The 144,179-nt window shown below is 33.9% G+C and overlaps 3 protein-coding genes and 1 long non-coding RNA gene across 7 annotated transcripts; 1 reads left to right on the forward strand and 3 right to left on the reverse strand.

Moving 5' to 3' along the window:
* Positions 1-2,062: 2,062 nt before the first annotated feature.
* Elp2 (elongator complex protein 2) lies at positions 2,063-5,633 on the reverse strand. Its single transcript, XM_014356225.2, has 3 exons — positions 4,757-5,633; positions 3,752-4,366; positions 2,063-3,645 (listed from the first exon to the last, which is right to left on the reverse strand). Exons 1-3 carry the CDS (start codon positions 5,365-5,367, stop codon positions 2,484-2,486), a joined length of 2,388 nt encoding a protein of 795 aa, XP_014211711.2. The 5' UTR covers positions 5,368-5,633; the 3' UTR covers positions 2,063-2,483.
* A 2,317-nt stretch (positions 5,634-7,950) lies between these two features.
* On the reverse strand, positions 7,951-15,299 carry LOC149374786 (uncharacterized). 4 transcript variants are annotated; one of them, XR_016292944.1, is made up of 10 exons: positions 15,244-15,290; positions 14,736-14,967; positions 14,088-14,125; positions 13,723-13,943; positions 13,601-13,652; positions 12,071-12,157; positions 11,921-11,998; positions 10,054-10,651; positions 9,011-9,784; positions 7,951-8,921 (listed from the first exon to the last, which is right to left on the reverse strand). It is a non-coding gene; the product is annotated as an uncharacterized LOC149374786 (long non-coding RNA). The 4 variants fall into 4 exon arrangements; XR_016292945.1 differs by lacking the exon at positions 11,921-11,998 and having other exon boundaries at positions 12,062-12,157; XR_016292947.1 differs by lacking the exons at positions 11,921-11,998; positions 12,071-12,157 and having other exon boundaries at positions 14,736-14,813; positions 15,244-15,299.
* A 7,035-nt stretch (positions 15,300-22,334) lies between these two features.
* Positions 22,335-87,916, forward strand: l(2)09851 (WD repeat-containing protein 1 l(2)09851). Its single transcript, XM_089590950.1, has 3 exons — positions 22,335-23,129; positions 79,245-79,652; positions 87,366-87,916. Exons 1-3 carry the CDS (start codon positions 22,576-22,578, stop codon positions 87,853-87,855), a joined length of 1,452 nt encoding a protein of 483 aa, XP_089447076.1. The 5' UTR covers positions 22,335-22,575; the 3' UTR covers positions 87,856-87,916.
* Positions 52,455-53,267, reverse strand: LOC149374787 (uncharacterized). The gene has a single exon (XM_089591594.1). It carries the CDS (start codon positions 53,265-53,267, stop codon positions 52,455-52,457), a length of 813 nt encoding a protein of 270 aa, XP_089447720.1.
* Positions 87,917-144,179: the final 56,263 nt, after the last annotated feature.

Genomic DNA, 144,179 nt, shown 5'->3' on the forward strand with positions numbered 1-144,179 from the left:
ATAAGAAAAGCACCAGGAGAAGATAAGCTAGAAAACGAAGTATGGAAGTACATGCCTAGTAAAGTAAACGCAGCCCTTTGGGAACTGTTTAAGAAAGTATGGGAAGTAAGAGAATTGCCAGAGCAATGGAAACGAGGAGTGATATGCCTGATTCACAAAAAAGGTGATAAAGATAAGTTAGAAAATTATAGAGGAGTTACATTAACGTGCACAGCATACAAAATTTATGCAAGTTTGTTGAATGAGATGTTGAAGAAGGAAATTGAAGGTAAATTAGCAGAAAGTCAGTTTGGATTTAGAGAAAAGAAAGGAGTAATAGAAGCGATATACACACTGAAACACATTGTGGATGAATAATAAGGCAAAGCAAGAGGAAAAATATTTACCTGTTTTATAGACTTAAAGGAAGCATTTGATAGAATGAATAGACAGGTTTTAAAAGAAAGATTAATGGAGATGAAGATGAACGAAAAGTTAAGAAATAGGATTGTGGATATCTATGAAGAAACTATGAATGTTTTTCAAGTGTGGGAGGATGCAGAGTTGGTAATAGAAAAATATGGAGTGTGTCTTACGCGGATGATATAGTATTAATAGCAGATAGAGAAGAAGAATTAAAAGAGATGCTAAAAAGATTTAAGAGGTACACCTGTAAAAAGAAAATGATTTTAAGTGAGAAAAAAACAAAAATTTTAGTATTTGAAAAAAGAAAGGGAAAAAATAGAAGATGGAAGTGGGGAAGTGAGGAATTAGAAGTAGTAGATGAAATGATGTATTTAGGATATATACTACAGAAAAATGGGAGGAATGATAGACGTATAGAAGAAAGGACGAGGAAAGCAGTGATCGCCATAAAAAATGCATGGAGCGTAGGTGAAAAAATATTTAATAATAGCTACAATAGAAGAAGAAAATTATTTACAGCACTAGTGGAAAGTATAGCGTTGTTTGGTGCGGAAGTATGGGATTGGGAAAAAGAAAGGCTGGAAACTGTACAAAGAAGATATACGAAATGGATATTAGGACTAGATAGCAATACGCCAAATCATATAGTGGAGGAGGAGTGTAGATTAAAAAAGATGAGTACAAAGGCACTTAGGAGAGCGTTAAATTTTGAAGAGAAAATTAAGGATTCAGACATAAAATTAGTTAAGGAATGTATAAGAGAAAAAGGTAAGGACAAAGAAAGATGGAAAATAGGAAAAGAATGAAAAAAAGAGTGGAAATACTACGTGAAAAAAATATAAAAGAAACAAGATTTATGAAAAGGGTGGAATTGAAAGAAGAAGTCAAAGAAAAAATATTAAAGAACAAGGAATCAAAAGAAAAAGAGAAGAGAACGGAAAAGATAGAGAATTCTCGGTACAACAAGGTATATAAAGATATAAGAACAGAGGGAGAACCAGGATATTTGAAAAAGGATATGCCATTAAAGGATAGGAAACTAGTAGCAAGATTTAGATGCGGAAATGAATGTAGGGATAGAGAGTATTGGAAAGGAGAGGAGGATAAGAAGTGCAGAATATGCAAAGAAGAAGAAGAAGATTATAGACACATTTAAAAGAATTGTAGAAGTACGAGAAATGAGGAAGAAATAGAGAAAATACTAAGCCATGATGAAAAAGAGATAGAGTCACTAAGACGTGTTATCCGAAAAAGAAAGGAAGCAGAAAATAAATAAAAGACAAGAAGAATGAAGAAAGATTATAGATAAAGAGAAATGGATGAATTTCAGGACATGGAAGAGAAGAAAAAGAGAGTGCAGCGAAGAAGAATGAAAGAAATTAATAGGACAATTTAAAAAAAGGAGATTAATATTTAAATTTTTGAATTTTTGTTTTTTGAATTTTTGAAAGGTTATAAATTGATCTTGTGTGTTGTCATAAATGATTATATAATATAAGGGTAAAGTAGAATTCAAAGTACGTGCAAACAGAAATGAAGATAATATAAAAATTATTAATTTATTATATAAAAAGAATGTTAAATGTGTAACGGAACCCCTCCAAACCCGAAAGGGGCGGAGTATGAAATGAATAAATAAAATAAATAATATTATAACGCGAGCGCCAATCACCGCTCAACCAAGGGCGCTTACTGGACTTTTTATTTATTGAAAATTAATATAATAACGCAAGCGCTAATTCTCACAAAACGGAAGGCACTTATTGCAAGTGTGTGAGAGAGATAGAGAACACTAAGTAGTACAAACACTAGAGTGTTAACGGTGTCTTCTCACTCTCTCGAAGCTCACTAGGGAACACTGATGTACTTGAATAGTTTTTAAAAAATCGAATGAATATGGTGACACTTTTTGCATAAATTCAGTCGTGTATTTACTATACAAGTTGTTAAAAGATCAGTAGAAAAAAGAATTTTTGATTTTAAAAAATCAGTGTACTTAATATAAGTTGCCTGATGAATCATGAAAGATTTTAATTTGTGGAAAATAACGGAGTAACATCGCCAGTTGTTTTCAAGTATCATATTAATACAACGTCATGCAGTTTTACAACACCATCCATGCCACAGCTTGCTAATTGCAAAACATGCTCGTTTCGAAAATTTGGACGAAAACATAATCTTTTTACTGCTGCATGATGAGCTTGTGATGTATTCAAAAAATACAGTTGTACCCACTCATAACAATTGGATTTACCAACTTGTTCAATTTTTCTAATGTCTATACAACCATGCTCAAATCCTATGGCTAACACATAGAGAAATTTATTTGATATTTTAGAAGGTGCAAAAGCAAGAGCTGTAACAGATGACCCATTTGAACAAAAGTCAGTAACAAGCAAGGGTTTCTTATTGTTGGCAATGTTTTTACTCCAGATTCCAACTTTACCATCTCTAGAGCCGGTTGCAAAATATTTGGAGTCATTAGTCCACGAGCAGCTCCAAATAATACGCAAATGAAAACTTTCTTTTTGTAAACTAGACATTAACAATTCATATTTGTGATTTTGGTAAGTGTACAAAGCCCAACACCTGTCTCTTGATACAGAAAGAAAATATTGATCATCTGGAGAGAAAGCCATTTGTGTTACAGTTAGTTGATGAAATAGTAATTTATCTGATTGGCACCATAGCTTTGTATCCCACAATATTATTGCGGCATGTTTGAATGATGTAGATTTTGATGATGTGGCAAGTAATGTACCATCATGCCTTGCTGCCATTGAAAATATTTCATATCCATGTCCGTACAGCTTCTGAAATTCTGGCCATAGTGTCTTGCGTATCAATTCTTCTTCTAATAGAGGTTCTTCATACTTGAAATCACTAGAATTACTTGATGTATCGGTACTATTGTGCAAATTAACTTCATATCCGGCTTTATTGGTTAAACCAAGATCTGGAAGATATGCTGCTTCGATGTTCCCCTTAAATTCAACATCACTTACTTCGTCCATTAAACTTAGTAAATAATTTTTAAATATCAATGGTGCAGTAAAAATGCGAACAACTTTTTCTTCAGCACCAGAAGCAAATATATGCGGCTTAAGAATTGCTAGACAAGAAATGTCATGGCCATGTATTTGTGGTCTACTGATTTGACACCAGGATTCCTCTTGATTGCTAATTGGCCATGGAACATGAATTCTAGTTGTCTGATCTTTACTGGCCGTGATTAAGAATCTAAATAAGCATCAATCATATCATGAAAATTCAAATAAGCATGCTTTTACAGTTTCAGCAATTACAAATGTAATTTCATAAAGAAACAAATTTTTCATCTTCTTACCTCCCTTTTGAATCCCAGCAAAGATCTACCACACTGTTGTAATGTCCATTAGGTATCAGTCTCGGTTTCCAGTTTTGAAAATTTTCTTGATATTCCCACATGTGAAACGATCCAGAATAATTATATGCTAATATGTTTTTGCCGTTGGGACCAAATTTACAGCCATAAAAGCCAAGAGAATTACCCCCAACTTCGCCAACTCTTACTATTTCAGACCAAACACCAGTATTATTACTTATTTTCCAAACAATAGCAGTTTTATCCAAAGAACAGGAAAGTAACTCTAAGGGCTGAGAATATTTCCCATTTCTTTTAACCATAGGATGCCAGTGTACTTCGTAAACCCAAGAATCATGGCCAAATAAGATACTTTCAAGAACAATTTCATATTCTTTATTTTGCATCAAAAAGTATAGTTTCTTTGGCTTCAGTTTTTTGCCCTTGTTAGTTTCAGTACTGTTTGTAACTTGAGAAATTTTCCAGAGTCTTACTGTACTATCTTTAGAACTGGTGGCTGCAAATAAACTTTCATCATCATTCAAAACAATGTCAATACATGTTACCCAATCTTCATGGCCAACTAAAGTCTGCACTTTGATAAAACTCATATCATTGCTGAAATGATAAAAAAATTGCTAATTTTGTTGTATGTAGAAGAATAAAAATGAAACATCCTCCTACTCTCTAATTAGAAATTTTTTAATTAACTAGATGATTTCATTCAAAAATTAGAACCCTTCTCAATTTGGAGAATTTATATAAAATGTAAGACCGTGTGTACACACCAAATCGCGTACAAGAAATTATAATTTTACTCATCTTATTTCACTATATTATGGATGTAATGAAGAATTATTTTGTTGGTACATTCGGTTGCATATTTTTTATTTTCAAGTACAAACTGAACCATTCTTTGATTTGTCTTTCTCATTTGCTGTTATGTTCAAATTTTGGTAGGCGACTCTGGGTGTACACAGGGACTCAAAAATTAATGAAGTTTCTTACTTTTGATTTACATCTTCATGAATAAATGATGCCAAGTATAAATCAACAGTTGAGTCGTCTAGTGCAATAAACAAAATTACATTTGTTGAATTATTAAGTTTTGGTGGCAGAATTACTAATCGCGCCTCTGTGGGCAATTTCTTGGAAAAATTTATAGCTTGGACTAATTCTACTTTAAGACAATTGAATCGAACCCATATCTTCAACTTTCCATCAATGGAGCAGGTACATGCTAATAAATCAGAAGATTTGGCAGAGATGTAGGCAGCATCACATATACTGACAGGACCATCCACTAAGAGGGTTTCCTTGGCTTCAAAGTTGCCACATGTTAAATTACTTGCTGTCCAGATAATAGCTGTACCATCACAGGAGCCAGTTATAAGTTCTGTTTCTATTATTGGAAAAGTTATCGATTTGATCCAACGCACAACGTTAACTCGGTCAGTATGAACATGGAGAGTTGATAATATTGAACCAAACAACTTGTCATGAGGATCGCATATAGCAACTGCATAATTAGCAGCATAGCATACTAAGTTGTTTTGTCCCCAATCCACTGCATGTGGTAATCGATTACATGCGCAACTAATATACCTTGTTTTCACCATTTTGCCAATTAATTTTTTTTTTTACATGAAACTTGATACTATCGGCATGTCAGGACATAAGGAGTCGATTTCAGCCAGAGATATTATTTTTCTTAAGATGATGGCCACCTCAGCTGTCCGCCAGGTTCCGCGAGTTCTCAATCTTGATGTCTCTTTTTAGTTAGGCCGCAGTCACATGCAGAGATGAGTAGAGAGATTGCTAACATGCTAACGCCAATGCTACGGTCAGCGTTGGGGCCGTTGGGTTAGGCGGATTCAATATCGGAACTTTTTCCCTACATCGTATATAAAGCTACGCGATCTAGGGAGAATGTTCCGTCGAGTAGACAGCACAGCAGTAAAGGGGCATTGCCAGAGACACGCGAAAATTAAAAATTGTAATATTAATAACTCAAGTGCCTATAACCTGATGACTCGGGGCGCTAACTGGCTACACTATTATATGATAAAATATTAATTATTAACACAAGCGCCTGTCACCCAATGACCCGGGGTGCTTACTGGCCTTTCTCTTAAATAATAATATATTAATTAACAGCACAAGCACCTATCACCTGGTGACCGTTGTGCTATTAATTAATAATATATATCGTTTAATAAAGCGACCAGTAAGCGCCCCGGGTCATTGGGTGATATGTGCTTGTGTTAATAATTAATATTTTATTATTCAAAAGAGTGGACAGTAAGCACCCCAGGTCATTGATTGAGAGGCGCTTGTGTTATTAAAAATTATTTATCTAACAGAGTAGCAAGTGAGCGCCCCAGGTCATTGGGTGATAGGCGATTGTGTTATTAAAGATTATTTATTTAACAGAGTGGCCAGTTAGCGGCCCGGGTTATTGGATGATAGGCGATTGTGTTATTTTAATAATTATTTATTTAAAAAAGTGGCCAGCAAGCGCCCCGGGTCATTGGGTGATAGGCGCTTGTGTTATTAAAAATTATTTACTTAACAGAGTGGCCAGTTAGCGCCCCGGGTCATTGGGTGATAGGCACTTGTGTTATTAATATTACAATTTTGAATTTCCGCGTATGTCTTTGGCAATGCCGCTTTACTGCTGTGCTGTCTGCTCAACGGAATATTCTCCCTAGATCGTATAGCTATATATACGATCTAGGGAAAAAGTTCCGATATTTATGGAATACTTTCGGGAGAGGGATCAGTGTCGGGTGAAAAATACACACTCGCTTAAACTTGTTCACTAATTATTAAAAGAAATAAGACAATAAATAAATTACAAAATACTTGATTGATAAAGAAAACTCAAATTATAAGAGAACGTCTTTTCCCGCGTGTACTTTTTTATAGAGCACTGTGCGCGCGGCTTCGAGCAGCTGGAAGGCTGGACGCTGAATTAATGAAGGAGACGGCGGGCTAGCTTCCGTCGCCTCAGCTCTAGTTGTCCGCAGGTGATATGCGAGCGAGAGAGACAGCAGCTAAACCCCGTTGATCAGGCGCGGCTCTGCTTGCTGTCTGCTGGCTTGCGCGGGTGACAAGGAGCTTGACTCGGCTAGTCAAACTCTTGTCTCTGCTCCAGCTTCTGCTTGCGTGCTTGGCGCGAAGATTGCATGTGCGCCTGGTTGTGGCGCTACATATTGAATCCGCCTAACCCGACACCTCCTGGAAGCCAGCCCGCAAATGATCGATTTGAGCAATAAAAAAAATACTAGGCGACGTGTTTTTATCTGCACATTTAGTTTAAGCAAATAGTTGGAACTGCACATGCCTCAATTTTGCATAAAAAATTAAAAACTATTTGCGATTTGACGGCCGCAGTTGGATAGCCATATCTCGTCAACAAGGGCACATTTGCAACTGCACACTGTCTTAATAAACTGCACATTGTCCAAACTTAATTGCACAATCAAAATTTTGATCTGCACTGTCTTAATTAATTGAAAATCAATTAATATGAATAATCCATATTGTAGCTACGAGTTTCCATGCACTGCGCATGTCCAGCTGTTGACGTTGGCCACCGCGTGTGACGACCACCAGAGGGCGCTTAGCTTTGGTGGCAAAGTTTAAAAAAAATTTAAATACAGGACATTCACATACTTTTACCTTTTACTCTCTGCTTTCGTTAAAATATCAGTTATGAACATGTAAAAAAAAAAAAAAAAAAAAAAAAAACAGGATTGATTTGGACAGCTCAAATAGAGATAAAAATGTTCGAGCAGATTATTAAGAGCTCTTAAGGAATTTTATCAGGTTGGTCCGTTGGTGGTATGTACAACCAAGGTCAGGACAGTCAGGACACTCAGGACTTTTACCATCAGGTGGTCAGGACAAATACCATTTACGTCTTACCGTGGCTATCCTGTAAAATTCTGTGATGGAAATCTTGCTAAACCATTTCCACTCAAGTCACAAAAATGAGTTTGAAGTAAAAATTTAACGTGTGATATGCACTATAAAAATAGTGATACTAAATGTATTATAAGTACGGTTACATTAAAATATATGTAGGTTTACAAGTAAGGTTTGCTTTAAATAAAAAATTAATATTCAGAGCTACTCCAATTTATCTTTTTTTTATGTTTTTTTATTTTATTTCAATTTTTCATTTACAAAGAGACTGCACTTATTATCATGATAGAGGGAGTAGTATTATAAATCTACAGTAGATTACTACATTTGAAAACCTTAAACAATAACATTTATTTGAGTAGAAATTTTCGAGGACATTCTGGATTACTTGTTTGCTTCGTACAAAAATTCAAAGTCAAAATTGTATTCACTAACTATATTAATACTTATAGTGACCGAAGAAAGAAAATTATCTTAATAACCAAGATAATTTATAGGTGCATCTGTAAAAACTTTGTTTCTTTCGCCTTTGATGGAATTACAAATAATTTGCATAAATTACACCTTATAATACTTCTTTAGTACAGACTGAACGAGAATTTATTTACCATTACTTGACGATTGCTGACTTATTTAAGTTTACTTTTCTCTGAACATAAGTGCTAAAAAAATTACAATGTTTATATTTTGAAAAAATACACGTAGTGTTTTATTACACAATAAACTGGTTAATAATTTAGTCAGATAACAAGAGTCTAAATTATGTTTTTAAAAAATTTATAGTAGAATAAAATTTAGACATGTGCAATGTTATTGATTTTAAAAATCTGTTGGAGTTGACTGATTAAACAGTCTGCCTGTTCTGGAAACTGGAATCGAGACCTTGACAGATCCTTTATCAGCTTCTCTAGCAGTTTAGCCACAGCTATTCCTATGTGCACGCCCCAGCTCTCGGCACTGACCACCCATCCGCACAAAATCTCAACAATCGGCGCTTCGTGCTGCTAATTATATTCGGTCTTTGAATTAGCTTTATTACACGTCGAAATCGATAGGTTGGCACTGCTGCTGTCACTGCTGCTGCAAGGTAGCGTAACTCCTACCAATGTGCCACCCACCAGCGTCTTTTGTTGAATTCGTAAAGATTTTGGCACAAAGCGTGCCCAGAGAATTATTGGCATCCGATCAAAACTATGCCGATCTAAAGCATCCAAGACTGTTAATACTCTCGTCTTTGTCATACCTGGAATGTGATCGATTGAATGAACCAAAAATAAAATCGAATTGTACGAATCTTTAAACGAATAGAATAATTCTCATCAAAAAGCTTACCAGCACTACTCTGCTGCCACTAATTGCAAGATCACCTACTTTGAGCAGCCTATTAACACAATCGAATATTTTCTTGAGCTATCTTGAGTAAGTGCTTTGTCGCATCAGCTGCACCTGCTGATGGGATTGGCAGCGCTGCAGGTGAGCATGGCAAATGGTCCAGTGGCGAATTGTTCAGCACCGAAATTGATTTACCTAAAAATCTATAATTCATTGACTCGAGTTACCTGAATGATAGCCGAGAGTCCATGGAGCATGTTCTTATGATGCGGACAGTTTAGGTAATAGTTAAACAAAGAATTCAGCTAATGGCAGCAGAACTTATAGGATCCTGTCGTCAGACGGAGTCGAGCGCATCTTATCCAACAGATCGAGGATCTACTAAGCAGAGTGGCTCTTGCCTGTGTAGCAGGCCTTCTTCAAACATATATTTGTGTAACTGAGTACAGCAGTGTCACTGTTTGAAGGCAAGCTTATGCTCCTCGCTCATGGCTGGTGCGTGATCGCACAGATTGTTTGAAACCAAATTCGCATTGGCAGTGACGGACTGGACGTTCAGGATACCATTTGCGGTGATAACTTGTACGCCGGGTGTTGCAGTGCCGTTCATTGTTAGCGAGCTGTTGCCACCGCCACTACTCGAGAATATTTTGTAAGGTTCATTAGTTGTGGCACCGTTTCCACTACTACTGCTGCTAATGCCACTGGTGTTTAAACAGTCGTGAAGCTTTGACAGTTGATTCTTTAGAAACTCTGTCAACGTTCCCGTCCATTCTGTAAAAGATAAAATAAGATGGTTATTGATGAATTTACTCTTGAAATCATATTAATCTCGAGGAGCAATTTTTAAGACTGGAAAAAAAAATACTGAGGAAAGTTGGGCACCTACATTTAACGAATAAGTACAATTCGAGAAAAATTCGCCAGTACATCTTTGCATTAATTATAGCAAAAAGCCTTAATTTTACACAGATATAGATATGTGTAGAATTGAAATAACTTCTTTTTAATTTTAGAATATTCAATGGATTAATTAACTTTACCTGTCGTTAGATTTGGTAATTGCCTCTTTTAATTTTAGCTTCTGAAATTGCAACTCTATCAAGAGAACTGAGCTTCATGAACCAGGCAGTTCTCAACATGGGCACATGATATTCGTACAGCATAGAAAATATTTCCTCTTCCTTATTGTAGTTGGGAGCTTTTTTAACCAAAGATAATAATGGCTTGCAGCCTAATAGATCCTTGAACCAGGCCTCAATACCATTTTTAGTTTTAGCAATCACAGGCCAGAAATTATCCGTGAGAATGATCTGCTGTCTCTTCCTACCCGAGTCAGGCACAGTAGCAAGCTTGCTAGTATGTTATGAAAATAAGCTCCCGCCTGAGCTGCAGTGACACTGCAATTTCCAGCAGTGCCGTGCTCATCCAACAGTTATACGGAAGTGATGAAGCCACGTTTGACGTTATTTGGTATCAGTTCATCCTCTTTTTGCTTTGGTTCTAGAGGATAGACGTCTGTTGATCCTAGTCTTTTGAGGGGCCTCTTTTCGTCGAATATTCCCATCATGTTATGGTTTCAAATGTCTACACACCATTACACTGAATCAATGGGCTAAAGATTACTGTGGAACATCAAATCTGAAAAAGAAAAAAATTTTTTTTAGAAATAATACTTGTAATCGTCAATTTTTTCTATGAAATTTTTTTACTTCATTTGTATTTTGGAAATATATTTAAATTTTATACAATAAATAGTATTTATTTGCTAAAATAAAGAAAATAATTTTTTTTAATTTGTACTAATTTTTTTTTATTTTACAACAAAAACCAAAAACACGTTTAAACTTGTTCTAGCTTGCTTTAGCAGAACTTCCTACTTACAGTTGTATCTTTACTGCAGACAACTATGAAGTAATGCGTCAAAATTAAAATTGCCTTTAAATTTGCATGAGTGAGTGGCTAATAATTTAGAAAATAGTACGTGTAAAAAAAAAGTGATTGGCTTTTTGAACATTCATTAAAAATGCCTGGACCAAAGCCTACTGTGCCACCAGATGAAATCAAAGATATAATCCTTAATTATGATATTTTGAATGACCAGTGTAAATTAAAAAGTAGAAGTGATAAGGTGTGGGTTGATATAAGTGACAATTTATCCAAACAAATCAGCACCATCAATTTATATTTAATGGTTAATCGTGATAGGCATGGCATTCGTACTTTTTACTTAGAGAACAAGAATCTTACATCAGAATTTTTATTGAACAACGCTGGAAAAAACGAAAAAACATGTGAGAAAACTATACAATTGAAAAGGTGAGTTTGTCAGATGGCGAGTGTGATGATAATGATGATGATGATGATGATGATGATGATGATGATTACACTGACATGAAAATTCGATGGGACTTGATTGGCAAAGAAAAGAAAATTCAATTTCCAGTAAAATTTACTCCAACTGAGTGGGATTTCATTAAACCGTCACAAAAAATTTATGCAAACAAGAGGGTCGTTGAAGTTTTGAAACCAGGTTGGACAGATGCCATCGGTAAGGCTGCATATGAGAGCCAAAAGTTGCCCTGTTGTTTTAATTTCAAAAGACAAAGAGTTGGAGGCAACACATGTTTCATTTTTGTCTAAGGATTTTGTAATGAGTGTAACAATTATTTAGTAGCTAGATGCTTTTTGAAACCTGCAGATGGTGAAGAAGTAGAGTTCGAAGTAATAACAAACAACTCAAAAGAAATAAGGCACCATAATAAAAGGCGCTTGGCAGGACCAGAAAGACAAAGAGTAAAGAATGAATCCAGAACAACGGCACCCAGACAATTGAGATTAAATGAAGCAGATAAACAAATGGATTACAATGATTGCGAATCTCCCTTCGTTTACAAACTAGAAACCTACCGTAAAGCTGGCCAAGAAGCGAAGTACGAAAGCCTTGGACTTGTGCGTGGAGAGGATTTATTCAAATCTATGGATAGGCTTAAAATACAAGATCCAACTATGAGTGCATATATCAGAAATATTGGGTATAATAAGGCTTACATCACCTACTGGTCCAAGGAACAGATAGAAATTTATAATGATGTCTTGATGCTGTTCGATAACCCCCTTTCCTTGGATGCAACTGGTTCCGTAGCCCTTAAAATCAATTTTCCAAGTGAAAAAAGTGGTCACATTTTCTTGAGTGTGCTTTGTACTCATATTGATCAAACAATTGTCCCTGTAACACAAGTACTTTCAGAAACAAATACCAGCAACTTTCTTTGCTATTGGCTAAGAGACTGGCAGGCGTCTGGAGCCAAATTACCTAGAGAGGTGGTTACAGACATGGGAAAAGCTTTACAACATGGCATTTGTATGGCGTTTAATTCCATAACATTTAACATGTACAATGAGTATTGTTTTTTGATTCTAACTGGGAACACATACTTACAACTACATACTCAGCTAAGAACTGACATAGCTCATTTAGTTCATGCGGTTGTAAAATGGCCATGCTTAGCAAACCACACATCATCTAAAGTAAAAGAAATTTATAAAAGATGTGTTGGGCTTTTGTCGACAGTGGACAACTTGCAAAACTTTGCCTTGTTTTTAAAAAACATATTTATCTTATGCTACAGAAAGCATTATGACGATGAGTGTGAAAATGCATTTAAATTTATTAAAGAAAGACTCCATACGTTTAAATTTGATGACGCTGTAAATCGTGATACTACAAAAAATTCCGAAAATAATTTTAAAGATGACATTGAATATGACCAAGGTAGTTCCAAAACCAAAAAAGCAAAAAGTATTATTGAAGAGTTTATAGACAACATTAAACGTAGAGTTAAATCTCTAGATCTCAATCATAGCTTGGATTTCCTGGATCAAGACAATATTTGTTTTTTACCTGATTTTGGTAATAACCTGGTCATTTTATGCAAAGAGTTTCCTTGCTGGACCAATGTGATGAACAAGTACTTTGAAAATCCTAGAATCGTTGCCACGTCCGCAAGGTCAGAAACATATTTCCATCATTTCAAAAATTATGTACTCAAGAACAAAATGCCAGATAGACTGGATGTGCTAATGAAAAAACATTGCCAAGAAATAAACAAAGAGTTGAAAATTATTCGATCTCAAATAATCAATCATACGTCATCCAATACAATTCAGTTTAAAAAAAAAGAAGTTAAACCAGTAGACACTGAACATTTGTATGCTACTGAACAATGGAGAAACAAAAATCAATTTATACATAGTGGTGACTCTGTATTAAATGATAGTAGCGAGCAAATTTTTATCGACAGTGGTGATACTAGTATCACTGAGTTCAATAAAAACGTACTTTTGTCATCATCGATTACTGAGTGCAATTACGTGGAATCAAAAACATTGAAAAACTTTGAACTATCAAAGCATGATATGATTGAGATTGCAGAGGTTCTAGATGTACAAGATGATGATTCGATAATAATCCCAACAGAGAAAGTAACAAATAAAACAAAGAAGCAAAAAGAGAGTCCTATACATTCAAAACTGGAGATCAAGTCGTCAGATTTGAAAGTTCAACAAAATAATAAAAGAGGCACGTACCTCACTGCAGAGCCGCAACTTTCTTTGTTTTTGCAGCAGCCGAAGAATTTTACTACAAAAATTAAGGCGGTCATAAAAAATGGACAAAAATGTAATGCTCGAAAAGTTCATAGTATTCCTACCAGATTTTCAAACACCTGTCCATTTGATTCTCTCACAGAAGTTTTCAGCAATGGAATTTGTATCAGCAACACTTTCAGACGTTTTATAGAAAAACAACAAAATAAGGCTAAAATTCTTGCTAATTTATGTTATCCAACGACACTGATGAGGTATGCTATTAATGGCCCAAACATCGAGCTTTACACGTGCCGAGCTTACTTGTTGGCATCTCTATTTGAACCTGTAAACAACGAAATTGACAGTAAGTGCAATATAAATAAGATGATTGAAGGCTTAATGAGTGGAAGTGAAAGTTTTTCAGAAATTATTCGATGCCGAAATTGTGGAAACCAGAATGTAGTGAATAAATTAATTGTACCCTTACCCTACGGTGAAATCGCTTGGCTCGACAATTACAGCAGTCTAGAAAAAGAATTGACAGAATATTTCACAGAAAGCACAAAACAATGTATTAATTGCAAACAAGAAAGTATTACACTAAAATTTGAAATAGGGTCTTACTTGATTATTGATACACAAGACATGTATAGAAAATCTCTCTATGCTCAAGAAAAATACGGTATTGATACTTCATACATGACTACAAATTTAAATATTTTACCAGTACAACTACGTATTAAAAACAAGATATTTGTGTTAGTAGGAGTGATTAGCTACATAGAAAATTATGAACACTATGTAGCATTTTGCAGATCAATACATGGTTCATGGCAAGAGAGAAATGATCTATGTAAACAAAGAAAAAAAGTGGTTAGTGAAAGTGTTAAAATACACTCACTTGTGTATGTTGAATGTGATCAAGAGTAAAAAAATTTTCGAAAAGTATTACTTTGTAAATATACATGCATACCTAAGTATTGATCTCAATTTTATCTATTAGTGTGTAACATAAGTAATTGTTTCATGTCCCTATTTCAAATTGTATGGATGCCTCTTATGGTGCGTATGCCAACAATGTTATTTAAATTTAATCTCGAACAAAGCTAATGATGTATAATACCATAAGACTTACCCAATAATTTCAGTTATGACTTATCAGTCAGGGTTATGATGACCAGAAAACATCATTTGCTCTTCATTATCCGTTAAGCTCCTCAGCAAAAAACCAGTGTAAAAATTATATTTAACATTCAAGTGTAGAAAATTTAAGGTACACTTAAGAATTGTGTGTATTCCGTTTGGTTTGGGGGTCCGCTGAGGAGTTGGGGTGAGGAGGTCGAGGGCCCACCCCATACTTGTGCTTTCTGAAATTATAAAGTGCAAAGTGCAAACGATTGAAACGATCAAAATCTATTTAAAGCGAGTTTGAAGCCACTGTTTTGAAATTATTTTGAAATTATAAATATAGATGCGGCATTCAATGGGAAAGGAGCAAAATGACATGCTCTCTCCTCTTTCTCTGCTATAACGAGGGTTCAGTGTGAGAGGAATCCAGTGTATGAATATAATTCTCATGTTTACATGCATTTGTAGCTTAAATATTTAATATTAACTGCGAGTTAGTCTGTTTGTATATTTACGATTTAAACAAAGGTCTGCAAAATTGACTGCTGGGCGTCTACTGCAGATTACTTGTAAACCATAGACATAAAAAACATAGACTACTCATTCTTATGTCCGGCGCTGAAGACAGTGTCTATTCGGACTTCGGACACGTTCCGTGTACATTCCGTGAAATAGTTCGTGTTCGTGAAGCACAAGTCGAAAGAGACACAATATCGAACGTGGGTATCTATCTTTCTCGTACATTACCAAAGGTGGTCCCCATGTAGATACCCACGTTCGATATTGTGTCTCCTTCTACTTATGCTTCAGCGCCGTACATAAGAACGAGCAGTCTTTATTTCTTATATATCTATGTTCTTCACAAAGTTGAATTGTTTGTATGAGTCTGTAAATGAAAAATTGAAATAAAATAAAAAAACATAAAAAAAAGATAAATTGGAGTAGCTCTGAATATTAATTTTTTATTTAAAGCAAACCTTACTTGTAAACCTACATATATTTTAATGTAACCGTACTTATAATACATTTAGTATCACTATTTTTATAGTGCATATCACACGTTAAATTTTTACTTCAAACTCATTTTTGTGACTTGAGTGGAAATGGTTTAGCAAGATTTCCATCACAGAATTTTACAGGATAGCCACGGTAAGACGTAAATGGTATTTGTCCTGACCACCTGATGGTAAAAGTCCTGAGTGTCCTGACTGTCCTGACCTTGGTTGTACATACCACCAACGGACCAACCTGATAAAATTCCTTAAGAGCTCTTAATAATCTGCTCGAACATTTTTATCTCTATTTGAGCTGTCCAAATCAATCCTGTTTTTTTTTTTTTTTTTTTTTTTTTTACATGTTCATAACTGATATTTTAACGAAAGCAGAGAGTAAAAGGTAAAAGTATGTGAATGTCCTGTATTTAAATTTTTTTTAAACTTTGCCACCAAAGCTAAGCGCCCTCTGGTGGTCGTCACACGCGGTGGCCAACGTCAACAGCTGGACATGCGCAGTGCATGGAAACTCGTAGCTACAATATGGATTATTCATATTAATTGATTTTCAATTAATTAAGACAGTGCAGATCAAAATTTTGATTGTGCAATTAAGTTTGGACAATGTGCAGTTTATTAAGACAGTGTGCAGTTGCAAATGTGCCCTTGTTGACGAGATATGGCTATCCAACTGCGGCCGTCAAATCGCAAATAGTTTTTAATTTTTTATGCAAAATTGAGGCATGTGCAGTTCCAACTATTTGCTTAAACTAAATGTGCAGATAAAAACACGTCGCCTAGTATTTTTTTTATTGCTCAAATCGATCATTTGCGGGCTGGCTTCCAGGAGGTTAACCCCGACGCTGGCTACCGTAGCTACCAGGCTACGGCGTGAGACAACTTTTTTCCACTGATCGGGGCGACCCGCCGCGGCCAGCCATCGAACCAAGGCGCACATTTTTCGACAGTGCGAGACTCGCATGATTGAGTCGCATGGGGTCGTCCACAAAAGACCGTCCGGTCGTTTTGGCTAAAAATGGCCCCCCCCTTCCCTCTGTCCGGTTGTGTCCGGTTTTGTTCACCCCCCCCCCCTAGTCTTGGACGTCTAAAACCACCTTTAAAATTAAGAAAAAAAATTGTTTTAAAGTAAAAATTAAAAATAAATAAATACGCAAGCAAACAGCGAGTGGTATCTAACGTTTAGAATGACATGACTAAAGCTTGTAGCACACAGACATATGTTTCTATTGGATTTCAAAATTTTATAAAGTCAAAACTAAATGTATTTAAAAAAAATTATACACTTAAATAAATTAATAATTATAATCTGAAGTTGTGATGCGTTGTAAAAAGAATCGGAGATAATACGTGATAAAAATGTTCGAACTAAACACGATAAAATGTTAGAATAAAGAGGGTCATTCTTCTTCCCAAGGGCTTTGTAGCCAATTGGGCATATTTAACATGTAGAGATAATGTGAATATTTAGGTAATACCGCATAAGTAGAGTGCAGAGATTTTGACTCTATAACAATCAGTAGGTAAAATATACCTGAAAATATTTGATTGCTATATTGGTTCTGGACGTCCGGATTGATAAGACCCCCCTCCCCTTTGTCCGGTTGTGTCCGGTTTTGACAAACTCCCCTCCTCGTCCACGACCGGACGGTCCTTCGTGGACGACCCCTATCGAACAGCGTCAGAGATGAGTAGAGGAGTGGATTTGTGTGGAAATGAGCATGTAGGCGCACGTTTTTGAGACACGTAGAAGGGGTATACCGAATGTGTGCCTACGAGGAGAGGAGTGGATTCGCGTGGAAATGAGCATGTAGGCGCACATTTTGGAGATCCGTGGAAGGGGTGTATACTGAATATGTGCGCCTACGAGGATGGGAGGAGTCGAAATGACTATATAGCTATATAGCTGAGCGCACAGCCAACGCAAGCGACGACACGAGTCTTTCTCTCTATACTTATATACTATAACCAAAAATACTTATAAGTATATGCTATTTAATTGACTCTTGTTTCAATGCTATCTATATCTATCTCATTTAATTAAAATGTAGAAGTTAAATGCTCAAAATTATATACAATATCTTTGGATTTCAAGACATTTCTTTTTCATTGGATTTCGTACTTTCATACTGATTCGGAAAATCCACTAATATTTTTGAAAAATATTCAGCTAAAACTATTTTTTAAGGATGTTAGTTCAGCTATAATCTCAAGCTCCGGAGGTTATCCATGAACATATATGAATTCTACATCAGAAACGTCCAAACGTTGGATAGCTAAGGTGTTTAAGGCTTAAGCTGCGGAATGTGTTGTTTTGCGATCTTGGTTTCGATTCCAACTATAGGCCTTTTTTTTTTTTTTTCACGCGACTCATCATTCTGTTTCATTTTTGTATTTATTTTTATTTATGTGTCTTTTCAATTTATATATTATGTCAACAACACTTTTTTCCGATTCGTCGAAACAAAACCGAAGACACAATAAAACTTACCTTTATTACAATAGTAGCAAACATGATTATTACCAGCTATGTCCCTGGTCATCTGATGATAGGTGCTTTAGATTTTTATTTATTTGATTTATAAAATGGCTTGTAAGCGCTACGGGTTATTCAGTGATAAGTGCTTGCGTTATTATTTCATGTTTTAATAATCGATAAACTGGCTAGTAATATTTTACCCCAGCTTACCTACTGACAGGCGCTACAGTTAACTGTAAATAATTATTTATCAAAATTTTATTAATACATGAATTGTCTGTAAAAGCTCTCTGGATGATTTCATTACTGTTGCTTATGCTATGAATGCAATGCAAATAATTTGCATTACATTTTGGAGGTTTATTTGCAACTTTATGGTTATAATTAATTTTTTTATTTATAAGCTGACACACACACATACAATTAATATTTGTGTTTCCCTTAATGACACATGCATTATTATATAATTATCTAGTCATAAAGCAAATTCTAAATTTAGCCGCATTTTTGGAAAAGAAAAATATCATGCACTACCATATTAATATGATACATTATTTATGAACTATCTAAATTATGTCGAACAGTGCTATGCAGTATCTGAAGCTATTTACTGTAAAGTTTAAATCATGCCCAGCTAAAAATTTGTCATAAGTTCTTACATAAGTTCTTATGTAATTTCTTATGTAACTTCTTATGTAATTTCTTACATATGTTCGAATGTAAGTTCTCATATAAGTTCTTTAAATAGAACTTATGTCAGAACTTGTACATGATCTTACATTTGCTTATCAACCAAGAACTTACATAAGATCTTATGTAAATTCTTATGTAAGTTCTTATAAAAGTTCGTGTATTAGCCGTTTAAATGTATTTAATTACTATCTACATACATACACAGGTTATTTTAAAATTTTTTCTGCATAAAAACTGTTAGAATAACTAATATTAATTAGTAAATACCCAAAAAAAGCATCTCTTACCTCCACTAAGAGAATTTGACCCTGAACCAGAGAATTCCTAGTCAAGTGTATTACCCATTTAGCCAGAGTGGATTTGATACATGGGAAAGAATTATTTCGTGGATAACATTTAACACCTTGGTTATCTCATTGGTTATTGAACATTTTATAAACGTACATATAACATTATTTTGAGTCTGATAATGAGTTTCTTGACAATAAATCTAGTAATTGATTTTACAACTACTTTTCGATCACAGATTTTATTTGAACTTTACTTGTACTTTTTATTTTAAGGGAAAAATAATGTATTTTTTAAAGTGTAATAAATTTATTGTAATTGTTACAACAACAAAGTTGAAGATTAACTTCTTCTCTTCAATACTTTAATGTCGGTATCAAAAACCAGTAGGAAAAATAGTTTCTCACTTATATAAACATTACTCAAAAGATGACATAAATTCTTAAAATACAAGTTACTACGTGAATTAAAGTTTAAAAAAAAAGTATTTGATTTAAATAAGAAGTGGAAAAACACGTTCCTTAACTAGTATCAGAGATTGTAGAAAGCAATAATTCGAGGACTCAATAACATCGATGTTAGTATCAGATGTACCACATGAGGACGTCAATTCTTTCCCACGTATCGAATCCACTTTGGCTGAGTGGGTAAGACACTTGACTAGAGTCTCTGGACCAGATTCAAATCCCCTTGGTGGAGGTAAGAGATGATTTTTTTGTATTTACTAATTTATATTAGCTATTCTAACAGCTTTTATGCAGAAAAAATTTTTAAGTTCACCATGTATGTATCTAGATAGTAAATGAATACGTTTAAACGACTGATACCCGAAGTCTTATAAGAACTTACATAAGAACTGACATAAGAAATTACATAAGATCTTCAGTAAGTACTTGGTTGATAAGCAAATGTAAGTTCTGACACAAGTAGTGATGAAAAAACTTATATGAGAACTTACGTAAGAACTAACATAAGAACTGACATAAGAAATTATATAAGAAATTACTTAAGAACTTATGTAAGACCTTATGACAAATTTTTAGCTGGGTGAGGTATCACTTCAAGAATGACACAACTTTTATGTGAGAAAAAAGCCAGAGGCACAAAAAAAATCACCTTTATTATATACAGTGATAAAAAAGGATCTATATACATACATTGATACATAATTACTTATTTACAGATCTAATACATATTTACATAAGCAATAAATATTTATACATATTATACATATTTACATGTCCATAAACAAATAATACACATTTACATATCTACATATATACATTCATATACATATTCACAGCCATACGTTTGTATATACATACTTATTCATACGTATTCATTTAGACATATATTGACACTTGAATAATGACTTGAGGGGCAGTGGATAATTACACGATCTGTTAAGAGCTAATCAAGTAGTGGGAATAAAAACTCCAAAATGCCGGATGTTTCTTTGAACAACGTTTTGTTGGTCTTAACGCCAACCTCATCAGCCTCACTTTATTAACAATTATTTCTGTCATAAAAAGTTAATTCAATTGTTCGTATAAGAAAACAAAAAAAAATATCTACATAGATAAAAGGTGTATGTAGATTTCAAACGAACTAAATGTAGGTGAGCGCAATCCACGCGTATTAAACGTGGAAAATTGATGTATGGTCTTAGATAAAAAATCCATGTGGAATTTCAAATGGAAAATCAATGTAGGTGGCCTTGTAAAACATACATGTAATTTTTGCGTTAAAAATCCGTGCAGTACTAAACAGAGAAGAATCACTGATTTTTCTTACAAAAAATTCGTCAAAATTACTATGTGGACAATCCACGTAAACTTTCATAAGGACAATCCACATTCAACTCGATGTAGAAAATCTACATGAATTTCCACGGAGAATTCATATAGATCCATGAAGAATCCACATGGAAGTCCACGTGGAATATCCTCGTCGAAATCTACATGGATCCTTGAGATGGGGTCCAGTAGTTTCAGTGACCAAACATACAATTCGTGAATATTTACACAGACAAAACTGACCAAATAGGTAATTATTAATCAATTAACGTATATGTATATTCATACGTATGTCTAAATCTATATAAATGTCTCATTTCGAGGTGGATGCGAGGGATAGGTTTTAGTCTTAACTTTGGCCACTTCGTTTTATTGTATTGGCTCTTTAGTGCTGTAGTAGTAACATCTCCCTCAAATATGGCATCGTGATGATGGAAGGTGCAGAACGGCACGACAATAAGACCTCGGAACGCCACACCTTGTATTTTTACATCATCGTGCTTACCTTGTTTTATTGTACTATGCAATAGGTGTAATCCGCAATCGCCGCCAGCAGTTACATATGTAAGACGTGACAACGTTGCGTGGTTGGGGGCGCTACTGTCGATTTATTGGTGATGTGATCCACAATCCCACCAGCAGTAAAGCAGACGACGTCAGTGTACTTGGTCTTTTTTGTGACATTTTTGCTGTGATCCCGCGCAATCCCTCCAGCAGTAAAGCTGTTATTTCTATTTTTGCTGTGATCCCGCGCAATTCCGCCAGCAGTAAAGCTGTTATTTCCATTTTTGTTTTTGGCACTTGAAACTATTTTTTTTGGTCTGTGTGTTTGTTTACATTGAGAAAATGTCACGAAAAAGAGCAAGTAGACATCACCAGTTAATCGACAGTAGCGCCCCCAACCACGCAACGTTGTCACGTCTCACACATGTAACTGCTGGCGGCGATTGCGGATTACACCCAATCTATACTTACATCTCTACAGGTTTGCTTACGCCGCCCCTTGGTTCGGTTCAGTTTGGTCGGTTCTAGGTTCTAGGTTCTAGGACGAAAAAACCCTAGACATACAAGAAAAATAGACTACTCGTTCTTATGTACGGCGCTGAAGCATCAAGTACAAGGAGACATAATAACATATTAAACGTACATATCTGTCTCTCTCGCACATCGTTAAAAGGTAGGAAAGTGCGAGAGAGACAGATTTTCACGTTCGATGTTGTGTTTTCTTCTACTTGTGCTTCAGCGCCGTACATAAGAACGAGCAGTCTATTTTCCTTATACGTCTATGTAAAAAACATGAAAAAACACGCGTTCACGAGAGTTGGTTTTAGAACCCCAAGTTCGACGCGGTCGGTTCTAGAACCAAACTCTCGTGAACGCGTGTGTTTTGTTATTTGATCCCAGAACCTACCGAACCGAACCCAGTGGGAGCTTTAACGAACCTTCTGTATTCGTCTTAGAATGAGAGTGGGAACTCTTCAAAAGCTTATAGAATTTTTTTTCTCAATACCTTTATTATTAAAACGTATTCGAAATTTATCGACGTTAATTTACGAAATAACGTTGAATAAAGTATAATCAATGGAGTTAGACGATGAAGGGTCAGCTCCAAGTTATTCAAGTAGCTCAGACAGTAGTACTGAGGAAGATATTGAAATTAAAGATAATTACGAGTTTGAAAAATTTGCAGGAAATAAAAAAGACAAAAAAAATAGTGCGATTAATGAGGTTGATAAAAAGGATAAAGTTTATTTGCCTGGAACCCAATTAGAAGAAGGTGAAGAGTTAGTGGCAGATAAATCAGCTTATCGCATGCTTCACCAAGCACAGACTGAAGCACCATGCCTTAGTTTTGATGTAATTAAAGACAGATTTGGAGATTTGAGAGAAAAATACCCTCTATCCATGTATTTGCTGGCTGGTACTCAAGCAGCCAGAACGAATGTAAACAATTTACTAGTAATAAAAATGTACAATCTTCATGGCAAAAAATTGAAAAACCCTGACTCTGATTCTGATGAAAGTTTAAAGTATGATTCTGAAGAAAGCAGTGAACAAAACGAAGATGAAGAAGCCAAATTTCCTAAAATGAGGGTTGCTTCAATCAAACATCAAGGATGTGTTAATAGAGTTAGGTAAGAAGTAGAAGTGTATGATTATTTGAAATATTTCATTTAAACGAGTAAATGCATTATTTTATAGCCCAGAAATACACTGATATACATAGTCTTGAAAACGAATGCTTAAATTACTGCTAATTAGAAAGGTTTCATTCTATGCGAGGAGGTTTATTTTTTTAGTCGGTAGGTACATCAGGGGACATTACCTCCAGATAAATCGCGGTATTTCTGAAAAATTTTCCTCGCTTCTTCAAACATACATCATATAATAAATTAAATTTTTTAATTAAGGTGGCGCATGCGTAAGTCTGAGGTCAATATGATGTACAAAAAAAGTAAAGCAAAGAAGGTTTATATTTTAAACAAATTTATACCTAAAAAATAAAATTTAAAAAATGGTGATTTTTGACACTCCTAAAGTTATAAAATAATAGGTATGTATTAATTTACATGAGTAAGATAATAGTTTCGCCCGTGACTCGCAGTGTGTGCAGACCGGAAACTCTTGTTGTCTGCGGAATTGCTGATGGGTGCATATGTGAAGTGCGACGTACTGTAATCCAACCTAGTCATCTGTATATATAAAGTTGCCTTGGTTCTATGCAGAGATTTACATGTTTTTATTTAACTTTAAATATTTTGTTTCAATATTATTCTTGTGAGAGACTAAGCCTTTGTTAAAGTTTATAAATTATAAGCAAAGAGGAAAATAAACGTGTTGAACATGGATCGTTATATGTACATTATTTCTCATTACTGGTAATACTTGACTTCAAATTATTACATGGAGTAACTTATCATCATAAAATTGCAAATATTTACAAGAGAGAAATGTACCAAAGAATTGTATTGGGAATTTTCGATAGAAAGGTACATCATAATGATCGTTCACGTGTTTGAATTTCGCGCCATATCAATTTGGGCAAACATCTGGAGTGCTAAACTTTGCTTTGAGGGGAATGCCGTCCCGTCTTGCATCACTAGACTTCATGTGTGTATACTTATGTGTGCTTTATTTATACTCTGCCTGGCAAATCATAATATCCAGTTACTTGAAAAGTTATTTTCAATGACGTAAAAGCAAATTTATAAGAAAAAAGCTATATTTATTTATGTTATGAATTAGCTTAAATACTGGCTTTCAAAAGTTTTTGTAGAGCTAAGGTAGCCTGTACATGAGAGACTTGCACTTGCAGGTTCAGATCAGATCGCCATAAGCCCGTGCGAGTGCGAGAGAGATGCAAGAATATATGTTCTCTCTCTCGCACTCACACGGGCTTATGGCGTGGACCTGAACCTGCTAGTGCAAGTCTCCCATGTACAGGCTCCCTAAGGCTTCGTAATTTTTTTTTGAAATGAAGAGGGAACCGGTTTTTCTCGTTATAAGTTAGCAGCTGCAAGAGTCCCGATAGTAATTAAATGTATGTAAAAAAAACTGATTAAATTGATGTTTTCAGAATAGGCATTGGCAGGTCGCAAAATCCTTCTTAAACATCTCTATCATTTATTTTTAATTGTCATCTACCATTAAGGTGGTTCATGCGAAAATTAAAAACTGGGCTACCAAAGTAAAACTTGGAGAGGTTGTTAATGAAGCTTTTATACAAAATACAAACCTCTATGCAAAATTTCAGATACGCTTATCGGATCAAATAATGAGAACAAGACGTTCGAAAATCGTTGTTGAGCACTTGTTCATCATGGGCTCTTATTGACGTACACAGTTCTGACACCGGAAGTCCTACAGTCATTAAAATTATTCGTAAAACTGGGCCAGAATGACCAAAAACTAGAGTGAAAAACTAGAATTTACCCTTTTCGTAACGGTGCGTTAACAATTGTACCTCATAAGACAAAATGAAAAGATATTTAATCACAAAGTTTATTCAGTGCAAGTTATAGGTGTTCGCCCAAATTGAAATGGCGCGAAATTCAAACACGCGAACGATCATAATGATGTACCTTTCTATCGAAAATTATTATTTATTAATATTAGAATAATGAAATTAATGAACCTATAAGGAAACGTATGTTTAATACAAAAGAAGTCTAATTTTTCTCAATCGTATCTTATAATTAAGATAAAAATAGAATGTTTTGTCTTTTTTTGAGGTTGTATGCTTTCCTGTAATATTATCTTGAATAATGCTTTTCTGGGAATGCTTATCATGGAAATCACCTTACAGAGTAAGAAAGGTAAAATAACTTATGATTAATGTTAAAGCTATTATAAAACCTGAAAACGATTCCTGAAATGAAAGGAATACGATACAAAAAAGAAAAAAAAATTCTGTCTGAAAACTACGAATTGAAAAATTTTCCTACTTTAAAAAAGTACGCGTCTAAAATTAAAATAAATTTAAAATCTTGTTAGACATGTTCTTGTAAACTTTCTGGAAAATTTTTCTAAGAAATTATTTGAGAAATTTCTTAAGAATTTTCTCAAATATTTTCTTGAGAATTTTCTTAAGAACTTTCTTAAGAATTTTCTTAAGGACTTCCTTGAGAGTTTTCTCAAGAACTTTCTTGAGAGTATTCTTAAGAATTTTCTTGAGAATATCCTTAAGAATATTCTTAAGAGTTTTCTCAAAAATTTTCTTAAAAATTTTTTAAAGAATTTTCTTACAAACATTCTCAAGAATTCTCTTGAGAGTTTTCTTTAGAATAATCTTAAGAATCATCTCCAGCATTAGATATAAGAAGACATTGTTATAGCAACGAGCTTGCTTCTGATTGGTGGGCATAATGTCGTATGGGCAAAATGTCCATGACTCGCCGAATGGAATGTATATCACCTTAATGATGTAAGAAATGTCAAGAGAACAGTCCCTGCGTATGCATGTATACCTTTTTTACATTATTAAGGTTATCTACATTTCATTCGGTTCAGCTCTGAAAGCATACAACTTCAAAAAAAGAGAGAAAATTCTGCTTTTATCTTAATTATAAGATACGGTTGAGCAAAATTATACTTCTTTTTTATAGACCATTCGTTTTCCTTTATAGAAATATCAATTTCATCGTTCTAATATTGATAAATAATAATTTATTTGATTTAAATGACTTTTCTCCTATCTCTGCAATACGGTTAGGCTTTGTTTACATACATTAAGTCATTTCTGCATGTGGCCATGAAGGCGGCAGCACAGGTGATTACACATAGCGGATAAGCCGGCGCAACTAGAATACATTTCGAAAGTCTCTACCCCAGTTCTCCTATTCCTACTTTCTCTTTCAATGTGATATACATATATGGTTAACCCAAACCTACTTATGTATTACATTTATACCACAGAAAGGGTATAAAGTATTTTCACTTCTAACGACATCATGCAAAATGGCGAGGGCTGGGGGACATAGTTTGAATCCACACAATAAGTTTAATCGTGACTATAAAATTTATTGAGATATTCCAGTGTCTCGATTTTATTCCAAAAACTTCTCCTTTTCACGAGATATCGAATGGGTATCATAAATACAGCATTTTTTCTTAATAAATAAGTGAAATCGATAAATAAAGTTGTCGCGGGCAAAAAGTAAAGCCGGAAAACATTTTTTTTAAACCCCTTACAAGCATCTGATCGTACCTGTTTTTAAATATAGCAACAGTGGATATTTGATTATTTATTAATTACAAATTTTTAAACAGGTGCGATCAGATGCTTGTAAAGGGTTTTCAAGAAACATTAAGAATGTTTTCCGGCTTGACTTTTTTCCCGCAACTACTTTATTCATCGATTTCACTTATTTATTGAGAAAAATGCTGTTTATCTGATACCCATTCGATATCTCGCAAAAAAAGAAGTTTTTGTAATAAAATCGAGTAACTGGAATACCTCCATAAATTTTACAGTCGCGATTAAACTTCTTGTGTGAATTCAAACTTTGCCCCCAGCCCTCGCCATTTTGCATGATGACATCAGAAGTGAAAATATCTTATTCGCTATGCACCTATGTCAGGTGGCGCTGTCGAGTGAGAGAAATTGTCCCTCGCCAAGGTCACCAAAATGCATGGAGTCTAATACAAAAATTTTTTTCTAAATTTAAAAAAAAGGTTATAAAGAGTGGATTGACTAAATGAATCAGTGATTTGAGCGTGTATTATATAAGTGTATGATAATAAATTTTGTTTGGTGTTGTCATGTGTACTATAAGATTGGAAAAAATAAAAACATGGATTGCGACTGTGATAACACAACATCTTTAAGTGCATATACATGCTTGCACTTGTGTGGAGCTTGAAAAACACAAGTACTGCTTACATTTATCCATTTCTCACAACACAGTGTTCAATAAACGTAAATACTAATGACAGGTTAGGTTAACTTTTACCCATTTATATTACGTTTTCGTGGATTACTTGTGTCCTTTAAGCTGTAGACAAGTGTAAGCATGTAAATGCATTCAAATATGCTGTGTTATCACAGTCCCAATCCATGTTTTTATTTTTTCCAATCTTGTAGTGCACATGACAACACCAAACAAAATTTCTTACTGTACAGTAACATAATACGCGCTCAAATCACTGATTCCTTTAGTCAATCCACTCTTAATAACCTTTTTTTAATTTATTAACAAATTTTGGTATAAGGCTGCATGCATTCTAGCGATCTTAGCGAGGGACAGCTGTGAACTGTATAAAGATATATACGAATGTGCACATCAGTGATAGTTCACAGCTGGACCGTCGGTGGGACTGTTAAAGAAGCGCTCTGAAGGTTGCGGTTGGCAGCAAACTTTTGACTATCGCGGCCAACGCTAGCGAGGAACAATTTCTCTCACTGATATAGGCGCCACCTGACATAGGCGCATAGCGTATTCGCGACGTGCTATTGTACTATTGTACTCCGTAGCCATTCCGACTACAACACCTTCGTTTTGGCAGGTCATATCTTCGATTCGCATCTACGGTTATTTTTTTTTTACTTTTTTTTGATACGTACCTTGTTATAATGTTTATTAAAATAAATTAGTTCTTACAATAATTGTGCTGATAATCAATTTAAAAAGTATTAATTTTTATTTACGTTTAATAAATCCACGGCTTTAAAGAAAAAAAATGAGTTTATTGTGTCAGTTATAAACTAACAATCCTCACTGCTTTCTTATTAACATTAAAAATACCTTTTAATTAAGATCAATAACACTCACTAATCTCTGATAGATAGTAATTAGAGTTGCAAATCTTGTTTTTCTTCTTAGGAATAATAATAATTTAAAAATAAGCGCCTTAAAGAAAATAACACAGTGAGCTTGAGTATATTCGCTATAAATAAATAACATTGTTATTAAAAAAAGCACCTTCAACCTAAAAACTTATTGTACTCAACTATTTTTGTTTCAAACAAATAATATTATTAATAAAACAAGCACCTTTTACAAAATTATTAGTGCGCTCTAGTAATTTATCTTTTTTTAATTTATCTTATTTATCTAAGAAACGAGCGCTTATAAGACAATAACCCATTATGTTCCAGTATTTTTATCTTAAATAAATTCAAATGTTAGTTAATAAAACATCACCTTTAACGGAAGAATCGAGTACGCCCAAGACTTCTTGATTTTTATTTAATTACTTAACGTAATTGATAAATCATGATAACGTTGATTAATGATAAGGCACTTTTATCTTAATAATACAGTGTGCTTATGTCGCTTCATTAGAAACAAGTTCTGCATCTTTTTTAATCAATATCATAATAAATTAAAATTGAAAAAACTCAAGCAAAATAAATCATTCCGTCAAAAATGCTTGTCGATTGATTCAAATTTTAATTTATTTAAGATGAAAAGACTGAAGTGCACTAGATTATTCTGTTAAAAACTTTTGTTCATCGATTAACATCATAATAAATGAAAATCAAAAAGACATGGGCGTACTTGATTATTCCGTTAAAAGTGATTGTTTATTAACTAACCTTTAAATTAATTTAAAATAAAAATACTAGAGCATACTGGATCGTTGTCTTATAAGCGCTTGTTTATTAGTTAATATTCTAATTTATTCAAGATGAAAACACTGGGGTGTATTGGGTCATTGTACTGTAAGCGTTTGTTGATTAATTAAAATTGTAATTTTTTGAGATAAAAATACTAGAGCGCACTAATGATTTCATAATAGGTGCTTATTTAATTAATGGTATTATTTGTTTAAAACAAAAATACTTGAGTACAATAAGTTTTTATGTTGAAGGTGCCTTTCTTATTAACAATGTTATTGATTTATAACGAATACACTCGAGCTCACTGTGTTATTTGCTTAGAGGCGTTTGTTTACAAGTTATTATTATTAAGAAGAAAATGAAGATTAGCAACTCTAATTACTGTCTATCAGAGCCTAGTGAGTGTTATTGATCTTAGTTAAAAGTAGTTGTTAATGATAATAAGAAAGCAATAAGTATTGTTAGTTTATAACTGATACAATAAGCACTTTTTTTTCAAAGCTGTCGATTTATGAAAAGTAAATGAAAGTTAATACATTTAAAATTAATTATCAGCGCAATTATTGTAAGGACTAATTTATTTTAATAACCATTATAAATCGGTACATATAAAAAAAAAATTTTTTTTAAACCAGGTGTGGGTCTGGGGCCCCCCGGCAGAAGTGAATCTTACAACTTAAATATTATTACACTCGATATAACAGGAACTAAGACAATTAGATAACACCACCTAATTTTAATAGGTCTTTAAGAATCTGATATTAAAATAGTAAAAATTTTATTATAATTACATATTCATTATACTTTTGTGTTTGCTATGATATATCTACTGATACATAAACAAATTGTTGGTCATGTATTACAGAACGAAACCAAAGTTTTTACTATAGTGCCTCAAAAAAGTACTTTTTTCACTTATGCGAAACAAAAATTTCTTTTATTTAAAATTACTATTTGTGCATTTGATTCGTGCATTATTATGTACAATCAATTCTTGTTGGAATCATTGTATCCGACAAATAAACATTTTTTTAAATTTTGGCTACTGTGACGTACAGTATCTAGAACCTTTGTAAGTTCGCGCCCAAGACTCACCTCTCACGGCGCATGAGCAGCGGATACAGAGTATGATGATCACCTTTCGGCGGCGGGCCAGAGCGTTATCAGCTCTCCCGCTCTCTCTCTCTCCGATCAGCCTCCGAACCTAACGCCACGCACGTGACTGCTCTCGCCTTGAGACTCTAATAAACGAACATATACTTTCTTCCACGTGTATTCAATCCCCTTACACCCCGAAACTCCACAATTCCCACGTAACACTACTATAATATGTAAAAAAGTCTACCTTACTTATCTGACAAAGATTGAGGAAAATAATAGACGTATAGCTATTATCCATTGTAAAGTTATAGTTTTTCATTCAATTCGTTTTTTATGATTATTTATAATTGAATATTAAAATTTTTTCGTACTTATAACTAATTTCTACTTATCTTAAAATTTATGTAGGATGTAGCTTTGCCTTTAAGATATGACTTATTGTTTTTAGAATTATTACAATTGTATGAATCCGTGTTACATATTTTTCCACTTCAATAATTATTCTCTAGACTTCCGTTGTGGACACGTAGGAAAGTGGACGTGTAAAAGTAAGCTCCTGAATAAAGCAATAAATAGAAGAAAGAGCAAGGGTAGATAGCTGTAATAAAGTCTTTAAAAAGTGGTGAAATACATGAGGACATAATAAACAGGGACAAAAAGTGAAAAATAAAGTGAAATAGGAGGATTATAAAGGATTGAAAAACAGGTAGGACAGAGGACGCGAGAGACGAACAAGACGCCGATGCAAGTCGCAAAAGAATAGTGCAATCGGATGAACAAAGGAAAAAGTTGTATACGAAGGAAAAGGGAGAAAGAAAGAAGTGATAATAATAAAAGAAAAGTGAACAGTGAATAGTGAAAAAGTGGACAAACAGGGGTATAAAAAAAAGTGAGGTTAGGAACCCCAGTAAGAAGGAAGGGCACGGGTAGGGAAAGGTGATTTCTTTTTATCGGTTACCGACAGAGAAAGTAGATAAGGAAGATACCAAGTTTTCCGACGAGACAGTAGATAAAAAAGTTTTTGACAACTTGGTTACTGGCAGTAGATGAAAAGAATTCCTGAATTATCGGAATTGACAGAGTCGGTGAGGAAGATATCTGTAGAGTCGGTAAAAATTTGAAAATGGCAGGAAAAAACGCAAATATTAACACGAGAAGTAATACAAACACAAATCAAAAAATCAAAGAACAATCTACCCTGAATTTCCAGAGAGAAAAAGAGAAAAAGGATGAAAGTCAGGATGTTAAAGAACAAAATGATAAGATAAGTAGGATAGAAAAGAGATTAGATAGTATGTTTGAGTTGATGGAAAGATTAGAAAAGGAGAAGAAGAATGGAGAGAGGAAAGAAGCAGGTGGTTAAAAGAAAGACTAGAGTGGATAGAAGAGAAGAAAGCTATTGAAGAAAGGATCAACAGATTAGAATGGGAATTAGAAAAAAATGAAAGGGAGAAGAGAAGACAGAACATTGTCATTAAAGGTGCAATTATAGAAAAAGAAAATATAAAAAAGAAGGTGGAAGAGTTTGTGGAACAGAAAATCAATGTCAATGTAAAGGTGAAAAATGCTACTGAAATAGTGGTAAAGAAAGGAAAAAGTGATATGAAAATGGTAGTAGTAGAATTGGAAAGCAAGGAAATGAAAGACAGTATCATGATAAACAAGAAGAAGCTTGAAAAAGGAATATATATTGAAAATGATTTGACACGAAAAGAAAGAGAAATACAAAGATTGATATTAGATAAATCAAAGGAACAAAGATATGAAGGAAAAACCACAAAAATTGGCTATATGAAATTGATGATTGATGATAAGTGGTATAGATACAACGAATGGAAGGGAAATTTCCTAGAAGAAAGAAAAAGGATACAGGGGAAGATAACAGGAAGATCGCAAGAATGAAGAGGACAAGAAGGGAATGAGGAGAGGGAGTTAGAGGAGGAGAAAAAAAAGTGTAAATATATGCGTTTAGAACACAGCAGGAGTGTTAAATAAGGACGTGGAAGTATGGGAATATTTAAATAATTTTGATATTATAATGTTAGTAGAAACATGGTTAGAGAAAAATAAATGGGAAGATATAGAAAGTAAGATGTCGAAAAAGTATGAATGGAAATTTGTTGCAGCAAAAAGAGAACATAAAAAAGGTAGAGCGAAAGGCGGAATAATTACAGGAATTAATAAGAAGTTAGAAATTAAAAATTACGAGGAATTGAGTGGTAACATAGTAAAACAAGAGATTAAATATGGCGAACAAGAGTGGACATTTGTAGGAGTATACTGTCAAGACGTGGCAAAGACAATGGAAATTATAAAAGAAAAAATAGGAACGCAGGAAAAAGGTGGTATTATACTGGCAGGAGATTGGAATGCGAGGACTGGCAGGGAAGGTGGATGGGTCAGTGAGATGGAGATTGGAAGCAAGGAAGTTAGTAACAGGAAATCAAAAGATGAAACAATCAACGAGGAAGGAAGAAGGTTAATTAAGGAAATAACAGAAGAAGGATGGGGTATAGTTAACGGACAAAAAGGAGAAGAAGGAAACTACACGTACATTGGCAGCAGATGTGAGTCAGTAAAAGATTATGTTATAAGTAATCAAGAAGCGTTAGATCAGATAAAAGAATTAAAAATAGGACAAAGAACAGAGTCAGATCACATGCCATTAGAAATATACTTAGAAAATGAAATAGAGATGGTAGAAGATAGGGGAAAGGAAGAAAAGGAAATTTCGAAAAGAGAATGGACGCAAGAATTGATAGACCAATACCAGGAGAGGTGCGAAGGATGGAATTGGAAAGAGATACAAGTAGAAAGAAGATGGAAAGAAACAAAAGAAGCAATAGAAGCAGCAGTACCAAAAACTAAAAAACAGTTTAAGGTATGGAGGTTGGGAGAAAGAAAGTAGTATGACAAAGAATGGAAAATAAAAAAGAAGAAGCTGAGAAAAATAATGAATCCATGGAGAAAAAAGAAAGTGGATAGAAACTATCTAATTAACAAAAAAAGAGAGTATAGAAATTGGTGCGAGGCGAAAAGAAAAAGGTATGAAATAACGGAGGAAAGAAATATAAAGGTCGCAAAATCAGAAAGGGAAATTTGGAATTATATAAATAGATATAGAAAGAAGAAAGCAGGTGTTAATAATAAGACAGAAATTGAAGAATGGAGAAGGCATTTTATGAGGAAACTAGGCGGTAAGGATGAAAAAGCTATGATGATAGAAAAGGTGGAAGAAGAGAATGCAAGAATAGAGAAAAGTACACAGGACCAAGAAGAATTAAGCAAAGAAGAATTCAAGAGGTTAATAAATAGGTTAAAACCGAGGGAGGCACCAGGAGATGACAAACTAGAAAACGAAATATGGAAATATATGCCAAAAGAGGTTGATGCAGCGCTATGGGAATTGATGAAGAAAGTATGGGAAGAAGGAAGGATTCCAGTACAATGGAGAAGAGGAGTGATATGCACAATTTATAAAGGAGGTGATAAAGAGGAGCTGGATAATTTCAGAGGGGTAACTTTGACATGCACGGCACATAAAATATACGCGAGTATGTTAAATGAATTACTAAAAAAAGAGATTGAACAAAAATTAGCAGAAAGTCAATTTGGATTCAGAGAAGGAAGAGGAGTGATGGAAGCAATTTATACGCTGAAGCACATAGTGGAAGACAAATTAAGTAAACCAAAAGGAAAAATATTCGCATGCTTCATTGATCTAAAAGAGGCATTTGACAGAGTAGATAGAACGGTTTTAAAGGAAAGATTGCAAGATATGGAGGTGAGTAAAATATTGATAAGTAGAATTATGGATATATACAAAGAAACTATAAATATAGTGAAGGTAGGAGATGAAATATCAGATGAATTTTGGACAGAGAGAGGAGTAAGGCAAGGGTGTCCATTGAGCCCAACATTATTTAATGTGTACCTAGCGGATCTAGAAGAGGAAATGAGAAAAGGGCAAGTAGGAGGATGCAGAATAGGAAATGAAAAAATATGGAGTTTATCCTACGCTGATGACATAGTTTTAATAGCAGACAGAGAAGAAGAGCTAAAAGATATGTTAAAAAGGTTCAAAAAGTACATTGAGAAAAAGAAAATGATTTTGAGCGAAAGAAAAACAAAAATTTTAGTATTCGAAAAAAAGAGCAAGGAAAGAAAGAGTATGGAAATGGGGAGAAAATGAACTAGAAGAAGTGACAGAAATTAGATATCTGGGATATATTTTACAAAAAAATGGTAGTAATGAAAGGCATTTGGAAAAAAGAAAGAGAAAGGCTATAATGGCGATGAAAAGCGCTTGGAGTATAGGTGAGAGAATATTTAAGTATAGTTATCAAAGAAGGAAGAAGTTATTTGTTGCATTAGTGGAGAGTATAGCGTTATTCGAAGCAGAAGTATGGGGCTGGGAAGAAAATGAGAGATTAAAAAGTATACAAAGAAAATATATTAAGTGGTTATTGGGATTAGACAGGAATACACCAAATTATTTAGTGGAAGAGGAATGTAAATTGGAAAGCATGGAAATGAAGGCGCTAAGAAGAGCAATAAAATTTGAAGAAAAGATTAGGGACTCAAAAATTAAATTAGCAAAAGAAGGCATAAGAGAAAAAGATAAAGATAAAGAAAGAAAAAACATAGGAAGAGTAGCAAAAAAGAGAATGGAAATATTAAAGGAAGAAGAAGTAACAAAAACAAGATACATGAGAGGGACAGAATTCAAAGAGCAAGTAAGATTTAAGATAATAGAGAGTATAAAAAGAAAGGAAAAAGAAAAAAGATTAGAAAAGATAAAAAACTCAAGATATAATAAGATATACAAGGACATAATAACAGAGGATGAACCAGAATATCTGAAGATTGAAATACCAATAAAAGATAGAAAATTAATGGCAAGATTTAGATGTGGTAATGAATGTAAAAGCAGGGAACATTGGAAAGAAGAAGAAGAAAGGAAATGTAGATTATGCAAGGAAGAGGAAGAAAATCATACACACATACTGAAGAGATGCGAAAAAACAAGGAGCGAAAAAGTAATAGAAGATATACTTGATAAGAGCGCAAAGAAAATAGAAATATTGAGAAGAGTAGTTAAGAAAAGAAAAGAAAGGGAGAGTTCCTGAGAGTGCCAAGAGAAATAGTATGAAGAAATCAAGAAGGAAGAAGGGAAGGATATGAGAAGAAAGAAGAAAGAAGAGAAAGGATCAAGAAAAACATTGTAAAGTGTAAAGTGAAATGTAAATATACTTTAAAAAAGACTGTTGTATTTAAGATTTAATTAATTTAATTGCAGTGGTTATATGGACAGTATATTTTTTTTTGTTTTTTTTTTTTTTAAAGTTTCTAATATTATATAAAAGATAAAGTGACTAATTGTTTCAGTATTATTAATAGATTTCATTTTATTTCATTTCTAGTTAAATTTAAACATAAATATTAATATGAATTTTAAATTAGTAGCAAATTATCTTTGAAAAGTTTTAGGTTCATAATATTATCTAAAAGGAAAAGTGACTAATTATTTCAGTATTATTAATAGATTTCATTTTATTTCATTAATAGTTAAATTTGAATATAATCATTAATATGAATTTCAAATTAGATTCAAATTATCTTTGAAAAGTTTTTTTTTTTAAATTTATTATATGTTTTTGTTTACTTACTAATAAGAATAGGTTATGTAACTTGAAAATCATAAATGAAAATGTAAAACATATGTAAAAGTAATGTGCAAAGATAACGATAAGAAATGTAACGGAAGCCCTCCAAACCCGAAAGGGACGGAGTATGAAATAAATAAAATAAAAAATAAAATAAATAATTATTCTCTATACGTGAAATTTATTAAAATATGTATATTGTGATGTATATACGTGGAAATTATTTTTGCCCTATCTGGCTTCCCTTTCGAGATGTGACTTTTGGAGAGGTTGTGTTGTGACAAAATTTGTTCGAAGGTTTCGTAAATGTCCATTTTAATTTTTTATATACGGCACAGGAAAAAAAAATCTTTTTTTACCCGTTCTTTTTAAGATAATGTCGAAAAAGAAAATAATTGAGGTTATGTTTGTGCATAGTCCAACTCCTCTATATTTGTGCACCTTGATCATGTAGTCACTCTTTAGGACACCCGTAAAAATTGTTATTTTCAGCCAATTTTGCTTCTCTTTTGAGATACAGCGTTTTTTCTTGTTTTCAAAGGTAAGGTTGTCGTATGATACGTACTTAATACTTTATGCACGTTTTCTTACGTACATGTATACATATGAACATGATTGTACTGACCGGGACGTGCAACACGTATATATGTATACAATATACGTCTGCATACTTTACCTCTAGTATACGTACAGCTGTTTTTTTCTTTTTCTTTTCTGCATGCTCATCGGTTTAGCGTTTAATCGTAGCGTAGAAACATACATACTTACATACCTATGTAATACATGTATGTATACACAAGTATAGTAGCAGCGTAAGAGGAAAGAAGCGCACGGCGTACATGCGAGAGAGCGACGTAGCGGAAGGGAGCTGTGTGTAAGAGAGAAGATTGAGGAGAGAGCTTGGGCCGCAGGGTGGGTGGCTACGTTTTTTGTAACACATTTCCCCTTACGTGGCTGTTCACGGCCCAGCATAAGGAGTTTTACTTCAAAAAAAATAATTGTAGATGTGAATCGAAGGTAAGACCAGAAAAAACGAAAATGATGTAATCTGTATGGTTACGGAGTATTACCTCCTCTATGGCATGATTGTAATGTATAAGCTGTGAAGCAGGCGTGGGTTAATCACACATATATCACATGGAAAAGGAAAGTAGGAGTAGGGGAAGTGGGGTAGAGACTCTTTCGAGCTGTATTCTAGTCGTGACAGCCTATTCGGACCGTGCAACACTGTTACAACACTATTATAACTGATAATTCATGCAGTATAGACATGGAGTTTAAAGAGCAATCCATAAAATTACAAGTTCCTAAATTTTGCGCTATAGTCAAACAAGAACAGCGTCCGAATCGACATGGTGAAGTGCTTCTTGACAGGATTCGTGCGGTATTTTGCGGTCCATCTAATTGTGGTGAAACTTATAGCTTATTAGCTTTAATCATGCATCATGATGGAGTTATGTTCGAAAATGTGTCTGTGTCTTTGAAACGCTACATCAACCAAAATACAAGTTTTTTAAAGAACTATTAGAGGCTATAGAGGGTGTGGCCAAGCTGCGCGGGTAGAGGGGACCTTCCTCGTCCTTTTTAGTGATACTCCCGAACCTCCTTAATATAATACATGGATGAGAATATAGGCGCCATTATAATTGTAGATCTCTAATCCTGAAGAGGCTGTCAGCAGGACAGCGAAATATTGATTAGTGTAATTTGTTATGTAAGTGAATAGTCGTTCTTCTTAATACCAAGTTGTGGATTTCAATATTATTTATTATAATAAAGGAGCAAGTAAAAAGAGTGCTTAGATAATTATAATGCACGAATTACTTTGTTTTTGAGTGTAGTTTAATGTTAATATTTTTTAATAGTAAATTAACAAATGTTATATGTTATACACATGGCATGAAAAGTATCAAATGATACGTTTTTAGTGAAAATGTAGGGACACTCCTTCAAGCTCTCACCATTTTTTTCATTTAAGAGCATACCCAATCATGGAAGTTACTATAAAAGTTAACTCTGCAAAATTTTAGGCCATTTAGAGTAATGTCCTAAAAGTTACAGTGCATCAAAAATCGAATTTTTGAAAGAGCCATCTTAAATTCAGCGTTTTGGATCCTTTTTTGTTTTTATATCATCTAGTAAAATAATAAAATGAAATAAAAATAATAAACATCATTTTTTATATATATACTGCAAACTGCATATGTATACTGCAAATACATGTATCTATCTTAGTGTAATCAACTACGATTATTAGAAAAAAAAAATTTTTTTTTCAAATAAATTTTTTAATCTACTGTTGAGTAACTCTGATTGCTTATTAATTTATTGAATAGTTCGTTCAGTGCATTTATGATTATCTTTATTTTTTAGTTGTTTGATATTTGAATTATATGCTTCGCAAATTCCATTAAGAGTTAAAGCCCTTAGCGAGAAGAAGAGATTGTTATTTATATTTATAAAAACAATCTTTGTTTTAAAGTTAGTACCAATTATAACTTAAATATTTATGAATAGTTACGGTTAGAAGTGATGAATTACAATTGGAAAACAAAAATCTTAAGTTTAATAATAAAAATAATTTGTTTTAAAACGCTGGATAAATATATGGATACATTCTGAAATTTTTGTTTTGTTTTATGTTTCATTACTTTAATAATTTCTTATGTGCCTCTTGTAAGGTTTAAATGTTTACAGTTTTAAAATGTAATATTTTGTTCAATAGATATATCTACGTTTTAAAATAAAGAATTTGAAGAATTTAAACATACAGTTTAAATGCTCCCAATTAAAAAAATCAAAATTTTTTTTTTTGGGTAGATGTACAAAAAAAAAATAAAAAATAAAAATGGATGTGGAATCTTTGTACTAAAACATTAAAATTTCTTTTAATTGTTCGTGCCTAAATTTTATTTTTCTTATTTACAAGGTATGCGTGAATATTTAAGGCCGTTCCATACATATCATCATATAAAAAATTAACGTGCATTTTTTTGGGCCATCTTAGCCATGTACTTATTAAGATATTTCAAAATAAAAAAACTAATTACTTAACATGAGCTGTTATGGAGAAATTTGTGAGGCTAAAATATAACATACCTTAGAAATGTTTAAAAAATGGACAAAAAATGTATGTTGATACTTTAAATACTGCAGATTCAAATGATTCTCTGATTTTTGTCAGTATCCATACTATTTAAAGAAAAAATCTTTATTTTTAGAAATAAAATTAAAAACTTTGGTTAGGTTTATAAGATCGATGCATGTAATGCCATAGAAATAAATTATTACGTTCTCTTGGTAATGCCGAGAGCTTTCCCACACCCCTAACCTCGCTTCGCCAACCTGCTGAAAGATTGTATCGAATCTCTTTGAGGATTAAAAGTAACCAAATAACTTAGTAACAATAACCAAAGTTGAGGGGAGCATATGATAAATTAGAGATGGTGTAAGTGATCTAAATCATACGTAATTATGATGTATTCATAACAATATCTAAATTTTTCTATTTACTTTTAAAAAACTCGTTACTGCTTTCATTATCTTTAATTCAATAAGTTTTTTTCTATAACTTTTGTTTCAATCTTTCTTTGTTATAAGTGCAGTACCTCCCATTTTCGCAATGTTTAGTATTTCAACGCTCCTCATAAGAAAATAAGTATAAATATTATTATAAGTCCTGATGAACAGCAAGTAGTAAGGGAGGAAAATCGTTTTTGGAATGGCCTCGCTAAAAAATTAAACATACGTATTGCTACATATATTATTAACATATTTAATTTAGAGAATTTATGCAACTCAATTATACTGGCAGAATTAAGTGAACGTCATCTAAAATCAGCGGGAAAGTTCGCTTGTTTGGAATTTCATGAGAGCTATCCTGAAGAGACGGTTGAGTTCTATGGGATATTTTCCAATCGTACGAAAAAATTTGAGTTTACATCTAGTAATCGAATCATTGTAGATAAAATAATCGACTTTTGTATGGACCAAAATTTTTTCAGAAATGCTGCAAGTGATAAATGTTCAATAGTATCTGTGAAACAGCGCTTTTGCACACGCTTCTACACTTGTTGTCAACGAATACGTTTAGAAAGAAGGAGTTCATCGTCTTAAGGATGCCCTAAAACTTATTGCTTTTTTCATTGACTTTTTTTATTCTATAACTTATAACTTGTTTGATTGGTGGTCCTATGCTAGTAGATAAGCTATGGCGGTTCTAGAACACGGCGGTTCTAGAACAGCCCCCCTCTCCGTGGCATGTACCCCTCTGCGGCGTGCCCCTGCTTCCCCTGCGGCCAATAGGCGAGCGGGTCCAGCAGTTTCCTTTTTTTTGTGCGCACCGCTTGTGCATGCGACCTGTGGGCCTATCGAAGCAACGAACGCGAGCGTGAGTGAGCGAGTAAGCGCGCGTGAGCGAGCCCGTCAGCCCGTGGGAGGGAGCAAGCGCATACTAGCGATGGGATATAATTCCGGCCAGATTTGGGAATTCTCTAGGACCCAACCTCTCTGACGTGGAAAATCACTAGATCAAAAAGAAAATAGTACCAAAGGTGACGCGCGAGATTCAAATAAGCTCCAATAAAACAAGGATCTATCACCCAATGACCCGGGGCGCTTACTGGCCACTCTGTTAAATAAACAATTATTATAACATAAGCGCCTATCACCGAATGACCCAGGGCGCTTACTGGCCACTCTTTTGAATAAAAAATTATTAATAACACAAGCGCCTATCACTCTTTAACCCGGGCGCATACTGGCCGACCCGTTAGATAAATAATTATTAATAAATAACACAAGCACCCATCACTCAGTGACTTAGGGCGCTTACGGGCAACTCTGTTAAATAAATAATTATTAATAACACAAGCGCCTATCACCGAATGACCCGGGGTACTTACTGGCTACTATTGAATAATAAATTATCAAGTAATTACAAGAGCGCCAATTCAAAAGATCTTTGTCGTACTAGATAAGCAATCAAAATTGTGATATGTTAACTTATTTTATCGATCAATTTTTTATTATTTAATAGTGTGGCAAATAAGTATCCTGGATCATTAGGAAAAAGGTGCTTAACATATTTATTAATAATTATTTATTTACTAGATTTGCAATTAGCGCCCCAGGTGATACGGTGATAGGCGCTTGTGTTATTTCAATAATCATTTATTTAACAGAGTTTCCAGGAAGCGCCCCGGGTCATTCGTGGATAGGTGCTTGTGCTATTAATAATTATTTATTTATCAGAGTTTCCAGTAAGCGCCCCAAGTCACTTAGTGATAAGTTCTTGTGTTATTTATTAATAATTATTTATCTAACAGGTCGGCCAGTAAGCGCCCCGGGTTATTGGGTGATAGGAGCTTGTAATATTTATTAATAATTATTTATTTAAAAGAGTGGCCAGTAAGTGCCCCGGGTCATTAGATGATAGGCGCTTGTGTTATTATTAATTATTTATACAAAAGAGTGGCCACTAAGCGCCCCGGGTCATTAGGTGATAGGCGCTTGTGTTATTAATAAATATTTATTTAACAGAGTGACCAGTAAGCGCCCTGGGTCATTCGGTAATAGGCGCTTGTGTTATTTACTAATTATTTATTTAATAGAGTGGCCAGTAAGCGCCCTGGGTCATTCGGTGATAGGTGCTTTTGTTATTAATAATTATTTATTTAACAGAGTAGCCAGTAAGCGCCCTGGGTCATTTGGTGATAGGCGCTCGTGTTATTAATAATTATTTGTTTAACAGAGTGTTCAGTAAGCGCCCTGGGTCATTCGGTGATAGGCGCTTGAGTTATTGATAATTATTTATTTAACAGAGTTGCCAGTAAGCGCCCCAAGTCACTGAGTGATGGGTGCTTGTGTTATTTATTAATAATTATTTATCGAATAGGTCGGCCAGTAAGTGCCCCGGGTTATTGGGTGATAGGTGCTTGTGTTGTTTATTAATAATTATTTATTTAAAAGAGTGGCCAGTAAGCGCCCCGGCTCATTAGGTGATAGGCGCTTGGGTTATTATTAATTATTTATTTAAAAGAGTGGCCACTAAGCGCCTCGGGTCATTAGGTGATAGGCGCTTGTGTTATTAATAATTATTTATTTAACAGAGTGGCCAGTAAGCGCCCTGGGTCATTCGGTGATAGGCGCTTGTGTTATTAATAATTATTTCCTTAACAGAGTTGTCAGTAAGTGCCCCAAGTCACTGAGTGATGGGTGCTTGTGTTATTTATTAATAATTATTTATTTAACAGGTCGGCCAGTAAGTGCCCCGGGTTATTGGGTGATAGGCGCTTGTGTTATTTACTAATAATTATTTATTTGAAAGGGTGGCCAGTAAGTGCCCCGGGTCATTAGGTGATAGGTGCTTTTGTTATTAATAATTATTTATTTAACAGAGTGGCCAGTAAGCGCCCTGGGTCATTCGGTGATAGGCGCTTGTGTTATTAATAATTATTTGTTTAACAGAGTTGCCAGTAAGCGCCCCAAGTCACTGAGTGATGGGTGCTTGTGTTATTTATTAATAATTATTTATCGAACAGGTCGGCCAGTAAGCGCCCCGGGTTATTGGGTGATAGGCGCTTGTGTTGTTTATTAATAATTATTTATTTAAAAGAGTGGCCAGTAAGTGCCCCGGGTCATTGGGTGATAGGCGCTTGTGTTATTAAAAATTATTTATTTAACAGAGTGGCCAGTAAATGCCCTGGGTCATTGGATGATAGGCGCTTGTGTTATCAAAAATTATTTCTTTAACAGAGTGGCCAGTAAGCGTCCCGGGTCATTGGGTGATAGATGCTTGTTTTATTGGAGCTTATTCGAATCTCGCGCGTTACCTTCGGTACTATTTTTTTTTCGATCTAGTGATTTTCTACTTCAGAGAGGTTGGATCCTAGTGAATTCCCAAAGCTGGCTGGAACTATATCCCATTGCTAGTGTGCGCTTGCTCCCTCCCACGGGCTGACGGGCTTGCTCACGTGCGCTCACTCGTTCTCTCACGCGAGCGTTCGTTGCTTCGATAGGCCCCCTGCAGCGCTGCTCGAGTTGTGCGCAGTGGAATGTGCGTCTGCAGCTCTGATCGGCGTGCTGCTTGTATATGTAAAATCTTGTGCAGCTTCCACACGTGATGGTTATATGCATTTTTTAATGTAAGCGAGGGTGTTGCATTATATTTTAGGATGTGAGGTGGAAGGAAAATGATTGTTGAAAATTTCTTTGTTTATTTTGATCAATGCGTTTATTTAAAATTAAAAAAAATTACTTGTACAAACTAGACTTGCAAAATGATTTGTTAAACATCTTATTCTTGGAATACAATACATTTTTCACAGCTCTTTATCATAATCGTCATCGTCGTCATCATCAACATCAATCCATTCCATATTTAAGTAAAACTTTTTTATTCGTTTGACATTTTTAAGAGCACACATGGATCTATAGGCACCATTGTGTTGAGCACAAGTAGTAACTTACCTTGGAAGTTCAAACGGCACATAGTCTTTCATATCGGTGACTTTAAAGCCAAATCTTTCAAGCCACTTTTTTTTCTGATCTCTAATGACTAGTATCTTTGTAGCATTTTCAAGATTCTCTCGTAAAATATTTTCTATTTCCGTGTACTCGTATGTTCCTGAGTCCCAGCTTAGTCCATGATAGTAAAGTTCAAGGTATAAATTTTATGTTTATACTTTTGTGGTAATTTTTTCTAGGTAAAAGGTGCTCTGAAAAGAAATACTTGTGCTTCTGCATCGGTAGCACTGAGCGGAAGGATAGCCAGTTCTTTAAGCGCATAATCGTTACCTGGTTTCTTGAAACCTTGCATGTCCACAAAATACTCCTTTTTCCACTATTACATTTTTTTATAATTTTATAACCTTCATTTTTAGGACAAGACCCTTTGTTGGTTAAATACTTATCGACCAAGTTTTTCAGCCAAGATTTCTTGTTCCTATTATCACCGCCCTTTGTAGAAATTTTTTGATACTTAACATTATTTGTTAAGTTGCTTGTACTCGGTTCATGAGACATATTGATTAAAGTTATATAACCAAGTTGATTTTTTCAAACAATTCTACAGTCTTTAACTTTTGATTTTTCCACAGATTTTGTTTTTTGAACCTTCACATCTTTCTTCTCGTTTCTCTTCATAAATTTTTCCCACTCTTCTTGTCGTCGTTTATTTTCTGCTTCCTCTTTACTCCAACTGTTGCTCCGACCTTTATCTATGATGGCTGAGAATAAACTGATGCTCGCAGAGCCCATGAATCGACTTTATATAGCTTTTACATGAGTTTCTTGACATCCCCACTCATTGGACTGTACTGAACGATACGGTCATGCAAAATTAAGCAATAAGCTGATGTATTGGCAGGAAAATTGTTATGCGACTCAAATTCTAGCCTCACATCTACTGGAGCATTTTTTAATGACTCGTTTTGTTTGGAACAATCGAGGACGATTAAAGGTATTCGATTGAGAAAGTGATGTTTGCCTAATTAAGGCGTACAATCTTTGCCATAATATGAATTTTTAAAATCAGCATACATATAATATAGCAATGCATACTGATTACGCGTTATATCAAGATTAAGATCACCATATGGATATAATTTTGAATTTAAATAGAGTATCACATTTCTTATATTGCAGTGATCAAACATACTAGCGCTTACATCTTTCTGATTTTTTCGGTTTGTTTGAAAGGCTAAAATAACATAACGCGGCTTTTCCAACTGATTAGATGTCTTAACCGTCCAGATATGTTTTGATGTGCTAGGTAACAGGGGATACTCATATAATTCCCAAGTTCGAAAACTCATAGATACAAACTTATCTTTTTGCAGATAATTTAGTAAACGAATTTTATGAGAATCTGACATAACCACGTAAGGCACAATCCACTCAAGCTTCAATATTACTATTTTAAAGTCTTCCCAAGTTGCTGCGGCCGCAGAATCAGCAGCATTTGCATTAATTGGAGTTTGCAACACGGCATTTATATCGTTTCTTGATCTTGTAAGTATAAGCTCATGTTTTACATTAACAACTATCTTACGATTGTCTTCAGCAAAACCTAAAATCATATTCAGTGAAAGTATTATATCAAAGTAGCCGTTGTTATTAGTAAGACTATAATCTTCTTCTCCAACGCCAAGCCAACCAGCATTTATCACAGATTTTGTTTGATCAGAAAAAAGCGATAGCCTATTTTTCATAAGGGTTGTTAGTCCAACATTTTTGCACTTGTCTACCTCTATAGCATTTATCTCATATCGTATTTCTTCAAATAAGTGACAGATAGCGTTATTCATCAATGCAGTATTTGTTACTGCTGTATTTTCAGCTGCTTTGACCAATCTTCCGTAAACATGTAGAGAACTTCTGGATGGTAAAAGACACAAGTCTTAATGTTGAATTGAAATGCGAATTTCATTGCTGTTGCCATACGTTGATGATGCATAGGGCTGATGAGCGTAAATCTCATAATGTGCAATTGATTCGTCAAATGTGACTGGAGATTGAATACTTAGAATCTCGTCCATTTTGTATACAACAACAAAATATCCAATTTAGTTTCCACCAGGACTTTTCATTTTTAGACCTAGATTTTTTATAAAGTGAATGTTTTGATGCTTTGATGGACTTTTTTCTCGGACGTCTCAACGCTTTGAGAGCTCGTTGTCGACTGAGCGCTGGAGTACATATTGAGCTGCCTGTATGATTTATTTGATTATAAGTAATGCCCATTATGGAGAAGATTTTATGTGCAATCTTATAGTTATGATTTCTCCACGAAAATTGACTAAATCATCATCCTGATCTACAATGCGTAGTTGTATATGATCAATGATACGTCCAATAATTGGTAAATAAATTATTTGTTAAGAAACTTCAATGATTTTATATCCGGGTGGTACAGCAGGAAAAAATTCATGAATCGTGTATACTTTGTGGCTGTTTATGTAAGCTCCACTCGTGATGTTACATTCAACTCTTAATGCGTTAATCTTTAAAATAGCTACAGGTAAGTCTGAAATATGAGTGGTATTATTTTTTAGAACTCTCTGAGTGAAACCTAGTAGGCGGCCTATAGAATCTTTAGGTCTGAAATCAATAGTATGACTGCACTTGATGACACTTCGAAGCGTGTTATTGTTCGGCTTAATATCAAGAGTTATGTTGCGAGGTTGTAATACCTCAATCAAAAATGACCTAATATCTTCAATCTCATAACTGCCTATTGGTAATACAATAACTTGATTGCCAATATAAAATTTATTACAGTTTTCATCAATATTTGGGATTGAGTTGAATGACAAAATTTCTACTAATCCAAGAACGTAGTTGTGTTTTGGTGATAATTCAATCGGTGGAAACAATGTGCTTCTAAAACAGAAGAAGTACCGGAAAGGCTGAGTGTTGAAGTTTCTTCCATGGTTGTTGAATTGTAACTAAGCCGTTTCTCCCTATGTAAGGAAGTTACATTTGTTTTAAAAGAAACTTTAAGCACAAATGACCGCAATTGTAGGAGTTAAATTTTTGATATCGCTTGTGATTATATTTCACTTGATTAACTTTTAGATACAACATTAAGTCAGTAGGTGGCTCCAGATCTGCAAAACTGTCAAAGTACACTACGTTATTACCGCGTTTTCGATAAGCCACCCAGTGAGTTCCAGGTCCATTCTTATCATCAAGATTTACTATAGCTGTTTCACGAAACCGCGGACCATCAGCAGGTAAATTGTTTCTCATGAATGCTCCACGAAAATGGAGAATTTTGAAGATTTTAGAATATTTCATCAAATCTATGTTAGTCAGAGCTCAATCAGGTGATTTTATTTCTTAAACTTTTTTTGAAGTGAAAACTTCTTATGGCGCGTTGGGCACTTTTGTGGGTGAGCATTTTCAGCCGCTCTCGCGACAGACGAGATTTTACACAGATATACTCCGCGTGTATTCTTATAATACATGTATACTGTACGCGCTCTTTGCATGGGCATTCGTTCGTGCTCTCGCGACAGACGAGATTACATACCTACATGTATACTCAGAGTGTATAGGTATGCGAGAGCGCTGCTGCTATACGCAGCTGGCAGCAGCGTTGGTCTGAGCATATCACAGTTCATGCTTGATCGCACATAGCGCCGCTGCCTGGATCTCACCGCAAACTACTTGGCGCGAGAATTCAAATTCAAAATCGTATGATTTTTTCAGCAGACAGTAAGGCGCAGAAATTCAAATTCGAAAGAAATCTTTATATGTATTGGGTAATTAATGCCTAAAAATATTGGATAATGTTGTATGATTATAGAGATCAAGAGGTCGTCTATAAGAGAGAAAAAAGGTGTTTCGTCCCGAGAGCACGCCAGGACTCATCAGTAAGGCTGATGACGTGTTCTCTGCCTTAGACACAGCAGAGGTGTGGGCTTTAAGTGACTCGATCGCGCTTATATATGAATCGTGCGAGAATTTCGCCGCTTGACGGGAGCGAATATCAGGGGCTTGGCCACCTGGCGAGTAGAGCCTGAAGCGCGAGAGATGTGAGACGCCACATGATTACATACATAAATAGTATACCAAGAATTCTTTCGAATTTGAATTTCCGCGCCTACTGTCTGTTGAAAAAAATCATACGATTTTGAATTCGAATTCTCGCGCGAAGTAGTTCTCGGTGGGATCCAGTCAGCAGCGCTATGTGCGATCAAGCATGAACTGTGAGCGTGGAATAATGCTCAGACTAACGCTGATACGCAGTCTTTGCATGGGCATTCGTTCGTGCCCTCGCGACAGACGAGATTGAGAGTTTTTTTATATTTATTTAAAAAATGAATATTAAACGGAAAATTTATTTCTTTAAATATTTCATTTGACTTGTGTTGCTGTTATGGTATTGTGTTAAAAAAATTGATAAATGTTGTATTTACTATTTACTAATATTTACTCATTTAAATAAAACCACTTCCTTCGAATATAGTTTCTATATTATTATACTTCATGTCCATTCAAAAAGTGCCCACATTGCTTTGATAAACTTGATTTTTTATGTACAATTTCTGATGTCGCGAGCGCACCTAAAAATGCTCACCCAAAAAAGTGCCCAACGCGCCATAAGTTCAAGTTTTCACTTCTGCCTGCACTCCCGGAGTGCTACTTGTACTTGTTTTTTGAGGTTTTTTTTTTAAACCTTTTCCAGCGTAAGGCTTCAAATAGACTCCTAGACCAGTTTTATGTGGTTTAAGATAAAGACATTTTCCAATGGCGATAGCTTCCATGGTTTGATTATGTCTTTGACTTTCTGCTAGCTGCTTTTTGGCTGACTCAGCAGCATTAATGCTCTTCATAATTCCAGCTATTCTATTGGCTATAGCACCGGTTGCACTCAAACCAGCAAACAAGGGAATCAAAGGTAAAGCTCCACCAATCTGGGTAGGAAGGCGTAAGATGCGCGGAATCGTAACATACTTTTTACCTCCCGATTTTTCAACTGCACTACGAGCACCTTTCAAAGCACTACTAATGACATCTCGAGCACTTTTGCTTTTAGTATTCATGTCTTACGAGGCAGCCTTAATAACTGCACTTAAAGCACTACATTGTTTTTTCTTTAATCCACCCATCCTTCTTTTTTTTTTTTAATACCCTGTTTTTTCTTCTGCTTCAGCCCCATGCCAAATTTACTTTTAACCTTCATAGTGCCAGTCACTAGGGCAGCTGCTGCGCTTTTACAAACACTTGAATCTAAAGCTTTAACTCTTTGTCAAGCCTTCTCAGCTAAAATTTTATCTGCTTCGTGTCTGGCTTTTAAATCTTGTCGATTTTTTGAGTACGCTTTATCATGCTCTTTGCACGCTGCGTCCAGCGGATTTACCCTGGATCGTCTCTAGCAAGACGCTTAGCAAGCTTAGTACCTGGACCGCAGTACTGATAGCCCGGCAAATGAAGCTCTAATGGTAAAGAATTTATGATTTTATTTACAAGACCATGTCCTGTCTTACGATGCATGATCATGATTAGTCTTCAGAGATTGGATTGTGACTGAGCGTTCGAGAAAATGAATAATGTATTTATAGTAGACAAATTCTTTGACAAATGAAGAGCTAAAACTATACAAGCGTTGTACTATTTCATTAAAAGATTAGTTTGAACTGATAATTCATGCAGTATAGACATGGAGTTCAAAGAGCAATCCATAAAATTACAAGTTCCTAATTTTGACGCTATTGTAAAACAAGAAAAGCGCTCGAATCGACACGGCGAACTACTCCCTGACAGTATTCGCGCGGTATTTTGCGGTCCATCTAATCGTGGTAAACCTAATAGATTATTAGCTTTGATCGTGCATCTCAATGGAGTTAAGTTTGAAAATGTGTACGTGTATTCAAAATCACTACAACAACCAAAGTACAAGTTTTTAAAAGAACTATTGGAGCCTATAGAGGGTGTCAAATACTTACCTTTCAGCGATCACGAAACTGTAGTCTCACCAGATGATGCTTTACCAAATTCTATAATAATTTTTGATGATATAGCTTGTGAAAAACAACATAATGTAAAAGCTTTTTTCTGCATGGGTAGACACAAAAATGTGAACTGCTTCTATCTTTGTCAGTCATATGCTCAAGTACCAAAGCATCTCGTAAGGGATAATGTTAACTTTTTAGTTTTATTTCGTCAGGATGAAGTTAACTTGAGGCATGTGTTTGATGATCATGTAAACTCAGACATGTCATACATTCAATTAAAAAATTTATGCCCTAATTGCTGGAATGACGATAAACATGGATTTGTTGTTATAAATAAGGATAGGCAAATAAATAATGGTCGCTATAGAAAAGGCTATGATAATTTTGCTGTACATTTATGGCGTACCTAGCACAATCATAACAGTCTGTTACAAGACATTGGAGCATCATCATCATGTATCAACAAGAGAAAGACGTTCTACGTCAGTTAGTGAAGGCGTGAGAGGCGGTTAAAAAAACGTACAGACTGTTAAAGTTTGGGAAAAATGAGGCTGAAAAAGTGCTTAGTGAAACTTTTAAACCTATTACAGACCCTCTAATGGATATTGTTGCCGAAACAAAAAAACAAAAAAATAATAGTAATAATTCTGTTATTTATAATTATCTTTATAGTAAAAAAGATGAAGAAAATAACAAAGTTGATAACGTGAGTCAACAAAAACATAGAAAAAGAATCAGAGAAGGTGATACAGCATTTGAGTCTGCCATTAGTGAAAGCGATGATGATGATTTAAATAATACTATTCTAAACCAATCTATTGATTCTGTCCAAGTCAGTAAGAATTCATTAAATAATTTTTATTTACAAATACTTGATGAGAATCAGAAAGATTTATTAGATTTGAAGTATGGTGTACGAAAAGAAAAAGAGGTGTATAAGCTTGGTGATTCACGAATAGACTTTGAAAACAATCGTATCAAAATAAATGATGTAAATTTTCCAACGAGTGTTGGATTAATGGAGTTATTTATTAAAAAGCATCCTGATGAATCTCGAATGACGCAGGATGATTTGGAAAGATACTACATAATAGTACAAGCTTCAAGTGTTCATAGAAAAGGGTTTAAAAAGACGGAGCTATACGAACCCATAATAGCAATAAGTTTAATAAAATTATTTCTCCAATGTTTGATCTTATGGTTCGTAAAAAAGGTGGATTGTTGCTACCCCATTATAAAACTGCTCAAATAATGCAACAAGTAGATTATATACACTGGGATGACCCTAATGAATTAGTAGATCGTTTATGCTTATTAATAGCTGAAAAGTTGGCAGGAAATATAAGTCATGACAATGAAATTATATCACTTATCGAAGAGTTTCGTGAGGGAGGATATATATATTGATGCATGTAATTATTGCTTCAGTATCAAAATGAGTGTCGATGTATTTGGTCGAAAATTGGGTAGGACCGGAGGCGGCAGCCGAGGTCCTCCTGGTATTGGATACAAACTTACCGTAGATGGACAGTATGACTTAGATAATAAAAGACTGTGCAATGTTGGAACACTAAATCATCCTCAAGATGCAGTAAATTATGCTTACTTGATTAAAATAGTCAAAAGACTTGAAAAATAAATAGATAGCTTTCGAATTTTTATGCACAACTTGCGAAAAAAATTCCCATTTATTCAAGCTGATTCAAAAAACTTAAACCTATACAAATAATACATGGAGCAAATCGTTAAGGAACTCCATAAGTCGGCCAGGCATAACTATCCTCGCCGAAAATTCAACATACGTGGCTTAGACGAGACTTGGCAAGCAGACCTTGTAGAGATGCAGCCTTACGCTCGTGAAAACAAAGGTTATCGGTCTATGCTCACCGTAATATATGTTTTCTTCAAATACGCATGGGCTGTACCTGTCAAGAAAAAAACTGGTGAAGAAGTAACTGCAGCAATGCATTCAATATTGAAAAAAGGACGCGTGCCCGTAAACATGCAAACTGATCGCGGCAAAAAATTCTACATTGCTAACTTTCAAAATCTCATGCAAAAATATAAAATAAATTTATACTCAACTTACAGCAATCTCAAAGCGTCTTTATGTGAGCGATTTAATCTTACTTTAAAAAATTTGATGTGGAAAAAATTTAGTTTGCAATGCAATTATAAATGGTTGAATTTGTTACAAACATGAATAAAATTTTATAATACTAGAAAACATCGAACAATTGGTTTAAAACCGAAAGATGTTGTTGCTGAAAATGAAGTTTAAGTCATGAGGAAGTTGAAAAAAATATGTGAAAATAGTGGTCAGTCTAAGCCTAAATTCAAAATTGGTGATAAAGTACGAGTAAGCAAAACCAAACAAGCATTTAAAAAAGGGTATACGCCAAATTGGTCGACGGAAATATTTACAATTACACGAGTAGCATCAACAAATCCAACAACTTATCGTCTCAAAGATTACCTAAATCAACCTATTTCTGGAGGTTTCTATGAACAAGAACTGCAGAAAACAAAGCATCCTGATACATACCTCATAGAGAAGGTTCTTCGAAGGCGTGGTAATCAAGTTTTCGTTAAATGGTTGGGCTTCGATAATACTCACAATAGTTGGACGAATAAATAACTAAGATTTTTTTTTAAATTGCTTCAAGTTTTAAATCACATGATTGTAATATGTATGAAATAATAATGAAAAAGTTACATGGAACGTTTGAAATAAATACACAAAAATTTTGAAAAAATTGTAGTTTATTTTTTCCATCTTTTTTACATTATGCATAAGAAAATATGATGTGCTTTCCGTTATACACTATAAACAATTTAAACTTATTTACAACATCCAACGATTTATTATAAAATTCTTCATTTTTATAGAGAGCTGAACTTATTCTAGTCTGCAGAAAAATTTGGAATTCATCATCAACTTCTGCAACTATTTTAGGTCCGAAGTTAGTATACACTTTCCTTAATTTTGACACCGTGTAGTTTTGACTGGGAATCAATTCGGAAAGTTTCCTTGTTGGAAGGAAATCGCTGTCAGCGATTTTGTTGAGTGCTACAATATCCATCTTGAACAAAAAAACAAAAAAACATGATAGTTAGCATAAAATATTCATACATTATATATACTGTGTAAATATGCACAAATATTGACTATAAAAATATGGTACCTATACTGTATTTAGATTTTTTACTCGGTGGTTCACTTAAAGATGATGTCAGCTTCTGTTGATTGAGTTCAACCTTACTTGGACCTCTGCTTGAGAGTAGAATGAGCTTGTCTGGCTGTGGCAACTCCTTATATAGTGCTGATCCCTCCTCTATCGACTCATCTGCTAGTGTTCTGTCTATTTTTGGTTGATCAAATACAGTAACTACCCTTACAGCTTCTTCTACCTGATTGGCCATCCCTTCCATCGAGTCTTCCCTCTTATTGGATGATTTTACTCCCACTATGCTGCAATGACCCCACGGTAGAGTGTCTGTACAATCAGGTAGCAAATATCGTTTGTCATCATAAGCACTTAGTGCAATTTTTGTCTCTTTTTCACTAAAAAGCTGATGATGACGCGATCTAATGTTTTTTTGCTCTCGCTTAATAATAGTGTTTTTATACAAACATGTTATATAATCATTAAAAGTCATTGTAGTCTTTACAATGGAACTTTTAACTCCTTCTGCTTTCTTTACGGGGTTTTGATCTTGAATTTTTACACTATACATTTTGCTCCTTAGTCCTACGAATTCCAACATGATTTTTCCATTACATTCGTCCTTAATTAAGCCAACAATTTTTTTATTAACGAGCGGTATATTAAATCTATCATCCAAGTGATAGTCTGAAGTATCGAATTCTTGTATATTCTCACGCATTATATTATAAATATTTTGGTTCGTTATTTCATACACAAGACTATCAGTGTCTGTGTACAAAAGTTTGCACTGATTTTCCATTTTATTTCTCATGAAGTTGTAATGAAATTGATACACAAGTGTCTTTGACAGGTCCAAGACACTTAATCCAACATATATTGGTTTTTTTATACATACATCAGTACGAAGTTATTGTATAGCCACAAGCTGCTCATCAAAAATATCACAGCTATAGAAATTCGGTCGTGCAATATATGTCTCCGCACCATACCTCCCCTCCCACTTGTTAATGAGTTTAACATCAACTCGTTTACGTTCATTTTCCATAGTCTTTCCGTAAGCGGCATTATTAAATAACTTATATAACATCTTCTTGAAGTCATTCTTAGCATTTTGACGTTTTTTACTGTTCAAGTCGATGTATTTTTTTAGCCAAGGACTTTGTTTAAACTGTAGAGTTCTATGATTTTTTTTTATGCGAAGACCATGACTTACAGCTTGCTTGAGTGCACGGTAGTGTATCACATATCATTCTTTGTTATATAAGGTGGTCATTAGTTTATTTTGTTTGGATCCAGGAGGTGCCATATGCTCAGCACAGAATGGTAAATCTTTATGAGCGTTGTGAAGGGTTTTAGGATACTCAAGATCCACTTCAAGTATATAACCGATTTCAGCATCATCAGGCACGTTTAAAATACCCATTGAATTTGTATTTTGAATCCATTTAAAATCTGCGTAAGGTAATGGTTGGGTCATAGCCCATCCATATAACTTATTGACATCATAATATATGAGGTATTTTTCATCTTTATCTTCTTGATAGTCTTCTTTCATGTATAAGGATTATTAGCTTTTGCATATGGATTGCAACATTGACTGATTCCACCTCGTATGCCACGCTCGATAAACATAACAATGTCAATGTCTGTTAACAACTCTAATTTCACCTATTATAAAACCAAAAAACTTTAAACATAATTATTGTTATATGCATACATGTATGTAAAAAAAAATTACCTTCGTATACTTTAACATAGCATCCCAGGTTAAGCCAGGAGTTGTAAAATAATGAGCTGGGTCTAATTCATATGCCTCATGACAACTATTCCGAAAATTTTTAAATATTTCAGCGAGTAGAAGTACGTCCGTCTTCAAATATAAATCAGAATACTCTCCAAGAGTTCCAATGTTAAAATTATTCCAAACATTTTCAGCATGCTCATACTCTTCATCGGTTATGTGAGCTTCGTAAAGACTGCTGTAGAAATCTTGTTTTGATGGCAGCTTATTTTCTTTTAGTTTTTCAAACGAAGAAACATAATCATAAGGGAAAACACCTTTTCTTTTTAATAAATTTATCTGATCGTAAGTATATTTATCATCACTTTAGAAAATTGTTTCTAAAATTTTTAGTTCTTCTAAATATGAGGATAATTTGTCGAGAGATGAGGCCATAAATTTAAATAAATCGATAAATCGGAGATTAATTTCAGTTCCTTCAACGTATTTTGTAAACGAAATATATTTTTCTTTCGTTTGCGGCAAAAGCTGAATTCTTCCCGAAAAACATGTAGCAAGTTCTTTGATAAACAAGTGTGAATCATAACCACTCAAGTTATGAAAAATTATAGGTATCATTCTCGAGTCTTGATAGTTAATATTACACTTGTTGTGTGCGGGTCCACGATATCCATAAAAAAATCATGTACAAGTATTAATTTATTATTATTACTATTATTATTATAGAAAAAGTATACTCACTTTCCAGTAAGGTGACAGTGGTCTTAAACTTTTTTATCATTTGAAGTAAATGGTTGGTTGCAAATATGGCACAATGAAGCCTTGTTAAATTGAATTCGCTCGTTATTCGTCAGGTGAATCATCTTCAAAGGATTTTTATATAATTCTTCTAATTTCAAAGCTAGAAAATATAGATCTTAAACAAACCATTGAGCAGGTGTTTTTTCATCTCCATCACACTGTCTATAACTTTTATACTCTGATTTGCTATCATCATAATAGCACTTAACAAAATAACCAATACTAAAAGCCATGTGATGTTGATATGCGCGGTCACTTTCAACAGGTTCCAGTAAACATTCGAAGTCTGCATATACAACAAAAGGTACTCGATTCTTGTATGTGAAATTTTTAAATTCAAGTATATGCTCATGCTTTTTTCTATTAGGTAGAGTAATTTTATACTTATTTAAATTTTTGCAATCAACTTAATGCATTTCTAACTTTTGTTTGGACCAAAAATAGTGAAGGCAACGATCGCATATATTTGCATTCATTTAAGTTAGTTGTCTGGTAAATAGTATGCGATTTCGTATTAAAATATTTTAAATCTATATCCTTGACATTATCTTTTACTATCACATATTCAGCTGTCAACATCGTATTAACTTTAAGTGCTTGATATAGCTCTAAAGATTGTTGAATTCGTTGAACAAATTGCTGTTCGACATCTTTAAGAAACTTTTTTATATCTTAGTGTTTCAAATTCACAATTAAAGCGGTCGTGATACGATTTTCAAATGCACTATTTACATCATTCAAACTTACGGATGCATCAATTTCATCATGCGGAACTTGCATTGCAGGTACTATACCATTACCTTGAACACATACTGTAGGTGCTGATATTTTTGCTTCTCCTTCATTTTTACCTTGAACACAATTAGAAACTGCTGCTGGTATAACGCTCTCATTATTATTACATGAAGCGGTTTTAATTTTACATGTCTTGACTGATGTTACAACATTTTCATTACTTTCTCGTACAAAAACTTCGGGCTCATTTTCAAATACCTCCACTGCTGCTGCCATAGTATAAACTAGAATTCTGGTGACATTTCTTACAAAAAGGGAATAGAAAAATTTAAACGCATGCTGTTTGACGTTGGAACAGTATATGTCAAAGGTCTTAAGAAAAAAAAGTGGTTGCAAAACATACTATCATGCAAGTATGTATCATTAACTGAATAAAAAAATATCTTGAGTCTAATAATATACATTTTCTTGTAAATAATAAATATATATGTATATATATTTTTCAGAGTTATTATTGTTAAGGAGTATGGGTGCCCTGCTCTTGTAAATCTCATACAAGACTACGTGCCGTGCAAACATCATAGCTTTCATATTGATTCAATGTGTGCTGTGAAGAATGTGCTGGCAATAAAAGATTGGATGCAAAGTCGTAAAATGAGTGAAATTTGGAAGGTTACGTACTCAATTATTTATTATTGTAACTGAAAATGTAATAAAATTTTTTTTAATTATTGTTGAGATAAATAATACTTGTGATTAATAAATATACTTTTAATTAAAAAATTTATACGTAGTATTTTTGTTGCATGTGAGATAAAAAAATAACAAAAGTTGAATTTCAGTATAATCAAGACAAAATGAAAATAGGCTGAATTTTTATTAATAAAGTAGAAAATTTTATTAAATCATAGTAAATTGTTTTTTTTTTTACATAAAAATTTAACATGCGTAATATATATATATATATATATATATATATATATATATATATATATATATTCTTTACAGGTATACATTTAAAACCTAAACATATCAGTTAATAATTTTTGAGGTAAAGACTTCTTATGAAATTTTTTTTTTTTTTGCATCTTTCCATCTTGAGTAAATCAGCTTTCCGCTTCTGCTCTATTGCCTTTTGTTTTTTTTGCTTTTTTTTTTTTTTTTTCTTTCATAGCCTTTTTATTTTGTAACTTGTCAATAATTTTTTCTCTCTCCGTGATCATTTTTTTTTTCTCCCGAGCTATTATTTTGTCTTCTTCTTTTTTTTAAAGATATGTGTACTCTTTCTATAAGCGTATATTTATCCTCTTCAGACCACGTCTCAAAATTTTCGGGCAATAGAGAATTTATTGCGAGTGATGGTGGCAGTGGTGATGACGTTGACGGGAGGGGTATATTTTCTCCGGTCATAGTTGGGGCAAATACAGACTTTAAAACTTCATCGTTGTCCTTACATACGGCTGTAGCAGTAGTTGCTCCTGTTTTTACCACTCCCGGTGCTGACTCCAATAGTTCGTCCCAGTTTTGTTCGCAAAACCATGATGCCTATGATGGTGAAAGTGATGATTGTAAATCAATATTATCTAACCATTCGCATTGGGAAAACTGCATTTTTTCTTCTGAAAAATCGTTTTTATATGATGCTGCTGTTGGCGCTGCCTCTACTTCTTTAGCTGTTGATTTTATTGGTGCTGCGATTTCTTCTTCTTCTTCCACTATTACTTCTGGCATTTCTCCTGCAGAAAGATCCATTGACATGAGTTCAGGAGGTTGTTGTTCAAAAGAAGTTATGTGTCGTTGCAAAGCACGAAAAATCAGACGTTCCTGATATCTTCTTATATCACCATCAGTAGTCTTTTTACCATATTTATGCTGAAAAAAATAAAATGAAATAAATTAAAGAGTTTTCGCTTCTTACAAAGCTAGAGAAAAATTAAACTATTAATGAGAAATACAGAAAGGTAGAACTCTCAACATCATTTCTGCGTCTCGAGTGAAATATAAAAAGTAGAACTCTCAACATTATTTCTGCGTCTCGAGTGAAATGAGTATAGAAAAGTAAAACTCTCAACATCATTGCTGCGTCTCGAGTGAAATATAGAAAAGTATAACTCTCAACATCATTTCTGCGTCTCGAGTGAAGTATAGAAAAAAGTATTACATAAAAAAGTAGTTATAAAAATTTTACCATACCTTGATGAGTGTGTCTCGACCTATGCGTTGTGCGAGCTTGTGGTTTAACTCCTTTACTCCTCGACTAATTCGAATAGTGTGACTATGACACTTGAGGACCGTCTAGGGCGTTCTCCGCAGTATATTATTAGGGAGAGAAAATTGGTATCCGCGCACTAAGAGGGATAAAATTTCCCTTACCTGCAGAAATTCACACGTGATAGAAGTTAAGTTTTCCAATTGGCTTATGGTAGTTGGAGGGAGGGGGAAGTCAAATTTTCAAGTAATCGTAGACCTCTGATGCCATGGATATGTAGTAAAAAGGGTTGTTGAATGATGAATAAGTCTTTCCATTGGTTTAAAATGAGTATTCAAAATTAGAATAAGGTGGGGGAATAAGCTACAGTTTTTGGAGTAGCTGCTTCAAAGTGTTTGAAAGGAGGGCTGAATACTAAAATATTTAGTTTTGTAAAATCATCGAAATGGTTCATACACGTCCATCACATACGTTCTATACTGAAATAGAACTTATAGAAATAGAGAGTTTCCAGAATATTTTGGATAATATGCTGCCGCAAGATTTTAATGATGGTGATTTAGAACCTTGCACATCACCACAACGAGTATCTGCAAACTCAATTTCCATTATGGACGAAGAAGATTTTGATGCACTCCTTCGTAAGCTACGTTTTATTTTATAATTTTTTTACGTATTTATAATAAATCTTAAATTATTGTTAAATAACTCTATCCCCTCTAGAATCAGTATCTTTTTCATCGTGGACAACAGCAACGCCCTCAAACATTGATGGAGCATTGTCAGCAGTACCAGAAAGTGACTTAAGTCTTCCTCCGGGACCGTCTTGTCCTGGAGTCGTCATCCCGACGACAAATATATCTTTATCGTCTCCTACACCTTCCTTTACGGAGAGGTTTGAGACGCTTGAAACGGTGCGGTGAAATTCACCAACGGCTGCAGCTCAGGATTTTGGTAAATTACTTTGCTATACTTTATTACTTTTTTTAAAATTATTTATAATTTATAATTTATAATTTATATAATTATTATGTGAACTTTTTCTAGAATCAATCTCTTTTTTACCGTGGGAAACAGCATGGTTTTCAAACATCGATGCAGTATCATTGGATTCTAGGAATCTTTTTCCAGCATCCCCTAATCCTTTCTATACGGAGAGATTTGAGATTGCAAACTGGAGTTCACCGCCAGCAGTACCTCTGAATTTAGTTGTGCCAGTCGTTGATCTAATGACATCATCATTAGTGAATACTAAGGCATTAGTCATTGATTTAACAACATCGTCATTAAGTAATTGTAAGGAGGTAATTGATATATCATCACCGCAAGTTGATGATATGCCATCACTCGAAATTGTGTGTAAAGTAACATATGTGAATAAGAGGAAAAGAATAGAAAAAGAAACGAATAGAAAAAAGGTGTGTCGTTCTCTAAAATTCGATTAAAGTTTTTTAAATTTATTTTTATTTTCAAATGTAAAATGATAAACTGTTTTATCCAAATAAATTGACATTATAGTTTTCATAATGTGTAAGGTATTCTTAATAAAATCTTAATTTACAAAAATCAACATTTGTTTATTTAATAGTACCTATTCATTATTGTTTATAATATTATTTAACATATGCAGTTAAACATATATAATAGTTGAAGAATTTTCAATTTTTAAAAATAATTCCATAAAATTTAATAATATAATGTTCTTAATAAAATGTGCCCATATTAATTTTATTTCTTTTAATAATTTTTAAATAATCGTAACTTTACAAAGTAAGCACCTTCAGCATCAAGTTGCTTTAAAATTTTACTACCAACTATGTGTATTGCTCTAGATAGAAAATATTAGTCAGCATTCGTAAGGGGCTTTGAACTATACATGTAGAGCCATAATTATATGAGACAAGGTATGTATATTTGGTATACATAAATGATGCGTGGGAAAGGAAACTGTGCTCCAAACATAAAGCCGTTTTAATTTTCTCATGGAGAGAAAAATTTGGAGCGACTCCTAAGCTGAATGTGGTACAACTAAACTTAACGTTTTGGGATTATCTGCTTCTCTCGTTTTAAAAGAACAACTCTTCTAAGCAAAAATGCATGAAAAAGTAAAGTGGTGCTTCTAACTATCCAACTGTTCAAGTATAGTCACAGCTGCTCGCGAGCTCGGGTATGCTCACAGCGGTTTAGGCGCTCGGAGAGAAGGGAAGCTGTATCTCATACTTATTCACGGGCTGGGGGGGAGGTCGAGGAGAAGGGAAGTTGCATCTCATACTCGCTTACAGAGAGGGGATTGCAGAGAATTTACGCAAACTCAAGCAGCGCTGCGGGTGGGAAGATGTTGCTAGCTCTGATACAGAAAAGTTATAAATAGTGGTTGCATCTTCTTATTTTCGCAGTTTTACTAATTCAGCATAAGTAGTAAGAGCAACGGTGAAAAAGAGAAGCTAGTCGAATAGAGAAGACATTGAGAAAAAATACTTTTGAACCTTAAAATTCTCAATTTATAGATACTCATCAAACGCATCATCATGGATTTTATCATCAGTATCCATGGCTTTCATAATGCTGATAGATAGTTTATACCAAAAGAATTTTCCATGGTTTTATTGCAAGGAAACGTTGTTGGGCACTGGATAATCAAATCACCCTGCAATTTCAATGATTTACCGCTGGATATAAAAAAACAATAATTACCAGACTCTAGAAGTCCACGGAATCTAATGGTTTGAAGGTGATATAACATTAAATGACTTAAAGTTTCGTCTTACAACTATTACTTAAAACCTTAGAAGAATTTATACGTATGGAAGTGATGAAGCCCAATTCATTAGCTCAATCCTGACGCGAGAAGTTCACGATTTGTCGCAAATATGTCGTCCCTTCAAACACCTTAAAGATAAAGTCTCTTCTCCCGTATGCCTTACACATGGGCAAAATCATTTCGAAAAAAAAAAGCTATTTTGTGCTCTACATAAAGCACACTTATTAAAACAATGGTTTATTACTAACACATCAGTCAAGTCATCAAAGCAAGACAGTGATTTATACTATGCAGCATATGAACGTCTTAAAATGAAAAGACTGATGCCTACGTTGATGAGTGGTCACGACGTCGTTGGTTAAGTATAGCATATGGTGAAAAAAATAGTAATAAAATATTCACTGTATATACTTTGCATTTCAAGAATAAGGTGTTTAACAAACCATTTTGCAATTCTAGTTTTGTACATGTCAATTTTTTTATTTTAAAATAAACTGATTGAACAAAAATAAACAACAATGTTAACAATTATTTTCCTTCCACCTCACATCCTACAATATAATGCAACACCCTCGCTTACATTAAAAAATGCATATAACCATCACGTGTGCAAGCTGCACAAGATTTTACATATTCAAGCAGCGCGCCAATCAACGCTGCAAACGCGCATTGCACTGCGTACAACTCGAGCAGCTCTGCAGGTAGCACGCACAAGCGGCGCGCGCAAAAAAAAAAGGAAACTGCTGGACTCGCTCGCCCATTGGTCGCAGGGGAAGCAGGGGCACGTCGCAGAGGGGTACATGCCGCGGAGAGGGGGGCTGTTCTAGAACCGCCATAGCTTATCTACTTATGCTGTATAAAATATTAAAAGCCAATTTACCATTACCATCTTAGAAATCTGTACGGCAATTTATTTACAATAGTAATCCACTGGTAGCTGAGAGTTCATTACGAGTTAAAGAATCGAAAAGTTTTTTAAGGAAATGACACCTTCCTTTTTACATTTGAATTAGTCACAATACAACTCTTATGTCAAGGTTTAATTTGACCCTCACACCAACCAACTAGTTGACTTTGTTTTACCAACTGATGAAATTTCAATGCCAGTTGCTTACACTTTTTTAGCAACATCTGCTGAACAAATAGAAAAGCACTTCAAGGTCAATCCACTGTCGAATCTTGTATACTTTCATGGCTCAGCTTCTTCAACAATACGCTCTATCTTTTTTGTTACGTTTGTTCGGTAATCGAAATGAATTAGATTTTAATGGCGTGTTAAAGAGGTGGTCGTACATTATTGACAGCCTAAGAAGTCAAGGAATCATAGTGAAAAGTTTTTTCTCAAATGGTGACCTTCGTTTTCTCAAAGCAATCAGAATAGCTACTCGTCTTGATACTGTTACTCACAATAAGTGTACATTAGAAGACAAAGAAATAAGTTAACCGGGATTTTACCAGGAAATGTTGCCAAAAATAATGTATATCCAGAACACTGTGCTCATTGGGATAAAACTGAGATCTAAATTACTACAAGCATCACGAATTCTAGTAATGGGAAAATTTGTTGTATCAAGCACCCACTTAAAAATACTTATGGGTATTAAGTCGGAAGATAGACATCAGCTCGTTAAAATGGATCTGTCAGCGAATGATAAAATGAATTTTGTGTCTGTGGTATGACTATTGTCTCTAAGAGTATTTAATTTTTAAGCTGAACATGTTCCTTATTCAGATGGTACACAAGCTTATTTGAGAATGATTTTTTTCCTTCTTAATTCATTTTTGTCAACAAGTATTTAAATTGGCAAAAGAAAGTATTGTACCTGGTACGCATTATTTTTTTTAATGAAAAATAATACTGTATTTACAAAAATTATGAAGCATATAACATATTCAATTGTATGCTTGATTTACATTACAAAAAAAAATTTTTTTTTTTACCATGAGCACAAAGTGCAACTGCTGCTTTGCGCCCTCGGGTCACACTTTACGCCCTTGTAACTTTAGGCCTATGGACAGAAAAGTTTTACGTGCCCTCCAGGCCCAAAGGTCTTATCTGCCCTATGGCCCAAAGTGATTTACTGGGCGCAAAGTGTGCTCACGGGCACGAAATTGCACTTTGCGCCCTCGGTAAAAAAAAAATTATACGCGACTCGGGTACCAACATACAACAACCGCGCCCTTCAGGCGCTCATGTTTGTACTTTGTGCCCTAGTGACGTAATGTACCATAGAAATTACCAAAAACTAGGTACAATTTACTTACAAAATAGTAGTTTTCGTCGGATAGGTGCCGTCGTCTTCGGGGCTATTTAGGCAGTCGCAGAGTGATGGCACTTATGTAGCAAATCCTTTTTTTTCTATCGAAGGCACACTTGACCCTCAAAAACGCCTGAGGTCGGAAATGGTACATTACACCACTAGAGTACAAAGTACAAACATGAGCGCCTGAAAGAACAAACTACAAACATGAGCGCCTGAGAGCACAAAGCAGCAGTTGCACTTTGTGCCCATAGTAAGAAAAATTAAATTTTGATTTTTTCTTATTATAAGTGTGTAAAAAGTGCTACAAACTCAATTCTGGTATCTTCAAGTACCCCAAATAATTTATTTACATTAGTTTACAGTAAATATTATCTACAAAAACGTTCATGGAAATAGGTGGCCTTATTTGTTTAACTTGATACATGTGAAAAACTACAGTATACTGATTTTTTGAAAGCACTTTAAACTATATTTACAATGTCATCTTGAATTCTAATGTCACTTGGTTGTGATTTGAATAAAATATATCTGTGAGTTTTATTATCTGACTATTTTATAACAGTACAGCGTTATTAGGTTCTTTACTGGTGAATTCATACCTTTTGAAGGATATACGTTTAATTTTGGATCTACTGCAGTTTAAGATCTGAACAAATTCTACTTTTTTAAGTGAAGTCGTTTTTGCTAAAACATTTCTTGGGACAAGTCTGCATAGTTGTTTCAAGGGCTTATTTTTACTTTTTATACTTTTACGTAAAACTTCCAACTTATTTTCGTATGCATAAGCAGTGATATTCGTCAAACGGCACATTCTATTTTCTACATCATCAGCTATATAAAGTAAATTATGTATGTTTGATACACTTATTTTATCACCGTACAACTGACCATAATTTCTTACAAAACTTTGTAAATATTTCTTAACCTGACATAAATTTTTATAGTATTTTTCTTTACTTGAGAGTATTCTATAAGTGATACTTGATAGTAGAAAATGTTTTTATTGATCAGTAGATACAATATCTTTAAATACTGCAAAGCCATCGTACAATATAAACATCCTATACTCTGTTGCTTTTCATTTTGCCCAATCACTAAAGCACCTCGTTGCCTTTTAAAAGTTGCAAGGGATTCGTCCCGACAAGTTTATCAATCTCGTAAAAATCTTTGGGATTTTCATTTTTTCCAGTTTAGTAATGTTGATAGTAGTCCAGTACTCTAATAACTTCTTCATAATTCCAAGATCAATAAGATGCAGGGAGTCAAGAATAAAGTATTTGATCATACTGATAGTTGGATGAAGAAACAGCAAAGGTGAATCACGAGTATGGTGCTCTGGGTCTTTTCTAGATCTTAAAGAAAAATCAGTTCTATTCTTTTGATTGGCATTGTTGTATGGAAATGAAATTTGTCTATTTTTTCTTAGTCCAACAATATCATATTTTTCACGCAGTTGCTGTTGCCATTGTGATTCTTGTCAGCTTTTAAAAAAAATGTGCTGGACGATCACGAATGAACGATTGTTCTGACACCCCAAAATACCTATTATTTATCTGTATTCCATTTTGTAGAAGAGAGTTCAACTTGTTTATAAATTTTTCCAAATAATTGGTTTGGGCTTTCCTATTCCACAATAGCATGCTACAACAAAGGGCTCATGTACATTTGTATAAGAATATCTTCGACATATTATAGGCCACAATTTTACTGGACTGAATTTAGAAATTGAAACACCATCCATATTAAATTTTAAATTAATAAATTTTTTCTTAAATAAATTGGTATCAGTGTACTTCATTAAATAATCACTGATACCAAAATAAACAAATTTTGACTTGCCGTTATCATCAGTTATATTGAATTTTTTAACTTTTTACTTATTTTCACCAATCTGTTTAAGAAGCATTTTATGTGACGCTGGTACTCTCTAGTCGTACTGTTTGATTTCCTTCAATAAATAAATAATCTACGCATGCAGAGGGCGAACTACACTGTTACATAAATTTTTTTAAACAGTCCCAGTATAAGACCCCTTTTTCTCTATTATCACACATTTCATGGTCACTATCTGGCTTATATTCGCTGCTCTTTTCGCTATCTGTGAAGCGATTATGATTCTCATAATCTTCATCTTCATTAAAATTAATTGTAGTCTTCAATTACGTTTGCACGGAGGTATAATTTGGGTTGAGAGAGCTCGTACACTTACTGAACTAATACAGTTCAACGCAATGAGGCTTCTACAGTCCGATGTTTGTGTTGATACAGTTTGACGCACCGCTAAGCTGGAAGAGCCCGAAGAGAGGGGGTGAGCGAGCCCAAGGCTTTGGACTCTTTCATGACAATCTCGGGGGCTCACGGCGCGGCCTGAAGATAAATATAGATATATACACAGAGCGCGCGGTGGCTCAGTTGGCTAGGTCGTGTATTGACACGCGGGCGACCGTGGTTCGATTCCCGGCCATTGCGACTTTTCGGGCAAGTACCTCTGTGTCTTTCACATGTGCTTTTTCACCACGCAATGCTCCTCGAGGAGGGTGTAGGCGACCTCCTCGCAGCATAATTGCCTAATTTCCCCCTACCCCCCTCCTAGTAATGGGTGGCCTCCCATCCCTCTTCCCTTCCTTCTCCAAAGTGCTAAGTGCCCATAGTAGTGCCCTTATTAAAGGGGCCGGACGTAGAGCACTATAATATAGAAAAAAAAAAGATATATACACCGACATACAAAGAATCTGAGATGTGCAGACACATACGTATTACGTAACTGTATGTATAATACCTATATATACGTATATGATACCTACGTACACAGCGACATGCATGGCTAAAAATTATAATTTTTTTAAAGTTAAGATTACAAAAAACAATTATTTTAAATAAATAACATAAAATTTGAAGGGAAAATAATAACCTCAGTAATTTTGTATACAGTTATTATTTCTGTAAATTAAAAGAAAGATTCGTACAAAGATTTAATTAAACATCATATCTAGTTGCTACATACATTTCACCATTAAGTTTTACACATACGCAAGGCTCAATATTTAGTAACATTTTAAAACAACGTAACTGCTTCGTTAGTGTATTTATTGTCACTTCAAAAGTATAGTAGTGGTGTTTAAAATATAACATATCCATTTGCCGAAGTAAAAAGTAAATTTCACCAAAATGATAATAGATTTTCGTAATTATACTGAACTGAGGACCATCATCACTAACATTGCTGATAATTACACTAACACGTATAAACTACATAATGAAAAACATTAACAAGCTGTACAGCGTGTAAATAGTTAAAACGGCCGCAGCTGATGCGAGCCCATGCTTTGCACGTCGTAAGAAAAAAGAAATGCAAACATATGCACATATATACAACATTAGTGTATAGCGCTGCACACCTTTTTCCTCTCTCTGACTACATCCATGCATATATATATCTATATTTATCGTTAGACTGTGAGCCTCCAGGATTGTAATGAGAGAGTCCAAAGCCTTGGGCTCGCTCGCCCCCTCTCTTCGGGCTCTTACAGCTTAGCGGTGCGTCAAACTGTAGCAACACAAACATCGTACTGTAGTAGCCTTACAGTTGGTACTGAGTAAGCTTGATGTTGTGTTGGACTCTGACTACACAACTTTTGCACTCTCTCAACCCAAATTATACCTCCGTGTGTAGCCAGTTTTTTATGTCTTAACAAATTATTATTTCTTCGAAATTGTTTCCCTTTTGAAACAGTGAAAAAAAAATTCTTCTTTTCGTGTTGTACTCCATCACGTTATTGTTGCTTCGCTCATTTTTTTTTTTTTTTAGCACACCGCATAATGAATATAATTTTTTTAATAAGCATTTTGTATGCTCTACAGATATCTTTGAACTTTATAAAAAAACTTGGTCAACTGAAAAATCTTTTCACTAACTCTCTAGAAAAAAAATTTACAAAAGAAATCGTCTGCTACTTTATCCCTTACAGGCCAAATACGGGCAGTGTCTAGTAGCCGAATGTCCGTCTATCATCCACGGGCAGTACAGTTACCTGACCATACCTACGACATGGACTATGTATACTAACGGTATTTGGGTTGGATAGTACCGTCTGATAACCGGAATCTTTGTCTATTCGAGAATATAAAAAATGTTAATTGTCGTGGTAAATGACAACTTATTATGTCGTACAATAAATTTTTGGTTTCATAAATTTATTGAAATATTTGTTGACACATACTTAGCTTAATGTCAAGAATTTAATATAGAAAAATTAAAATTCGTTGTGTTATGAAACTCAGCAACTAAAGCGTAAATAGATGATACGAAATATGTGAATACGTACGCCAAACAGCATTTTGCGCCCTTGGCATAAAAAAACGTCGCACAGAGGTACACTAAATGCGTTCTTAGTATGTCTATAGTGTAAAAATTGCTATTCACATTCTATAAAGAAATTGAGAAAAAAAAATGAGAATTTGCAGTAGTATTTGTATCAAATCATTCACCAGTCTGCTGAGTTATTAATTATTTTTCGAACCCTTTTCTTATTAGTTGGCCCACAGCTTTTTATTCATACGTTTTGTTTTTTAAATTTTTTTATCTTACATTTATATTAGTCATACTAAAATACATTTAATCCAGTTACTATAATATTCACTCTAAAAATATGCTCTAGTCCTGGAATTCTTGTTGGAAGACATTTTATTAAAATAAAACGTTAACATAACAATGATTTTCAATTTGAAACAAAAAAGACATTGTAAAAATTGAAGTTCAACAAGTGTAGGGACCTGAATAGAAACATATTGAAAGCTTTCTGTTCTATTATATGTACAACAAACTATGAAGGTACGTACTCATAGATATAAACTCCCGCAGGCACTTGCATTGGAGTTAAAAGAAAACGAATCAATAAACTTAAAATATTGTCTCTAGATTGAACTAGACATTGTAAAATGGAAATCTCAAGGTTTATTAAAATTGATTCAGGAAATTCTGAAATATGACTTGTTACCTGCTAAGTTATGCACTTACGTACATTTATTATATACATCCATATATGAACATTTTTGTGACGCGAAGGTAAGTTGAGTAATAGTTTCAAAAAATGTATTTACAACACATTTATTAAACACGCAACACACACAAAATAAAACCTTCAGCCCTAAATCAATAAAATCAAATCAAACAACAAGACCCTAAGATATGTATAAATGATTGAAAAATAATATGATTTCTTCGATAAACAAACATGATTAAAAAATGCCATGGACACTTTGAATTGAAGAGAAAATTGTTTATATTTTATAAATATAGAAGGATTTGGAGCTCAAAAATAAAAATTTTTTACGCAAACAACATAGTGAAGTTATGAAAATTAAGTAAATTCAGCAAAAACCTTAATACGGTATAAAATAAAAATTTTTTTTTTCAAACCGCTGCAGAGATGAAACTAAACCTTAATATATAACTAACTAAAACTAAAATCAATCGTTGAAATCTGTTTACGAGATCTTAAAATATAACTGATTTTCACAAGAAATGCTAATATATTGGGGGATAAAAAAAAATACAAATCAAACTTCATGAGATGTCAGCTCTAGAAAGGCCAGTTCTCAGAGAAAGTATATTAGTATGTCAAAGAAGTTATCGCAGGAAAATTTTTTTTTTTTATTTGTCTAACAATAAGAGCATGATAAAAAAATGCTGTCTAAATTTTACCTACTAATCAAACATGACCAGAGTTAAATCATTAGCTCAGATATCCAATCTGAAGCTATTATCAAAAAAATTGTAGCCCATTCCGATTATACGTATTTAAGTTAGTCTTTTTCACTTACTTATAACGTATGTACACACACACACACACACACACACACAAAAACACACACACACACACATATATATATATATATCCCTATATTATATAGTTACATTGAAGAAAGTGAGTCTCAGCCCTTCCGCTCCCCCTTAGCTCCCCTTCGGTTTACGTAGTTATTTGCTTGTTTTTACGTCATTTTTGATCAAATTATATTTGAGTAAGCTCCCCCCCCCCCGATCCCCCTCCTCATCCCCCCCCAAATACTTATTTATAGAATGTTTTACCATTATAAATGTTGGAAAATATACGTAATTTAGTACCCAAGTTATACCTCGATTTTAGGGTTTTTTAAGTAACTGATCATAGGTCTCCCTCTGTCTATTCGCTCCCCCTTACTCACTATATGTCTCTGAAGTACCATTATTTGTTTAACTTGATTGAACTTGTACATTTAAAATCTCTTTCTGGTCCATGTTTACTTTACCCAAATATAAAATTCTTGATTACCTGAGGACTTCATTAACAAAAAGACATAATTCAGAAAGAGGTATAATTAAATAGACAAACACAATTAAGCTTTTGAAGCAATAATTCATTCTGTTAGCTCAATGTTGTTACATTTCATGTGTCATTTTAACCCATCTGTTCTTTTAAAACCCTTTCCACATTTTTCACACATTTGTTTTTTATGGTTTTTATGAATTCACATACGTCTGTTTAAATGTGACGATCTTCAAAGTTACATATTTTTGAATTACTGAAAAATGTCTTGCTAAACAATATTTTTAATTTCTGATTTATTCTCAAATTCAATTTGAATAAAAATTCTTTTTGGATTCTTATATCTTAATAAAGCAGCGTATAATTGTCCGTAAGAGAATAAAGGTTTTTTAATATACAATCCTAAGGAATCAAAACTTTGTTTTTCTGATTTGTTGGTAAACATAGAACATGCTAATACAAATGGAAACTGTTTTCTATAGAAGATAAAAGGTAATGATGATCAGATGCCAGTATTCAATGTTATTCTAGGAATATAAACTTTGCTTCCTGTTATTTTCCTGTCATTATTTCTGCTTCTATATTATACTTAAATAATTTTGTTATTTTTAATCTTGTGCCTCTACAGAGTCCGTCTGATATACTTAAAGTTCTTATTAACACTACTATAGCATTTATTTTTATTTTTAATTCGTGTGGTGGAAGACCTTCTCTGGTATTATTTAAAATTCTATTGGAAAATTAATATTTATGTTATCATATGTTTTATCAACTCCTTTGTGAGTTACGTATTCTGCTGTTGTGAACTAATTATCAGCCTGCATTGATACATACACGAGTAATGTCGTTATTTTGTTTACTCAATCTGTTAGTGGGGGGTTGGCGTGCGGAGCGCGCAGGGGGCGTTAGGCCCACTAGTATATATATATATTGAATTTATTACTCTGCTTGTATATTTATATTTTGACGATCCTCACGAGTCAGATGAACGAATGTAACGTAGGATACGTCGTGTACAGAGTTCTATTTATGTATACCAATTTTTACAAAGGTTGTAAATGTGTATTGCGATAAGTGAGTACCTGTACATCGTTTTAAATATTTTATTCCCAATATGAAATGAATTTGACGTATTTTTTATAAAATTGCGTCTCAATTTTAAGTGTTCTCTGGCTTATTTTCTTTCTTGTCTTTTATTGTCGAGTTCTAACAAAACTGCAGCGATTCCGAACATTTTTAAATGTTCTGTTGATAGTTCGATCAGTCTAATTATCCAACATGCTATGAGTATTAATAGTATTGATTACGTACTAAACAAACTTTCACCATATTCAAGTTGATTGTAAGATTTCTTTTGATACATCGATACTTTTATTTAATAGTATACTGCAAACTCTCTTTTGTCATAAAAAAAAGAGAATCACTTACATCGTTTGCTTACTCAAGTTTTTTGTTATTTAGCTTTAGTTATACTTACAGTGATAAGAATCGATGTATTAAAAGAAATCTCACAATAAACTTGAATATGGTGAAAATTTGTTTGAAAAATACTTGATCTGATTTCTTGAAAAAAAGTTTTTGCTCTTGGCTATCAAAAAGTATTGAAAAGTGCAATCAGCAGTATAAAACATGGGCAGAGTGACAAAAAATCCAAGAAAAGGAAAAATGATTTTCTGCTAGTGTAATTTGTATCTTGTTCCAGGAATATATTTTGAGAAGTACATTACATTTACCTTATGACTACATAATTTCTATATACAAGTAACATCATGAACACGATAGTCTAATTTTATTTGTTTCTAACTCAATAGGAAAGCTGTAAATGCAAGAAAAAATATGACTTCTGCTCAAAAAGTAGTTCTTATTGCGTACATAGAAGGCAACTTAAACTCAGCGATAAACATGTTGGTTGGTTCCAATGGGAAAGAAGACCAAAATAGGCAATGGCATATTCTTGCTCATCTCCTTAAAAAAATCGACGGTCCCACATGAGATGTAACGGCTTAGAAAATCGTAATATATTCATTTGGTTTTTCATAAAAAAAACAACTGAGTTTTCAGAAAAACTGACTCATCTAAGTATATATTTATGTTTACGTACTTACCTTCAGTTAGTTAGAATTTTGTTACAACTTTTTTTACAGACGTGGAAGAATGTTGAAATCACGCCATGTGTATGAAAAAATTTGACTTAGAACCTCAAGTTAAAAGGATTATAAAAATCATTGAATGGTTTCACAATAGTCTGCAAATAAACGAAGAAGCAGATAAGTATTGATATGTACTTTTTTTCAAAGTTTTGATCAGGATGGAACTTTTCGAGGAACGTATACGTAATCTATACTTCAAATTTTTAAGATACGATCGAGAACATTTGTTACTTAGATCGTGATTGTAAAATGTACAATTTTGTTACAGCATGGCTAAATGTTGGCAAATTATGGCAAAGAAGTACAAACTGCGTCAAAGCTGTGTACCTGCTTCAAATATGGCGCGTTACTATATGTATAAGTAGGAGAAAGAGATAAAGTGTGCGAGAGAGAGGGAAGTCTAAGCTTAGCCGTAGCTGTACGCTGCTTCATTCTAATGAAGTTGACCATTGTTTCGCTATGCTGTAACGAAATGAGATGCCATAAAAATCAACTATTTATCATAAATATATCAACTAAAAGTGTGTACTTTTCACTTAAATAGAATACGGGTTTCTAAGTGGCAGCAGTAACCTTGAAATACTTATTACTGAAGGTATTTTTCCAATATTTACAATGGAACTTCGACTTATTCTAATTATTATCCATGACTAAATTAGTCGATAATATACAAGATTTTATGGTGGTCCAAGATAAAAATAGTAAGGGAAAAAACGAACATGTAAAAAAAATCAATTAAAGTTCAATTAAAATTACTAAAGTATTAGAAGCGATATGTAAGGCTAAATTAAGTCATATCCTTGACACAAATAAAAAGGCATAAGTATAAGTATTATACTATGAAATTAGTTTTTAAGTTCTTACATGTCAATTTAGGTTTTTTTTTTTATTGTAATGAAAAAGTCAACATTAATTGAAATAATCATTTATGTTATTTTTATTAAATTACCTCTTAGCTTACTTGCATTATTTTATGGTAATGTATACATTAATTTGTTGTCAGGATTTCCTCGAATGCTTCTTTAAAGATTAAGTTCGATTCATTAAAATGTTTTGTATAAAATTTTTGTTGTACTAATCATTTTAAAATATAAAACAAAACTATTACTATACCACTGGTCCTAATGTATTACTTATTGATCGATTAAGCAAATAACACGAATATATAGATTAAACTTAAACTTAAATTCAGACCGTTATTTTCGTTTTTGCTAGCGGTGTATGTATGATATGTATGTTCACAGCTTGTAGACTTGTAAAACTAAAAGGTTAAAAAGGTTAAGTGATGCTGTCAAAATTTCTTACATGAATCGGAAAGCGCAAGAGAACGATGTCACGAATTTCTGATTTTCCCTACCTTAATCGAACTTCAGAAAGTGTTTGCAGGTGCTTTAAAGTAAAAGATTTATGTATTGGCAAAAAATCTGCCGCTTTTACTGTAACTGGTATAACAAAAGCAAAATTAAAACTTGTAATGGGTTTATTTAGGAATATGACAAAAAAAATTACTGAGAAAAAAATGTAAAAGATAATTGCTTTGATAAAATTAGTTCAAAGTGCTAAATAGTCCATAGTTCGAAGTAAATTTGCTTGCAAAAGTGTGAATTCTCCTATTAAGGGGGCTCAAGAAGCTATAAAAAAGCTGGTGGTACGAAAAATACCATAAGTCCTCTTATAATACATCTGCCTGCAAAGATTGGTGGTTTTTTCCCCATCTTATCCTTGCGTTTGCAGGTCTAAGCACTATAAGTTCTATTGTTAATAAGATAAGTGGTGTATATAAAGCAATTTATGAAGCCCAACAGGCTAAAAAACAGCTTAAAAAAAAGTGTAAGGCATAATGGAAAAATGGAAGCTATTTTGCTTGGCAACAGTCTTTTTTAAAAATACATAAAAAAAATATTGGGCCTCATCTTGAAACCAGGAACGAAATGTAGAAAAAAAATCTTAAAATGAAACTACTAAACTGAGCGTTAACAAATTAAAATATTATCAAATATGCAAAAAAAATTTAATCTCGCATTTTCGGGGAGTTTACATGAAAACTAATATCTAGATGATATACAATCCGGTACTCATTGAGTTGTCTACAGAAAACGGGGGAAATGATGTTTCATATTTTCATAGTTTTTGTGATATTCGACCCCTTTTAGATTTAATTTTATACCTTGAAGTTGATTATGTTAAATAGAATGACGAAAGATGTCAAGAGCTTAATACGCTTATTTGTGATCACCTATGTCTCAGATTTGCATCTAATCAACTTAATAGCAAACGTATGTAAGCAACAAATATATTTTAATTTATTATTTGTTTGTCGACCACCATTGGAAACATTCACTTTGAGTTTGATTGGCACATATATGTTCTTGAAGCACAGTATTTTCCCCCAATTGAATTTTTACTGCATATAAATTATGTTTTTGGATTAATAAAACTACTTATGTTCAATTACGTACCTAACGTACACGAAAGCAACAATAAATGTAACGTAGGTGGTGAGGTAATTACTCTGGTTACAGATAGTTACGAAGTTCAGGACATAAAACAAGACCTAATATTAAAAAATGTCTCGATTAATTTCAAGCTGAACAATAATATGCTTTGTAACATAATCAAGCGTAGTCAACCGATTGATTTTCGACTGCATAACTCATTGGAATTAGTATTGAGTTTTAAAAAACGTAAGTATGTACTCAGATCAGATGTGATTCATGAGTCGAGTCAACTTGTAGCGATACTTCAAATAAATGCACTTTGAGTTAAATGCAACATAACCACGGTAGCATGTACATATTAATGAACATAAAGTTCATACGATTGATGAATTTTTCCCTGCAGTTCCCTCAGGCTATAAAATTATTTACTTTACGTAAAACAATCGAATTAAATATGAGTGTTATTTATAATGAAGAAAACAGGTACTGGATTTATAAGCAAGCCAACATGAAAAGACAATCAATCAGTTGTCAACGAACAAACAACTTTATAACTCTTATCTTTTACAGTTTCTTCCATGGATTTTAACAGGAGACGAGCATGGTTTTAATCTTTGCCTCATTAACAACCAGTTTCTGAAGATTATACCAGTTATGGACGATATGCTTATTTAAAAGTGAAATGCACCGAGAGAGTTATTATGACGTGCAGCTAACCGCGACGTCGTCAGCATAGACGTACGTGTTGATGTCTTTACGCTGGGGCAGGTCGAGGCAAAATATATTAAAAAGGGTGGGTGAGAGTTTAAACCTTGGGGGGTTCTAGAGATTATTGGGTGAGGGTTGGAGAGGAAGTCGCTTTCTTAACGAGAATTAATCCATCCGACAGGTAAGATTTGATGGTGCCAATTAGGTAATATGGAAAACCTATATAAATATGCTTGTATGGGTCCTTGAGCCAAACTTTATCAAAGCCTGCTGTACATCTAAAAAAGCTATGGTGGTGAAATTTTTGTGGATTAAGCTCTCTGAGATTGTTTGGCGAGCGATACTCGTGAAGCTGTTAGGTAGTGAATTCAACCTTTTTCTCATCGAGATTATGGACTGTAAGGTTGTGACCACGTGGTGGACAGGAATATTCCCTGTGATGAGGGTTTTGTTGATTTTAGGCCCGAGTTTTTGATTCAAGATCGTGATAGGAAGTGGTACCTTCATTTGGTGGGTACTAGCTGTCTCCTCCGTGTCAGATTGAGCAGGGTCCTCAAGATAACTGTCGAAAGCATTCTTCTCTGTATAAGAAAAATTTAGCAGGGATTGGAATTTCCGAAATTGTTCAAACTCAATATCGGAGAGCTCGGGCTTAGAATGTGCTGAGTCAATCTTGGCCTTTATGCGCCTTTTCTTTGCGATGGGCTTCGTGACGGGCAAGGTCGTGGCTTTGAGCTGAACATAAAAAGAAACTGCTTTTTCTCTGAAGTAGAAGAATTTAGTAGGTTTAGGAGATCACGCTTAGTGGGTGATAGAGTTGTAAGGCTTGGGCCTTATAGTGTTGTCGTTTTCGCAGTACGGGGAGTTTTTCAGAAATTGCTGTGATGCCGCTATCTTTCTCCTCGTTGGAGGGGATAAGGTTAGCTATTTGCTGGTTGGAATTTTCTAACTGGACAGAGTACTCACTCATTATCCTTCCATGTATTGGTTCCGATTCCAGAGTTTGGTAAGTTTAGCTACGATTTTGGCCAGCAGTGTTTCGTCTCGAGAGAGTGGGTTGCATTTCTGCTGACTATTCTAAGGTTTCAATGATTTAGCCCGATGTTATAGTGGTTAAAACACTGGTTATCTGGATTGATGGACATTGGAAGGAACTGGGTGGCACTAGTGACACTTGCACTGTTATTAGCAGTTATACTAGCACTTATAGTCGCGGACGTCTCGGAAGATGATGAGTCTGTTTTGGATAACAGCTCTTTGAAATAGTGACCTTAAACTGTGGACTATCTGCCGTAGCGGTTGTTTGGCTGCGCCCTTACGAAGGGACAGCTATTTTGTGTGCTGCATAAAGCTAACTGACTAAAAGAGTGGTTCATAAAAATCTCATTGTCAAAAACCTTAAAGCAAGATAAAGTTTATATTATAGTTTATATCATTGACTTGAACTTAGACTATCGCATTTAACATTATGTACTGGTCAAGATATCGTCTATTATATAGTAAATAGTAAAATGCAATCTATAAATGATTTACTGTATATTTTTGAAGCTAAATTAGAAGCAATAAATGTTAAACATATCTCACTAATATATGAAGCAAAATCCGAAAAACTGTCGTAATCGCTAACTGCAAAAACTACTCAACCGATTTTAATTAAATTTTGCATACTGACTGCAGACATTTCCTAGATTGTTTTTACATCGTTTTTTTCTTGAAATTCATTAATAATAGCAGTTAATATGCTTAAAGTCTTACAATAAAAATGCTAGCTTTGCGCTTTCGTTGAGTAGGATCCGCTAGGTGGCGTCGAAGTAAAATTGAAGCCACCTTCAATAGAAGTTAGTGAGTCCAGTTACAATCCCAAACAGACTGTCGACTATATCTGTTCACGGGCAGTACGTCAAGAACAGAGCTTTTAGTCATGCATCTGGGCATTCCAGCTACCGACGAGATTTTGACGAACTGCGATGGGCAAGCGACCTACGCCGATTTCTACCTTGGATCGCCAACATGATGCTACAATAATAAGGCATTCTTAACGCCAATGTTCCCGGCATAATACCCGGAGACGTCTGCCCACTGTGTAACTAGCTCTAAAACGCTTATGGGTGGCAGGACTGTTCTTCCAACCAACCTGGTTCTGCCAAATCACCTCTTGCAACAGTAGCAGGCTAAGGATAACTACCTTAAGAAGTTTAGACAGTCATGTCTGCAGGAAATATTATCATCCTCTGACTCAAAGTACTACTACTAGCTGTTTTCACAGATATCATCAATCTTTACGTACACTAAACAACCATCAAACTTGTCAGTTCTTTCTATGACCATCTAATTATCTCGTCAACAAATATTTTTTTTTACAATTATTTCCAAACAATACTTTAAAGCAAATTCTGGCAACAATTTGACTACTTAAAGACTATATAAATCCACGAGGCTGGATACCCCGGCCACCGACAACCCTGCATTACCCTCTTGACTCTGGGCATTCAACCAAGTATCACCAATCCTTTTTGAGGTATGCGTTCAACGAATCTAATAGTAAAGAAAACTTTAATTAAACAAGAGTTTCCCGCTGAATACGGTTGCTAATCAGAGTAAATAAGCAAAAAGCTTGATGACGGGATGAGGAGACTAAAAATAGTTGACGTCAAACAGAGAGAGTAGTCATGATAAACGTAATCGATATGAAGGAATCGCATAAGCTGTAGAAATACTTGAAGTTTTTGTGACGGTTAAAACGCTGGTGTTTTTTTTTTTTTTTTTGTTTTTTTTTTCCTGAAAATTCTAAACATGTTTTACTATCTGTCATGAAATAAGCTCAGACTAGATGTCGAAGTTCTTATAAAGCTTTTGGAAAGATCGCATTTTTTCTGAAGCAAAAATTGATACTGCTCTCCATTTGAGGCAAATGCTAATATCGCTTGTTTTCTCTGACAAAATTGTATATCGCTCGTCTGCTCAAGAAAATATCAATACTACACTTCTCACAAGGCTTATTAACTTATTAACTTATTCTCCGAAAAAATTATTAACTTTTTCTTCGTTGCAGAAAAAAATATTGTGCTCTTAAGGCAATGATCAATATTACTCTTTTCTTTAAGCAGTGTATGAAATTGCTTTACTCTTTATGCATAATTCAATGTTAATATTTTTTAAGGATAAAGAAATAAATATTATTTGCGTAAAGACTTCGAGTTTTTTCTGCATTGGTAAAATAATAAATCATAAGTGACATACTTTAAATTGAAAAAAAATTATTATTATTTTGGACTTTAAAAAAATATATGCCTGCAAGAAAATAGTATATATACTATATCAGAGACGTCTCTAAAGACGTAACAAAAGACATATCTAGAGACGTAATAAAAGACCTCACCAAAGACGTTACCTCAAAGACGTCTTTAAGGACGTGTCCTTTACAAAGTATTCATAGATGTCTTGTAGTCTTTATGAACGTCTTTGCAGGTAACGTCTTTGGTGAGGTCTTTTGTATCACATAAACGTCTCTAGATATTTTTGGTTACGTCTTCAGAGACGTCTTTAATGACATCTTAACTTGGGATAGGGTATACAAATCACAAGGACAAAACTGTCTGCAAAAACAGGTATTTTTTCTTAGCTGTTTAATTTTATTTGAAAAATTATAAACATTTGTGATAGAAAAAAAGTATCTGTTTAAATAATAGCAAGACGAGGTGACTGAAAATAGCTGTTCAAACGATGAATTTTTCCATCTGGTGCTCCCAAATTTTGTTTTTGTTGGTTTAATAAAGAACGGGCTAAATTCCTATCTAGTTTTCAGGAATTTGGAAATGTATGGTTTAATAGTAAATCATATTAAAATTTCTTAAACTAATAATCTTTTCGACTTTTTCGTCCACCGTATTGGATCCACCGTTTCGAATGCATGAATTCTGATGATGAGTTGGTAACTATTGACCTCAAATGCCCCTGCATATCATTTATCATTAAAATTAAAACTTTAAAAATTTTTTTATAAGGGTGGCTTGAAGGGTACAATTCATAAAAATACCTAAATACTCAAATATTGCTTTTTAATTTAATGTATACAAAAATTTTTTTTTAATAATATAATTTTTTTATTAAATAACTGTCACAAAAAAGTGGTTTTATTCTCTAGAAAATAAGAGATGCACTCATTACTGCTTTCATAAATGTGATTTTTTTGTCCTTTTCACGGGAAACAATCTTCGGTTTGTATTATAAATTAATACAGAGTTAAAGTGGAGATATTTCGGAAAAACAGTTTTTGGAGATGAATTCTAGGGATCGTTCTCACCTCTCGAATATGTATTTAGGCCGATTAAAAAACAAGTGTCCAATATTTTTTTATGCTCTACAGCATAGCAAAATTTCAGTGTCTGGCAACTCCTATACTCCCCTTGTTAAAGAAGCAAGCTATTGTCTAGCAAAATTTTATTAAAGCTTGTCTATACACGTATGAATGGAAGTAAATACAACTAAGTTTATATATATGAGGTTTACTAAGTATACATGCAAGGATTAAAATATTTTACATGAATTTTAAAATCATACGTTATTGAGAAAATACGGCTTTGACACACACATACACGCCCGCACATATATGTATATATATAGTAAAATATTTAAATTATTAAATAAAATTTAACTGAGTAAAAATTTTTATGTAGATGTTCACCAGTTGGGAATACTATACTTGCTGCAAGTTGGAGTGAACTAGGACGAGTTTCACTGTGGAATTTATCTGAGCAATTAAAAGCTGTTGATAATAAGGGAGCTCTAAGTTCATATGAAAAGAAATCTGAAAAAAATGATACTTGTGTGAAGCCACTTTTTACTTTTAAAGGACATACAATTGAAGGTTATAGTCTGGACTGGTCTTCTACAGAACCTGGTACATTAGCTACAGGTGATTGCAACGGAAATATTCATATCTGGAGATGCTCTGATAATGGAGGAAATTGTTCATGGCATGTTGACCAGAGGGCCTACAATTCTCATGCTCCGTATAGTGTCGAAGATCTTCAGTGGAAGCCTGATGAAAAACATGTGTTGGCATCGTGTTCTGTTGATAAAAGGTAAAAAAAATTAATATCTAATCAAGCGGTTGTTAAATTTTGCTTTTTTCATGAACAAAGTGAAAATTTGTTAGTGCACCTATAATACGTATTTATTAAGTTATAGAAAGCTTGCATGTAAAAATGTCTGTCCTCAAATTCTTATTCTTTCTGCAATTTTTGAAAGTTTTAAACAAACAAATGTTTATTTTTATTTTTATTTCTATATTTTGGTTTAATATAAATTATATAAAATGGAAATAAATATGAACTAGAAAAAATTTTATATTTGGTCAAAAAATTTTGGTAAAATAAAAAAAAGACATCGTCAACACAGAAATAACTTATAATTCAACCAACTTCTGTTAGTGTTGTGAAAAATTTTCTTTCTCCAGTTTTATTCTTTAGATATATAAGAAATGGACTGCTCTTTCTTATGTACGGCGCTAAAGCACAAGTAGAAAGAGACACAACATCAAACGTGTATATCTGTCTCTGTTGCACGTTGCCAGCGGCAGGGGGGTTGCATCAGCTGGCCTTAGTTGACTGACCCTTACCGTTGGCAACGTGTGAGAGAGACGGATATACACGTTCGATGTTGTGTCTCTTTCTACTTGTGCTTTAGCGCCGTACATAAGAAACATTAGTCTATTTCTTATATGTCTATGGTTTAACTTTTGAGCACTGACAAGTTAAACACAGTTGAACTAACCGTGACGCAGTAGGCGGACGTTTTCATGCCAGAGATTAGTAGAGAGATTGCTGACTGCAATGCTACGGCGCGAGTTCACTTTTGGCCACTGTTTCGAGCGCCCCGTCGCGGCCAAGCGGTCGAACCAGGCACACATATTTTTTTTTTTATTTGAGAAGCGTGGAGGGGGTATACCGAGTGTGTGCCTACGGATTCGCGTGGAAATGGGCATGTAGGCACATACTTTGGAGACGCGTGGAAGGGGTATACTGAATATGTGCCTACGGAGAGAGGAGTGGTGTGTGGTGCATGGAAATGCCGACTACAGCTATATAACTATATATACCCGCGCATATCATAGCGAAAGAAAGCGACGAGTCTTTCTCGCTGTATACTTACTAACTTCTTAAATAAGGTCTTAGAAATTAAGGGGAAATAGAGAAGAAAAAAAGATTTCACATCTAATATTTGTAAAATAAAAAAACCTATTTTAATTTACAATTCTCTGTAACATATGAAAGTTTAAGAGAGGCTAGCCATATTATTTTTCGAAAATTAAATCATACAAATAAATGTTTACGCAATTGGAAGCTCAGACTTTCAAGGCATTTATTTTTTAGTTCTTCTTATACTTTGGATTTTCGTTTAGTACTGCGTATCAAAGTACGTTGAAAAAATATTTAGCTTGAAATATTTTTTGAGGTTGATAGTATGGCTATAAGCACCTTAAATATAAATTATTACTTTTACTTATCATAATCGCTATGAACTGTAGGCCAAGCTCCGGAGGGTATCAATGAACATATGTGACTTTAGGTTATATGGGGTCCGAAGTTTAAATAGCTGAGATGGCTAGGGCTTATGCTTTCGACGGCATATTTTGGCGATTTGGGGTTCAATTCTGATGGCTATTGGATTTTTTTTTTTTTTTTTTTAATATAATTCAGTATTCTATTTTAATTTCTTATTGCAACTTTCATTTTAATTTATGAATATTGTCAACACTTTTTTTTCGGGCACGTTAAAAAAATTTTTTTTTTTAATACTGTGTCACGTACATAGAATCCTACGCAACAACTGACTATTAAATAATTTATTACGTTAATAGTTATAGCTGGCAAGGCTAATTCATAATTTTAAAGGTAATAATTTGAATGATAGTAACATTGATAACTAACTAAATACTTGGTAGATCATATAAATCTTTATGTGCGTATTCGTATGCTTGCATGTGTGTGATCTCAGACTTTTTGACCGATGTCAATGATTCAGGACTCAGCAGGATTACTTTTTCATATTGTTATGATGGCTTGGGAAAAACAATCGTCATAGCTTTTTAAGGTTGTCATACCTCTTGACGATTTCTTGATTTTTTTAAGCAGATTGTTGTATTATTCAGGTGAAATAAATATTCTTATACATATTTTAGTTTTACTTAGGGAAAATTCAAATAATTACATTTTTTTTAATCTCTCCATACGTTATACAGCTTCATTTTGAACAATAAAACAATTTTTTTTCTTTCGATTCATGCATTCAAAATTAGTATTTCAATAAGATTGATAGAACAATTCCCTAATTTGTAATTTTAATTAAATTCTTAACAAGATCTTATTTCATACAGTACGAAAAAACCACATTTTCTATTTTCGCACACTCCATAAGAGTTTTTTTTATAGGATAATTTTACTTTAATGTGATAAATATTATGATTTCATTGACAGGTTTTACACATCTGAGCTTGTAATTTATATATGTACATTTTAATACTTACTGTAGCTAAAAAAAATAAATGTAGTTTGGTTTGTTCTTAAATATCTTATACGATTGTTTCATTAAAAAAAAACTTGAGATTGCAATAAATGACTAAAACTTTTAATTTGCTACTCAACATAATTTAATATTGTTGAATAAATTTCTACCTGCAGAGAAAATACTGAAACATTTAATGATAGCAAGGCTCATTCATAATTTTATGATACCAAGCAAATGATTTTTAAGGTTATGAATAAAATTTAAATGGTTTCAAACTTCCCAAAAATTATAAACATTCAGTTTACAAGAGAAAATAGCCAAAGGCCCAAAAAATTTACTTTTGTTTTAATAATTTCCTCAACAATTATTACCAGTAAATTTCTACAATAATATTTTTTCAATCAAAAAAAATGGGTGCTTAATATTTTTATGCCGTCAGCACATAGATATTAAAATTATATCAAATCCTACAATCTAAATTGCACCAGTGGCTTTGATAAATCCATGCAAACTTTACATATTATTAAAATTGATACAACAATTTCCTTATTTGTAATATCAATTTAATTTTCGAAATAATTTTATTTGATAGAGCCCGAAGTGCTTAATTTTTATTTTTTTTCTTTCCATAAGGTTTTTAGATCTTTTATTTTTTTTTTCATCAAATAATAATTTTATTTTAATAAAATAAATACTATACTTTCCTCAACAAATTTAACTAGTCTGACGTTTTAACTTACATGTACTTTTAAACGCTTATTTGAATATTTTTTTGATTTTTTTTATTGCTGAGAAAGCAGTAATATGTTTCTCGGTAGCGATTTAAAGTGTTAGATAATTGTGTGAATTCTTCCCAAATTTTGCACTGAAAATTTGTTTATTGGTAACATTATACCCTCTAATAAAAGAAATTACGTGAAACAATAAGCTTAGATTCTTTTTTTTCATATAGAAATTTTTATAAAAAAATTAAAATGTTCGATTAACCAGTCATTGGAAGATATTGAGAAATACAGAGTAAAAGCGTAGTGCTTTCTGGCGTATAATCACATAAATGAAGCAATAATTTGTATTGATATAGTAGATCGTACATACTCTGTATAATGTGGTAATACGCTTTTCTATTATTAATAAATGTTGTACGAATTATTCAACAACGTGGCCAGTAAGTGACCTATGTTACATAGAGATTGACCACAGTGTTATTAAGTAATGCTTAATTAATTTATGCATATAAACATACATACTTCTATTGCCAACTTGAAGTTGAGGGAAAAAAAAATTACTCAAAGAAACCCTTTTTTCCCTCTTGATTTAAAAATGCTCTTTCATGTCTTCTACTCTGAAAAGACTATTTCTTGCGCCGCAGAATTAAGCAATTCGGGCTTTATCAAATAAAATTATTTCGAAAATTAAATTGATATTACAAATAAGGAAATTGTTGTATCAATTTTAATAATATGTAAAGTTTGCATGGATTTATCAAAGCCACTGGTGCAATTTAGATTGTAGGATTTGATATAATTTTAATATCTATGTGCTGACGGCATAAAAATATTAAGCACCCATTTTTTTTGATTGAAAAAATATTATTGTAGAAATTTACTGGTAATAATTGTTGAGGAAATTATTAAAACAAAAGTAAATTTTTTGGGCCTTTGGCTATTTTCTCTTGTAAACTGAATGTTTATAATTTTTGGGAAGTTTGAAACCATTTAAATTTTATTCATAACCTTAAAAATCATTTGCTTGGTATCATAAAATTATGAATGAGCCTTGCTATCATTAAATGTTTCAGTATTTTCTCTGCAGGTAGAAATTTATTCAACAATATTAAATTATGTTGAGTAGCAAATTAAAAGTTTTAGTCATTTATTGCAATCTCAAGTTTTTTTTTAATGAAACAATCGTATAAGATATTTAAGAACAAACCAAACTACATTTATTTTTTTTAGCTACAGTAAGTATTAAAATGTACATATATAAATTACAAGCTCAGATGTGTAAAACCTGTCAATGAAATCATAATATTTATCACATTAAAGTAAAATTATCCTATAAAAAAAACTCTTATGGAGTGTGCGAAAATAGAAAATGTGGTTTTTTCGTACTGTATGAAATAAGATCTTGTTAAGAATTTAATTAAAATTACAAATTAGGGAATTGTTCTATCAATCTTATTGAAATACTAATTTTGAATGCATGAATCGAAAGAAAAAAAATTGTTTTATTGTTCAAAATGAAGCTGTATAACGTATGGAGAGATTAAAAAAAATGTAATTATTTGAATTTTCCCTAAGTAAAACTAAAATATGTATAAGAATATTTATTTCACCTGAATAATACAACAATCTGCTTAAAAAAATCAAGAAATCGTCAAGAGGTATGACAACCTTAAAAAGCTATGACGATTGTTTTTCCCAAGCCATCATAACAATATGAAAAAGTAATCCTGCTGAGTCCTGAATCATTGACATCGGTCAAAAAGTCTGAGATCACACACATGCAAGCATACGAATACGCACATAAAGATTTATATGATCTACCAAGTATTTAGTTAGTTATCAATGTTACTATCATTCAAATTATTACCTTTAAAATTATGAATTAGCCTTGCCAGCTATAACTATTAACGTAATAAATTATTTAATAGTCAGTTGTTGCGTAGGATTCTATGTACGTGACACAGTATTAAAAAAAAAAATTTTTTTAACGTGCCCGAAAAAAAAGTGTTGACAATATTCATAAATTAAAATGAAAGTTGCAATAAGAAATTAAAATAGAATACTGAATTATATTGAAAAAAAAAAAAAAAAAAATCCAATGGCCATCAGAATTGAACCTCAAATCGCCAAAATATGCCGTCGAAAGCATAAGCCCTAGCCATCTCAGCTATTCAAACTTCGGACCCCATATAACCTAAAGTCACATATGTTCATTGATACCCTCCGGAGCTTGGCCTACAGTTCATAGCGATTATGATAAGTAAAAATAATGATTTATATTTAAGGTGCTTATAGCCATACTATCAACCTCAAAAAATATTTCAAGCTAAATATTTTTTCAACATACTTTGATACGCAGTACTAAACGAAAATCCAAAGTATAAGAAGAACTAAAAAATAAATGCCTTGAAAGTCTGAGCTTCCAATTGCGTAAACATTTATTTGTATGATTTAATTTTCGAAAAATAATATGGCTAGCCTCTCTTAAACTTTCATATGTTACAGAGAATTGTAAATTAAAATAGGTTTTTTTATTTTACAAATATTAGATGTGAAATCTTTTTTTCTTCTCTATTTCCCCTTAATTTCTAAGACCTTATTTAAGAAGTTAGTAAGTATACATCGAGAAAGACTCGTCGCTTTCTTTCGCTATGATATGCGCGGGTATATATAGTTATATAGCTGTAGTCGGCATTTCCATGCACCACACACCACTCCTCTCTCCGTAGGCACATATTCAGTATACCCCTTCCACGCGTCTCCAAAGTATGTGCCTACATGCCCATTTCCACGCGAATCCGTAGGCACACACTCGGTATACCCCCTCCACGCTTCTCAAATAAAAAAAAAAATATGTGTGCCTGGTTCGACCGCTTGGCCGCGACGGGGCGCTCGAAACAGTGGCCAAAAGTGAACTCGCGCCGTAGCATTGCAGTCAGCAATCTCTTTACTAATCTCTGTTCATGCACGGTTAGTACAACTCACTTTAACACGGTGTCTAATGGGAGCGCCCGCACACCCGCTTATTCCCCCGGGAAAAACGACCGAACCTCCTTAATTTGTGTGATTCCAACTTTTTGTCCTGCTTAAACCCATTTAACCTTCCGCGCATGGTCCCCTGATCAGCTAATATAAAAAATTACCTCTTAAATAATCATTTCAAGATGTCAATATACCTAAAAAAATATGGGTTCCAGCGAAATAAAAAAAGAATGAAAATTTCACTTAATAGTTTACTAAATAGAAAAATTTCTGACATTTTCTTATAACACCTCATACATGGGCAGTTATGAGTTATGAATTACGGCAACAGTAGTTGCTGTGCAATTGCAAACGCTGATAAATTAATAATAACCGTGCAAACAAAAACCGGTTTTACTAGATCTTCAGTTTCGGGGGTACAATAAATACAATACTTTTTTTCTACCTCAGAGCGTTTTTCATCACATTTGTGTATTTATTACGCTCTCGGTAGAAATAATAGTGTTCAGCATATAAGCAGCATTAAACCATGGCTACCCTACGCACACTCTGGCCAATGGTGCTTAAGGGTCATCCAGGGTCCGTACCATACAACTTTTCTTCGCTTTGCGAAGCGGAAAGAGTTATATGGTACGGCTCCAGAAATTACGTGAGGCATTTGGGGAGAAGGGGTTGAGCTGAATCTTATCCAGTCTGGGGGGGGGGATCTTAAAAAATATGACAATTTTTTTTACTACAGATAGTGCTGAATTGCTCGGAAATTAGATTGAATGATTGTATATACTGTATAAAAACTTTAAATAGAGGAATAAATACACTAAAACTCATAAAAACTGAATATGTGTTCCTAAACTATATACCTTATGCAATTTTGATCGTAGTTGACTTACATAATATGCTTGAAACTTTTGTGAAAAATATTAAAATTTACTTGAGTGATTCTGATGTTCATTTAGTTATTGGAAGAACCAACGAGCAGTTTGCCTTTTACAAACAATTTTATACAAAGCCGAGCCTTATCTACTATAACTGGCAGCGCCAAAAGGAGATACCTACTTGCAGCTGAACGAATTCAAATAAACGTCTCTTAAATTCAAATATGTTTTGAGTACCTATAATATAGAATCGATTTTCATAATCTCTTTAGACAAGGCCACACTAAATGGTGTACATAATTTCATGTTGAACTAGTTTCAACAATTGTTTTACGGTTCCTAACTGTATAATTAAATTCCTTTGAAATATAAAAAGGTACCTCTGATTCGCATTTCGCACTGCCAGAGATGATTTTGTGTACAAGGCAACAATTACTGTACCGATAAGGTTGACCAATGTCAATCAAACAATCCAAGATTTGATAAGTGAATAGTCATGATTAATGTATGACATTGGCTTGCCAAGTCTGTAGGATAAAAACTTTGAAACCAATAACTAAAAAATCAGTAGGCATAATCATTTCTTACAATTTTTACTTGCATTTCAAAACTTGTGTAGTAAATTTTTTTATCTTTATTATAGTTATTTTAAGTGAAAAAGTCTGATTAAAGTATTAATAGTGTGTATTTATTTAAATGATTACAGTATTAAAATTTGGGACACAAGAACAAGTTCTCAGAGCACTTCCATGCTAACCGCCGCAGAAGCTCATTCATCAGATGTAAATGTTATATCCTGGAACAAGAATGAAACACAGTTTATAGTTTCCGGTGGTGATGATGGCATATTACGAGTGTGGGATTTACGTCAGTTCAACACCAACAGAGCCTCTCCTGTGGCTGTATTTAAGCAGCACACAGCCCCAATAACGACAGTAGAATGGCATCCTTACGAAGCTACAATTCTTGCTTCAGGGGGAGCTGATGATGTAATATCACAGTGGGACTTATCCGTAGAAGTGGATCAAACTGGAAATGATTTAGACAAAACTGTTGCCCAGCTTCCCCCACAACTACTTTTTATTCATCAAGGCCAGAGTGACGTAAAAGAATTACATTGGCATCCGCAATGTCCAGGTGTTGTTATTTCTACAGCTCATTCTGGTTTCAATATATTTCGTACAATAAGTGTTTGATATTTTTTGTTATGAAAGTGTACGCTAAATAATTTTTTCTAAACTGTTTTTATAATTGAAACTGATTTGTATTATTGATAAATATTATTCTTATAAACTTGTTTATAAATCTAAAACCATTTAAAAGCATACATGAGATCAAATATGTGTATTTTAATAATTTTAATACACAGAGTAATTTCATTGAAAATAATTAAGTAACTTGATTAGAACTCATTATTAAAAAAAAAATTTTACACAAAAGTAGTCCGTAGAACGTAATACTTGCATTTATTAAAAATTAACATTCTCTTTGATAATCATGTGACGGTCATTTTTCATTTTTCAATGAAAACCTTTCATTGCTTCATTGATATCAAAAAATTCTCAAAGTTTATGTTCAAATACTTCTTCGATATAGGATTAAATTAAAAACTAAAACTTTGTGCCTTTTCTGATGCCCATAAGAAAATAAAGAGTGTTAGTTTGAAAAAAAAGTTAACTGTTATATTACTATCAAAACTGTATTGTCGATAAAAAAAAAGTGACTACCAAATTCTGTGTGTACAATATTAAATTTTTGTTTAAAATATGTTTAAAAATTATCCATTTCAGTCAAGCTGTTTCATTGTTGCAATTAAACGAACTCAATCCAGATATACATTAGTGGGCTTCGCCTCTTGCACGCTTCACGTGACAAACCATCACGGTTTTCTTAATAAAGTACACAAAGAATCAATGTGTATTAGATACAAAATGAGAAAAAAGACAAGTTCCGGAATTTTTGAGTTATTATTGAATTTTTAACATTAATTAGGTCCACAACATATGGTAAATTAGTGAATGTACTCATACATAATTACTTCAAATTTTGCAATTGAGTTAATAACAATTTCATTAAATTCAATTTTTTTTAAACGCAGTTTTTTGATCACAATAATTTTGTTACTAACTTAATCTTTGTTCAGATCGTAATTTATCTTATTTTTAGTTATAATTAAAATTCAGAAGATTTTTTATACTTACACAAAAGTTAATGAAATTAATAGTTATCTATTGATAAATAATAATAAATTAATCTATTGATAACATGATTACTTTTCAAAAATGAATTCTATTTCATTACCATGAATCGTTTCTTAAAAAACGTTTCCTACACTCTCAACAAATTTTTTTAAACGATTTATACAGTTTCACAGAAATCTATAAAGATGTGTCTGTTTTCTAAACTATTTTTTACATGCTTTGCATAGCATTGGCTTTTTTTCATTTACAGTTTACATATTTGTATAACGATGTAGATAATAATATTTAAAACAATTAATAGTTTACTATTGCTAGAATAAACTTGTTTTTTTACAATGGAACTACGACGAAAAAATTTCTTTTTGTACAAATATTCATTAATAGTTATATACGTGCAATACAATGAAAACTAAAAAAAATATATTCGAAAATATACGTGGAAAAAATCATTATTTTTATATTAGAAGCCTTGTATGACCTTATCACTGGTATAACAAGCAATATTTGTGATACAAATGTACCATCAAAATTCATAGACACATAAATAGATAAACGTACTGTTCCAAACACTCTTAGTCCATCTATGTTCTTTCATGATGACAAATAATTTTCATATTGAATTTGGAAAGTCCAAAATTGTACGCTTGAAGGAATTTGAAACTATTTGCAAGAATAAAAAAAACCTTCCTCGGGTATGCATCGAACACACAACCTTCTGTTTGCTAGACAGTTACTGAGATATTGCAGAAAGTGCATTTTCGGAATTTAAATTTATTAAATAAAAATTCTACAAAGTTGATTTAATTATTTGGAATGAAGTTTCGATGATTCCTTACAAAACTTTAAAAATAAAACATAGAATTAAAGATACCTTTGTAAAAAAAAAATTATGCTTTAATTAATTCATTTATTTTGAAAGACCACTTTGTCAATACTTCGTATATTTAAAAACAGTAACAAAAGTACTACATTCATAGACGCTATTTCATTTTTTAATGCTTTTGTCATCATCCAAAATTTTATATTGAAGCGTAAAAATTTGTTTCAGTTGTAGTAAATTTTTTTAGTTATTACTTGAAATTAGAGAAAAAAAAATGGAAAATTTGTGATATCTACTTGTCACAGTAAGTATACTGATTTTTTCAATTGTAAGCCTTTAAATGAAAGTAATTTACACACAAATGTGTATTGCAGTATTGTTAATGCAACATATAATTGTGTTGACAAATCGTAAGACAATTTTTACTACAAAATCAGAGAAAATTTTTTACAAGGTTTATAAATATCTACATGCACATAAACTTCATTTAACTTTCAAAGCAGTGGTAGCTACAAAATAAAGTTATAAATTTTTTTATTTTCTCCTCTCATAAGTATCTAAACTTTTGTCGACAGAATGATAAGAAGACTCAACAAAAATTTTCTAATTATTACATATTAAACACGAATTTTCCATGTTCTGCGTATACACGTATGTATCGATCCATATTTCTGTAGTATACCTAGCAAGGCCAAGGCTGCATGGATTTTACGAAATTCATGAGCAAAGAACGCCATTAAACTGAGTTAATACACCAAGAAATCAACACTCATGATAAACAAAGACCTTGAGCAAGCTATAGAAGCTTGTCTGTATTGTATACAAATATATCGTGCAGTTATGATTTTTACGTGTACTTAACTCCTATTCGTCTGCACGCGTTTTACATCGCAACAAACTATTTTCTGTTTGAAGCCAAATTCTGCCTCATTGTATCACGAGGACACAGAAAGTAGCACACATGTCATGTATGAATTAACGAGGCTGTATTAACAATACTATATTAATCCATACCCCTCTCGTTCCATTGAACAAAGATATATAGTTTAGTTAGACGATATTCAGAAATCGAAATATTTAACTCATTAATTTATAGCTATTTATTACACGAAAGTTTTGACTTATAGCCAAAAGCCGCAGGTGGCACGTATAATGAGAAAAGAAAAAAGTTAATTGAAAATCTACATTATTTCATTATACTATGAAAATTAAGAAGTGAAGCGTTATGAAACGTCTTCCTACACGGAGTATGTACGTATGATTTGTGCGTCTTATGACCCCCAGGGGATGATCGGAAAGAATTCAGGATGAGATAGAAATGTTCTTTGCGTCATCAAACACTAGTGTTTTTACGCGAACTATTTCGGAAATTTTTGATACCCCCGACGAGTGTACTTATCTTGTGTTCGTAACAATGACTCCGTTTCACGAGTAGTAGTTGCTCCAATTATTGTCTTCTTAATAATTCATCAGTGACTTTATTAATCACGAAATAATATCCTATATTGTTTTGAAAGGAAAAAGGTATTAAGTATATATAGATGGATAGACGAAATTCAGGGTACGAGCCCAAAAGTCATCCTTACTACGTTCATATATATAGTACTACAATTAGTACTTCAAAATTAGAGTTCAATTTGTTGTTCATTTAATCTTACTAATTTTAAAATAATGCATAAATAGTTGATCTCTTATGATAATAGACAAAACTGGTATTATTTGTCATAAGTCTATTCGCTTGATTTTGGTAGAGTTATAGAAGAAGAACAGTGAGCCATAGGGTGCGAGCCTACAACTCTCTATCGACTCCTTGCTGGAACTTCCGCTCTACGCCAATTGTTGCTCGACGCTTCGCTTTGCTTCTTGAGCCGCCTATTCTGCTATAACCACGTGATGTCCAATATATCATGTATAAGTAATTCTATGTGTGTACAATGATCTTGAATATATATGTTACTAGCAGCCCCCCGTCTCGGCTTCGCCCGAGACTTACTAAATGGAACACCGTAGTATGTTGATATGTAATGTGAAACGTTTTCAGTTAGAAATTTTACATTTATTCCTGACACTTCTCAGAAAAAAAATCTTCTTATTAAAAGCACAGTTGTTCGCAATCCATACAGTTTATTTGGTCAAATAATAAGCTGTAAAAATTAAAAAATTATAATTATGCTGAAAAGTACCGTGCGTTCCTTATGCCATAAAATAATTGTTGGCCATAAGAAGCGGTTGATTTGCAGTTTCTTCCGTATAATTTAAGAAAAGGGCTATTTTTTAAAGCTGTTAAGATTTTAAACTCCCAAAAAATATATACTAAAAAAAATTTTTTTTCTCTTATTTTACAACTTTATTACCCGAGCAACAAAGTTCTGGAGCTTAATCTCTACATTTTTTGTTGCCACAAAAATACAAATATATTTTCTACTTATTTGAAAATTTAAATTTAGATCTTTGAAGATTTAAGAGATTACTGTGAGGGTAAAATGAAAAGCTGATCTCTCACGTAATGGATACTTTACTTGGCGATTTTGGCTGTTCCAATCTTGATAAATTTTTTGCGTCAGTTTCTTGACGCTTCAAATTGTATTCATTAGATACATTTGAAGTTTTCTTTCCAATATACCCTTTTGCGACTATTGGCATGCTTACGACTTTTGTGACCCCTAAAGACTATTTTCAGTAACATTGTTAATTTTAATATATTTGTTGGCAAGGTAATTCAACGTCCGATAGCCCTAAAAAATACCGGTGAGCTTTTTAAGTAAACTCTTTCTTGACTGAAGTTAACAACAATTGTGACTGCCTGGATACCTCAGGATAATCTTCTCTGGCCTGCTGTTGACGCCCCAGACTTATCGGGAGAAAAATTACAAAATCCTAAGCTTTGGGGCTAGTTTTTTTGCAGACTCAATTGTTTTGATGATCTAAGGTGGAGAGATTAGTGGAGATTGGTGCGTGATGTTTGCCCATTGGAGACTCTCGTTGGCTCAATTTTTTTTTCCCTTCATAGCTGTTAAGTTCGCCCATCACAGACCTTGGAGAGGATCGGTGATTCCTGGTTGAATGCTTAAAGTCGAGAGGGTAATATAGGATCGTCGGTCACCGGGGCTCCCAGCCTTGCGACGAACAACTCTGCTCGTGACATCTGCCAGTTAATGACTGACTTGGTTTAATAGTGGCCGGCTTTACATAGTCTTTTATAGTTGACGAATTGTCTCCAGAAATTGAAATAAAAATGTATTTGTTGGTAAGGTAATCTAAACTTAGGTGGCGCTTAAAAGGACCGATGAGATTAATGGTTAAGTAGGGAACGTAAATACTTATAATGATTCTGAAGAGGGCCAGTGGTAAAGTTTCCAGTCATTCCTTATCATTATTCTTGATGATGGAGAGCCAGCTGCGGGTAGCTTGACTCTTCCCCTCGGAGTCTCTGATGTGGACGGAGACCGTACATGAGGGAGGTACGCCACTGATCAAAAAATACCTCGTTTTTGGGTTGTTTCCCGGATCACCAGCCGCTCATCGTTAGACGGGGAAATGTGGGGATGCCGTTGGGAACACGACCACTAAAAAGGAAGCCGTTATGGCTGCGCATGCCCCTCAGGGCTGTATACCCTGGCTTACATTTGAAGTATAAAATTCTCTGACGGCACCAGGCCAGATTGTAGTACTGCCATATAACTCTGAAGGATTGGAGCAGGATATGCTCTGGCTAGACATGTCTCCGGGTACTCCACCGGAGACGTCATCAATTGGAATAAATTTTTTATTGGTTGCACTCGTCAATCCAGGAGGATCAAGGTGATAGTAGACCTAGATCACTTGCCTATTGGAAAAGAGCATCGTCGATAACCCACCCAACGGTATACCGAGCTGCACGACGATCATTTACTTTCTCGATACAGCTCAATGAACTGCTGGTAGTCGATTGCAGGAATTGCTGCGACGCTCCGGGCCTATTATAACCATATTTATTCAATTCTGTTGCAGGTAGCTTCGATTTTATGTCGACGCCACCTAGCGGATCCTACTGAACTAAAGTGAAAAGCTGACGTATTTTTCAAAACTTTGAGCTTATTTATTGCTATTGTTATTAAATTTTTAAAGATGAAAACCATACTAAAACCATCTAGGAAGTGTCAAGAATCGATATGCAAAATTTCAGCAAAATCGGTTCAGTAGTTTTCGTGGTTAGCGATTACAACGGTTTTAGCGACTTTGCTTTATATATTAGTAAGATATAAAAAATTTTAACAGAATACAATCGAAAAATTCCGTTATAGTATAAGCACTAACATTTGTGTGGTTGTCAATGCTTCATCTAGTAACTAGATCATTGGTCCCTATGATCACGAATGTTTTGTTTATAGTTTTGTTATGTAGCGTCCCTTATTCTAAATTCTATAAACACGTACGTATAAAATTTTGTATTCAATACTATGAGACGTAAACAAAATCTGGAAGTCGAAGTGACGTAGTTGTATTATTTTACTGCATTCTTGGCTCTGCTGCCATTATTCTTATTTCGAGTGAAAAGCAATTTGTTGTGATGAAATAACGTGTGCAGACGAGCAGGATAAGTGACCAGAACGATATGGCATGAATATACGTATACCACAGCAATTGAGAGTAAGTTGACTTAAACATATACTATCACAAATTTTTTGTTTTCAGTGTTGTTTTCCTATATCGCCTACTTTTGATCTCATGAATACGTGTATACAAACTTACGTATGAACTATACAAAATGCAAATAAAAAGTTAGTTTCAAACTAAGTTAAAAACGTTATAATTGTGTGTTCCTCTTCAAAAAGTCACACAGTCAAAAAACATGTGTGGGTAACCTAGATTTATTCTGGAAAATAATTGTTGGTGAACAATGTGCTATGTATTTAAAGTATGATGGTAAAATTCTTACAATAATATATTTTAAAGTTTAGTTCACTTCTTATGGTGCATTGAGTTATTTTCCCAATCTTCTAAAACAATAAAATTATGTTATCTTAGTAAAAAATTGACTATCTTCAGACAGCGTTTTACCGTATATGCATCTGCACTTATGTTTAGAAGAGTTTAGGGTCGTAAGACATACCAAAGTAACACTAACGAATATAATAGGAGTTTCAGATATTCGGTATTTTTCTACAAGAACTGTTATATTTTCAATCGCTTGGTCTTCGTGTACTTAACCGTACTTTGTCAGAAACATTTTTTGAGGAGCTATACAATAAATATCATAGGAGTGAATCAATAAATATCAAGTAATGTATACACGTAAATTAAACGATAAAAGAGAATAAGCTTCATAAAGTGTTCCTATTATTCTGTTCCTTAAATTTACCGACACTTAAAAAAAAAAATCAAGATTTGGTTGATTTTATGAGATATAATTTGTAATTCATCATTATTTAAAACTGTTTTACCGCAGTAAATGTTTTCCAAGAAACTATGGAGTATTAACCTTAGTAAATCTTCCTACTATTCCACTCTGATAAAAATTATAGACACTTATGCAAGAAAAATAAAAATACAATTGAGTATCGGCGTTTATCTAGAATTCATTACTATTTATAACTTTTCCACCACAACCAATAGCATCAGATGGTATATATTACAAAAAAGAAAAAAAAAAGCATTACTGTCGCTTTCTATTACTGCGTTAATTTAGTTTACAGACTTTAGCGAAATGAATGATACTTGGTTGTTTCTATAAAATTATCTATAATAAACCTTTGTTACCATTAATTGTGCTTTCATTAATAGTATCACGTAATACACATTATTAAAAAACACAGAGAAAGAGCTTTTGTTAGTCCCTTGTTACGTCTGAACTTCTAAGTGGAGGGCGGAACTCGTAGACTCTTTCTACAAAAAAATAAACTTAGTTTTTGTTCGTCAGGAACCAGCTGTCGGCCCAGAGGCCCTGTTTGCTCTCACTTACAATATCTTTCCTTTTAAAAAGTTAACCAGGCGTTGTGGCGTTAGATTTCACTCAGTGATTTATATGGCGTGGTATTGGTGTGTTGTACTCCAAACTGAGGTTGACCTACTGTATAAATTTCTGTTTATGTAATGTAGTACTTGCGTATTTAATTTGTTTTTTTATCTTACGTCCTTGTAAAGGTGTTTCTCAAATGTTAGTCTGATTATTTTTGTTTTATTAATATTATGATTTTTTTTTATTTCTTTTTTATTTTTTTTTTTACCGGGTTACCAAGACAGCTCTTAGGCCAAGTCACCGGGGCCACCTATGTGTGGGGGTGTATTGCCGCACCCATTCTCCAACCCTTTTACTGATGTTATACTTAATCCATGGGCGCAGTGCAAGTATCTCCGGTGAAACACCTTGCCAGTTAAGCTGACACTGACACCATCGGTGCATCGGGTCCACTCGTAGCTTCTGTGTAGCCTTCCCCTGGAGAGGACTCCATATTTCAGGACGTCCACTCCTCGCTGGTTGAGCCGGCGCTCTTTGCCGAAACATCGGATCCAGGCTAATTAGCATCCCTGGAAACACCCCATGTTTCAGGGACTACACCTCGCCGGTAAGGCTTGCGATCCCTGCCTGACACATCGAATTCGCTAACCCCTACCTATAGCCCTAACACTGTTTCGCATTTACCCAGGCCCGAAAACCTGTGGGAAAAAAAAAAAACCTTAGAACTACTCTGAAGGAAAATTCTACTCGAAAACCTACCCCGAAACAGCCCGGCTTACACAGGATTTTTTTTCGATGAAAAGTTTTTGAAAAAATCTGTATTCACCGGAAATCGAACCCACGACCCCTAGGATAGCATTGTATAAGTGATAAGCACGCTTACTACTAAGCCAACGCCGCTCCTTGTTTTATATTAAATTTATAATGTTTAGAGCTAAAATTCTGTTTCTATAAATTGGAAGTTGTAAGATGAGCACTTTATGAGATTATTGGAGATCGCACGCGTAGTTCAAGTTTTACGACCGTAGCTCTTTTCAAAAGAAGTAAGTCATGCGATTGCAGAAGCAGGCAGGTATATAGATCACTTCTTAAAAATCGCTGAGCTTTTGCGTTTCAAAAATTTGTAATGTAGCTAGGTATTTTGAAGTAATAATTCCGACAATTATAAGAGCAGTCAAGTAATATGAATAAGTACAATTTATAATGTTATGTTATTTTATTCCTCGAGGTTTTGCTGTTGTACATCTTCCGTGCTGAATTTTTGTTGATGATGTTGCGTTACAGTAGTAAGTCTAAAATAATATTCTAGTTGGAACGTTCATTTTTCGATTGTAGTTTTTATTCCAAGTGCTGTGTAGTAAACGTGGGTGCTTTGGATTTCACGAAGTATCCTAATGGCATTGATGTTTTATGTCACATTACTGTGAGGTCAATAACGCTTTATTGAAATTAAGTCAGAAGAGATACTGCAGTTTTGTTATCCCACTTTTATAATATCACTGTTATTACTGCACAATATTGTGATTTAGGAATGTACACTACGAGAGTCATTGTCATTTTTGTTTCAAAGGTCTGAAAAGATGCTTTTTGCGATTTATTACGCATTGTTTTTACCATAGATCTTCTTGAAAATTTTACACAGCATTAGTGTCAATCATAGCGTTGTCGAAAATTAGTGCCTGTAAATACATCTTCAAATCACGGAATCTTCTGTTGATGTTTTTAAAGGTACTATGTGCTTGTATGCATCAAATACAATTTGAACGAGTAGTATACATAAGTTTTAAAAAAATTTATATTTTGACTACTGAAATTATTTTCTTACAAATTTGTTGTCAGAACAAATATGGTTTATTCTTATTGTCGACATAATTTTTTACTATTAATATATAATCGTTGAATGACAAACATGAATTTTTAACGAAGATCACACGTTACATGATTATTATTATTATCTTGTTTGTGTTGGCAATGATTTAGCTATTGATTAAATAGAATCGAAAAAATTTTTACTCCTGTTATTATCATTATTAATATTATGATTATTATTCTTATTATTACTATTGTTATTGTTGTTGAGTGGTATTTGAAATTTGGATATTTATTGCCAAGTGTACTATCTTCCGCCATATCTTCCCTATCTTGTGCTATATCTACCCACGACCAACTGTCTAACTTACCAACTTCTGTAAGGGTTTCTCAGACTTTATCTGCCCAACTTCATTTCGGTCTGTCTTGTGGTCTAGTTTTCCCTGGTTTTCCAATCATGATTCTATTTGCAGTTCTTTCTATTTCGGTCCTACCTCCGTGTCTTGCCCATCTTAGTCTACACGCTTTTATCACCTGGCTTATGTCTGGATCCCCACATTATTCCTCAACTTCCATGTTATGCAAAGTCCTCAATTCCTCATTAACTTCGTCTTTTTCTCCCCAAACATTGTTCTGAGTACTGTACAGTCTCTGTTTAATCTTGTCCTGGAAATCGTTTGTATGATTTATATTTGTGCCTAGATATTTAAATTTTGAAGCCCTCTTTAATGATTTTTCTCCTGCTTTTAATGCGGTAATGCTTGGCTCATTCATTCTGCTGTTTATCATGTGCTTCATTTTTTCTTCACTTATTTAGAGTCAATAATTTCCTCACTTTCGCTCAGCAAACTTTAATAGTCTGCGTATCCTAGTATTTGAGTCATTCCATTTAATGTTACCCCACTTACATTTTCCTAAACATTATATTTGTCGAATTACGCATTCTAAAATCAAATTAAACAATGACAGAGGTAGCGTGTTCTTTAGTTTTAACTCTTTATGTATTTCAATTGGATCGGATAATTTATTCTAAACGTGAACCTCCCTTCGCTTTCTTGTATGCAGAAGCGTATCATAGCTATAAGTTTTTTTGGAATTCTGGAAGATATAAAAATGTGGTGCATTTTTTATTTGATATTTAAGTCATACGCTTTTTTTAAGTCTATGAATAGTTATCCAAAATTGTTGTTGTACTCCGACTCCTTCTCTATTATTCATATGATTGTTAACATTTAGTCGGTAGTCGGCCGGTTATGTCAAAACCCACACTGATAGTTTTCTATAATACCATCTGCAAAAGATGTTAGTCTGTCCATAAGAATATTAGATAATTTCTAATGGCAGGTTGAAAATAATGAGATACCCCTACAGTTATTAAAAACGGATCTGTCCCTTTTCTGAAAGATCAATCCATTCGCTGGGCATTCGTTTCTCCCTCCAATTTGCTTCATTAAACCTTGTATTTCCATACTAAACCGCTTTGCTCGACCTTATATCAGTTCCTCAGGTAAGCCGTCTATTCCCGCCACTTTGTTATTTTTAAGTTTATGGATCGCTATCTCTACCTCTTTAAGTGTCGGTTTATTTATCTCCATTTCCGCGATAAGAACGTCTTAAAGGTTTTATCCCTATTATTCGCATGCACATTAAGTAATTGACTGAGATAATCTTTCAATTTTGTTAGTGTTTCCTTACTATCTTCGATTAAACGTCTCACGCATTTTTCTTATAATTTTCCATTATATTTAGAACTCAACTATTTTCCCATTCACGTTTTTTTTCTTAATACCCTGCTTGCTGCTGTTCTACGATTTCTATAATTTTCTAGAGCTATGTCAGGGATGTTAATGAGGTATAATATTCTCGCTGTTTCCCGGATCCTTCTAAGTTTCCTACACTCGTCATCGAACTAGGGTTCATCTTTTTTCAGCAGATAGTGTCTCACTTTTTTAATCGCGTCTTTTATATTATTCCACTTTTCATCTATGCCCAGTTCTTGATCTAACATTTCTGTTGCTCGATTATCTATACAATTATCAATTTTCCATTGATACTCTATGAGTGAATTAACTTATTTTCATTTCTCGATCATGAACTTTTTCTTAGACTTACTGAAGCACTGTTTTCTCGCTATTGATAAGCGTGTCCTAACCTTAGCTACTACCAGGAAATGGTCAGAGTCGCAATTAGCACGTCTATAGGTCTTAAGATCAAGAATATTAGAGATGTATCTCTTATCAGTTAATACATGATCGATTTCAATCTTAGTCACGCCATCTGGAGACGTCCACGTTGTTTTGTGAATATCGTGATGTCTAAATTGAGTGCTTTTAATGAGATTTTTGATACCGTGAACTCGATGACTTTTGTACTATAATCATTACTCAACTTGTAGAGGCTCTCTTTTCTGATGGTTGTTTTAAAAATATCTTCTTGGCCAATTTTTGCGAAGATCCCCTCAGTATAATTCTGATATCACACGATGAGTTTGCGTCATATGTTCTTTCTCATTCCAAGAAAAAAGCTTCTTTAAAATTATTGTCTTTTTCTTCCGTTGGCCCGTGGACATTCATAAGCGTGTAATTGTACCATTTAGTAGATATACGTATATACGAAATTTTTTTATTAACTACTGTAAATTTTTAATGTCCGTGTAGTTCTCTTTCAACAGAAAAATGTATTCACCTAATTCTATTTGCTCATCCCCGAGAAGTCTAACCTTTTGGACAGCTGCTGTATCGATCTTGTATTTATCAAGGATCTCGTTAACTGCTTTGATGGCGCCTGTTCTAAAAAGTGTCCTAACATTCTACTTTGAAAATATTGTAATCTTTTCGTAATTATTGTAATTCTGTATACTGAATTTCTGCATCATCAAAGTTTGAAGTGACCGTGGGTGTGTCAGAACTAGGCGAACTTCGTTTTTTTTCAACTTGGCGGTTAAGTAACCTTAGGGCTATTGACGGTCTGGTGATATCTCCGTGCCCTCTATCCATTCTTGGCGGTAGGAGAATAATTTTTAGAGACTTTTTTTCTCCTCTTGTTACCTGTTTCGTTGTAGAAGTGGATTCAAGTTTATTTGAGCTTTGATTATATATGTCACTGGTTCTATTAGCACGTGCAAGAAATGTTTTTGTTTGTCGTGGGATTTTTGAAATAGACTTATAAAGGTAGCATACAAAACTCTAGATTTGTATAATTACTAGACTTGCCGTCGAAGTTTGGGCTGTTAAAGCGACTACTGCTACTGTTGCTGCTAGATGTTGAAATTTTTCTAACTCTTTTACGCTCCCCCCTTCAAATCTATGTTTTCCTTTCTGGTATTTATTTCATCGTAATCAGTGGGGTTACGTATCAGCATTTAAATTTAAACGTCTGGGTTTGCACTTATAGGTGTAGTTAGATCTAAGTGAAAATAATTTGGTTTGATAAATTGGTTATAATTATTTTTAAAAATTAGTAGAAAATAAAAAAAATTATATTTTTTATTGTTTAGATTTGAAAAAAGTAATAAGACTTCTTATTTACAATTGTCTATTACAAGTTAGTATTAAAACTTTTTAATACTTATTATTAAAAATCGATGAAATCTGTCAGATAGCTCAAATACTGAAAAAAATTTAGATCCACTAATTTGTTTTAATATAGCTGTAATATTGTGCAAGGGGTAAACATCAGAATTGGTTTTAGCATTTAATTTTCTATAATCTATTACGAGACAATGTCTTTTTTCTCCGTTGGGGCCTGGCTTTTTAGGGACGATCCAAAGCGGAGTATTAGATAAACTAGAAGAATAGCTAATGACTCCTCTTGCGATAATTTATTAATTTGACCTCTAATTTTGTAGAGAATGAGGGTACGTATATTGCTTAGTATAAGCGCATCACCTTTGATATTAAGTAAATTTGAGTATTCTTTACTACTTGGCAAAGTTGGTTGAAACTTGCCTTATCATGATGATGCTAGCAAAGTTTTTCTGTAATATATTTAAGTCTTTCTTCTTTCATTATGTTGGGGACATCTAATCTAATTATCTAAGTCAATAGGTACAAGATTTTGAGGAGGGAGCTCGATTTCTACTGGCTCTTCTCTGGTATTTACAGCTATCGTAAAACAGCGACCTTCATCGTATATGACTGCTCCTTCGCCTATAAATATACCAAGAGTGGTTTTTATCAAGCGCAGGTATGCTTGGCCGTAGCTGTCAGTTTGTGTTACAGGAGTTTCTATTGAGACTGTCATTTTGGCTGGTATTTTATGTACACGATTTTGTCCAAAGGTTACTTCCCATAGGCTGTAAATGTTCAGAAGTTAGCAGAGATTCTGGTTTTTCTTTATTTATGCTACTATCATCTATAATTTTTCAAAGGATAGTTCGGTTTAGGAGAACTTGGTCTGAAAATTTGTTGGTTAAGGAAAGACTTTGACCTCGATCGTAAACTAGTATCGTTTTGTGATTCTGGTGGATACGTTTAAACATTTTTATAAGTGCAGTTGTAATTTTTCATCAGAGTAGTTGGTGAGTTGCCAAATGCACACTGCAGTAAACTTGTGTGAAAGAAGCAATTCAAATAGGCTAGTACTAGAATTTGGTGTTGTATTGGTTGTGTGGGGCCGAAATTTTGATGATATTTTCACGAGTTGGCCAAAGGTTGATAAAATTGAGTTCCATTCGATTTTTGAAACAATTTTACAGATTGATCAATGGTGTTGTTATTTTGATATTTGTGAGTTGGGTGTGATACTATTTTCCCTTCTAAATTAAACGTAGTAAAGAAAATTTTTGTGTAATAAGGATTGTAATAGTAAGACCTATTATGGCAATAATACATGTTAAGATTGTTATATTTAACTTCTTGTGTGTTAGTTTTATTCGGCTAAAAATGTGAAAAATGTTCTTGTCTTTCTTGTTGATGTCCTGATCCATTTCGTCTTTGTGTAAGATGTAACTGCTGAATAAGGTGCATATGTGAGTTTCCGATTTTACACTGTAGTGTATCGAGGCATAATATTTTCCCAACTTCTTCGGCTTCTAAAGTTACTAGTACGTCTGACATCATGTTGGCTTTAGACCAGCACATTTACTGTGGCCACATTACGTGCGCGGTAATTTATTTACATTCACGTTCGAAATTAAAAAAAGCCCGGAGAAACTACAGAGAGAGCGTGCTGTAATAAACATACTCTGAGCGAAAAAAAGTTGTTTATTTATTCAACAACAACTAAAAATTCATAGATTTTATTAATTATACTATCTGAAATCAGCATGAATTTTTTTACTATTTTTTGTCGAGTGTTTTTAGGGTACATATGGAAAAATATTGAGAAATTGCAGTATGAGCTCTTATGGCAATCCATATTTTTCGACGAGACGTATTTCCAAGAATAAATACTTGTAGCAAAGTAAGTTATTAATGATACACCAATCAAAAAAAAGTTAACGAAATTCGGGACAGATTAATGTATTAAACAGTGTTGCTTACCGACCATAATAATGTTATAGTGAATTACATTAACAATGATCAAGACGTGTCGTTTGGTAATTTTTAAATGCTAAATAATACTTTAATTATCATTACTCGACGCTTAACTCACTAAATATTAATGTTTTGATTTCCTTAATGAGTGACGAATATTTTGTTTTATAATTTTACTTACCTTGTTTTGTACATAGTATTTTTAAAAATTATGTCTTAGTATTGAAACGTTATACATAAGCTTACATTATTACATAAACGTGTCTTGACACTTTATGTATTTTTTTCAGTATAAAAAAAATTTATTATTTTGCTTTGTTGAAATTGTCTGTAGTGACGACTCGTCACATGTACCAAGCATACAAAAGGCAACAAACCAACAACATATTTTTTTAATACATAAACCTATCGTATAAAAATTGTGCAGATGGAGAAAAAAAAAAAAAAAAATAACAGTGAGATTCGAAAGCTGGCAAGTTTGGCTGGGGCAAAAGACTTAGCCCGTGCGGCTATCGTCGATTGTACTCTTACCTGACAAGATGTCATATTTAAGTTGTGAGAAGTGGGCGGGGCTTAGGTTAAAGGTCTGGGTAGGGGGGCTCTCCCGCTCCAGCTTGCTCTATGGAGAGAGGGTGATTGCGCACTGCGCATGCGGCGAACTCCCGAAAATCTGGGAGCCTTGCATGGGTATGTGTAGGGCAGCTTGATTCATACGTGAGGCTTAATTATTAAGAGCTACGTTACATGATAGCTTAAGACATTCTAATGACTTTTCAACCTTTTGCCCTATGGTATTGTTCCAGTAACTTTATCAATGTAGCTACATCAGCTATCTTGTTAATATCGTGAAGTGTATGATCCATCATGAAACAATTTCGAAAATAGAAGACACAGGGAAAAAAAGTAAATTAAAACAAAAAAATGTTATAAAAAAATGAAAATTTTAATTTGGTTAAAGCATACTTAAAGTAAAACGAGAGGCTTAGTTCCCCACCATTTGTTACGTCCGAACTTCTAAGTAAAAGGTCAAACTTGTAAATTCTTTCTACAAAAATTAAACTTAATTTTTGTTCATCAGGAACCAGCTGTCGGCTCAGAGGCCTTGTTTAATTTTATTTACATTATGCTTTTCATTTATATCATTGACTTAGTGTTATAGTGTTAGGTTTCACCCAGTGATGTAAATGGCGTGGTGTTGGTGTGTCATACTCCAAACTGAGGTAGACCTACTGTATAAATTTCTGTTGTAGTAAGATGTAATGTAGTAGTTGCGTATTTTAATTTGTCTTTTTATCTTACGTTCTTGTAAAGGACTTTCTCATACGGTAGTCTCTTTATTTTTGTTTCATATTACAGGACCCCGCAGCAACTCAATAGGCTTTTAATTCCTAGTGAAATTAGCTGTAATTAATATATATGCTGTAGATTGTGATCTTCTGAACAAAAGTTTCCACAGGCGCTAGTCCCAAAAATAAACAGTTTTTAAGTAAATAACTATGTAAGTCGCTGCTTTTGCAAAGGTTAGTTTGACAGGTGACGCAGTAGAGTCAATGGGTGTAGCTCGTTCAGTGTACAGAGATATGATCGGAAAGAGTTATGTCGAGTGCATCTACCGTTTTTGATGATCAATAAGAGAAATATGATTATTCTTGTTTAATCAGTAGTAGCGTAGCTTATTTGCATTATTGTCTTATATGGGAAATTGATAGCCTCTATTACGAGAAAGTGCTTATCGTATAACTTTCCAATAAAAAAGTGATTTAATTATTTTTTAAATATTAATGTCAGACAAATGTACTTTATCAGATTCATTATGTTGATTCGTAAAAATTATTCTTACAAAAATAGATAAGCTTACTGTACATTTTCACAAAAAAACGTTTTACCGACTGTTAACATTATTATTACAAGTAAAATCTATTTTGTAAGTTATTATAATTAAATGAGTCATTTACCTATAATAAATTGTGTCCTTATTTTATGAACTTATTATTTTATTTGTGCTATTGCTTACAGGTTGGATAATGACTCGACTACTACTTTCTTGTCCAGTTTCCAAAACCTACTACTACATTTTTTGCAACACATAATACTTTTGTCTTTTCAACTTTTCTTGATAAGAGTAAAAAAAAAAATTTAGTAAACAATTAAAAGGAGATTGTTAACATTTATTAGTGATAAAACTAAAGCGATATCACAAAAACCATGCGATGAAACTTAATGTCAAATTCTGAAACTCATTACACTATTCTAATTTATTTTGGTTGTAAATCATTCAATTTCATTTTCTTAACTGTTAGTGATATTCTAACCATGTCAATTGTTGCATAAAGTAGCATAAGTATGTAACGCTTAATATCAGCTACATTTTGTCTGGAAGTCAAAAAAAACCTCATTTGCCAGACAATAGGCCCAACATTCGGCCAGATTTAGAACTAAGCATCAGCCAGAACAGCGCTCCCAACTAATCGTTTGTGTATTATTGTTTACCAAACTAACGTTATATAGTGCCACTAAACCAACTTCATTGTTGAAGGAGAAAGAGTGTCATATTATTTATATAAATACCGACCATTTTTTTACTGCATTTTGACTATGTAGCAGTATCCATACGTAGTCAAGGCATCGTCTGAGTCAATTACGTTGACGTAATTACGTCATCCTGATCAGAATCACCCGTACGCATATGTGCATACTTATGTCACCAACTCTAATTATTTGCGTACAAGGATAAAACTTCGTCCTACATTTACGAAGTACAACTTCCAGCGCCTAAAATTTTTTGTTCATTCGCAGGGCAAAATTTTCTTGGCTACGAAAGAATAATTCTATCATCATTACGTACAGTTTCACTGTGTTCGTAACTTGTACAGAAATGACAAATGACAAAGTATAAAGTCTGAGGTCCAGCGTGTTCGATGATATATTTTTTACTCTTGAATTAATACAATTATTTTTCAAATGCACTGTGTTGATACAGTTTAAGGGAAAGATTATACAGTTCTGTACATTAACTGAATGAGGCCAGACATTTAGCCAGACAATATGCCAGTCATGTAGCCAGATATTGAGTCAGGCTTTGAGCCATACATTGAGCCGTACTTTGAGTTATACTCTTAACCATACATTTAGCCACACTTTAAGCCATACTTTAAGCCATGGCTTTAGCAGGACTTCAAGCTAGTCATTTAAAATGAGCACCGCAAATTGATTTTTTGAGCACTACAGTTTAACAACAGAATGATATAAAGTACCATCAACTTTTTGTTTTTGAGGTGTGATGACCGAGACACTACTTTTTGATTGGATCCAAAGATCTATAAATCCCTAAGTTTTAAATTTAAATCCGTAGTTGGAATATCCAAACACAGTATTCGCAGAGCGGTGGCCAAATAGTAAGGAAATTATATGGCAACAGAGGTTGAAAGCGGCTTTGAATCCTGGCTTTAATCATTCAAGTAGAAAGAACGTCACTATTAACATCAATACAGTCCATTTTATTACTGCATTTTGACTATGTACGAGTGCCTATTCGTACTCACGGCATTATCCAAGTCAGTTACGTTGAAATCACCCATATGCAAATGGGCATGCTTATGTGATCAAATCTAATTATCTAGTACGCGATTGAAAATTTGTTTTTTATTTTCGGTAGACATTTTGAAGTACCTAGAAACTTCCGTGAATTAGCAGGGTAAATTTTTTCTTAGCTAAAAAAACTAGTTATATCATCGTTATGTACAATTTACTGTGATCTTAACCTGTACAGAAAAAACAAATGACAAAGTTTGAAGTCCGAGGTCCAGCATCGTGTTCGATAATATATTTTTGATTATTTGATGGATACAATTATTTTTTAAGTTCACTGTTGGTAAAGCTTGAAGGAAAAATTATACATATTTATATACGAACTGTATAAAGGCTGACAATAAGCCAGTCATGTAGTCAGACGTTTAGCCATACTTTTACCCATACATTCAGCCATACATTAAGCAAAACATTGAGCCATGCTTTGAACCATATCTTTTGCCATACATTCAGCTAATTTTGAACCATAGTTTTGGCCTATTTTCAGCCCAATATTCAGACAGTCATTGAGCCATACTTTTAGCCGGACTTTAAGCCAGTTTTGCAATCAGATGGGTACCCCTAAGCGAATTTCAAATACTATAGTTTAACAACCCAACGTTCTGTAGTGCTATTAACCTCTTATTTTCGAAGTGTGATGACCGAGACACTACTTTTTGATTAAATCTAAAGATTAACAAAATCTCCAAGTTTTAACGTGTACTCGCAGTTGAAATATACAAACTCAGTGTTTGCAAAGCTAGGGCAGAAAATGAAAAAAATTAAAAAGCGCGACATTTGACAAAAACAACTTTAAATTCTTGCATTTATTATTAAGAAAGAAAAAGTTTCATTTTTTTTAACAAAACGGACTAATAATTAGTGTATTCCGAGTATATACGAGAACCTATACGTACTTAAGGCATTGTCTAAATCAGTTACATTGGAATTACCCATATGCATATGTGCATCATTATGTAACTAACTCTAAATAGATAAGCGGCGTTGGCTCAGGTTCAGACATGCTTGTTACTGATACAACGCCATTCTAGGGGTCGTGGGTTCGATTCTTGGTGAGTGCAGATTTTTTCAAAAACTGTTATCACCAGAAAGAGTTGCTATGCCATGCCCGGTGATGTCAACAGGTTGTCGTGATAACTCGCTTATAACAATAAAAAAACTAACACTGATCATTAACGTAACATATTAAAAGTTTGTTTCACGCTTACAATAGACAACTGTAAGTGCCTGAAAATATATGTTAATTAGCAAAATTATGTAAATCTGTTTGGCTACATAAAATAATTATATCATAACGTACAGTTTTATTGTATTTGTAAACTGTTCATAAAAAAAACAAATAACAAAGTTTGAGGTCCGAGGTCCAGCATGGTTTTTGACAATATATTTTTGACTATTTTATAAATCCACATATTTTTTTAAATGTACACACGAAGAGGCGGAAAACTTATAGTTTTACACATCTGGTGGGCTTTTCTGATTTTTAATTTGAAAAAGAAATCAATTAATCCTCGATTTTTTTAACAGCTAGTGTTTCCTATGATGGGGGCTTTAAACGACTTTTATTGATGTTTTAGTCAATCATAGATACAAAAAAAAATTTCTGTTCCTATTTCTGATTGTATTTTTCCTTTTTTCAATATTAATCGCAAGTATTTGTTTTGAATACGCCCCCCCCCCTTTATTATATTAAGACTGTCGCAAGAAGCGTCCACGACAAACGCCAGGATTCCTAGGTACAGCGACGTCTCGTAACAAGTAGAGTCAGCTTATCTATTTGTATAAGAATAATTGTGATGACTCATAATAATAAACCTGATTAAGTACTTTTGGCTGATATTTATATTTAAAAAATTATTAAAACCACTTTATTATTGGTTAGTTATACGATAAGCGCTTTCTCATACAAAAGGCTATCCATTTTCTCCATAAAACAATAATGCAAATGAGCTACGCTACCATTAATTAAACTAGAATTATCTTATATTGCGCTTATTGATAGTCAAGAACGGTAGATGCATTCAACATAATTCTTTCCGATCATATCTCTGTACATTGAACGAGCTACATCCATTGACTCTACTGCGTCACCTGTCAAACTAACCTTTGCAAAAGCAGCGACTTACATAGTTATTTACTTAAAAACTGTTTATTGTCGAGGCTAGCGCCTGTGGAAAGTTTTGTTCAGAAGATCATAATCCACAACATATAAATTGATTTCAGCCAACTTCACCGGGAACCAAAAGCCCATTGAGTTGCTGCGGAGTCCTTTATTATGTGAAGCTGAAATTCTATTTTTATTTATTGGAACTTTCAATATTAAAGAATGATTTTTTGAAATGAAATTTTATTAACAATAAAGCTATGTCTTATCTGATGATTTAGTAAATTTAGTAAAGCTGGGAATAATTGAGTTTTACAAATAATATAAAATACAAATTTTCAAGTTTACATTAGCAGTGTTAAAACAAGATTTAATTTCTCTCAACTTAACTTACTTCTATGATAGTTGGTTTACGTGGTTTAGTGCGCACGCAGTCACAAGATCTCACAATGTTAACTACAACAATGGTTCTTAACCTACATTTTTTTGTTTGTCTTTGTTAAACTTTTACGGTGCATCGATAGTGGTCTAGTTTGCTTGAGATTTTCTCACACAGCTTGACCACCAAACTAAATCCAACATTTGCTTGAAATGCACGGTTCCAACACGCATCCTAGTCACCGAATTAAGTCTTACATTATTTTCAAAAACGCAACCTCTACATTTACTTTCAAGCACTTGATGAAGGAGAAAAGGCGAGTATTGGTGTGGACGAGAAGTTGTTATATTATTGCATCTTAAGATAACTCGTCAGGTTGGGATTTCGAACGACCATTCAGAGCTTAACCGAATTACTCTCAACTAACACAATCATAATTGTGGTGCAATAGTTGTACAGAGGTTGATGGTTAAAATCGCTGATTATTCGGATTTTATATTTTAGTACGCGTTAGTATCGAAATTGTACAAGATATTCGTTGTTCACTTGAATCAATAATGAATAAAAAAAATTATTAACTCATCACATTTTTGCGTGTATTAGATCGAATTGATTTAGTAAGATAAGTGATTTATAAAACTTTGTAATAGCACGTGTTATGACCTGACTTGTTCAGAGTTTGATCTTCATTGTTTTATTTAAGTGCCATTCGTAGGGTTCTTAGATTTCAGCTCATTAGCTTTATTTGTTCTATTTTTGTATTAAATAATAAAAATACTGTGGGTAATTAATGTATTTCTTTATTAAAGCAATTTAATAATAATTTGTTCTTTTAAATACAATTTAATCGGGTCACTTTAAGAAGGTTCAGCGTAAATTTCATTACTGATATTTTACTTACATCTATCACGGATTATTTTTACTGCTGTTTCAGAGTTCCCTAATGCTTCGTGCTGTAACTGTCAGTATTTCCTTAAACTACACGAACGAGTTCGTGGCCAGTAGGATGTTGCAATTTCTGCTTTCTCTGCTATCGCCGGAATCACTTTCGGCGGGCCTCCTCTGCTGTACCTCGCTCCTTAGCGTAGTCCGATACTATTGATGTTCTCAATACGCACTCGAGTTGCCTCAGCCAACACGTTATGCCTTATGTGTATAAAGTACTCACGAGTTGCGATAGTCAAGAGTTGACTAAAACTTTAGAGGACAGGTGACAGACGTAAAGAGAGCGCTTTTTCCTCTTGATGGTGCGTTTTTATAGCATCAGAGCGAGTAAAAGAGGCCTTTGGTTGAATTAGGTCAACCAATGAACGATGTTCTTGCAGACTGCGTTGACAGTTGCACGATGATGTTACATGTAATGATTTTACATATTAGGAAATAACAATACAACAGTACCAATCGCATTTTCTGACAAGTGCGATTGAGTTTTTGAGTCAGTGATGATAAAAGCTCGTATCAGCAATATAAGAACGCCAAATACAAGTTCAATTGTGACAGTAAGTTTACAATTTCGAAATTAATCTTTCTGAGGATTTTACAATCAATTTTGAATATAATGAAGTAATGTGTGAATTACAAATTTTTAATTAGTATACATTATCAGAATTAAACAATTAATTAGCGAGTAACTATTCATTCATACAAACATGCATTTCCCCAATAAGGCTGGCCGTATTCTATGTCAGAATATTATGAAGCATTCACCTTAAAGCTAATACACACATGTGCACACTTAAACGACTTACAAGCTTATCTTGTTAAATGAGCTTACTTTATATTCACTATACGTCTTATCTGAATTTTATGGATGGATAGTTTTTAATTATAATATAATTCGTATCATCGTGGAATGTAACACCCCCTCTTTAGATTGTTGCCGCCCTCGGAAACTATAGATCGATCGAGAATGCACACGAGCTGATGAGACGAATTATTACAATAGATGTAAATTTATCTTTTTCTTGTATTTTATTTTGTATACTTTTTATTTTTATTTATTTATTTAATTTTTTTTTTAGAAAAATGATTGATTAATCATTTTATACTATTGCTTTCATCGTAAAGCTGTGCAGGTATCAAGTTGTTGAGTTAATATGCGTGCGTTAGGTATTAATCATGCTGTGTGTTTTACCCATATATATTTGTTTTGTTAGTTTAATGATTGAAGTATTATGTTTATGGTGTAGATAGAATGTTTTCCAGTGGCATGCAGTGAATATAGTGGTGATAACGTTTATTAATACTGTAGAATAATGGTTTGGCATTCCCGAAGATTAGGTAAAGGAAGAGAAGAGGAGCGATGTGTTTATATTTTTATTGCTGAATTCCTTTTAGACTTTCTTGGCTTGAGATCAAACATTTAAAGTTTTTCTGGAAATCAAATATAATGTTAATAATGTGTAATTGTTGAATTCATGAGTACAATATTTTATTACATATATATTTTTTCCAGACATTTAATAAAATAATAATGGCCTTGTATCGGCAAATAATCATCTGTTGATCAAATTAGTGGTGCTGGATTTTTCGTAATTTTTCGCACTTTTTTCGGAGTATTATGTTGTGTTACAAAAATTTGAGGCTCATTTGATCTACTCGGTTGAGCTTTATATACAAATTGTGGTGAATTAGTGGATTTTTTTTTCAATTTTAAAATGCATCCTAATGAAATTGAGGCAACGACTAAAGTAACAATTAAATTTACTATTAGGCTTCCAAAAGTTATTGCTGTATTTTAATAGTTAACTTGTTTTTTTATCGCTATATCCTCTAAGGTTTTCTTTATTCTAGTTAACGCTATTGCATCATTTGACTCTGCCCATTTATTTATTTCGGTTTTTTCCTCCTCTTGTAGATCAAGAGTACAGTCATTATTGCCGATTTTGGTTGTTTAGATATCAGGGAGATTTAATAAATTTGCTAAACTATAGGGAAGCTCTGATCTATAGTAGTAAGTCTCTGTCAATTCTAGTGTTATGACTCCATATCCATATAAGGTGTAGCCGGGAGCATGAGCAATACAGTTACTGTTGATCATTGGTATTCCCGTACCTTGTATTTTAATTTCAGTTGGTTGTGTGATTAAAGGATTGTTTCCACATAATATTTGTATCGTGGTAGTATTTTATGCAGAGTATAACCATTGTTCAGTGGTTTTTAGTCTTATCCAATAAATTTCGGTTGACTTATATAGTGCTATTTGACAAGTTCTTAATGCTTCTGTTGTCGGGTTTATGAATAAAGAGAATTCGCAAGGATTATTTATATTATCTTCGTAAATAGGCATATCTGGTCAGCAATATACGATATTCTTATCTTTAATGCAATTTTTCAAAAATTTTCGTTGGTAAGGAAATAATTTTGAAGATTATTGCTTACGATCAGGTTACTATGTCGGGACTCAATGCTGACATAGCCTTTTAAATCTGAGTGTAAATTTCTTGGAACTGGAATCGAGAGCATGGCATCATTACTGAATTGTTCTTTACCTATTAACGGAGAACTAAGTTTAACTGCTAATCTACCTTCTATTATTACTGTGTTTGTTGTGGACAGTGCGGGCAGGCGTTCAAGTGTTACGGTTGAATCGTCCCATGGTTGCGTATGCTCTTTTTTGTATGAATTAATTTCGTTACAAATTTTTGATAGTTGTTCGTTTTGTATCATTAGCAAATGTAGGTGTCCTTGTGACGTGCTTTTCACCGCACTGATAAGCATTTTGTTAGAATTTAGTACGAAAAATAGAGGTTAAGTCCATTCTAACACTTCTATTTTATACTCAATTTTTCTGTTATCATTATCGAATTGGCATGCTTTTCCGGTTAAACTTTCCAAATTTTTTATAACTTTTCCATTATGTCTTCCATTTTTCTCTAATTCTATATAAATTTTTTCGAGATTTAAGCGTACAATATGAGTCTGTTTTGCTTCTAAATATGAGATTGTTTGTGTACAGTTGTAAAGATTATTGAAATCCATATTTGTTTTATCTCGATCATCCGCATCCATAGATCCAAATAATTTTTTCGAAATAATACTACTAGTTTTACTACTCCTCTATAACCTCCGAATGAACTAGTACGACATTCAACTAATTTTTCCTTTCTATCTTCTAGGGTTGAATAAGAACATGCTTAAAAATAAATTTTTACTGTTAGCGGAAGGGGACGTAACTCTTCGTATAAAATTGATGGCATTTCTCGTCTAGGGAGATTATCGGTGAGTTGACCTTTTCTAAAAATTTTCGTAAAATGCTAGGTTTTATTTCATCAGTAAAGTTTCTGTTCACGACTAGTGAAAATATGTAGTGATCTCGGTTTATCGTAGTAATAACGTCTCCCAATTTTGGTTGAACATTTGATAATTCTTCTTTTGATATAACTCCTATATCTAATAGTAGTTTATTGTTTATTGATTTTAAATCTACAGTTTCAGAAATGAAATGGATGTAGTTATCCTTTGTGTAAGTTAAATTTTTACGAGTACTTAGAAATGTTAATTTATTTGTTTCATAAGTCATATTAGAGGAATTTCCAACGGGACTTATATTTCTTGTTATTTTTTTGCTACGAGCTAAGTTTTAATTTTGCTGTATGGGTTCTAACGCTGATAAATGGCTTGTTTGTAGTAAAATATTTTGATAGGAAGTTTTCTTGGTATCGTAATCAATTTTGTTTTCTATGTTTTCCGATTGAGAAGGGTTTTCCTCTTTTTTTTCATTACTATTTTGTTCTATAGGTGATAAACTTCTTTTGTATGGTTCATCATTAGAGTTTTGTAATTTATTTTTGGTAGGACTATTTCTATGTGATTTAATTGGAGATTTTGCTCTTATGGGATTTCCATTTCTCCAAGTTCAGTTCTCCAAGAATGCTGTTACTTGGTATTTTATTTTTCTTATCGTAACCATCCCACCATAATGAGTTTTGATTCCATTCTTCAATAAATCTTTCTTTGGCGGTTATTAAAAATTTTGGTATTATTGTAGTTAAATTTAAAGTTTCTTCGTCAGAAAAAGTGTAGTCTTTATCTTGTTGAAATATTACAGATTTTTGATTAATGTCATCGGCTCGGGATGTACTAGGTTTGATTGGAATATCCGTCTTGGTAAAAAACCTGAATTTTTTTCGATTATTTCTTCAATTTCACTGATTTCTGAATTTTCGTCACTTGAGTTTTCCATTATATTCAGAGGGCTCTCTTCTTCAAGTGCATTTATTAAGCTTGGGATAAATGATCGTTCTTGTAATGGTATTGGCGCGTCGGATTGTGGATCACTAAACTGAGAAGTAGACGCGGTGTCGGGTTCGAATGACGAGTTCTGTATTTGAACTCTGGGTGTTTATTTTCTTCGTCTTGCTTTCAATCTTTCCGCTATTGTAGGTGCATTTAATTTACCCTGTCCGCCTTCCATACCCCGAGGTACTTTTAATAGTGTATCTCTAGGTTTATTTGTTCTTACTTTAGGTGTTGATTTTATGCTTTTAATGGTATCGGAATGAGATTGATTGGTTTTTGACATAATTTGGCGAGCTATGGAAGTTTTGGTTTGTTTAGGTTTTATAGGCAGTAAACGAGCTTTTAATGATATTTCTTCGTCCGAAGAATTATTTTTATCACTTTCGTCTTCATTCCATTCTATTGGATTTCTTGACAAGGCATCCGCATTTGTATTTAGTTTATCAGGTTTGTACTTATGAGTATAGCTATAACCTCGAAGTCTTGCTCTCTATCTATTTAGCCTACTCACAGGATCTTTGATAGACTCAATCCAGGATAGTGGTTAGTTGATTTCCGTAAACCGTAAATTTCTTGCCATATAAGTAATATCCAAAATATTGGACTGCTATAACTACTGCTAGGCATTCTTTTCCCGTTGTACACTAATTTCTTTCAGCCTCATTTCGAGTTTTTGACACATACGCAATTGGGCGGTCTTTTTTTGGTTCTCCTTGGCTTAATACTGCTCTAATAGCTATATTAGATACATCTGTTGTTAATATTAATGGCTTATTTAAATCGAAGCAAGCTAACACAGGTGCTTTGCATAATATTCTCCTTAATTCTTTAAAGCTTTTTTGCTGAGCATCTGTCCACTCAAATTTCTTTCCTTTCCTTAACAAGGAAGTTAAAAGCTCTGCAATTTCTGCAAAATTTTTGACAAAACGACGCTAATAGTTCGCTAATCCTAAAAACTGTCCAACATTTGTTTGATTTTTTGGTTTCGGACATTTTTTAACAGTTTCTAATTTTTTTGAATCTGGTTTTACTCCATAGTTTCCTATTTTATGTCCAGTTACTTTGGGCATTAATGATTCACATTTGTCAAGTTGTAATTTTGATTTTGATTTCGAAAGTTTTCCAAATAAACGATTAACTTTTGTCACATGATTTTTTAAAGTTTTTAAACATATAATTATGTCATCAAGAAATATAAATAGCTCAATGCCTGTAGTCCTGATAAAACTACGTCCATTAGTTGTTGAAATGTTGCAGGTGCATTGCATAGTCCAAATGACATTCCAACATATTCATAATAACCGTTAGGTGTGCTAAAAGCAGTTTTATGTCTATCTGCAGGATCAACTTCTATTTGATGGAATCCACTGGCTAGATCAAAAACAGAGAAATAATTCGAGCATCCGATTTGCTCTAATATTTCAGTAATGTTTGGTAGTGGATAAGCATCAGGGATGGTTTTTCTTTTAGTTTACGGTAATCTATTACTAATCTGTATCTTTTTGTTTCATCAGGTCCTTGTTTCTTGGGTACTATCCAGAGAGGACTACTGTAAGGGCTGTTTGATTTTATGATTGTACTGTCTGCTAATAATTTTTCTATTTGAGTTTTAATTTCTTGGTGTAATGATAAGGGGTCGCAGTATTGTTTGACATATACGCTGTCGTAGGTATTTTATATGTCATAGTAGAAGTACGAGGAGCCGCGAGCCGGGTCGCCGGAAATGTAAAATAAGTGAACGTATTTTTCTAAAATTTTTCTTATTTCTGATAAACTAGCTTTTGAGTGATAAGATCTTTTTAGCTTATCCATTATAAATTCAATGCAATCTTCTATATTGTTTGAATCGTTTTCTTTGAAGTCAGTGTCGAAAAAGTTTTTAGATTCCATGACATTAAAAGGCTCAAGTTCTTGCGCGGGTATTTCTATTTTTGTCGGCTCATCTTGTGTTTATAGCTATTGTATAACAGTGACCTTCTTTGCAATCTACTACAGCCTCGCCTATATACACTCCGGGTATGGTAGTAATTATACAAAGATACGCATAGCCGGTAATCTTGTTTCTAGTCGGTAATTTAATAGCTACTCTTGTTCTGGCTAGTAAATTATAACTTCTATTTCAATTTACTTTAAATCCTTGAGAATTTTAATAAATAGTATCGCGTGGGGGTGTGGGTATTTTATCTTCATCGGGAAATGGAAAAATAAATTTTTCACAAGTTGATTCAAAATTTTATTTCGTTTCCAATCTTAAGAGTTTTTCTTGTTTTTTAATTAATTTTATAGAGTTGATTTTATTATCCCGGTATAGAAAAAGTATAGGTTTAATTGGTCTGCTTTCTACTATTGATGCATTCAATCCATAATCGGTTCTGGCTTTTTCTTGCGTAAAGAACAGATCTCCTAAAATACATACATTATTTACTGGCGATTCTGGACTCATAACTTAAAATTCGTGATCTGTATCAAACAAATTCACCGTTACGATAAAAGCTCGTATCAGCAATATAAGAACGCCAAATACAAGTTCAATTGTGACAGTAAGTTTACAATTTCGAAATTAATCCTTCTGAGGATTTTACAATCAATTTTGAATATAATGAAGTAATGTGTGAATTACAAATTTTTAATTAGTATACATTATCAGAATCAAACAATTAATTAGCGAGTAACTATTCATTCATACATACATGCATTTTTACAACGAAGCTGGCCGTATTCTATGTCAGAATATTATGAAGCATTCATCTTAAAGCTAATACACACATGTGCACACAAAAACGACTCACAAGCTTATCTTGTTAAATGAGCTTACTTTATATTTACTATACGTCTTATCTGAATTTTGATGGACGGATTGTTTTTAGTTGTCATATAATTCGTATTAAATCGGGATGTAATACATGCATAGTTTAAGTTTTGCGTTAGTAGGTCTTTTTGAACGAAGTAAGTTGTACGTCACATGATTGCAGAAGCAAGAGTACAGCGTGATGTTTTAGAATCGCTGAGTACTCGCGTTTCATAATTCTATTATGGAGCTAGAAATTTTGAGGTTATGAATATTAATACAAGACATGAAATGTCACAGTTTATATCACCATGCTAAATTAAATACGGGAATTATTCCGAAAAAATCATGTCAATTTTTTTCGGCAGTTATCTACAATTCATCATTATTTATAACTTTCTTCCGCGAGGAAAACCATCAGGTGGTATTTACTAACTAAAAATAAGAGAGTAGGCCTTCGTGAGTATCTTTATAATTTCGCTATTAAAAGTATAACCATTAAGGAGAAAAAAATTAAAACACGGTTGTTTTTTAGCGTTTATCTGAAACATGTAACTTTTTTGCCGCAACAAATGGCATCAAGTGCTATTGTACTGTCAAGTTATTACGAGCAATTATTTAACTTAGCCTCTAGTTGAAACTAAAGGTTGTGAATTTTAGGCTCACGCTCTTTTATAGGCTGTGAGACCAACAGGCGGTCTAACTACTCAACATATCGATGGCTCTTACGAAAAACAATGGAACTCAGATTTTTCCATTTAAAATAATATTGGAATTTCTGAGTTCCATTGTTTTTCGTAAGAGCCGTCGATATGGACTTTGAAAGAGAGAAAATGTTGTTTTTAAAATATATAAATTATAGTACTTTTATGTTAAATTTTTTTTTTTTTGATTTTTATCTTTAATAACACCAATCAACTTGTAATCCTTGATAGTTTGTGACTTCCAATTGTGGCGTGCAATCGAGTTATAACTGAAGCGCTTGAACTCTGCACAACTCTTAGGTATTACACTTCTCTTGGTATTATTAATTTATACAATGTGGCACTCTGCACAATTTTATGATACTTATAAGGAAAAAATCCTTAGTTTGTTTGAACTACGTGCGTCATTAGATCGGTAAGCTGGATCCCTTAGTAAACCGTTAACATTAAGACTATTAAAACCTAGCATACGTGGATAATATGTATTAAGTCAAATAAGAGATCCAGCTGTACTGAACACAATGAATTAAAGTGTGAATTATTTGTTAACATAATTAAAACAGATATACTGTGAATAATAACATTGATTGTTGTTTCTCTGTTAACTACAGGTTGGATTGACAACTACATTAAGTGATTTATTGTACATGAAATAAAATAATAAAGATCTTTGTTACTTACAGAAAAATACTTTTTGTATCATTTATATCTATGAAACAACAATGTATACTTAAATTCTTATTTAATATTATAAAGTACTATCTTAAGATTCAAAAACTGTATTTGTGGATTAAATTAATAAAGTAAAACCGCACTCAATGAGCTGTGGTGAACTGCTAACAAAAACGCCTCTTAAAGAAATATGCCTTACGCAAAGTTCTAGTTAAACTTTCTTTGTCTTACATACTATAGATATGTCATATAGTCACTTGACACTTCCGAGAGCCATAAAGTACATGGCCAACTTTGTTTTGAAAAACTTAAAATTTTATTATTGGAAAAAGAAAATAAACTAATGTATAAAAGTCATCGCTTAATATGTATTTAAAAAAAACAGAGTTCAAGCTTTGTTTGGGCTTACTATCATTTCGTTGATTAAATTTACCGAGACTTTTGAAAAAAAATTATTAAAATAGTGTTATAAAAATTTTTTTACAATTTGTTAGTAGTTATGATTTTTAAGCCGAATCAAATATCATTAGTTGGTATGGATTATAAAAGTATAGAATTTATAAAAAATTATTTAGAATTTACTGCTATCCGGCACTGGTGTGCTTTAACAATCAACATCAGTTGGGGTGGGTTATGTAAAATCAGAAAAAAGCTTCATTGCATTTTTTTATCACTCCATTATTTAAACTTATCGAGACTTTTGCGACAAAAATTTTAAACACTTTTCATAAATCTTACACGGAAAGAGCTCTGATGCTATTGCAGTATGCGTATCTGTATACTACCGGAGTACAGTGCGTCACGTACTACAGTAGCGCCCGGGAAACGCAACGGTAGTATCAACAGTCTGCTACGGTAGGATAAAGACCTGCATACAACTGTGGATCGTGAAACGCACTACCATAGTTTCTGCTTTATACTACAGTAGCACCTTTGAGGCGCTGCAGAAGTATCGAATCTCACGTACTAAGTTAGCTCGGGACTCGTACCAAATTGGTATGGCTCACGAGCAAACGTAGTATACGTCGTCTGTACTACGCCACTATACCGTTAATAGTAGGTTTTCAAGTTATTGTTATAACTTTAGGATCATTAAAATAATGCCCGTGCTGATGAGGTTAATTCAATGGAACGTATAAGAAAATGTTTTTTGTTAGCAAAATTAACCTATACTACAAGTAATAGACTCGTGTCATTGTATTTTTTTTTCCTTGAGTAAACTATTAAGCATGGATCTTATCTTGGATTAAGATACCCCATCTCGAGGATCCATGTAGATTTCCACGTGGATATTCCACGAGAACATCCATGTGGATTCGATGTGGATTCTTAATGGATCTATATGGATTCTACATGGAAATCTATGTGAATTTTCTACATGGAGTTAAGTGTGAATTATACTCATGGAAATCTACGTGGATTTTCCACGTAGTAATTTTAACGAATTTTTCGTAAGATAGATCAGTGATTCTTATTCGTTTATTATTGCACGAATTTTCCACGTGGAAATCTACATGGATATTTGATGAGGCCACCTACGTGGATTTTCTACTTGGAATTCCATATTGATATTTCATGCCAGACCATCCATATGATAATTGTGTAAATTTTCTGTGATGTATCAATGTTAACTTAACGTAGAATCAGCTGCATACGCAAATAAATTTTCAATTAACCTATATGAATAACATGTATAATTTACATTGTGTATAAGTTTGCACTATTAAGAAAATTGAGAGTTCCGCTCATATTACTGAATATTTACTTATGTTGATTTGACATTTTTTTACATTCCAACGGATGAAATACCCTTGATTAATGCACGTGGTAAAGGCCTGAAACCCTCAAAACTGCAACAAAATGTTTTAACACTTTCTCGAATCAGCTGATTAACTAAACGGTGTGTACATGTCTGAATACACGGTTGGTTGGTTACGTAGAGGTGGGAATTGATTTGAACCTAAAAGCTGACTGAAATATCGTTTTTGAACATGGTCCACACGAAAGATTACTTTTAGTTATTCATGTCTTGATACTCTGTTAGAAAAAACCATGTCAGAAAACCACATGAAAAGCCCGCATAATTTAATGTGGGTACTCTATGGTTGACGGTAAGATTTTAATCAGTTTTTTTATGGTTTTTGGTCTCAAATCTCAACATAGTTATGAAACCACGTAGTTTTTTAAAAATTGTAGTCTTCTTTTGTATTTTTTGACGAGAAAAGGTTACCCAGGGCACTAACTGCTCGTTTTAGTAATTAATAAATCATTGAATAATACTGCAAGCGCTAATTACCAGATAACCCAGGGCGCTTACTGTCCCTTGTATTAATTAATAGCTTAATAAATTATAACACAAGCGCCAATCACCAGATAACCTGGGATGCTTACTGAACACTCCATTAATTGATAGATTTATAAATTATAACCCAAGCGCCAACCACCACATAACCCGAGGCACTTACTTGCTTCCAATTATCAAAATGAATTTACATAATTCCAGTCTAAGCATTTGTCTATACTTCGTGTGGTAAGTCAATGTGCATGAACCCACAGAATGTCTGTTTGAGTTTTCCACAATAAAAATCCCTATAAATTGAAACATACAAAATCCATGTAGACCATATTATGAAAAATTCATATTGATTTCTTTGTAGTTATTCCACATTAATTCCACATGAAAAATCTATGTTGATTTCTGCAGGAAAAAACCTTGAAGATATTTACTATCTGAAAATTGGATGTAGAAAAAAATCTGCGAATTATCATGTTCAAAAAATCATGCATATTTCTGTCATAAAAAGTTAATTAAAATTCCCGTATAAAAAAAAACAAAAAAAATATTCACATAGATAAAAGGTGTAGATTTCAAACAAAATAAATGTAGGTGAGCAATCCACGCGTACTAAACGTGGAAAATTGATGTATGGTCCCACATAAAAAATCCATGTGGAACTTCAAATGGAAAATTCATGTAGGTGGCCTTGTAAGCCATATATTTATATTTTTGCGTGAAAAATTCGTGCAATATTAAACAAATAAGAATCATTGACTTTTCTTACAAAAAATTCGTCAACATTACTACGTGGAAAATCCACGTAGATTTCCATGAGGATAATTCACATTCAACTCCATGTAGAAAATCCACATAGATTTTCACGTAGAATCTATATATATCCATGAAGAATCCACATCGAATCCACACGGAAGTCCACGTGGAAATCTACATGGATCCTTGAGATGGGGATATTAAGTAAGTTTGTTACAATAACACAGCACGTCGACTTTAAAAACTGTTACATATTTTTATACTGATACCTACCGCCACTATTTCATCGAAATGTTTATGTTAATGTATCTTACAAAATATTTGAGATTTAAAAGTATGCGAACAAAAAATCTTAGTTACTTTAATCAGCGTAGTTATCATTTTTACATGGGGTTTATAAGAGTTTTTTATGGTAAAAGACCTCCGGTATGCTAAGATTATCCAAAAGAAGAAGCATTGTAAGACCGTACATTTTTACTTTTTTACACAAATATGTTAAAAAATATTGAAAAGTCATTTGTTGTTTAGTATCATTTCTTTTACCATAAAAAACTCTTATAAACCCCATATAAAAATGATAACTACGCTGATTAAAGTAACTAAGATTTTGTTTGCATACTTTAAATCTCAAAAATTTTGTAAGATACATTAACATAAACATTTCGATGGAATAGTGGTGGTAGGTATCGGTATAAAAATATGTAACAGTTTTTAAAGTTGACGTGCAGTGATATTGTAACAAACTTACTAAATATCTTCATCCAAGATAAGATTTGTGCTTAATAGTTTACTCAAGAAAAAAAAATAGTATAGGTTAATTTTGCTAACAAAAAACATTTTCTAATACGTTCCATTATAAAAGGCAGTCGATATTATTATAAAAAAGAAGTATAGGGTTCGTTGAGTCTTTTTACCATTTCGTTGGTAAAAATTGCCAAGAAATGAACGAAAAACAATTAAAATTTAGCAGTTTATTAACTATTATTTATAATTTATTATATGCTACAACTTTTCTGCAGCCACCAATACCATCAGGTGGTATGTATTATACAAAACGACGAGTATAGGCTTTGCTGGGTCCTCCTATTATTTTATTAATGAATTGTAGCAAGACTTCTATGAAAAATAATTCAAATGAGGTTTCTAATCGATGTATACTCATAATTTATTATTGCTCATAAATTTTCTGTCATTGTGAAAATAATTGTAACAGACACTAACATACGAAAATCAAAATATGGTTGTTTGTTTGCACTACCCTATCTATTATTATTATTTACAACTTTGCTGCTTCAATAAATAGTAATAGGTGCTATGTTTTAGAAAACTACTGAGAGACTAGTGCCCCCGCCGCACAGTGTAGACAAATAGACAAAAGTCCAGCCACAGCCCAATTTCGTCCGCTTTCAATAAAACAAAATTCAAAATACTCGGAAAGATGCCTATTATCATTTGCGACTGCAATATTATTAAATTTCCACTCCCACATTATCCCTACTACCCTTATAAACCACCCCTATCAACCCTCAAGCGGACTCATCCGCCTAATCCCAGGTAAAAAAGTTCAATCGACTACTTCTCTTCCAAAAAATTAATATCTCAACCATGAACAGGTTGATACACCTCAACCTTGATGAACTATATCCCAATTTTCCCTCGCAACCTTTATAAACCACCCCTTACATCCCCCAAGCAGGTTAACCCACCTAACTCTGGGTAAAGCTAATTGAATCGAATGCTTCTCTTTATAAAAATGAATATCTTTACCACAGACAGGCTGACTTAACTCAAACTTGATTTACCATTTCCCAATTTTCCCTCGCAACCCTTATAAACCATATCTTACAACCCCCAAGCAGGTTAACTCACCTAACCCTGGGTGAAGCGAGTTTAATCGAATGTTTCTCTTCATAAAAATGGATATCTTTACCACAGACAGGCTGACTTAACTCAAACTTGATTTACCATTTCCCAATTTTCCCTCGCAACCCTTATAAACCATCTCTTACAACCCCCAAGCAGGTTAACTCACCTAACCCTGGGTGAAGCGAGTTTAATCGAATGCTTCTCTTTATAAAAATAGATATCTTTACCGCAGACAGGCTGACTTACCTCAAACTTGATTTACCATATCCCAATTTTCCCTCGCAACCCTTATAAACCACCCCTTACATCCCCCAAACAGGGTAACCCACCTAACCCTGGATGAAGCTAATTGAATCGAATGCTTCTCTTTATAAAAATGGATATCTTTACCACAGACAGGCTGACTTAAGTTAAACTTGATCTACCATTTCCCGATTTTCCCTCGCAACCTTTATAAGCCACCCCTTACATCCCCCAAACAGGTTAACCCACCTAACCCCGGGTAAAGCTAGTTTAATCGACTGCTTTTCATCTAAAAATGGATACCTTTGCCACAGACAGGCTGATACACATCAACCTTAATGTATCATGTCTCCACTTACTCTCGCAATTTTTAGAAACAACTCTTAACAACCCTCAATCAGGCTTACCTAATTCACCCAAAATTCGTAATAATGTACTTGAATTGTTTATCTCTTTCGACATAAAACCTTTAAAATTAAAGGTGTAAATCAAAAAGTAGTAATTCTTCAATCGAGTGAAAAATAAAATTAGTCTTATTTAGAAAGCCTTTATACATACAATTAAACCCACAATATTTTGAATAAACGAAACTTATACTGCTCAATCTTAAATCTTCTTGCTTCAAAGCTGCTTTTATAAAACCGTTATATTTCCAAACTCATAGCCTTAAAATATTTCTTGTCACTTCTAGTCATTGTATTAATCGAACAAACAACTTTCTTTCAGCAAATGCGCTATGGTTTCAAGGATTTTTCAGTGAGTACTTTAAGTTGGTACTACTAGTTGTGGCTTTGGGCAAAAACCTTACGGCTTCTCGTGACCTCTTCTCGTGAGAAAATTGAAGACATGTGTAATTTGCATTATCTAAGATTAAGACATATTAAATGAATTATTGAATAAATATTATGTTATCAATATAATCATTTTATTGTATACAATACATATTATAGTGGAAATTAAAATAATTCTCTATGTAATAAAATAGTTTAATGATTACTTCAGTATGCTGTAATCTTAAAATTTTATGTAGTGAATTAACTGCTTTTGGTTATTGATTGATATCAATATGATGTAAGCCTTTTTACCACTGCAAAGTATCAGTCTTAAAAGAGGATTTTTTTTTGTTGTTATTTTTTATTGTTTTTTGTTGTTGTATTTTTCTCAGTGTTTTCTTATGTGTTCCAATCAGGTAATAGAAAAACTTTTGCTTCAGGAATCAAATCTTTGTTATATTTTTTTTCTACAACTCTCGAAGAACTAAGTAAAGGGTCTGACTCGACTAATAAATAATGCGCTATATCTTCGTTTGTTACAAGTCGATTCATCATTCTACTATGTGCAAAACGAACTTTACGAAATACTTAGTTATTTGCTTCTTGTGCTTCTACAGAATAATACCCTATAGATTTTTGAAATGTCTTTATAATATCACAGCCATGAATAAGAACCTTATGTACACTCGGTGGCATTTGGTACCAACCATACAATTGAACACATTTTCTAGATGTTTCTAAACAGTAATCCTTAAATATATCTAAATGTACATTATTTTTACAAGATATTATTTGTAATACTACATATAATCTTAATATAACATCTTGATCAATACAAACTATTTTGGACACAGTTTTATATTCAGAAAAAAAAGTACGAGCTACATTTCCCGTATTTGTTGTACCATAACCTTGTCTGACAACATCAACTGTCATCCCAAGTTTTTCCTTCAAAGTTTGTTGAATAATCTTTTTGCGATCAAGTTTAATTTTTTTGTTACAACCAGATGCTGTCCACTGTCTAAAATCTAAATTATATGAAATGTGTAATAAATACTCTATAAATCTAATCCAACTATGTAACATTAGAAATCCAAATTTGTAATTTTTATCAAGAAACTTGCATGTTAAAACGTAATTGATTTCATTAATATATTTTGGTCCAACTTTACAAATATTACAGCAATTGGCAGATTTTTGATTTGTTAAAACATTTCCCACTTTACCATCTATCATTGTGCATCTAAAATCAAACTACATTGAATTCCATATTCATACATATTAATACATATTTGTTTATTTTTTCGAATGGCTTCGAAATTGTCTTATAAGTTTTGGTTGTAATGATATCGCTCTCTTTGACAAATTCAAAGCTTATTGGGCGACAATACAAAGTTGAAGAAAGTTTATCATTGAGCCACACTATTTCATTATCAGCAGTCTTTACTATAATCGATACTAGATTTGCAATAAATACAGACGCATCAGAAAATTTTTTTTGGTAATAATCATTATTATCAGCATCGCTCAAGTTGGAATCAAAAGAATTATATATAAAACGCTGTCTTGTTGTTTGCTGACCCGAGCATCTGTCAAAACCATACTTGCCTACAAAAATTAAATTTTTATTTAATTTTTGTAATTCTGTTTTATCAAGCATTATGAAAAATTCGTTTTAAAGTGTGGTCAAGGAGAGATATAATGTCAATTGTTGCTTCAGAATCAGTTACTTCCGAATTTTCCGGGTAACAGTCGTCTTTTGCTTTAGTGATCATCCCATATCGCAGATATAATTTATTATCAAAAATCGATTGGTTACAAGCTCTTATTTTTTTATATTTGCGGTATGACAAATTCAAATCAGAAAACATATATAATAACTTATTAATCAGTTAAATATCTGGTAAATCAGTTTCTTCGTCAGGTACGTCCTTTTTAGAGACATTTTAGGTGATACATGATCGCAATTCGATTTTTAAGGCCAGAGATAGTTCTTCTTTGGTGTATTTACTTGCAATCTCAAGGGCACGTCCACACTGTGTTTTTGAAGATGCCTCTTCAAAAGATAAACGCGGTCTTCGGGTCGTTGTCAAACATTCTGATGTAGACAAAGTATTGCCAGGTGATGTCAATTGGTTGGAAGAAGATTCATCATCTAACTTTATAGATATTGTTTTATCAAGAAAATCTGTATGTTTTGTCTTAAATATATCATTTTTCCGGAAAACAGCATTTCATTTTTGTTTGAATTGCAAAACAAATGATTTATTTTATTGTTTTCTCACGTTACTTTCATGATTGTCAAACAATGAGTATTTACTTTTCAGACTACTAACAAGCGAATCTATATAAGGTACATGGTAATCCTCCCTGCTCCATAATATATCACATAATTCAGAATATTTCAAATTTAATGACGTTTTTGAAAATCAACTAACGCTTGGTAATACTTATTAATATTTTCTAATGTTTTGTAACAACTAAGAAAGAATGTTTATCAATTATTCAACACCAAAGCTACATTGAAGTAAAGATTTTTTTGAATAACTATTAAATATCCGTTTTTTTGTAAATAATTATTAAATAAAAAACACTCTCTATTCATCCACTTTTAATTACACCGCACTTTTATCTTATTTTATACTTATCACTTGAATAATTGACGTAAAAAATTTTTTAAATATTTAATAGTATAGCAAAACTGTTATCCTGCAATACTTTTGTGTTACAAAGATATATACAGTGTACTTGAGATTGTAAGAATTTTGGTCCAGCATGCTATCAACCCCTAACGGGTTGAACCATTAAAAACTTATTAAAAAAAGTTTCATCAACTGCTTTTATTCAACAAAAAATTATACACTGAATACAAGTAGAGTAATCGATTCAGTCAATTTATTCCACTTTATCTAGAGTTAGGTGGATTAGCCTGATTGTAATTTGTTAGAGATAATTTCCAAAGGTTGTTAAAGTAAATAAGAATGAAATACTTCAAGGTGGAGGTTTATCAGCCTGTCTGTGGTAAAGGTATGCATTTTTATGAAGAGAAACATTTAATTAAACTCGCTTTACCCAGGGTTATGTGGGTTAACCTGCTTGGGGGTTGTTAGAGGTGGTTTATAAGGGTTGCGATGGTAAATTCGGATATGGTACATCAAGCCTGAGGTGTATTAGCCTGTTTGTGGTTGAGATATTAATTTTTTGGAAGAAAAGTAGTCGATTGAACTTTTTTACCTAGGATTAGGCGGATGAGCCCGCTTGGGGGTTGATAGGGGTGGTTTATAAGGGTAGGAGGGATATGTGGGAGTGAAAATTTAATAATATCGCAGTCGCATATGATAATAAGCATCTTTCCGAGTATTTTGAATTTTGTTTCATTGAAATTGGACGAAAATTGAGTTGTGGCTGGACTTTTGTCCATTTTTCTACACTGTGCACCGTCTCGGCTTTGCCTGAGACTTACCGAATGAAACACCGTAGTGTAATGGCACGTAATACAAAAGGTTTTCAGTTAAAAAATTTTACATCTATTCTTGACATTTTTCAAACGAAAAACATCTCATTAAAAACATTTTTGTTCAGAATCGATGCAGTTTTAAAAATAAAAATTGAGGTACATTTCTAACTGAAAAATTATGTATAATTTACTATTATTTATAATTATTATGGCTTATAAAATAGTTTAAGGTCATTTGTATCATGAAAAAAACAGAGAAAATAAGTTTTATTAAGTTTTTTTGTCATTTTCTTAGTTCAATTTACCAAGACCTTTCAGAAAAAAAATAGAGATGTGTTTTTTTATCAGCGTTTATTCAACAGAACTAGGTAGTATTTGTTATCTTACTAATATATAAAGCAAAGTTGTTAAAACCGTTGTAATCGCTAACCGCGAAAACTACTCAACCGATTTGGCTGAAATTTTGCATTTTGATTATTGACACTTCCCTAGTGGTTTTAGTATAATTATCTTGACATAATTTATAACAATAACAATAGATAAGCTCAAAGTTTTGCAAAAATTCGCTAGCTTTTCACGTTAGTTCAGTAGGATCCGCTAGGTGGCGTAGACGTAAAATCGAGGCTACCTGCAATAGCATTGAATAAGTGTGGTTATGATAGGCCCGAGCGTCGTAGCGATTTCCATAGTCGTTCACCGGCAGTACATCGAGAATACAGTTGTTAGTTGGGCAGTAGGGTATCCCAGCTACTGGTGACACTACTACAATGGACAGAAGGAAAATGACGCACGAAAAAAGTGCACAGCGATGTTCTCCGAGGTGGCTGACGCTGCTCGCCGTTCCTGGTTTACTAGGCCACTAGGGGGCCTAACAACCACTTTGGCAGTACAACGGAAATCTAGGAAATTCTACCATCTGCAACCCAGCTAGACCCATCATACATCAAACTTGGAAAATTGTAAATTAGCCGTACAAGCTACGACTCCCACAGATATCCAAAGCTACATATTATCAAGCTTCTATGAGTTATATACCCTGAATCTGGGACAGACACTTTCGTTACGGCCATCAGCTGCCCCAACTCTTAATTAGTCGTTTCAGATCTAACCGTTTGTAGACAGCTTCAGCGATGGCCGCATCCATGGGGCACCTCAAGATGGCGTATCCGCCGGCTCCCGCCTGGAACCGCGTAGTAGTTATGACACGGGCAGGGGCACTAATTTCGACGGTATTGTACCCTAGACCGCTCTTACCCAGCTTTCGATGATTATATTTACAGTATCCGTTCAGGGTTACTTTCTTATGTTTTCACTCCTAACATCGGCCCTGACTTCAAGGTTTTCAAAGGAAGGTTCCTTTCCTCAAGTTGTCCGGGGCGATTCGCATTCAAAAGGAGATAAACAGATACCAGTAATTACGTACTGTACATCTGTTGAGACGATTTTTTTAGCATGGGTAGCCGACGCTATAATCGCATGCTACACATTTTTATCTTTCAAAAATTGTGCATGGTGCCAAAAATGGCAACACCTGCACTTATTGGCAGCAATATATTCTTTTTGCCGCCAGTTTTTAAGATTTGCCTCTCAGCCTGCCAGACGTGCTCTACTCCGGGCTCGATTTCTTACTTCAGACTAGTGATCTGGCCAGCAAATCTCAGTGAAAAGAGGCCTTCGTGATCGTCCGATTTTCAGTTCGCGATCTTAACGGGGTGACTCGACTGGCCGTGATGTTCTTTCGGCGACCCATGCCCTTGCCTGACGCTCTTGCGCATCAGGTCTTTGGGCCGAGACAAGCTCAGCTCTAATCGCAACAGGATCGTGGCCCTTGTTACTCTTCAGATGGGTCATCCACTCTCAGCGTCTTACAAAGAACAATGTGACTCTCGTTGGGGAGAATGCGAAAGTCAGACAGTTGCTTAACGCGCTTTCTCACAGTCATGGGCTCCAGCTACTTATCATGACAGGTTTTTCATTCATCTGTGCTCATGATAGCAAGAGTCGCGTGAAGTTTCTGATATCTGACCTTAGACAACCTGCTGCTCCCAAACACAGCAACTTTTCAAGCACTTAAATTTCTGAGAAGATTAAAGAGACTTCGCCTCGCAACCAGGTGATCAATCTTGGTCTCAGATCTCCTTTCATGCAACGTTCTCCCGCTCACGCCCTAGCTGAAGTCGTTGAAGCATCAAATTTGATTACCATATTCAGAGGAAATGGCGCTCATTTCCTCTGGCTAAAAGTCACTCGGGCTTGCCAGATCCGTACCCTCACTTTAAGTGATGGCCCCCTGAGGTTTACAAAGCAAGGACGCTTGTTTTTCAAGCCAACTCGCTCGGGGATAACCGCTTCACTTTACCTTCGATCAATCCTATCTAGTCATTTTTATCGAGAAAAAATTAATCCTGTGTTGGCCGCTTTGCAATCATCTTCACTGTTAATAATCGCAGCGTTGGCCATTCGGCACCGCGTTCGAGGTTATGGATGAGTTCATTACCAAAAGTACAACGAAAAACTTGTTTCCCAGTGATTTCGCTAAATACTCCAATGGACAGTCGATCTATGTCTAATTCCACCCTGAACCACCAGGATTAACAAGTGCCACCAACAAAAAAATGCTATAAACGATATCGTCTCCAGCGGAATACCAAGAGACATGACTAGCCAGAACACAACCTGCTTCATTACTTCAGAGTTTTGTGGCCGTTCAACCATCCAGCCTGCTACCGTCAGAGAATTTTTTACTATAAATACAAGCCAGAGAAGACAGTGCTGAGGAGTATAAGTAGCCTCAACGGCCTCCTCCTCAGCGGTCGTCCCAATTTCATACCCACAGAGAAGGTATTCTTCAGGCACACTTTCCCGACTAACGATGAGCGGTTGGTTATCCGGAAAATGATCTGAAGACGAGACATTCTTTAGTCAGTGGCGTACCTCCCTCCAGCACGGTCTCCGTACACAGAGACTCCGGAGGTTAAGAGTCAAGCTACCCGCAGCGAGCTCTCCATTATCAAGAATAATAATAATAAGGAATAACTAGAAGTTTCACTACTGACCCTTTTCAGGGCCATTATAAGTATTGACGTTCCCTACTTAACCATAAATCTCATCGGTTCTTTTAAGGGTCACCTAAGTTTAAACCACCTTGCTAACAAAAACATTTTTACTACTATTTTCGGAAACGATTCGTCTACTAAAAGACCATATAAAGCCGGTCACTATTAAACTAAGTCAGTCATTCACTGACACACGTCACGAGTGGAGTTGTTAGTCCCAAGGCTGGAAGCTCCGATGATCAACGACCCTATACTACCCTCTTAACTCGAAGCATTTTACCAGGGATTATCGATCCTCTCCAAGGTCTGCGCTGGGAGAACCTAACAGCTATGACGGAAAAATAAACTTTTTTAAATGGGACAGTCTCGGACTAGCAAGCATCATGAACCAATCTCCTCACCTTAGTTCACCAAAACAACTGAGTCTGCAACAAAATAAGGTGCTTTAGACACCAACGTCTTCGGCGTAATACCAGAAGACGTTGGAAAATAACTCTATAACTAGCTCTAAAGCTTCCAACGTTGTGGTTTTTCTCCCAATCAGTGTGGTGCTACTACAACAGGCCAGAGAAGATCACCCTGAGGTATAGAGGCAATCACGTTTGCTGGAAACGTCAGTCAAGAAAGAGTTTACTTTAGAAGTTCACCGATCCTTGAGGGCAATTGAACGTCAAATTACCTAACAAAGTTGACAAAAAACAGCGTCTAGGGCTTACAAAAATCTTAACCATGCCAAAAGTCGCAAGAGGGCGAATTGAAAAGAAAACTTCAAATTCATCTAATGAATAGAATTGTAAGCGTCAAAAAACTGGTGCAGAACATAGTTATATATTTTTTGTGAGTTTTAAGTCCTTGCAGCTTTAAAAATAGCCCTTTTCGTCGATTATACGGGAGAAACTACAAATCAACGGCTCTTTAAGGCCAACGATTATTTAATGGCATTTGGAACGCACAGTAGTTTTCAGCATAATTATATTTTTTTCACTTTTTACAGCTTATTATATGACCGAATAAACTGTATGGATTCCGAACAAATATGTTTTTGATAAGAAGTTTTTGTTCTGAGATATTTCAGGAGTAGATGTAATATTTTAAACTGTAAACGGTTCACATTACATGTCAACACACTACGGTGTTCTATTTAGTGAGTCCCAGGCGAAGCCGAGACGGGAGGACTGCTAGAAAAAAAGATTAGGATTGCAGACGATGATGGGGAAAATTTTTAATTATGGTTGTTTTCTGAAATTGATCAGAAATTTTACATTCCATGCAACTTTAGTACCACAATAAATAGAATCAGGTGGTACGATCTTTGGTACGTTTTTTTACCATTTTGTAACGTTGCATTTTCAGCCCCGAATCGACGTTTTCACGTCGACGCAAAGCCGTCCCCATACAACGCACTAAAACACCTCCGATCATATCTAGCACCTAAAACAACAAAACTCTGCGACGGGTCCTCCTGGCGTCGAGAGCACCCTACACCTGTTGAATTGCGCCCTGTGGCCGTACAGGTGGCCGCACGCTGGCTGCCGAGGCCCAGGTGACGCTTCGAAAGTAACGCACACGCCGCTTTACGAATCCCGCTTCACGCACACACACGATGGGCCCGCTTTACGAATTCTGCTTTCCCCACACACTGTTGGCCCCTCACTTCGAAGGCTGCTCTCGACTGGTCCGGGTCCCCCGGGATGCCCACGGGCGCGGTGATCAGGCACGACGGGCTCCCATCCTGGAACCGGGGTCGTCACCTCGGGCGGTCCAGATCACTGGTCTCATTCCCTCTCTCTCTCTCTCTCTCTCTCTCTCTCTCTCTCTCTCTTACCATTGGAGCTGTTATTGAATGGAATGCACTGCCTGCTAATCTAGGATCTATCTAAACTCCAGCATTATTTAAAAGCAGATTGTTTAAATATATTATTAGTGAAGATTTTAGACTTAAGTAATGAAATTATATATTATTTTATATGTTACATGTGCAATTAAGTTAGCTTATATTTAAAAATTTTAAGAATACTGTAACCATCAGCGAATTTTCTTATATGTGATTTTTATTATTTAGTCTATTTTAAATTATTTTAACTATTAATTAACATTTTATCTTAATTAACTATATTGTAATTAATTAATCTGTAATATATCTTGTACTATTGTGACCTGCGTATCACTAACCTTGTATAAACTGCTTTTAGCAGTCTTGTAAAGACTTGAGCATAGGCTAATATGGACCGTAGGTCCTTAGCTTAAATAAATACACTCTACTCTACACTCTACTTTCCCTCTAACGCACTCGTACCCGCTCCCCACTACCCGCACATCATCCCTTTCTACTTCCCAGTCATGCTTTCCGCACACGCCCGCACTCCATTATCCTCACACCGTTCCTTCATGTTTCCCAGTCACTCTTCTTGCATCCGTCCGCACTCATTTGCCCTTACATTGTCTTCCTTCCCATAACCTCTCGCGCACTAGCCCGCACTACTAACTTACCGTCGGCCCGGGGCACTTAGCCCCTAACTCCTACCTCAAGCTGCGACATCTTCCCCTTTTCCTGGATTGACGGCCGTAGGAAAGGGATTAAGCGAGAAAGTCCTTGGCGGGAGTCGATTGGTTGGCTTCTCGATCTTGGAAAGAACTTGTCCTTGGTCTCACGAAAAAGGCGCGCGCAAACTGTCTCTTCGGCTTCGAAGCTAGCGAAGAAGTGACGCCGCGGGGCCCTCGGCTCTCCCCACTCACCTTTCACCTTTTTCCCATCTCACTCACACTCCTTTAAGAGGCCGAAATCACTTTTAACTGGCTCTCGTTCCCAAGCCCTCTCGCGTCTCATCGTTTCTCACTACCTGAACACACACACTCATACTCATTCTTGATGCATTGTCTTTAAAAACTGTCGAAAGCACGTATTCACATTAGGATACACGCATGATTGTCACTTATCGTCCTTATTACACATTTCTTCTTCTCATCTCTCGTTGCCTATCTTGCTCGTGCTTCTCTTTGCTTGTCTCCTGGGCTATGTGTCTCCGTCGTCCTCTCCGCTTTCCTTGCATGAAACATAACGAAACACAAACACACGCACACGGGACATTAAAACGAGTCTAGAACATCAATTTTTACATAGAGTCGAATTTTGGAGTTTTCCGGCTTAAAATGAAAAATGACCACGTCATAATTTCTAGGAGATTTTAGCAAAAATAGCCAGAATTCAGTTGTTTGACGGCGTGCATTGATAATTTATCATTATTTACGAAATTTGTGACAAAACCAAAAGCATAAGGTTGTATTATTTATAAAGAAACAAGATAATTCAGTCTTATTTAGTTTTCTTATTGCTTCGCATATAAAAATGACGAATACTAATGCAAAAAAAAAAAATTAATACTATTCAAACTTCATAATTTTGGTACCTATTTCTTAATACTAGTCTATTGAATGCAACGTAGATAAAAATTTAATACTTACTTAGATTTGTTTTATACGGTAATGCAAAACCCACTAAGATTTTTTACAAAATTGTCACGTATTACGCACATTATGCATTCTGCGGCACAAGCATAATTTTTCTACAAGCGTTAAATTTATACTTTACGCCTATAAATAGAGGTAAAAAAAAGGAAGAATCATAGGGAAAAAGGAGTAGAAATAAATTCATTTTGTTCTCGACCACTAGCTGAACTTTTCAGTACAACAAATTTTAGTAAGTATTACATTTTCATCCACGTTTTATTTAATAGATTATCATCAAGAAATAGACACCAAAATCATTAAGTTTGACAATACAAGCCTATACAGGCTTTTCGGTGTCATCCTATCTTCCACCTCTCATATATTTCAGCGCGCTGTATCAATCTCGACATTGCATAAAATGTATATCTGCATATCAGTGGTCTTCATGTACGGCTGTGACACGCCACATTGAAGAGTTCAGCTAGTAGTCGAAAACAAAAAGAGTTTATTTCTACTCCTGTTTTCCTATCATTCCACCTTTTCCTTTACATCTATTTATGAGCGCCAAATACAAATTTAACGCTTGTAAAAAAGTTATACTTGTGCCGTATTATGCACAGTGTGCGTATTAAGTGATAATCTTATAAATAATCTTAGTTGGTTTTGTATTACCATGTAGAACAAAACTTAGTAAATATTACATTATCATCTACTTTTTGTAAAAGACTGTTAACTGGTTGTTTTTGACGTTGTATAACATTAAAGTTTCTATACGTGTATTCTTGACAATTGACAATCAATACAGCATTTAATTCTTGGTCTTTTCGAAGTTTATATAAAAATTCAATTTTTTCGTATTAGTTACAAGCTGTCCAATTGTATGACCACTTCTTTTCCCTGATGCATATCTCCTGAAGTATATCTCTTGAAACTGTCAAAAGTTTAAAATAAACTATGTGTTCAGTTGTAATTTTTCTCATTTCACTAATTTTTGTGATACAGAAGTATTTGGGTCAATAAAATTTAAACTAGACTACTCATACAAAGTCTTCATCGTCTTTGTCAATCTTAGCAGTTTATTTTCAACTTTATAGCCGTCACAGAGAAAACTGAGAAGAATGTATCTGGACTACCATTGCATATGTGATTGGCAATATGTTTCAAAAAGAAACTTTTTTTGTCTTCATGAATATTGCAAATACCCAAACGTTAGAGATCCTGTTCCGCTCACAGGTAAGTCAGTCGTCCTGGGGGCGATAATCCTTACAATTTCCCAGGTCTAAGTATAAGGGCATTCTAACTTTGAAAATAATGTTGTAAACTCGTTGTGGGACACATTACGGCATCATCTTCACACCCTAAGGCCCCCCTGTGGGCAGCACGCTTTCGCTGACTTTGTTATCACGATGGAGCGGAAGGCGAATAATTCTGCACATATTTATTCGAAGCGGTTGTCATCACTTTGGTTATCCATCGTGGTAGCGAAATTGATTTACAACTATTCATCGTAGACGTCGATGAGTCAGTGGTCTGTAGACTTAATGTTTTATTAAAGTCTGAGTGGATGACCGTTAATCTCACCGTGTATTTGTGGCGCCTTTTACCACCTCGTAAAATTGTTAGAAAAATCGGTAAAGACGAATCATGCAGTGTAAAATATTGGACGAAATTCAAGCCAGGGCTCAGTTTTCAACCGATTCAAACAATCACAAATAAAAAATACTCAAAAGGATGTGTGCTATAACATGCCACTGCTACATTTTCATTTTTTCTAAATCTACAATCCCTAAAAAACCCCCCTACCAAACAACAAGCAGCGCAACTAAACTAACCTGGGGAAAAGAAAGTTTCCATTCTAAATTTTTCTTTGAAAACCCAATGCAACACCACAATACACTATAAGCTAACCCATTTATTACAAACCATAAAAACCACCCCTACCAAACCGCAAGTATCCCAACCAACCTGACTCTGGAAACAGAGTGCTGAAGCGTTTATTTTTCTTGAAATAATATACCCGTTACCACCAGTCGCATAGACTGGGTCCACCTTGTGTATAACCTCGAATCCTCTCCATTTAAATGTCGTCCCATTAGATCCCAAACGGAACTTGACACAGCAGTTGACAAACTCACAGATGAACTTAACAGGTGCACACAAGACGCCACCACAACAACTACAGCTCCCTAACACACACTTAAACTCCCCCGCGACCTCTTTCGTCCCATCAAGGAAAAGAAAAAAATTCAGAAATTCTGGCAAAAACAGAGAGTCCCTGAACTAAAAGTTCACCTTAACTTCCTTGAAAGGAAAGTCAAATCCTAAGTCTTCGAATTCTGAAACAAGGAATTTAACAAATTCATAGCCGAGGCAGAGTCCCACCCAAGAAATGCTTGGAAAGTCGTTAAAACACTCCGTAACAAACGGCCTTCCCTCCCCCCCCCTTCAAAAAGGGAACAAACTCTACTCGCTAGATTCGAACAAAGCAGAGATCCTAGCAGATTCGCTGCAAAATCAATGCTCCTCCTACCTCAGTGCTGAAGAACTAGCGCAGGAACACGTGAGAATCAACTACACGATGCAGCAACAGGTCCTTGACAATCCAGATTTCGAACACTGCTCACCTTTCGAAATCGGAGGCATCATCCGCTCCCCAAAAACTTGGAAAGCACCTGGCAGTGACGGTATTTCCAATAGCCTACTGAAAATCCTCCCTCAAAAATTCATCACGGCGATTTGCAACATCACCAACGCTGTGATGCACCTTCGTTATTTCCCAATTGCGTGGAAGGTGGCTACGGTCATCTGCCTCCCGAAGCCTGGAGAACCCCTCAGCAACCCCTTTAGCTATAGACCCATTAGCTTACTCTCGTTGCCCAGTAAAATCACCGAAAGCGTCATTTTTACCCGCCAAAATAAGCACACCACGGAAAATAACATCCTTCCAGACGTGCAGTACGATTTTAGAACCAGACATTCGGCCGTACACCAGCTTCTGAGAGTCACCGAAGACCTCTCCGATAGCCTCATCCACAAAAACTTCACCGCGATAGCTTTCCTAGATGTACAGCAGGCCTTCGACAGAGTTCAGCACAAGGGCCTCCTGTACAAGTTTATTCAGTTAGACTTTTCGCACTACCTCATCGGTACCGTCAAATCCTACCTCTCGGCCAGATTCATCCGCGTTAAAGTAGGCGACTCCCTCTCCGACCCCCACCCAGTTACCTCTGAAGTCCCCCAAGGCTCCAAACTCTCATCCACCCTTGTCAACATATTTTGCCTCGACCTGCCCCATCGCGAAAACATCAACACTTACGTCTATGCAGACGACGTCGCGGTTAGCTACGTGTCTAAACAACACTCTCAATGCACCACCTTTCTAAACGAGCATATCGTTACTCACCATAACTGGTATAGTTTTTGAAACTGGTCGTAAATGAGGCAAATACTATAGCCATGCTCGTCTCTTGAAAAAATCCAAGGAAGAAAGTGCAGAAAATAAAGGTCAACGGAGTAGAAATCGGCTGGAGCTACTCCGCCAAGTACCTCGGCGTCACGCTAGACCAATGACTCACGTACGTTCGGCACATCAACAGCACTCGTGGTAAGGCATACGGAGCCTTCGTGCAACTAAAGCCCTTCTCCAACAACAAAGCAGTCTCCCAGAAGATCAAGCTGCGCACCTTTAACGCCATCATTAAGAGCACCAGCTCCTACGCGATACCAACATGGCGCGCTGCAAAGGGAAACTGACTACAGGGCAACGAGGGCCCTTTCATAAAGATACTGAGGTCGGTCCTGAGTATTCCGTAGTACATTAGGAATACTTAGATTATCAAGGAGTTTAACATCATTTCTTCAATTCAAGCAGCCTCTGTTCTTGCGTCGGAAATCCGCGCCTCCATTACGGACCACCCAAACTCTACCATCGCTGCACTCGTGAACCTCCAACCCGGGCGCTTTGACCTTAAACGACGTCCATGCGCTCTCGCACAGAACCCTGAGGACCCCCAAAATACTCTAGGTCTTTAATCCCGCTGCTTCCATCGGACGCATCTCTATAATCTCGCCGAAATAAACGTGACTTCAATCCGTACGCTCCCTTCAGGAGTACACTTTTATCTTCCGTATCCTTTACGGCTTCAACCCTATACAACACTCATACTAATCACAATTACGCTCCCAAATACACAATACCCAGCGGACTCACACATCTACACACACACACACACATACACACAAAATAACACCAAATCCAAGCTTCCCTAACTCTATTCCAGCGCAAGCCAAGATTCGAGCTTCGCCCATATGCGTACGTGCACCGCCTCTCATTGCTCTGAGAGCGAGGCGGCCTCCGCAATTCTCCGTTATTTTCCTCTTTCTTTCTTTTCCTATGCCCTTTTGTCATCTAGGGGAGTGGTCCTTACGGACCTGTCCCATACGGGGAGGTTAGTTTTTAGTCGGTAGGCACACCAAGTGAATCGGACACTACCACCAAATTAGCTGGGGTGTCTATGAAGATTTTCTTCTCCACGCTTCATAAAACAAAAAAAAAAATTTTAGAACGAAGTTTTTTATGTCGCGTACTCGGGGGGCTGAAATTTTAAAACCGACAGATTTTTTTTTTTTTTTTGAAACGAAAGTGATTTCACCCAAAGTCTCTTCCTCTCAAGTTTCCCCCCTTACTCCGTCCCCCTTACCTACTGTTCTCTACACACTTTCCCTCTCTCCACTATATATGTATATATGCCAACCGTGCCGTGTTACTTTTTTGCACACCTTTGCCGACCATTCCACCTCACACTCCCAAGCAATTAATTTATAAACAAATTTTAATTTCATTTTCCCACAATAACTTTTCTTTGACTTTGAATTTTTTTCATTTACAATTCTAAAGAAAAAAAAAAAAAAAAAAAAAAAAAAAAAAACCACTTTCCAATGAAGAGATTTGAATCGTCGACCTCCTGCATATGAGTCCAGCACCTTACCCACTCTGCTACGACACTGCCGACAATAGAAACTCGGTTTCTTGTACTTATCCTGTGGTTCGTAACTATCATATTCCATTTTCACATGTATTTACTGATAATACATTCAATTAATGATTAATTATGTATTTGTTTTATAAGTAATAAATCTAAAGAAACAATAATTTAATTAGCATAAATATGGTTATGTAGATTAACTAGAATAAGGCGCGTTATTACGCATTAAATATAAGTATTTCATGCATTTGATGCATAAAATACCAACCAATTTTTGAAACCTCATGTTTTTTTGGCATTAAAATAATGCTCTTAGTTACTGTTACAAATAAATTATTTAATCAATTAATAAATCATTAAAATTAATATGTAGAATAGTGTTGAAGACCGTATCAATGGTTTTTAAAGGCGCTTATTTCGAATTCAACAAACAAATTATGTTACAATATCACATAATTTCATAAAAAAAGTAATTCATTAAATCAATCATAAATGAATTATGTAAAATCATTATATAAATATATTTCGAGTTTCATATCATTTTAATGGTTTTTAAGGGCACTTATTTTGAATTTTATAAACAAATAATGGCACAATGTCATTGAGTAAATATATAAAAATGAAACAAAAATCGTATTAATGGGCTATAAAATCGCAAAAAAATAAGTAAAAAAAAATTTTTAAAAAATTAATGAAATGAAATATGAAAATAGAATGAAATAAAATTACAAAAGACATGAATAAATACAATGGAATAAAAAAAAATGAAATGAAAGAGGGAATGAAAAAAAAAAGATTAAATATGAAAATAAAAAAAGAAATTAAATAAAGGAAATAAGAAAAAAAGGAAAAAAAATGTAATAAAATGAAATATGAAAAAAAATAAAACAAGAAATGAAAAAAAATAAATAAAACAAGAAATAAAGAAAAAATTAAAACAAGAAATTAAAAAAAAAAAAACAAATAAAAAAAATTATAAAGGAAATTCAAACAACAAACCAGGGGGTATTAATGGGTCATGGGACCCACGATAAGAACAGAGTTCTTTAAACATGAGATGAGTATGGACACAATTTTTCAGGTAACAAGGGGGTCGCCAGACCCACAGGAAGAACGAAGCTCTGTAAACATTAGTACTGCATTCATGTTGTTTACTAAAACAAAAACTTGGAAAACGAATAAAAAAAAAATAAAAAAAACAATAGTTTAGTACTCACGATGGTTGAACTTCGTGAGAACGTCGTGCATAAATACAGTACTCACAAAGTTCAACCATCGTGAGTACTAAACTATTGTTTTTTTTATTTTTTTTTTATTCGTTTTTCAAGTTTTTGTTTTAGTAAACAACATGAATGCAGTACTAACGTTTACAGAGCTTCGTTCTTCCTGTGGGTCTGGCGACCCCCTTGTTACCTGAAAAATTGTGTCCATACTCATCTCATGTTTAAAGAACTCTGTTCTTATCGTGGGTCCCATGACCCATTAATACCCCCTGGTTTGTTGTTTTAATTTCCTTTATAATTTTTTTTATTTGTTTTTTTTTTTTTTAATTTCTTGTTTTAATTTTTTCTTTATTTCTTGTTTTATTCATTTTTTTTCATTTCTTGTTTTATTTTTTTTCATATTTCATTTTATTACATTTTTTTTCATTTTTTTGTATTTCCTTTATTTAATTTCTTTTTTTATTTTCATATTTAATCTTTTTTTTTTCATTCCCTCTTTAAAAGAAAGCTTACATTTTCATTTTTTCTTTGAAAACCCAATCTACCATCACAAGCGGGCTAACCCACTCAATTCTTGTACACAATAAGCTAACCTATATATCACAAACCATAAAAACCACTCATACCAAACCACAAGCATTCCAACCAACCTGACCCTGGAAACGAGTGTTAGAGCGTTTATTTTTCTCAAAATAATTATGTTTTATACAATAAGCAAGCTAACCCACTTGTACCAAACTCATTTAGCCTATTCCTTATCGCCACCCAAGGTTAAAAATCACCCCTACCTAACTACAAGCAGCCTACGGAAATATGGAGTTATTCTTCTTGTAGAAAAGATATTTTTAAGACTAATTATGACGATTTATTACAAAAAAAGATTACAGGTTCTTACAGATTAAGAGAGGATATATTAAGGAAGATGATTTGGGGGAGGTAGGTAAGCTTGTGAGTTGGGATAGGATAATTCAAAGAAACATAAAAATTTAAACACTCTGTTTTCGGGGTCAGGTAGTTAAGGTTGCTTGTGGCTTGGTAGGGGTGGGTTTTAAAGGTTAAGGTTGAATGAGTTAGCTGAGGATTACGAATGGATGTTTTAGCCTGCTTGTTGTGTGGGATTGGGTTTTCAAAGAAAAAATAAAAATGTAAACTTCTTTTCCCCGGGTCAGTTTGGTTGGACTGCTTGTGGTTTGGTAGGGGTGGTTTTTAGGGGTTGTAGATTTAGGAAAAATGAAAATGAAGCAAAGGCATGTTACAGCAGGCATCTTTCTGAGTATTTTTCACCTGTGGTTGTTTTAATTGGTTGAACATTGAGCCGCTGCTCAACTTTTGTCTAATATTCTACACTGTACGTCGTAGCGACCACTTATAATAACGAAAATTACAGATTAGCTTCGATCTTTATAAAAGCTGTATGCAATCTTGCAAACATTGGTTTTTATTAAATGAAGTTTCTTGTTGAGTTATAGAACGTTTACTTGGATTTACAGTGATCGAATATAGGCTAAGTACAAGCTTGGAAAAGCTTACAAATAAAATTCCTAAATATGGAAAGGTATATACTTTCAACAGAGAAAAGTACTAGCCACAAGACTAAAAAGTTTTTTACTAATACAGAAAAATTAAATATTGATAAAAATTTCGAAAAGAGCAAGAATTCGCATAAAAAAGTAGATAAACAAAAGGACAGAAATAAAAAAAACCAGGAAGAAGAAAATTCTAAAGACGAGTTTGTTCTGTACCATCAAAAACGTAGGAAAGAAGTATTCTCAATAAGAACTCAACGATTTAATAAGGAATTTTGGTTCATCTAAAAAAGCAGCCGAGTTATTTACCTCTGATTTGAAGTCAAGAAATATGTTGACCCAAACAACCAACTTAACGTTTTATCGATACAGAGATGAAGAGTACAGGAGATTCTTCACCCAAGGCTCCAATTTGGTTTACTGTAACGACGGAGTAGAGTTAATTGATAAATTGAAACTAACTGCATATAAAGTTAGTAAGTCGTAGTTGTTTTCTATACTCGTCTACAAAAGGTCTCGAGGATGTTTTATTGCACAATACCACATCCTATATATTGCTAATTCTTTGAGAGAATAATACGCAAACATAGGAATAGTTTTGAGAAAATTTAATTATGACAAGTACAAATCGTTGATTTGTGAAGATTTAAAAATTTTATCAATACTTTTGGGTCAACATTTTTGTTTTGTGAAGTATCCATATTTCTTGCGTAAAAAGGATAGCTGAGATACACTAAACCATTAAGTTAGAAAGGACTGGACATCTAGAATGTCTTTACAGCCTGATTTAAAGAATGTTGTAAAGCAGTCATTAGTCGAGCCGAGTAAAATTCTTCTGCCTTCTTTACAGATTAAATTAGGATCAATAAAACAGTTCGTTAAGACTTTAGACAAGGAAGTACAATGTTTTGTTCCATTCTAGATTGTCCATTCCTTTTTAACTTAATGGTTATGTCGATCTTAGCTATTATAAATAAATAGAAACAGGGAAATTTAAAAATCAGTGTTTTAAATTAAAATAATAAATAAAGTATAGTCGTTGAGATGGGTTATAACTACAAAGTTAGTTATTAAAGTACTAAAATAAATGATTCTCTCTACCAAAAAAAAAATCATCACGTATACTTTACTTGGAGATTTTTACTACCCATCAAGTTCTTTATAAATTCAAGTTATTTTTTACTATTTGATAGCATGATTTTTTTTAAATCTGTTAATCATTGTAAAAATTATAACAATAGTTTTTAAACCATAATGACAATAAATACACAAAATGCATCTTTATTACAATTCATTTGATACAGAAAACACTTTTCTCTAGTCTTAGCATTTTCCATTACAACTAGTAAATCTAAAGATGAAAGCGAAAGGTTAAACTTATCTAAAGTAACCTTCATGTTTCAATAAAAAAAAGAAAAAAAATTTTCGTCTCCATGTGGTAAATAGAGATGCTAAACAGGTACACTGTGTAAAAATTCTGTAGGCTTATTGATTATTACTTGACTGACTATAATATTACAATATAATATTTTAGTAAAGTTGCTGAACTTACTAAGAATTAAAAAAATAGAAACAGCGTTCCACAGCAATACTTCCATGTTGGTTTGAAAATTTGCTAACAAATTGTGTGGAAACAGTTCGACAAAACAAAATAACAAAAGAATTTTTTCGTATATTTATTGAAGTAGTCAAAAAAAAGTTAAGGCTAAAAGGATTAAACAGAAAGTGTAAACCAATAGAATAGCAAACCAACTATTTTAATTTAACATTATAGTAATGGCGGCTAAAGCGGGACTTAGTATCAGAGAGCTCAAGGGGGTAGAAGTTGAAATAAAAATTATACAAGTATAATTCTCATATTATATATGGCATAACTTCCACAGACATGTGTTACTGATGACGTAGGATACTTCTGCAGAGCCTCACGTCCCAAAGTTCGGACACAAATAATATTGTCTGCAAAATAACTTGCGAAAATTATGCAAACGTTTTTCTAAACTTTGCATAAACTCTTGTCGCAATGCCCTTGTAATAATGTTTTTTTCTGCAAAAACTTATACAAAACGTTTTTCAAGCTTTGCAGACATTTCCGCAAACGCTTTCTGCTTAATATTTCTGTGAAATGTTTTTGCAGAAATTTTTGAAGACCCTTACGCTCTACGGGTCTTGCACAC

The sequence above is a fragment of the Copidosoma floridanum genome, unplaced genomic scaffold, assembly GCF_036245765.1.
Source record: "Copidosoma floridanum isolate Cflo_tuat_1 unplaced genomic scaffold, Cflo_Japanese_pri ptg000013l, whole genome shotgun sequence".
NCBI classification, from domain to species: Eukaryota; Metazoa; Arthropoda; class Insecta; order Hymenoptera; family Encyrtidae; genus Copidosoma; species Copidosoma floridanum.

Coding starts and splice junctions, on each gene's coding strand:
- LOC149374787 (XM_089591594.1), bottom strand. CDS start 53,267: ATGAGAAATAAAATGGAAAATCAGTGCAAACTTTTGTACACAGACACT.
- Elp2 (XM_014356225.2), bottom strand. CDS start 5,367: ATGGTGAAAACAAGGTATATTAGTTGCGCATGTAATCGATTACCACAT. Junction 4,367..4,756: donor CATGAAGATGTAAATCAAAA/GTAAGAAACTTC, acceptor TTATCATTTCAG/CAATGATATGAGTTTTATCA. Junction 3,646..3,751: donor TGCTGGGATTCAAAAGGGAG/GTAAGAAGATGA, acceptor ATGCTTATTTAG/ATTCTTAATCACGGCCAGTA.